This window comes from Chiloscyllium plagiosum, unplaced genomic scaffold (genome assembly GCF_037043375.1).
Source record: "Chiloscyllium plagiosum isolate Xiang-an unplaced genomic scaffold, Cpla_swu_hap1 HiC_scaffold_20, whole genome shotgun sequence".
NCBI lineage: Eukaryota > Metazoa > Chordata > Chondrichthyes > Orectolobiformes > Hemiscylliidae > Chiloscyllium > Chiloscyllium plagiosum.
In genome coordinates, this window is record NW_028270158.1 from 34,832,785 (window position 1) to 34,976,963 (window position 144,179).

The 144,179-nt window shown below is 40.9% G+C and overlaps 2 protein-coding genes across 4 annotated transcripts; both read right to left on the reverse strand.

Annotated features, from left to right (window-relative positions):
* Positions 1-1,927: 1,927 nt before the first annotated feature.
* drg2 (developmentally regulated GTP binding protein 2) lies at positions 1,928-43,288 on the reverse strand. Of its 2 annotated transcripts, XM_043711621.2 has the most exons (13): positions 43,117-43,287; positions 39,283-39,443; positions 37,483-37,572; positions 32,348-32,408; positions 31,848-31,938; positions 30,815-30,887; positions 24,588-24,678; positions 20,358-20,455; positions 19,095-19,171; positions 17,045-17,133; positions 16,900-16,958; positions 4,571-4,624; positions 1,928-4,460 (listed from the first exon to the last, which is right to left on the reverse strand). In XM_043711621.2, the coding sequence occupies exons 1-13, from the start codon at positions 43,178-43,180 to the stop codon at positions 4,374-4,376; spliced, it is 1,095 nt and encodes a 364-aa protein (XP_043567556.1). In that variant the 5' UTR covers positions 43,181-43,287; the 3' UTR covers positions 1,928-4,373. The 2 variants fall into 2 exon arrangements, with proteins under 2 accessions (XP_043567556.1, XP_043567557.1); XM_043711622.2 differs by lacking the exons at positions 1,928-4,460; positions 4,571-4,624 and adding an exon at positions 8,741-14,280 and having other exon boundaries at positions 43,117-43,288.
* A 14,493-nt stretch (positions 43,289-57,781) lies between these two features.
* gid4 (GID complex subunit 4 homolog) lies at positions 57,782-112,227 on the reverse strand. Of its 2 annotated transcripts, XR_015760572.1 has the most exons (7): positions 111,906-112,227; positions 103,257-103,316; positions 95,083-95,190; positions 86,164-86,265; positions 68,214-68,349; positions 65,385-65,515; positions 57,782-60,096 (listed from the first exon to the last, which is right to left on the reverse strand). XR_015760572.1 is itself a non-coding variant. In XM_043711619.2 (6 exons), the coding sequence occupies exons 1-6, from the start codon at positions 112,059-112,061 to the stop codon at positions 60,033-60,035; spliced, it is 621 nt and encodes a 206-aa protein (XP_043567554.1). In that variant the 5' UTR covers positions 112,062-112,225; the 3' UTR covers positions 57,782-60,032. The 2 variants fall into 2 exon arrangements, 1 of the variants encoding a protein (XP_043567554.1); XM_043711619.2 differs by lacking the exon at positions 68,214-68,349 and having other exon boundaries at positions 111,906-112,225.
* Positions 112,228-144,179: the final 31,952 nt, after the last annotated feature.

Sequence of the window (144,179 nt, forward strand, 5' to 3'; positions counted from 1 at the left end):
TTGAATCCAGCTCTTATAAGTAGCTTAATGAATAACACTTTCCAGAATAACTGCAGGTTTGATTCTCAGTACACTCCTTACTGAAGACATATTCTTGCTTTTTGAGAGTTTTTTTTTGCAATGGACATGTATTACATCTTACATTTTAAAACTAATTATAGTACAAACCTCATTGAATTCAAAAACATCTTGTGTCGCACGTTTTTAATGCAAAAGATTCTTTACAGCTGGAGATCAGAAGTCATCAAAATCACAGCTGCACACATTTACAAGTTTCAGTTTCTTTTGTCTTGATACCTTCTGCAACCACTGTTGCCATGTTTTCTCAAAAGGATAAACAATTTCTGTATCAGATTTGGGGCCATTCTCTTCTCAAAGCTGTCTCTTTCCTCTTTAGAGATTTGCCTGTTTTCCTCAAAAGTTACAATGATAGTGGCTTCAAAATATTCCATGCTTCATTCTGCACAAGAAACTTTCTCATTAAATCTATTTTAAAATTGAGGAGTCTCCTATCACTCTCTCCCAACAACGGCAAATATAAACCATACCAAAATCCCTTATATTATAAAAGATTCTATTAACTTTTCTAAGATTTCTGTGCTACTGTGGAAATAGTTTCAATATCTGGAGTTCTTTTGATCACTACATCTTATCATCCCTGATATCATCTTGCTGACTCTACAGTATGTTTTCTATGGTTTTAATGTATGATGTCATTGTATGTTCAAAACTGCACATATAAACTAAGCTTCGACTGCTGCTTCCTATAAATACGTCACGTTTTGCTTTCATACTCTATTTGTTTATAAAACCCAAAATACCTATTTTTTAAATTGCTTTTATTTACAATCACTTTCAAGGAATTACATATTTGACATGAGCAAAACACCACAGGATCCTGAAAATTTAGAAATAAAAACAAGAAATTATGCAAAAATTCAGCAAATTTGGCAATATTTGTGGAGAGAGGAACAGCAAAAGATAAAGGCTGATGATGGTATGTTAGTGTACTCAAGGGTTTCAGTTAATGTACTTTCTTTTTAAGCATTTTTTGCACTTATTGTATATTTCTATCCTTTATTTACACAAGTCCAGAACCAAAGAATGGGAAATATGTTTAATGTGAGAGTCAAGGGATGGTGGTTGGAAAGCTATATGATAATATACAGATAAGCAACATCATGAAAGGATTTAAATATTACAACTAAAACTTAAGATACATTGAGAGATAGAATAAGTGAAAGTCAGAAACGACTGAGCAGAACTGAATACAGATGGCAGAGTTTCAGATAATCTGAAATGGAAAATATGAGGTTAACAAGGCACACTGGAATATACAAAGACAAATTCTAGATTAGAGTGGTGCTGGAAAAGCACAGCAGTTCAGGCAGCATCCGAGGAGCAGGAAAATCGACGTTTCGGGCAAAAGCCCTTCATTAGGAATAGAGGCAGAGCTCTATTCCTGATGAAGGGCTTTTGCCCGAAACGTCAATTTTCCTGCTCTTCGGATGCTGTCTGAACTGCTGTGCTTTTCCAGCACCACTCTAATCTAGAATCTGGTTTCCAGCATCTGCAGTCCTTGTTTTTTACCTATACACAAAGACAGATGACAAAAGCAAGAATGGGAATTTAATAGAAAATAGGCTGAGGTACAGAAGAGGTGTGCAATTTTACAGAGGAGGAAGTAATTGATCTATGTAATGGAGGGGATATGGATTGAAAGGACAGCTTCAGATAAACTGTTTCGTCATCACCCTGATTTTATCATCATACTGTTTCAAACTGCGACAGTTGCTAGAAATGAGTGGGACTGCTGGCAAAATTGAGTTGTGGAAGGTCCAAAAGAGGAGGTTTCAGTTGTCTCAATATTTAACTGGAAAAAACACAATGAGTAACCACATTCAAATGAATACAGATGACACAAATATTCAAGATAAATATATTATAGGTATAAACTGATGATCTTTAAGCTTGATGCGCCTTCAAAAATAATCAGTATTAGTCAGCTTCAATTGTCTCAGACATAGCTATATCTCTCTTTTTTAAACTGCAGCTCTAGATTCTAAGCATGCAAGCATAATTAACATTCAGCTAACAGGTAATACAATGACCACATTCATCCATTTACCCCAAATGTTGCACCAGTTTGCAACTAATGGTACCTTGAAGAATTATTATCAAATTGTCTCCTTTTCTGACTTCTTTTAATCTCTAGGGTACATGACATACGCATCACATAACTGAAGATTTATAGAGTTGAACCCAGTTTCCAATTTCCAAAGCTAAATGTTAAACAGACCAACGTGCAACTGAGACTATATCTAGCAATGAATGACATTGATTGTCAATTTCAATTTCATGTGGGTAATATAATAATAAACTGTCCACTTACTCACCTTTGGACCAAAACCTAGTCTAAATAAAACCATAACTAAACAATTTAATTTGGATAAGAGAAAGACTGACAGATGGTGACATTTTTCAGTTACCTAGATTAAAACAAGATTACCTAACAAGATTAAAAATATAGGTTAGCTGCTCGTTTTCCTATTGATGTGCACAATTAAAACTTTAATGTGCACATTTTCCTGAACCACAAGTGTCTAAACATTTAAATGATTTCACTATGGAGCAAACTGACATGTATCATAAAAGGCACTGTAAATATGTAAAAAAATTTCTCAATAATATTTGCAAACTTGAAGATTCCAGAGAGATGACCCCTTAATATTCTTCACTTTAGCAGAAGACTTCAAGCTGCCCTTCAGTTTGGAGTGCCCCACAATATTCCGTAGCCTATTGCGCAACCAGTCTACCGATAAACACAATTGTCATAATTTCACAAACAAAACAATAAAGCAAACCACTTTGGCGTGATCAAAATGACAGTCAATTTTTTAAATCACAGAAACAAGCAATTCGAACTTTGTAACGTTCTGGTTTACTTATATCTCCAAAACTTTAACATTCAATCTCATTCCGAACAACATTTGTCCATTTCTTTTTGCAAGATGATCGATTTAACTGCTTAAATCATTGTTGAGGTACACTGATTCAGAACAGAAGTCTTCTGGTTATATGTTCAAGGCGAATATTAAATATCCAACTCATCAATTATCTATGCTTCAAATTTGTATAAAATCTCTTCTCAACCCTCTCTCTGGTGAATATATGTTTATTTCTGAGGTTTAGTGCACCTCAATCTCCTAGATTATCAATTTTCTGAACACTTGTCAGTGCAACAACAACCTTCTGACAATAGAATTCTCAAAGCTCCACAGCAAGTCCAATATATTGCTCGTCCAGTGATCCGTACAGAATTAGAATGTTTCCAAACTTATCAAGTATTTATGAAAATCATAGTTTAATCAATCTATTTAGTGTCAGATGTTGTTGTGCATTTATAATAATGCCATTCAAAAGAAAAGCACTGATAGAGAAAACCACAAACTCTGAGCACAGCTCATATTTTTCTCTTTTGACCAGCTGTCAAGCTTATACAGTTTTAAAATTGGGTACCAACTGAGTGCACGCAAACCATGTTGCTTATTATCCAGAGATTTCCTGGAAAGTGCAGTTATGTCTCTTGCAAGGACATGGTATAGACTTGGCAATGAAATCCTCCATTGGTTGAATATCGTGCTGATATTCACTGCTTCATCTTACAACGAATGTCTTAACTACCAAAGTGCTAATGTCAACAAATTGGAGTTAAAGAAGAAAATCAAGGATTACACTTTGTTTTATGTGAAACTTTCAGGGAAGAAGTACAAATAGAAAGAAAAAGGGACCAACTGGACAAATGCTTTTTGTTTTGTGTATTGGTATAGGAAGATGTAAGATCTGATCTACAATATATATATATAGAAACCAAAGGGAACACCAAGTTAATTAAAGCACTTGATTAAATCTGTTACCCAGACAACTGGATCGCATCTTCATTCGAACATAAAAATTTGAATTATTGTAGATCACACATTAGTTTTTGCAGTTATATAAGGAAACAAGATTGTTTAGAAAGTCAGTAAAGATTAATGATGGGAAATATTGTCCTCTGCAACACAGAAATATTGCAGTAATAAACTTAAGATTTGCAAATAAAGGGGCGCTACTGTTTCAGCACGAGCCATGAAGTATAGTATTAGCCTTTATAGCCGGCACATGCTTTTGTTTTTAACAGTCTCCTTACTAGAATAGCAGAATCACAGTATATTTGATATGAAAAGGCTGCAAGAGCAAACCATTTCTATTGGCAGTTTAACACAATGTTTTCATTACAATTTTTAAATAGTCCATTTTCACATTGCCTGTCATGCAAGTGAAAGGGAAGGCTGGTGATATACTGCAGCTCATTGTGCAACATGGATCACTATTTATTTCTTGACGATTTGGATTACGTCCTCATGTTCCATTATGTGAGTCAGCCCCACTCGTTGAGGACTATACTTTGTGCTTGTTCCCTAGAATTAAGAGAAAGGATATTTTTCATGAGTGAAAATTTTTTTCAGAGGTGAGCAAATCTCAAAGTACTGTAAATTTTCATTTCAATACAGAATATCAATATACTCACCCATACAAGAGCATATTTAAACTGGCTTGCCAAAGTGCGATGAATTCGATGACACTATAACAGGAAGGTAAGTACATTTAAAGTCTTGCACGCTGTTAGGTATTTAACACAGGTTAAGTCTACTGCTGATTCATTTTGGATCTTGCCAATTCAAAATCAAGTCAAATCAAAATCAAGGACAATGTGATGAAGTCTGCTTTGTGTTCTCTGAGCCAGCCACTTATAAAAATGGAAACAAAGAAGATTATTTACTTACAAACTAAGGATACCAAACCCGAAACCGAACAGCCGCCAAGACTGAATCTGGTTCAGACTATGTGAAAGGTGCATAAAGATACCCAAGCTCAGTCGAACAACTTGATGAGTCCAGTGTTGCAATGCCAGCATGTAGATAAGGACACAGGCCAGATCCAGAAGCAGAGCATGAGCAGATACACAACCAGTGCAGCATTTTCTGATATTTAAAAATAGCCTTGGTCAATCTACGTCATCCAGACTTAATTGAGGAGATTCTGCAGATGTGCGCAAGTTTTGGTGAAGACTATGCCTGTATAACCCGGGTTGGGTTGTGTGCTGTTGCCAGTTAGGAATGTGACTATCTTCTAGAACACGAGGGGTAGCATGGTGGCTCAATGGTTAGCACTGCTCCCTCATAGCACCAGGGACCAGAGTTTGATTCCAATCTTGGGTGACTGTCTGTGTGAAGCTTGCATATTTTCCGTGTCTGCATGGGTTTCCTCCAGGTGCTCTGGTTTCCTCCCACAGTCTGAGGATGTGCAGATTAAGTGGATCTGCCGTGGTACATTGCCCTGTAGTTTCCAGGGACGTGTGGGCTATGTGGATCGGCTATGGAGAATGCAGTGTTACAGGGGGTAGGCTGCTCTTTGGACAGTTGGTGTGGACAAGGTGGGCCGAAAGATCTGCTTTCACACTGTAGGGATTCTATATATGAAAAAAAAGAGGATTCTTCATAAGGAAGATGGAGTGTTAAAGAATCCTGTGACTGAGTTTCATAACCTATGTGGATTACTGAGCTAATTCATAAAATTTATCTTGGTTATATCTGTTGAATCTATAATTTCTAATTATTGCAATTTTTGGTTGTACAATCATGAAATGTTAGCTAAGATAGTATTTATTGTTTGATTTGTTTGACTCTGGTATAGTAAAGAATTCTTATTTTTTTAAAATGTGAAATCTCTTGGTTTCATTCTTTTAGTAAATACCAAAGGTTTCAGATTTTGTTTTGAAACAGTTATTCATCTCTACCAAGTTGGACAGAAAATTTCAATATCCATAATCACTTTCTAAGAACAACGAAGACTGTCATTAACAAAGCTTAGCCACTGAAGCCTCCTTACTGGCTTCATAAGGGACTTAATTCTCACCAAAAGGTCACCAAATCACAAGAATACAGCAGCAAGTGTGTGGCATAATAGTGTATTAAACTCCCTCCTCCTCCACTGAATGGCTATAATGCTTCTAAACTGTCAAATAAATTTGTTATGAAGGAGCACTTTTTAAGGGCATGGAAGGCATTCATTTTTCAATTTTTAAAACAAATGTAGGCAACTATATTTAAATTTCCCATTAAAGGCAAATCAAACAATCTAGTAAACTGCAGAGATCACAGCTTTTGATATCGTTGGTCTTATTCGTCTGCTGTGCTTGTGATCATTGATTTAAATACCAGTTTAAAGCAGAATAACTGTTGCAGATTAAGATAATAAAGTTAGTAGTATGTAGGGGTGGTAGCGGGAAAGTGACTTGAAATTTAATAATAGCGTACCATGTATCCCAAATTCACACCAACCATAAAATGACATGAATGGTACTTATAAAACAGACAAATAACTGGAGGTTGTTCAGATTGGAAATATGAAACATGTCAATAACAGAGGAATGTCCAGTAGCAAAGACTGACAGGGAATGGGGACTAGATGCGTGACAGAAGCATTAAACTAAATTATCAGAGCTTAATAGAGATCACTAACATTGTGTACAAGTGCTCTGTTTATAATCTGATTACATTTTATAACATAGTTGTTGCAGTAACTAACTAAATTGGCCTGTCCCTTTAAGGTTTCCATTCAAATAGTATATATAGGAACATTCGCTTACAATTACATACTTCTGGCTATTCATAGCTGCTTTTAAAGTGATGTCTTTTGGGGGACAACTCCCAGTATTTTCCAAGTTACAGATCCCACTGGCTTTCTTCTTTGTGAAAATATTGCTTTGTAATTGCAACAAAATCTAATTTTGGGAATGCAAAATCATCACTGATTTCAAAATTATAGAGGCCACATTAGCTTACCAGAAAAAGAATGCTGATGCATTGAGGAAGTTACAGAGAAGAGTGATGATGATAATTTCTGCAACTCACTCCAAGTTATGAAGAGATATCTCCATTTGAACTCAAAACTAATCACTTTACTAGTGTCTCATTTAACTTACCATTTTTCATTAGTAAGTTTGAAAACTGAATGTTGGTTGATGATTCAAACATGGCATCTAACCAATTTTAATTCTCAACTGCCACAGCATCACCATGCATACACTGATTAGTGACCAAATGCAAAAATCCTGACTACTAAATATATTTCTTTTCAATTGCTGATTTGATCACTGGAAAGAACCTAACACTGACAAATTAACAACCACTTAGTACTTTAACAAATGAATACTCAGACGAAAACAAACATCAAACACGAGAAATAGAGCAATAGAATCCAATAGCGTGTGAGTGAAATGCAGGAATTAAGACCTTTCAGGTACTTATAACTACATTAGAAGTGAATGATTAACTTTGCCTCTTGAACCTAACATTGATGACAAAACTTCTCACTCTGCAATTAATGGATTAATGGTCCAGTGATCATTCACATTCGTTCGGCAGATTGCCAAATGAGAACAGTTTAGACAGACTAGCCCAGGAAGAGTTGGGACAAAAAAGCTGTAGAAAATTTCCAGCTTTGTTAAGCTAGCTATAGTTACATGATTTTGGAAAGCTGACAGGAAGATTACGATAGCAATTCTTGGCGGTTTTAAAAGTTGTGGCAATGATGAAAGACTCAAGGAAATGAGATAAAAGCTGCAAAACAAAAGACAAAACGTAATGTATTATAGCAAAAGGACTGCATAATCAGAGACAATGATAACAATTTGTAGATCCAGCCATTAGATCCACATAGTGTAACACAATGAGGAGGAATATTATGCAGAGATTCAATAAATCTCTGATTTAAAAAAGAAAGGAACAAATGATACAAGAAGTTAGAAGTTTTTAGGCACGCATTAGACTTCAAAACACTAACTAAATCTATAGGCCACCAATTAGTGGAAAAATATGATGGTGCATTTTTGCAGGAAATTACAGAGAAACCAAGACTTGCATTCATTTAAACTTTGTATCCACTGGATAACTTAAAGCTCTTTACAACCAATGAAAAACATTTGAAGTGATGTAGGAAATATGGAGACAATTTGCATATAGCAGTCTTTTAAAAACAGCAATGTGATAATAGCATAAATTTGTATTTTTGTAAAATTGAGGACAAACATTGGCCAAGACATAGGGATTCCTCCACTATTCTTTAATAATGCCAAGGAATGTTTACATTCTTTTGAGGACATGTGGACTTTGGTTTAAAGTCTTACTGAAATGACAGCATCTCTGACTGTGCAATATGTCCTCAGTATTGGAGTGGAGGAGTCAGTTTTGATATCTGCATTAAGACCTGGAATGGGCTTTGAATTTGGAACGTGTTGAAGCAGAAGCAAACATGCTTTCAATTTAGCCAATGCTGACATACAGTGGTGTGCAAACTGTAGACTGGTGATAATGAGGGACGTTAATTATCCTAATACTGTATAGACCGAAACACTAATAAGGGAAAGGAAAGAAAGGGTGAAGAAAGAAAGGGTGAAAGATTTTCTGAAGTGTGTTCAAGAATACTTTCCTAATCAGTATTTTGTCAATCCAATTATTACAGAGATATTTCTAGATTGAAGTACAAGGAATGAAGTGGTGAAAATGTGTTGCTGGAAAAGCGCAGCAGGTCAGGCAGCATCCAGGGAACAGTAGAATCGACGTTTCGGGCATAAGCATTATGCCCGAAACATCGATTCTCCTGTTCCCTGGATGCTGCCTGACCTGCTGCGCTTTTCCAGCAACACATTTTCAGCTCTGATCTCCAGCATCTGCAGACCTCACTTTCTCCTCAAAGGAATGAAGTGGGTCAAGTGGATCAACTGTCAGTAGGGAACACTTAGGGAAACTGATCATAGCATCATAAGTTTTAGTTAATTGCAGAAAAAGGACCAATATGGTAAAACAATACTTCATTGGAGGACACAATTTCAGACAGGTGGAAATGGATCAGGAAAATTGGAATTAGTAGCTTGGCAGCCAAAACTAAAACAAATAATGGATTGTCTTTACTTGAAAGAAAGTTTGGTGCAGTTAAGGAACATGCCCATGAGGATGGATAGCACAACAAATGCCAGAGAAGTCTGCTTGACAAAATGGGGAAGAAGCTGAAGCAGAAAAAGGAGGCAGTTGAAAAATGTCAAATTGATAATATGTATTAACCATTAGAAAGTTCATTAGTGAAGTGAAAAGGGAAATAAAAGCTAAGACTGGCATCTAACCTAAAATGAAATCTAAATGTCTTCACTACGTATAGAAATAGTAAAATGGTAGTAAGAGGAGGATGGGCCAATCAGAGCAACCATGTATGGACGAAGACAGCACAACTGATGTAATAATCAAGTACTTTGCTTCCATCTTTAATGGGGAAGAAATTGCTGCCAAAGACAAAAAGTGAAACAACAGCAAGTTGAAATACTGGATGGACTAAAACTAATAAAGTGGAAATATGAGGAAGACTTGCTTATTTGCCAGAACTGGATGAGAAGCATTTGAGGATTCTGATGGAAATAAGGTTGGAGACATTTAAGTTCCTGCTCATTAACTTCCATCCTCCTCAGATACAGACATGGTGACAAACCACTGGAGAAGTGCAAATCTTATACCACTGTTTGACAATGCATCTAAGCTCCAAAAGCACTCAAGAAGCTTGACACCATTTAGAGCAAAGCAGCCTACTTGACTGGCACCATATCCACACTCATCTATTCTCTCTACCACCAACATTCAGGAGCATCACTGCACACTATCAAGAAATGCAGAAATTCAACAGGGAAGTCCTGTTGCAACTTCATAGGCATTGGTTGGGCTACATATGGAAATATTGTGAGTGGTTCTCGTTGTCACTCTATTGGAAGAATGAGAGTGCACTGGAGTGGGCGCAGAGGAGATTCACCAGGATATTGCCTGGATAGAAAATCTCAATTACGAGGAGAGACTGGATAGAATGTGGATGTAGGTTTGCTCGCCGAGCTGGAAGGTTCATATTCAGACGTTTCATCACCATTCTAGGTATTATCTTCAGTGAGCCTCTGGATGAAGCATTGCTGATGATTCCTGCTTTCTATTTATATGTTTGGGTTTCTTTGGGTTAGGTTGGATTGGTTTTCCCTGCAGCAGAGGAGGGTGAGTGGGGACCTGATTGAGGTATACAAATTTGTGAGATGCAGAAATAGGGTAGATCTTGAGAAAGTTTTTCTCAGATGTATCCAAGACCAGAGGGCTTAAGTTTAAGGTGAGGAGTAAGTGGTTTAGAGGGGATCGGAGGAAAATAATTTCCCTCAGAGGACGATAGAAATATGGAACACGGTGAGAAGATGGTGGAGGCAGGTACTCTCGCAACATTCAATTAGTATCTGGACAAGCACTTACAAAGCCAGGACAAGCACTCAATAGGCTATGGACTAAGTGCAGATAAGTGGGAATAGTATAGTTTGGTGTTTGTTGGCTGGTATAGATATAGTATGAGGTGCTATCTAAGGATAGTCATAGAGCTTGTTTCTATGCTCTTTGATAGCACCTTCCAAACTCACAACTGCTTCCATCTAGAAAGACAAGGACAGCAAATAAATGGGAACACAACCACCTGCAAGTTTCCCCTCTAAGCCAATCACCATCCTGACTTAGATATATATTGCTGTTCCTTCAGTGTCGCTGAGTCAAAATCTTGGAATCCCCTCCCTACCATCACTGTGCATGTACTTATAGCAAAGGGACAGGCAATATATTCTGGCCCAGCCAGAGATACTCACATCCCATGAGTAAATTAAACTGAAGGAAAAAGATGGAACCCAGCCACAGAGTTTACAACAGTCTAGTCAGTTAATGTCAGTGGTGGGAAATATTTGGAAATGACACAGAGGTAAAATTAATAACTTCACAGCTATCAAGGTGACTGTATTATCAAAAGCTAATACAAAGCTGTTAATGGTAACTTGTGCTTAACTGACTTGATTAAGTTTATGATGCAGTAACAGAGCGGGTTGATGAGGCTTCTGTGATGTAAATAGGCTTCCAAATTGCATTTGACATAAGTACCACATAACAGACTTATTAGGTCAATTGAGGTCTATGGAATAAAGAGGAAGTGGCAACTTGCCTACGACATTGACTGAATGACAGGGGACAGAACATGAAGCTGAATAGGTATTTTTTGGACTGGATAAATTTACATACAGTTATGATCTCAGTTCAAGTTATTACTGGACAAATCAGATTCCAGGCATACCTGGCCTGATGAATCATATTTTTATTTGTTTTGGTTTTAACAAAGTGCTGGAACATAAGCATGAATGCTGCAGATTTCACTTTCACAATAAAATGGAAATTTATTAACAAGAAATGAAGACAGTTTGGATTATTTCATTTTATCTACTTACAATACAAATTCAAAGATTGTTGAACAGTAAAAGTATAATACCATTAATCCCAAAACCTTCCTTTATAAACTGGAAAAAATCAAAACAGCCAAAACACCATCTGTATTACACTCACAACAGAGTCCCTGCATCTAATACCTGGGTAAATTTAAGTCACTTGTTACTTCAACATTTAGAAACTGTTCCTCACGCTATCTTACATTTGCTTCAAAGTACTCAGCTTTATGCAATCTCTTCACAGGTTTATCCCAACACTTTTGATCTAGGATGAACACTAATTCATCACTCTAAGGTAATTTAGTTCAATACAGATCATTCTGTATTGTTCTGTATCACAATCATCTGATCTTGACTTGGGTGTGCAGCACATAATTTCATAAGTTCGAGGTGGCACAAAATTTCAACAAAGTTAAAAAAATCACACAACACCATGTTATAATCCAACAGATTTGTTTGGGAGTACAAGTTTTCGGAGAGCTGCTCCATCAGCGAGCTACCTGGTGTTGTGAGATTTTTAACTTTGTCCATCCCAAACCAACACCAGCACCTCCATATCATAACAAAATTTGGAAATATTGCAAACTATGATGAGGACATAGAGAGACTTCAAGAGGACATAGAGAGACACAGGTGGAATGGGTGGAGATGTGGCAGATGAAATTGAATGCACAGAAGTGTAAAGTGATAATTTTGGTAGGGAAACTGAGGAGAGTCAAAATACAACAGAATATCTTGGACAATACATGCACAAATTGTTGAATGATTTGGAGATGCTGGTGTTGGCCTGGGGTGTACAAAGTTAAAAAATCACAACACCAGGTTCTAGTCCAACAGGTTTAATTGGAAGCATGAGCTTTCGGAGTGCTGCTCCTTCATCGGGTGGTTGTGGAGGACACAATTATAAGACACAGAATTTATAGCAAAAGTTTACAATGTGATGTAACTAAAATTATACATTGAAAAATACCTTGATTGTTTGCTGAGTCTTTTATCTGTTAGAAAACCATGATAGTTTCACATCTTTCATATGTAAATCACAAAACCTTTTAAAATAAGTTACACTCTCAGGTTAACTGTAACAATTGGTGTCAGTCAGATAATATGTTGAAGGTGTTAGCCCCCTGTCTGTGCCATGATGTTTAGGCTGATTCTAATCTAAAATGTGAATTAACAGAGTCTGACATGGATTCATGCAGTTTTTGAACAAAGTACAATATAACTCTGCAAGTACAAATTTACCCCACAAACGTATATGTGTGCATGTGGGTTTTTGAGTGTGTGTCTGGGGTGGGGGGTTGTGAGTGTAAGAGAGAGCGTATGTGTGTGTGTGTATGTGAGTGTAGAGTGTCTAAGTCTGTGAGAGGGTGCATGTGAGAGTGTGGGAGTGTGCGTGTGTCTGGGGTGGGGGGGTTGAGTGTCTGTGAGAGAGAGTGTATATATGTGTGTGAGAGTGTGTAAAGTGGTCAAAATCTGTGAGAAGATGCACGTGAGAGTGTGGGATTGTGTGTCTCTGCAGGAGTGTGTGTATCTGTGCATACGTGTGCCAGTATTTGTATAGGAGTGTGCGTACGTATAGGAGTGTCTGTGCGCGTGTATAGTGCAATGGTGGTTACCTGTAGTGTGAAATGAATGCAAGGTCCCGGTTGAGGCCCTCCCTGTGGGTACGGAACTTAGCTATCAGCCTCTGCTCAGCCACTTTTCGCTGCTACCTGTCCCGAAGTCCACCTTGGAGGATTGATTACCCGAATGTCCGAGGTCGAATGTCCTGGACCGCTGAAGATTTCCCCAACTGGGAGGGAACACTCCTGTCTGTTAATTGATGTGCGGTGCCCATTCATCCATTGCCATAGCCTTTGCTCAGTTTCCCCAATCTACAATGCTTCAGGGCATCCTTGCCTGCAGCGTATGAGATAAACAACGTTGGCTGAGTCACATGAGTACCTGCCACGTACATGGTGGGAGGTGTCCCCATGTCTAATGGTGGTATCCATGTCCACACTCTGACTCGTCTTGCAGCGCCTACTGTGACAGGGTTGTATGGAGTTGTCCTGACAGCCAGGCAGCTTGCTACAAACAATGATCTGTTTGAGGTTTGGCGGTTGTTTAAAGGCAAGCAGTGGAGGTGTGGGGAAGGTCTTGGCGAGGTGCTCATCCTCATTGATAATGTGTTGCAGGTCACGAAGAACATGGCGTAGTTCTTCAGCTCCTGGGAAGTACTGGACAACAAATGGTACCCTGTCGGTTGCAGCACGTATCTGTCTCCTGAGAAGGTCATTGCTGTGGCACGTCGGGAAATGGTGGTCGATGACTTGAGCCTCGTACCCAGTTCTTATGAAGAAAGATCCCAAAAGGATTACGGATCATGAACCCACTCAAGTCGACCTTCAACACAGACTGCACAGAGAAACTTAGCCACCACACCTCTCGCAAACTCCTCAATTATCTCATTTACCAACTCTACAGCCAGCGCCACAACCTTGAAATTCAGTTAAAGTCCACACTCTCAGCCTACGCTCAGGATACAGCAGTACAATTACGCGACATTGCCAAACAGACAAGGCGACGAAACTACACCACTTACATGCACACCAAGAATAAAAAACTGGAGAAACTTGGCATTCTCACCAGTAGTAGCAAAACCCACCCTGGAACCACAGTGGATAACATTATCACTGCGGGGAAGTCTATTATCAACTTATCGGACCACACCCTTCAACCGGAAGAGATTGAAGTCCTGAGCAGGGGTCTCAACTTCTGCCCCACCACCAAAATGGACCCCTTGGTTCTTGCAGCAGACACGGAGGAGTTCATCAGATGAATGAGACTCCGGGAATTCTTTCAAGGTGCCAGCAGTGATCCCAACGAGCTCACTGACGAACTGGAACAGTCATCATAGGGATCTGTAGAGGAGCAACGAAAGGGGGTGTCAACTTGGATCCCACCGGAGGGCCACTACCTTGGGCTTGACATGTATGCTCAAACCGTCAGGAAATATATCAATGCCAGATTCAGCAGCTGTACCCACAAGGTAGAGCAAAACATCACCCGTTCACAACTGAACGCCATCCAGGCTCTCAAAACCAATCACAACATTATCATCAAACCAGCAGATAAAGGAGGAGCCATTGTCATTCAGAATAGAACACATTACTGCAAGAAAGCGTACCGACAACTGAACAACCAGGAACACTACAGGCAACTACCAGCTGATCCGACCAAAGAACACACCTGTGAATTAAGCACAATGATCAGGACTTTGGATCCAGTCCTTCAGAATTCCCTAGGTACCCTCATCCCACGTACATCTCGTATAGGCGACTTCTACTGCCTTCCAAAGAAACACAAAGCCTATACACCAGGATGCCCCATCGTTTCAGGCAATGGGACCCTGTGTGAGAATCTCTCTGGCTATGTTGAAGGCATCTTGAACCTATTGTACAGGGGATCCCCAGCTTTTGTCGTGACACTATGGCTTTCTTACAAAGACTCAGCACCCACAGACCAGTTGAATTGGGAACATTCCTCGCCACAATGGACGTTTCAGCACTCTACACCAGCATCCCCCACAATGATGGCATCGCTGCAACAGACTCAGTACTCAACACTAACAACTGCCAATCTCCAAACACCGTCCTACAACTCATTCGCTTTATCCTCGATTACAACGTCTTCATCTTTGACAACCAGTTCTTCAAACACACACATGGAACAGCCATGGGGATCAAATTTGCACCCCAATATGCCAACATCTTCATGCACACGTTTGAACAAGACCTCCAACCAACATTATACACCAGGTAAACTGACGACATTTTCTTCCGCTGGACCCATGGCGAGGAGTCACTGATAAAACTACACAGTGATATCAACAAGTTTCATACCACCATCAAGCTCACCATGGACTACTCTCGCCTATCTGCCTCATTCTTGGACACATGCATCTCCATGAAGGATGGACACCTCAGCACCACACTCTACCGCAAACCCACAGACAACCTCACAATGCTACACTTCTCCAGCTTCCACCTGAAACATATTAAAACAGCTATCCTCTATGGAGAACCCTACGCATACACTGGATCTGTTCAGATGAGGAGGAATGTGAAAGGCACCTGAAGTACTCAGGGATGCCCTCATAAGAACAGGGTACGAGGCTCAACTCATCGACCGCCAGTTCCGACGTGCCACAGCAAGGAACTCAGGAGACAGACACGTGCTGCAGCCAACAGGGTACCCCTTGTTGTCCAGTACTTCTCAGGAGCTGAAAAACTATGCCGTGTTCTTCGCGACCTGCAACACATTATCAATGAGGATGAGCACCTCGCCAAGACCTTCCCCACACCTCCACTGCTCGCCTTTAAACAGCCACCAAACCTCAAACAGATCATTATTCGTAGCAAGCTGCCCAGCTTTCAGGACAACTCCATACAACCCTGTCATGGTAGGCGCTGCCAGTTGAGGAACACTTCAGCAGTCCAGGACATTCGACCTCGGACATTTGGGTGACCATCCTCCAAGGCGGACTTCGGGACAAGCAGCAGTGAAAAGTGGCCAAGCAGAGGCTGATAGCTAAGTTCCGTACCCACAGGGAGGGCCTCAACCGGGACCTTGGATTAATTTCACATGACAGGTGACCACTATTGCACTGTATATATACATACACACACACACACACACACACACACACACAGGCATTCCTATACACATGCATACGCACAGACACATGGATACACAGACACCCCTGCAGAGAGACACTCACATGCACCTTCTCACAGACTTCGACACTCTCCATTCACATATACATTCTCTCTCTTTCTCACACACATATACATATACATTTGTGGGGTGAATTTGTACTTGCAGAGTTACATTGTACTTTGTTCAAAAACTGCATGAATCCATGTAAGACTCTGTTAACTCACTTTTTAGATTAGAATCAGTCTAAACATTATGGCACAGACAGGGAACACGGGGAGCTAATACCTTCAACATATTATCTGGCTGACACCAATTGTTACAGTTAACCTGAGAATGTAACTTTAAAAACAAAGTTTTGTGATTTACACATGAAAGAAGTGAAACTATCTTGGTATTCTAACAGATGAAAGACTCAACCAACAATCACGGTATTTTTCAATGTATAATTTCAGTTATATCACACTGTAAACTTTTGCTATAAATTCTGTGTCTTACAATTGTGTCCTCCACAACCACTTAATGAAGGAGCGGCGCTCCGAAAGCTAGTGCTTCCAATTAAACCTGTTGGACTATAACATGGTGTTGTGTGATTTTTAACTCAAATTGTTGAAGATAGATATTGTAGGATAGATTGAGAAAGTGGTTATAAAGTCAAGGTGCCCAAGTGGGTAAAGACAGTGACAGGCTCCTTTACTGAGACCACAATGATCACAAACTCAATCTGTGATTTGTGCTGAGATAGTTGACTTTAAGTAAGATGATGGAAGATTGCTATATCCTGAATTAAAGAGAAGATTTATCAGAAAGGTGCTTCATCTTACCACATGTTCAACTGAAGCTGATCGTCTCATAATTATAGCACCCGAAAAATCTGGTCTTTCTGTTCAAAACAAAATTTCACAACATTGTCTGAAGTGTACACATACTGTTACAAAGCAAGTAATTCAGTGTCAAGTTTTCTCGTACCTCCTCTCTTTTTTGTGTAGATGCAGATTAGAGCAAGGTAGTCCCACAGATTGTCAAGCAGATAATCCAAATTCAGTTTCATTTCACAGCTGGAGAGACAGACACATTATAAATAAACAACAAACACCCTGACAAGCTCATGAATAGAAAAGCAAAAAAGCTTTCATTTGGATCACTGTGTGGACTTTTCATTTCTCATCTTCAAACTGACTGAGAAACTGAAACAACTGAAGGCAAAACCTCTGAGCATCATTCAGAACTGCAAGTCTTGGACCAAGAGAATCCAGTAGAAGACATTTTACGTGTTCCACCCACTGGGAAGCCACCTATGTAGAAATGTGAAATTCCATAAGTATTTCACAGCTGCCAATTATATTGAACACGGACCATGAACAGGCCATTTTTGAGCAGTTTTGAAGCTGTAATCAGATCAACTGTAAGCTGATCTACATCTCTATCTTCATCTACCCAGGTTGTTTCCTTAGCCCTTAATACTGCTGCTTAATAGATGTCAGAGTTTAAAATTTTCAATGGACCTCAGCCTCGACTGATATTTTTGGGAGAGATCTCCAGATTTCCACTACTCTTTGACTGAATAAGTGCTTCCTTGACATTACCCATTAACAGATTAGCTTTAATTTTATTACGCCCCTTTTCTATTCCTCACCAGAAGAAATTTATTCTCACTTTTCATCCGATTAATCAATTTAATCATCTTAAATATCTCAGTCATGACACCCCTTAAGCTTTTATACTCAAGCCATGATAATGTAACCTGTTTTTAAACATTAGCCTTTGAGCACTAACATAATTTTGACAAATCTGCACAACTACCCCATCAAGGCCAAAATATCATTCCTGAAATGCAGTAACCAAAACTGAATAAAATATTCCAGATAGCACTGCACTCGCTGTCTGTACACCTGTAGCACAATCATTATTCTTTTGCATCACAGTCCCCATGTTATTAAAACCAATATTCCATTACCCATTTTAATTTTCTACCGGTTCATAAGGGTTTAGCAATTTCTGTAACTGGACCCCTAAACCCCTTTGTAATGTACAAAACAACGCAACTGAATTAGCTGGGGAAGACAGAAAGGAACTTTGGATTAACTGTTGGCCCACTGTTTTTAGAGTCAACCGTGGCAAAATAGTTTAATATAGTATTAACATTCAATGGCTAACTACTCAATTGATCTTCTACTAGTATTACTACTACTTTGCCACCTTGATGTCATAAACCTACCAGAAAACATATGTATCCTCTCCTTGCATTCTGAAAGGACCATTCTCTGCATGGCTCTGGTTCATATGTCCAGCACTCTTAATGCCACTTTTTATCCATCAGCACTTGCCTATGAAACATAGGAAAGATGCATCACCTCTTTTCCACCCCTTCCAGAGCCTGAACTAATCCTTCCAGGTATGATGTCACTCAGTTCGTCTGATTTCATGTCCTTGCCTACAATGTAGTTTTTTTTGTTTGTCAGATAGACGTAGTGAACATTCCTATTCTGCTTCCACTTGTGATGCTGAGCTTCCAATCATTTGCCACTTGAATACCCCATCCCACTCTCAGGGATGAGAGATTACAATGCTCCCAGCATTCCTTTATCATTTCAGTTTTCTAGTATCCAGTTTTCTTCTTTTCAAGAAATTCAATATCAAGATCTTTTGCTCTTAACTGTAATTCTCTGATTTCTGCTGGTGCTCATCTATGGATACTTTACAAGAATAGGATTGGAGATAGCTCTGATGATCCTCCACAATCAAACAGCTGCTAATATCACTACCTAACCTCAACAAAACAATGAACACTTATTACAACATCAATATATGACCAGGAACTATAAAAGTAAACAGTTAGGGATTTCTGTTCAGGATAAAGCATCATTTTATGATTCCTTGCAGCAGTCCAATGAGTCCTACCGATAATGTTTTTCATCATTCTGCTAGCCAGTAAAACAGAAGACTTTAATTTCTGTATAGCACAGTGTATACATTTTAACTGAGCAACGGTAAACGTAGATTCGTTTAAAAAGCTTACCTAATCACTACACTGTGCAACTGCCTTGCCAAACGGTCCACCTCCTCCAAGGAGATCTGGTCAATTTTATTATAAACCTTTTTATAGGCGAAGAAGAAGAAAAACACTATGATTGAAAACATGAAAAGACATTAAGCATTCACAACAAATCACAGCGCTTACTATACATAGGTTTGAAGTCTTTTTTTTTTAGCTGGCATTTTATAAAATGCTCAGAAATTGCATTTACTCAGTGCAACAAGTTATCATCTCTGTAATTCCTGAGATTCTGTTACTCAGACGGATTGGGAATAAGCATTTATGAAATTTGAATAAAATCTGCCTTCACAATATTTTGATTATTAATAGAGAAATGGATAAACAAAGCATCTAACAAAATCTCCTCTCATCAACATAATATTCCCAGAGTAATTTTGCTGTTCCTTGCTGCCTCTAGTAAACAACTGTTGGCACGTAGATCTCCACAGCTGAGTTCAAACTTGTCTTCACCCAATATTTATAGATATTATTTTTTTAAATCAGAAATCCCTGGATAGCAAGTAGGAGATTGAGGTCATATTAAGGTTGTCACAATGAACATGATAGAACATGTACTACACAAATTCAATAGATGAATAAAGCTCAGCAGAGGAGCTACAAGTTATGAAAATTTTGTGGGATGCCTCTAATGTACAGTTATGAAGTTTACCATAGTTGATTTTTCACAAATATGTGCTCATACAATCTGATGCTTCTCAATTGGCTCATAATTTACAACTGCATTTTACTTTTTAAAATATGTTTCTGAACAATTTTAAAGAACCTTGGTGACAAAGGATCTTAACGCAGAAAATTCAAGATGTAGATTTTAATACTTAAATAAATTGAGCAGATTATACTTTTTCTTCATACATTCTCCAAAATAGTTTTTAAAATACATTGGGATACTTAATAGAGACAAGGGTCTCCTTATTTTGTTTTTCCTATGTTATTTATTTGTTCATAGGTATTTCAGGGGAGATGTCCAAAATGGCCCAAGGTCCTGTAACTACAGTGTGAAAGGTTTGGCCTCATTATTTGTACAGAAAAATACTGAGCTTCTGCTGTTTACCTCTTTACAGTAAAATTAATCATTTGTAGAGATAGTGGAGAACTTTTGTTCTTAAAAGAATTTTGTTTTCACATTACCTTTTCAGTACAGATTAGTTGCTAAAGTGTACAAACAAAAAATTGCTTAAGCACTGTTAAAATTGAACATCTAAAGATTGTTTAAGTCTAACTTACATAAAGACAAGGCATGTGGACACGGTTTCCAACTACTACGTCTATAAATTGGTCAGGAGATGCATCTTCCCTGAAGAGAACTTCAGCATTAAAGATTTCTCGATTGGAAATATTAAGGATCAAAAAATAACATTAATTTTTCTAATTAATGCTACAATTAAAACAATATTTAATTGCTGCTCAGTGCATTGCTGTTGGAAAATAGGATAAGCAATAGTTTAAAAAAACATAAAAATTGTCCATCCTGGTCACCATGAGGCAATCTCCTGGCGAACCTGGAAGCTAATGATTCCAATTAAGCAGAGAGGAACCTTTTTAACATTCCAAATTGGAATTCCATGCCAGTTGGGACCAGTGGAGCAACCCACTACAAATTTGCCCATATGCTTGTGGGGCAGGGGGAATGGTGTGACCTATTACCAATCTATCTTCCAGAGGTCTACTGTCCACAGACTGAAATTAGCTCAGTAAATAAGGAGGTAACCACAAAATTTAAATGTATTGGATTTTCAAAAATCATTCAACTAGATGCCACACAACAGGTTATTTCAAAAAAATTAGATCTCATTCGATTAGGCATTCATATTAACAGGAATTGAGAACTGGTGAATGGAAGAAAAAAATCAGAACAAGAATAAATATTTTAGGTTACCAGGTGGTCACAAGGTTGGGGAAAAGGAGGTGGTACTGCAAGGATGAGGGTTTGGGATTGAGCTCTGTACTACCTATATCAATTACCTAGCTGAAGGTACCAACGTATCCAGGTTTGCTGGCAGTAGAAATTTAGATAGAAAAATAGGTCATTAAGAAAGCAAATGGACTGCAAAGTTATATAAATAGATTATATAACTCGGCAGAAACATGTCAGAAGGAATATAACATAGGGAAGCGTGACGTTATCCACTTTGAAAGAAAAACAATTTTTCTGAAATATCAAGAAACCAGAAAACATTGGTACAGGGACCTGGAGGTCTTTATACAATAATCACAGAAGCTTAACATGCAGACACAGCAAGGAATTAGTAAAATACACTAAACGGTATATTATAGCCTTCACGAGAAAGGGAGTACAAGGGAACTCGGAACATAGTTCAGGTAGACTAGACCCATAATTTAGAAGAATGGTGTGATATCAATGAATTATATACAATTTTTGTACGATTTGACAAGGTAGTTGCTGGAAGTCTGGTCATTTAGGTCACAGATAAGAAGAAATTACAGAAATTCATGCAATGTCGATCGTTCAAATTTTCTTTACTTCAGGCTGCAGGGGATCAGGCATCAAATATACTGAAGACAAGGCTCGATACATTTTTGGATGCTAAGTAAATTAAAGGCTATGGGAATGGTGCAACTGAAGCAGATGAGCAACATACTTGCACTGAATGGTGGAACAGGTTTTAAGGACACAATGCTACTATTTGTTAGGTTCTCCAGACATCACTTCTGGTTTGGCTGTTAAGAAACTGCTAGATATTATGTCTCTTGGACTTTCATTCTGTGCATGCGATTTTTTGTTAATCAAATATTCAGGCAATGGGTATGAGACAAGTAATACAATTGCACTGACCGTATGTAGTAGAAAAACATTAAGAAGCACCCAGTAAGTCAACAGTGTTACAAAATTCTGTATGAAAACCATTTCACAAACTACTAACATATTTAGGAACATATAATTCAAATCTAACTTGTAAAATAAAACTCCCAACATCCAGAATTGGGAAGTCATGATTTGGAGGTGCTGGTGTTGGACTGGGGTGTAAAAAGTTAAAAATCACACAACACCAGGTTATAGTCCAACAGGTTTATTTGGAAGCACTAGCTTTTTGAGCATTGCTCCTTCATCAGGTGGTTGTGGTGTATAAGATTGTAAATCACAGAATTTACAGCAAAAGTTGACAGCGTGATGCAACTGAAAGCGTATATTGAAGAAAACCTGGATTGTTTGTTAAGTCTCTCATCTGTCAGAATGACCATGTTGGTTTCAGTTTTTTCATATGTAAATCCCAGAACTTTTATTTTTTTAAAAAAGTTACGTTCTCAAGTGAACTTTAGCAATAGGTGCCATGGTGGCCCAGATAATGCATTGAAGGTATGAGGTGCCCTCTGTGAGGCCCTATGTGCCCCAATGTTCAGACTGATTCTATTTATAAAAGAGGAATTGATATGGATTCATGCAGTTTTTCAGTAAAATAAAATGTAATTCTGCAAGCACAAATTCACCCCACAAATTTATATGTGCGTGTGTGCGCAGGGGGGGGGTATGAGTGTCTGTGAGAAAGTGTGTATGCGTGAGAGTGAGCGTGTAAAGGGTTATACGTCTGTGAGAAGGTGCGTATGTGTGAGCGCATGAGAGAGCTTGTGTATGAGAGAGGGCTGTGTGAGCGTATGAGTCTGTGTATGCGAGAGTGTGAGTGTGTAGTGCAGTGGGGTCACCTGGAATGTGACATGAACCCAAGGTCCTAGTTGAGGCCATCCTCATTAGTACCAAACTTGACTATCAGCCTCTGCTCGGCCACTTTGCGTTGTTGCCTCTAAATCCCATTTTTAGAAATAGAATCAGTCTGAATATTGGGGCAGCCTCATACAGGGCACCTCACACCTTCAATGCCTTATCTGGCTGACCTATTGTTAAAGTTCACTTGAGAATGTAACTTTTAAAAAAAAAAGTTCTAGGATTTATATATGAAAGAATTGAAATCAACACGGTCATTTTAAAAGGTAAGAGATTTAACAAACAATCCAGGTCTTTTTCAATATATAGTTTCAGTTGCATCACCATGTAAACTTTTGCTGTAAATTCTGTGTCTTATACTCCACAACCACCTGATGAAGGAGCAGCGCTCTGAAAGCTAGTGCTTCCAAATAAATCTGTTGGACTATAACCTGGTGTTGTGTGATTTTTAACAATTGGGAAGATTATCAAAACTAAAGGATGGAAGCAAAGTAACTGTTATACATGAGATTTTACTACAAGGTATTTTATATAGATTTTTTCAAAAAATCAGATTCTTAGCGTCACTGGTGAGGCTAACTTTAATTTTCCATTCAAAAATGCCTGAGGAGATAGTGCTAAACTACCATCCTAAAACACAACTCAGCTCTTTTTTTTTGTTTTCACATGTGGATGTTGCTGACTACATTATTGCTCTTTAGACTCCCTTCAGGAGGTGGCTCTCTGCTTTCTTAAACTGTAGACCTTGAGGGTACGTATACCAACAGTGCTGTTAGGGAGAGTACCAGGATTTTGAACTAGCTATAACGAAGAAATGGCAATACGGTTCATAATCAGGATGGTGAGTAGCTTGGAGAAAACTTGCAGTTTGCTTGCCCTTCCAGATTATAGAGATCACATTTTTGGAATATGCAGTGAAGAAGTCTTGGTGAATTGCTACAGTGGAATTGACGTTGCTCCTGGTTCTGTTTGAATTTTAACCCACTAATAATGAAAGAATAGTGATATATTTCAAAATCCAAGATGGATTAATTTGTAGGTGTGGTATTACAATAAATCTGCTGCTCATGGTCTTCAGGTGAGAGAGGTTGCAGGATTGGGTGGTGTTCTTGAAAAAGCTAATATTTATCTTTCCATCAACAAATCATCAGTTAGTTCAACACATCCCACAGGATCTTGCTGTGTGTACGCTGGTAGCCATATTTTATACTGAAAAGACTATACCCTCATACAGTACTTTATTGGTAGCAAAGGACTTTGAAAAGTCTGGATAAAGTGTCACTATACAAACGCAAGTCTTTCCAAACAAGAACACTGGCAGCAGCAGTGGCAGAAAATTATCACGTCCAAATCTATACCCGGACTCATCACACTCACTTCTAATCTTTGTCAACGCTACAAACATATCTGTTCCTATCTTCTGTCTTGAGCATCCCCTTTTAATGGCATTCAAAACCTGCAGCTGTTCCTTCAACTCATTGAAATCCCATCCTCAAAAAAATGCCTCCACCTTTTTCAAGATCCACCAGACAAACACAGTTCTTTGAATAAACTTCATCCCACACTTGCATTATTTTCTTCTTCTGACTTGGTGCCCATTGTTTTCCTTTGGATCTGTAAAGTGCTTCACTACTATCTTTTACATTAAATGCTCAGAGTGACATGGCTTCTTAAACAAGAAGGTATTTCTTCACAATCACAGATAAAAAACATCAAGGAAAATCTTTCTTATAAAATACAGATTTCTGCATTTCTCTCTGCAGGCCAAAGGATACTGTATTCATGCAAGATGAGTTGTACTAATTTTTCAGAACACTGTGTCAATGTAACTGTTGAGTTGAAAGAAATCCCGCCGCCTTTCTTTGGCTGAAAAAAGTAAAGTCAAATATAAGTTCACAAACATAACCTGAAAATACATGACAATTAAAAAAATATTATGAACAACATATTTTAATCAACGTTAGGAATGCATAACATTAGAATGAGTGTTTCTAACACAAACAACATCCTTGTTGCAATTTAGAGCAAGTTGCTACTTTCTCCGAGTTGATGCTGGATTTGTATACTAGTGGGGAATTGTGGCTGGGTCAGACATCAATGTGGACTTCAACAGCTTCCTCATTTCCCCTTCCCCCACCTCATCCTAGTTTCAAACTTCCAGCTCCGCACTGTCCCCTTGACCTGTCCAGACTTGTCCGACCTGCCTAGCTCCTTTTCCACCTATCCACTCCACCCTCTCCTCCATGACCTATCACCTTCATCTCCTCCCCCACTACCTATTGTACTCTATGCTACTTTCTCCCCACCCCCACCCTCCTCTAGCTTATCTCTCCACGCTTCAGGCTCTCTGCCTTTATTCCTGATGAAGGGCTTTTGCCCGAAACGTCGATTTTGCTGCTCGTCGGATGCTGCCTGAATTGCTGTGCTCTTCCAGCACCACTAATCCACAACAATTTTAAAACTCCTGAGCCTGGATAACGTAACGAGGTTGCTTCCTCATTGGTGGCTAGAGACTAATCGGGAAGCAGTTCTGCTAACTAATCTTCATGCTGAAGCTTCACAATATAACATTTCAGGAAAAGAGGACAGATGAGGAAACAAAAGCCAATGGAATTGGGGGTGGGTGGGAAGACTTGAATTGTGTATGTATGGACTTATTGTTTTACGTGCACATGGGGATGTCTGACCTGTGTATATTTGAGGGTAACCTTCAGCTTCAAAACACTGGAACCCCTACAACAGTGACAAAACAAAAATCACAATTCTTGCAACCAAATGCAAAATGGCATTATAGTGGCGCTGATTATTGATCCACTTACATGAGCACTGTCCTACACTCAGAATGGTCCTTCTTGAAACGAAGGGATAAACTAGACTCCATACTTGAAACAGTGTTGCCAAATGTTGTTGCCGGAGGCGGGGGGTTGAATTAGGAGGTGCCCAAAGTGTTTGATTCGTTTTTGGAACACAGAAAGGAATAGAGAGGTCGACTGGTTAAGAGTTAGTCAGATAGGTGGCATGAAAAGACTAAAACTTTTACAAGCAATATTAGAAGAATAGAAGGGTAGCTAGCACACACACAAAGCTGAAATCAGAATGCAGATGGCATGGAAAGCAATGAAAGCAACAGAAAGTTGGGTGAGGAAATGCAGTGTTTTTAATTCAAAACAATGGGAACAGGAAACCAATGTGGAATGGACATGAAATCAGCACTGAAGCTTTGGCATTTGAGGGTGAAAGAAGTCAGTTGGAGCCATCACATCCAGAATTGACAACAGCATGGATAAGGTTTTTGTGATGGAAGGTAAAGTAGCTTTAGTCTTTTTTCAATAATGTGAGCAGCCACAAATAAAGACACTATATATGTTCTAAACATTGTCCAGAACACACAGCTAATATCAAGCTTCTCAACCACTTGTTTACATGGTCTAATTTCCATTTATTCCTCATTCATTCCTCACTGACTATATTTTGTCAATGGAAACTTATTATGTTTGGATAGGTTCTCCTCTGTCAGTAGTAATACAACTTAGTTGGTGGGGCGGGGGAATTTCAGAGACTTCACAAAGTACTGGGTGATTGAGTAAGAGCCAAACACAATCTGTAATCTATAAAACAAAGTATAATTGTGGGTCATGCAGACTATACTTGAATTTTACTGCTGGAATCACCACAATGGACCAGTTCTAATTTCAACCAGGTGTGTAGGAGGGAGTCTGCCAGAGCTTATCCTCTTTGCTCCAAAGGAGTGAGCTCACCTCCAGATCAGACCTGTGGATCCCTTAATCTCACTCCTCCTGCACACCTATCATTCTAGCATTTTATTTGTAACTTTTAACAGATATTCGTGAGAGACATGATGATACACTTGCTACAAAAAGTCCCATTCTTTAGTTTTAGATTCTATAAAGAACATGTATTAAAATTGCAACAACCAAAAACATTACAAAAAGCAGAAATGGACTGTCTACAGAAATAACCTAGTTTCTAAAGCCATAAATGAGAACAACATTAGCAACCTTAAAATTAAACAAGCAAAAGATAGGAATCATGTACAGGATATAAAATTAAACACCCAGACTGACTACAATATTAAAGTACTAGAAATCAGAAAAAAGTACTGGAGAAATTCAGCGGAACCATTTATAAAGCAAGAAACAGAATTAATGTTTTGAGTATAATATATGATTCTTCATCAAAATTGAAGTGAGACATGGAAAAGTGTTAGGAAAGAGCAAGAGGAACTGAAGGGAAAGTCAGGGAAAGGTTTGACAGTGTGCGAGATTTGAGATAATACATAAGAATCATAGAGATGTACAGCATGGAAACAGACCCTTCGGTCCAACCTGCCCATGCCGACCAGATATCCCAACCCAATCTAGTCCCACCTGCCAGCACCCGACCCATATCCCTCCAAACCCTTCCTATTGATATACCCATCAAGGTGCCTTTTAAATGTTGCAACTGTACCCACCTCCACCACTTCCTCTGGCAGTTCATTCCATACACGTACCACCCTCTGCATGAAAAAGTCACCCCTTAAGGTCTCTTTTATATTTTTCCCCCTCTCACCCTAAATCTATGCCCTCTAGCTCTGAACTCCTCCACCCCAGGAAAGAAATTTTGTCTATTTAACCTATCCATGCCCCTCATGATTTTAAAATCCTCTATAAGGTCACCCCTCAGCCTCTGCGCTCCAGGGAAAACAGCCCAAGCCTATTCAACCTCTCCCTAAAGCTCAAAACCTCCAACCCTGGCAACCTCCATGTAAATCTTTTCTGAACCCTTTCAAATTTCACAACAACCTTCCAATAGGAAAGAAACCAGATTTGCACGCAATATTCCAAAAGTTGTAAATATTGTAGAACAAAAGACAGAGATAGTACTACAAACATATGAAATAGGAACAGAAGATAATTGGTCTCTTCAGTTGCTCTGCCACTAAATAAAAGCAAGGCTGTTCTGTTTGAGTTTCAAATTCCACACACCAGTCAACTCTCAATAACCCTGCCTAAAAGAGTCTATCCACGTCTGTCCTAAAAATATTCAATGAGCCCACATTTGCTGCTTTCTGAAACAGCAAGCTTCAAAGTTGCAGAAAATTCAAAACAAAAAAAACTTCAAAGTGTAATTCCCAATTTTAATTCAGTATCCTTTAGTTCTGGACTGATCCACACAGAGTAAACATCCTTTCCACGTCAACCTTATCAAGAGAATTTAGGATCTTGTACACTTCAAATCACCTTTCAACTCCAGTAGAAAAAAGGCCCGGTCCATCTAACCTAACCTTATAAAACAACTGATGCATTCTAGTTTATTAATGTAGGAAACCAACACCCCCCACCCCCCCAACAAACTCCAAAGCATTATCCTTCCTTATGCAAGAGGATCATAACCGAACAGGTTACAGATTTGGTCTCATTAATGTTTGCACATGTGAAGTGTAATAACCTAATATTGGCTGTAGAGCGCGACACCCAGATTAGGTGTTCAAGTGAGTATTAATAGCAGAATACAAGTTAGCCCTGTTCAGATCAAAACAAAAGTTTTAAAAAGAGAGACTTGGAAGTGTGCAGGACAAAACAGAGGAAACGGCTCATGACCTAATGTTGTTGAACACGATGCTGAGTCCAGAAGGCTCTAAAGTGCTGAAACAGAAATAAGCTAGGTTGTTCCAGGCTGCATTGGATTTCAATGAAACATTTTCACCTTTCTGTCCTATGTAACAATGACAGCAAGTTGGCACATTAAATTGGCAAGCAATCAGATATCAAGGTCATGCTTGCAGATTGAGCAAAAGGGTTCTACAAAGTCATCGTCCAGTCTGCATTTTGTCTTCCCAATACACAGGAGACCAGAGTGTGAGCAGTAAATACAGAAGACTAGATGGAAGGAAGTGAATTAATCTGCTGTTTTACCCAGAAGGAATGTTGAGAGTCTTGGACAGGTGAGGAGTTAAAAGGGGAAGTGTTACACCTCCTGCAATTCTAAGGGAAGGTGCTGAGATGTTGACAGTGATAAAGGATTGGACTAGGGTGTTATAGAGGAAACACTCCATTTGAAATGCGGACAAGGGAAGGTGCGCTTAGAGGTGGCATCATGCTGGAAGTGAAACAAATGGTAAAAAATATCCTATGAATATGAAAGCTGGTTAAAAGAAAAGTGAGAATAAGGGGTGCAGCATGTTTTCCTTTTTTGGAGCAGGGGTGGCGGAACAGATGGTAGAAAAGGTAATGGGGGAGAAAAGGGAGAGTGAGAGAGAGAAAGGCTGGTATGTCTGAAGCACTGTTGTGGTTCGTAGCATAATCAGAACTTATGTAACAAAAATGGAGAAACTTGTGAAAATGAAATAGAATCCTTACAGGGCGTAATGTCTGAGAAAATGCATTTGAGGTAGCTGTGGAACTTAGTGGATTTGTAATGAATATCAGTACATGGCCTATTTCCAGAAACTGAGAAACAGAAGTCAAGGAAACATCAGAGAAGGACCAGGTGTGGACAGAGAAGGGTGGAAATTGAAAGCAAAATGGATTTTCTTTTCTGGTTCCAGGGGAAGGAAGGAGGTGGAATCCATGAAGGCATTAATGTACTGGCAAAACAGTTGGAAAGGGGCTTAAGTAGGACTGAAGCAAGGCATGTTCCACATACCCAACAAAACGTCAGGCATAAACAACTAGCACTATGATCACACCTTTCTTTTTGAGCAATAGAGACAATGTGATGGAGAAATTATTCAATTTGAGAACAAGCTCAGAAAGGCTGAGGAGGGTAATGTTGAATGGAGACTATTGGGCCCTGAAGCAAAGAGCCCTCAAATAAAAGCAAAATACTGCAGATGCTGGAAATCTGAAACAAATAAAAAATGTTTGAGAAATTCATCAGGTCTGACAGCATCTGTGGAGAGAGAAACAAAGTTAATGTTTTGAGACCCTTATGACTCTTCTGTCTGCCAGCTCTGAATGTATGTGGAGAAAGCCTGCAAGTGGGGAGAAAAAAAAAAGTCAAGTTTGGAAGAAGAATTCACCACAGCAGGTGCAAACTTAAACACTGGATCTGCTATATTCATGGATTTTGGGAAGATGTGCAGCATGAGGTTGGGGAATTATAATGGTGTGAATTTGCAGAGAAAAAAATCTCTGGAGGCAACTTGATGTTCAATGGTGGGGTTCTGATCCTGGGGAAACAGGAAGAACAGTGCAAGAGTTGGCGCTCAGCCTTCTACAAGTTAGAGTTTTGGTTTGATAGAAAAAAAATCAGGATTAGTCTTGACAGAACAGAGTGCGCAAGATCAGAGGAACACAGGTTAGAGTGAGAACAGAGACACTGAGGTGACCACTGTTAGTCAACATTTCTAGATGAAAAGGTGAAAAGACTGGTGAAAGGGTCTGTGAAGTGTGGACAAGATCCCACCCAAAAGAGATGGGCATGGAAATAAAGGTGATAAAATAGGAGTTCCAAATTGTAATGTGGCTGAATGTCCTTGTGGGAGTGTAAGGGGATAAAGCTGAGTCCTTTTCTGTGTTGAATATGTCAGTGAATTCAACTTTAAAACAAAAGCAAAATACTGCAGATGGTGAAAATTAATAAAAATGCTGAAGAAACTTAGCAGGTCTGCTGAAGCTATGAAGAGAGAAACAAAGTTAAAGTTTCAAGTCTATTAAGATTCATCCTTGGAACTGAAGAGATAAAAAGTTGGAAAACAACGTGTTTACTATAGAAAAAGATGGAGAGCAACACATGAAACAGAAAAGGAGGTTAGGCTAAAGTTAAAGGACAAGCGAGATTAGATATCATAGGTATCACAGAGAATAGGCAAAGTGGATTGCTAATAGTTATCAAGGGACAAGTCCAAATTAAGATTCTGTTAATAACAGAATAATGGTCAGCTGTGCTGAAAGCAAAATAAAACCAGACACTGGGTGTGGACAGGAGAGTCCTCCATGCTAATACCGAATTCACAAACTGTTCAATTGCAGAAACAAAAAAAACCTCCAATACTTACCTTGAAGTAAATATTGGGTTTTGGCTTGTTTAGTCGGATTCCTACAGACTCCAATTCCTTTTCCAGTAAATTTCTAAATGAAAGAAAGAAAGTCCAGTTTTAGTTTATTCTTTAATCTACTGAAACAGTTTAAAGGAAGTATAACTCATACATCAATACAGAAATTAACCAATCCACTTCCGAATAACTAATAGTAGTAAACACAAGATCCTTCCTCTCTCTTACCAGTTGAGAAAGAAAGAGAAATGCTTTTGCATAGCACCATCTAAAGCTTGAGGACACCCTAAATTATTTTTGAAATGTAGTCACTGTTGTAATGCAGGTAGATGATAGGTTAACAGTTTCCAGCTGCTGATTCTGTTCAGATATCTTTAAACAATCTATTCACACATGTTATGACACACCTTTGACTCTACAAAGCAGGTGGGATTTGAACTCAGCTATGCTGGATCAGAGAGAAGGACATTACCACTGTGCCACAAGAGACCGCTGATTCATTTTAATCAATTATAGATTAGCATGAACTCAAACTTAGCTAAATTACCAAGCTGTTATTAGCAACTGAGTTGCAGTAACTTCACAATAAAATATTACTGTATTGAAAAGGGTCTTGTATTGCTATCTTTGGGCCAGATGATCTCAGTTCAAGTCCCACTTACCACAGTAGTGTGTCATAAAATGTTCAAACAGATTGTAAAAAAGTATACTTTTAATCATGTTGTTCAAAAAGTGTAATAATAGAGCAGATATAATTTATGGTAAAGAACATTAGGTACTGAGCAAAGGAACCATTTGATGTTGTACAGATGATTGTTCCCATAGTTGAATTTCTGATTGTACTGAATTATTTAAAAATCATCAGAACAGCTGTCAAGATCCTTCAACTGCACTCAATATCTGAACCTTTATGTTTTCACTTTCCACATTCTATCAATATGCTATATTTCCAGGTTATTTGCCTTCTTTTCAAAACAACATTTGCTGACATACTTGTTGCCTGTATATTTACACATGCACATTTCTGGTTACACACCTCTGAACATCACCCTTTGTTGCATCCAGCATCATTATAACAACATCTGCTGTTCGAGCAACAGCAATCACCTGGCGACCACGACCCTTACCTGGAATTAGGAAATAATATTTTGTCAATCAGCCATTCCAAATCAGGTTTCAAAACCAAGTTTAATAGTCATTATATTCTGTGAAATTTGGAAGGGTTGATATACTGTAAGTTTGTCAAGAAGTATTTATAAAAAGACCCCAAAGAGATTTATAGAAAACAAAGTTATTTTAAAAAGTAGGGTCATGATTCTCATGTATGAAATGTATAGCCTCACGCACCCACGTTATCAATATTTCCAGAGATTAGAACGAGAAAGTTTGACCAGACATTCCTATGGATACCTCATTCAAACCAAAGAAAGACCAAGGGAAAAACTGAGTTTGGGACTACGAGTACATTCCCTCCCTCCCTCCCCCCCAACCCTTAAACCAGTCCAAGCAATTCCAGCTCAACAAAGATATACAGACCTTGTGCTGCTCCTTCAATGATACCAGGCAGATCCAAAAGCTGAATATTAGCTCCTTTATGCTGTATTATAAAACAAAATAGTTAAATCACCGCATTTTTTTCAACATTTAAAAACTTGCCCACAACTGTTTCAGAGTTATATTTGCTGGCTAATAGTAGAGAAAATTTAGTTTTTTTTCCTTTAAGTTATTTAATGTATGGAATTTTTTTTGATTCACAACTGACAGTTGGAAACCAAATGCAGCACAAGGTCTTGCCATAGTTTTCGTCATCTGCTTGTGCAGAATCAACAATTTGGGTTGTTTCTTTCCAATCACCTCTCTCACTGATAAGAAAGTCCTTATTTCCATCTGTCTTTCAATATGGGTGAAATCAAGAAATTGCCTGTAAACTTTTGCCCTATTTTCTATGGTATAGAGTCATACAGGATGGAAACAGGCCCTTCGATCCAATCAGTCCATGCTGAACATAATCCCAAACTAAACTAGACCCACTCGCCTGCTCCTGGCTCATATTCCTCCAAACCTTGCTTATTAGCTTATCTATCCAAATACTGGAACTCTACAGTCTGTATCTCCATATATCCTCCTCCTTGATCCAATTCAACCAAAACAATAAGATCATTCTCTTAAATTTTCTCAACTGCTTATATTGTACGAACATTTAAATTGACACAATGGGTAAAGGACAGCAGCCCATGCTGTCACCAATGTTATAAGCACAGAAGCAGGAGCGAGCAATTTATCTCATTGAGCCCATTTAACAAAACCAAGATGCAAGACAAAAATATAATACTACCACATGCCCCATATCCTGTAATATCTTAGATTTATATTTTTATATGTTATCCTAAGATTTAACATTGAATGACTGAGTATCAATCATCATTTGTGAAAGAGTTCCAAACGTCTACAAATTTGCGTATAAGGTGTTTCTTAATTTGACTCCTTAAAAAGTTCTGGCTCCAGTTTTTAAGACTATGCCTCCTTTTCTTAAGACTCCACAAGCACAGAGCAGAGAGAGAAAAACTACCTGTTCTCCTGAACATCTTGAAAACATTAATAAAAAAATTTGACCTTTTAAAATGCCAGAGTTAAATGATGCCGGAGAGAACTCAACTTTTTCAGTCTCCAGGATTGGATTCTTATTCAGCTACAGGAGAAACAGTTGGATCATTGGTGTCTGGTAAATATTTAAGTTTTAATCTACCCCTATGGTTCAGAATTGTATAATAGCTGGTAGTAAGGTTGATGAAATGTATAAAACAGCATAGGAGCCTGAACATTAACAAATGCCCAACAGTTTTCAGGTATTTCCAACTTTTCTTGATGAGAGTGAGGGCTGCAAGGCAGATGAGCTGACTTACCATGGCACAGAAGCCAAAGAAGGGGAAAAAGGAGTGTTGTGGTATTAGGGGATAGGGTTGTGGGATAGTAAGGGGGATAAGGTTAGGTTCTTCACAGCCAAGACTGACAATCCAGATGGATGCATTGTCTGCCTAGTATCAGAGATCAGGACATCTGCACAGGGCTGGACAGGAATTTTGAATGGTGATGAGAGGATCCAGTTGCCATGGTCTATGTAGTTAACAATGCCAAAGGCAGGACAAAATAAGAAAGTTCTGCACAGAGGAGCTAGGTACCAAATTTAGAGGCAGAATCTCAAATGACAAATTGGCACAAGGAAAATCAGATTAGTGGGTTGAATGCTTGGCTCCAGCTGGTGGGGCAACTGCACCAGTACTAGGGAAAGTGGGATTTTTACTAATGAGATGGTCTTAAGGCAAACTGTGCTCGGGCAGGTATTCTTGCCAAGTCCAAACTATGGAAGTAGAGAGAATTTTAAACTGAATAGTGGGACAAGGGATCAAATTGGGAAGATACTGTAAATCAAAGAGTAGAATTGGATCTAAAGGGAATGCTATCAATACTGGAAATGATAAGCAGATCATGACAGGAAGGGATAGAAAGTATAAGAGTCAACCAACAGATAAGACAAGAATTTACAATCAGCCAAAAGGATAAAAGTGAAGGCTCAGTATCTGAATGTGTGTAACATTCATAATGAAACAGACGAACTGAAAGCAGAAGCAGAAATGAATAAGTATCATCTGGTAGGTAGTACAATTGTTGTCTTAACCAATGGGATGGAATTAAATTGAACCATGCTGGGACCAGCGCTCCCTCTCATTTTTTACCCTCCAACTGTGAACACCTGCTGTCTGTGAGCAAGCAGTGACTTCTTCAAGTGGAAGTCAATGTTGTGATCTGCATCAATAAACCAATCGCTGTAAGCAGCATGTTAGAGTGGCCCATGCAACTTACAGGAAACCCTTGCTGAGACCTGTGATCTGACAAATTACATAACCATTGTATCGTCCCTTTAGATTGAAAAATCACAAAATTAACTCCTGTATTCAAGATGTGAGGAAACAGAGAGCAGGAAATTATAGGTCAGTTAGCTTGCCACTTGTCATAGGAAAAATGTTAGAAATTATTAAATAAGTCACAGCAGAGCACTTGGACAAGTTCAAGGTAATTAGACAGTTTCATCATTGTTTTCTGAAAGATATTGCATATTTAATCAGGAGGTAAGACATGATGTGTGAATAAAGGGGAACTGGTGGATGTATGGTACTGAGGTTTTGAAAAGGTGCTTAATAGGGTGTCAGCTGTGGCCTGTAGTCTTGTATGATATGGCACTTTATGCAATCACCTAAATACTTAAATAGTGCAATGATCCCCTCCTCTACCATCCTTCAGGCAGTGGGTTCCAGTTACCTATAACGCTCTAGGGAATTCTAAATCTCAAACTCCTACCTTTACCTTATCTACGGCCCTGGTTACTGATCCCTCAAGTTTGGGAAAGGTTTCTTTCTATCTACCTTATCTATGTTCTCATAAATTTGCACACCACAATTGGGTCCTCCTTCAACTTTTTCTGCTCCAAGGACAACAATCCCAAACAATGTAATCTCTCTATACTGCTGAACCTCTCTAGCCCAGACAACATCTTGATGAATCTTTTCTACATCCTCTCTAGTACAATTACAATCTTCCTAAAGTGTGGGGACCAAGAACTCCACACTTCATTCCAAATGCGGAGTAACCAACATCTTATATAGCTCCATCATAACACCCCTTGATGCATTCAATGCCTCAAATAATAAAGGCAAGTATCTCATATGCATTCTTACCCATCTTATTCACCTATCCTTTTGCCTTTAATGATACATGGATATGCAGATCAAGATCCTGCTGATCATCTGTACTTGGTCCATTCATCTTGTCTTGTTAATCCTCCCAAAATGCAACACTGCACACTTTTCATTAAATTCTTACATTGTTGTACTATTCTGACCAGCCTGTCTATATTATTCTATAGTCTAAGGCTTTCCTCTTTGCTATTTACAACGTTACCAATTTTCATCTCATCTGCAAACTTACTGATCATACCTGCTACATTCATGGCTAGATCATTAACATATACTGCAAACAGCAAGGTACCCAGCACTGATTCCTGCCATATGCTACTGGACAAAACTGAAACATGAAAATGTTGAGGGGACTTGACAGAGTTGATATGGGGAGGCTGTTCCTTTTATGGAGAGAATCTAGAACTGGAGGCTACTGTTCAAAATCAAGGGTCACCCATTTAAGACATAAATTAGGCAACATTCTTTCCCTTAAGTGTACCAGGAGTCTTTGGAACTCTCTTCCTGAAAAGATGGTAGAAGCAGAGTCTTTGAATATTTTAAATGCAGACATAAATAAGATTCTTTTTACACAAGGGATGAAAGGTTAGTGGGGATAGGTGGGAATGTGGATTTCAGATTACAATCAAATTAACCATGATTTTACGGAATGGTGAAATGGCCTAATCCTGTTCTTGCGTTGTATGCATATATCTTAATTTCAAACCAAACTGTAGATTTTCCATCAGTTTATGGCTGTCGAAGTTACCATACTCTACCCTTTATTTTTAAATGTGTGTGTGTTTGGGATTAAGGGAGTATGGTTTTAATTCCAGATCATAGCTTTGCTGTTAACCAATGTTTGCCACTTCTGTTACAGTAAATAGGATTATTTTACATTTTTAATGACCCTTGGTGAACATACAAACAGCAAGAGCAGGCCTCTCCGCACTTCTCGATTCAACAAGATCATAGTTTCATCTCAACTTTACGTTCTGCATTTTGCTGATAATCAAGAATCTATCTAGTTCTGCCTTAAAATATTTAAAGATTCTGCTTCTGCTGCCTTTTGAGGAAAGGAATTCCAAAGATTGACAATCCTCGAAGAAAAAGATGTTTCCTTATCTCGGTTTTAAATGAATGATCCCTTATTTTTAAACTATGACCCCTAGTCCTAGATTCTCCCACAAAAGGAAACATTCTTTCAACAGCCATCTGGTTAAGTCCCCTCAGGACTCATATGTCACCTCTGACTCTTCCAAAAGCCTGTTTAGTTTTTCTTCATAAGGGAATCTACTCATTCCTGGTGAAAATCTCTTTTATTCTGGACAGGAGTACAAAAATGAAATCATGTGATTACGTCAACACATTTATACTAACATTGCAAATGGTGAGGCTTGACTAAAAGCGCATTCCTCCCATCACAATTGGTGGCAGAGCATGGCATGGTCCATTAGGCTACTGTCACTGAATTTTTACCCTTAAAGACAAAATTAGTGGGAGCTGCAACCATGATCCAGTGTCGACATCATTCAAAACTGGAAGAAACCTCTTGCTATCCTGCAGATAAGTAATTTGGAGCAAATTACTTCAACGTCATTGCATTGTAACATAGGGTTGCTTCAAAAAGGGATGTACCAAAAACAGCATAAAAATAGAACATAACTGTACCACACCATCTGAGGGAATAAATTAGCGCTTCAAAATATGTAGGTGGCACTTACAGTTGTCCAACTGCTTTAGAAATAAACATAGATAGTTGAGCTCCACAAATAACTATGGCTTGAAGCTTCAAAAAAACAACCTTACCAAGTTAGAATTCAACTCAAGCCAAGGAGAGATCGAGCAAAGCACTGCAGCAATTACCATCTTGTCTCACAACATACACTACGACCTAGTATTATTTAAGCAGATTAAGTGCCAGATAAGAGAATTTCTCACCTCTATGACACCTGGGATACAGGTAAGGGTTGTGAATTCATATGAAGCTGCTTCACTTGCAGTGGAAGTCATCAAACTCAAGAATGTAGACTGAAAGACAAATAATTGTTAAACCTTAAGAAAATTCAAAATGCAAGCTCATCGCAATAAAATGCTACAATGCTTCAATTTAAGATTAGCTGACTGCCAATATTTTTGTCATTCCTGATGAAGGGCTTTTGCCTGAAAAGTCGATTTTCCTGCTCCTCGGATGCTGCCTGACCTGCTGTGCTTTTCCAGCACCACACTCTCAATGGCAATATTTTTGCCTATATTTCCAGGTTATTTGCTAAATGTTTTAATCATTTTCCAATTTACTTGATAAATGTTTTGATCATTCTCCATGCAATCTCATTTTCCATGGATTTAAGAGCTGGGTGCTGCTTGGAAATAGAAGTGATTGGTGATCTTTCCACATATCAAGCAACCTGTATTTATATAAACATCGTATAAACTTCTCAGTTTGTAACTTCTTTAATATCACCTCTGGTCTTGATAATCTACTTGAACCATTAAAAATTGTGGGATTTCAATATTGAGGAACATCTAACATGGAGGTCGCAACACAATCCTGACGCAGAATGAACAGTGTTACCAAATATGCCAAGTTACCAGACATATAAATATTTGTGTACAATATTTAACTGAACTTGCTTATTCCTGGCTACAATTAAGTTTGCATTGTCGAAAGCTGAAGCATATTTTCATAGAAACTTAAACATATTGGCCATTTATTTATGATTTGTAGCCTTCTTTTACTGTTGTGATTTTCAATTTCATAATCAATGACAGCATGCATTATACATAATCTCTCTTGACTAAGATGACACCTATTAAAAAATCTACTCAAAATCACCACTTCCTCTCAGACTCCAGCAAGTACGGCTAAAAGTCCAAAAATGATCATGATAATAAGAAAAATCAGAACTTTAGCTTCATGCAGGACTTTTTCTTTCGTCATGGACGGTCAGATCAAAGCAGTTTTGGTGACCAACATTTTCAATGAGGCTATCTCAACTCATTTACAGTGGAAGTAATGGAAAGCACGCAGAAAATGGGAGCAATATTATCAAAATTGACTGAAGCCATGAACAAAGACAGGGAAACATGCAGCAAAGCAGATTTAAAAAGAAACGTAGGGTGCAGGGATGATTTCCCCATGATGATTTTCTTACGTGCAGCGCAATTTTCAGGCTTTGACACTCCATAAGCATTAGTAATTGGAGCCAGAAAGGAGACACAACTCTAAGCTTAGAGAACACTTTAAAGTACAACTAAAGTCTAACTGTAGCTGCAGCTATCGCATGGGGTGGGGAAGGGGCAAGGAGAAAACCTGGAACAACTCTTAAGTTTGAATATTATACATACATATTGCCCAGGTTCACTATTGTGGCAGATGCCATAAATAATGGATTTAATAACCAAGGCCAAGACACATTATACAAACTATCTACGTCATTTGCAGCATCCATTGTGTACTGCATATAAGAGCTAGAGGTAACACTTAACCTGATACATACTTGGGAAAAAAACTGAAAACCAAAATAGGAAACACACTACCAAAAATTAGGAACTTATGGAGTATGGGCAGGTTAATGTTTTGAATACGTTTGAAAAGAATATGACATGTTAACAATAGTGCATTTTCATTATTTACTCAAGCTTGTTTCACTAATCCTACACACTTCATAATTGTCAAGAAGCTAGCATGATTATGAAGAAAATGAAAACTACTCACATGCTAAGTTAACGTGTTCTTACCTTACCCACAGAAGGGAATCCAATTAATGCTACCCTGGCATCTCCTGATTTCATTACATCAAAGCCTTCCCCTTTTGATCCTGCAGACTTTGGGGGCTCCAAGAGCTGTGCTCTGTACTTCGCAAGTTTGGCCTTCAACAGGCCGAGATGGTATTCAGTGGCTGTAAAACATTAATCACATTGTAATGAGACACTCAGTTGTGTTGGCTTATTTGGCAGATTGATACCACTATAGGGAATTAAAAAAACAAGTCAACAATAGTTTAAAAAATAACTCTTTCCTTCGAATGGATCCACTATCAGTGAGAAACCCATAAAACCCTTTCTTCACGATCATTCTACTGCTCAAAAGGTTAATTCAAAATCAAACTAATTCTAGAATGAAGAAACTCAAACTAAACCATCAAATCCAAGTCACATTTCATCATGACTTGGATATATGATTCCATTCAGCACACACGATATCCATGGCACAATAAAAACAGACATAGCACATATGCGTCCTTATTTTGACATTGAGTCTAATACAAGGAAAGCATTATATATTATATTATGCAAACTATCTACGTCATGTACAGCATCTATTGTATACTGCATATAATCATGTACAAGTGTATGTCTAAATAGTACATCCGATGGACTGTACATTAAAAAATTAAAAAGAGACAGTCCCTAAAAAGGGGGAAACTGTCATTTGGTCTTTTTGTTAATTTGATGTTATTGTTATTCAAGACCATAAACAGTTACCTAACAGTCATAGGTTGAGGTAGGATGAGTATGCTTGTAACGCTTAATTCTATCCATATGAGCGAATAGCGATTGGCTCAAACGTCATCAACCCTTCTTCAGGAAGGGTTCCTGAAGAAGGGCTTATGCCCGAAACGTCGATTCTCCTGTTCCCTGGATGCTGCCTGACCTGCTGCGCTTTTCCAGCAACACATTTTCAGCTCTGATCTCCAGCATCTGCAGACCTCACTTTCTCTCCAACGTCATCAAACAGAACAATCCAACATACTGTCACTGCTATTTCTTAGCCAATTGTGGACTTAAGCTCCTAACATTCCTTTAATATGTGTTTTCATTTTGTAAGTGTATATTACCAAATTGCTTTTTGAAAGTCCATGTGCACACATTTTTCACATTTCTATTAACTGTAAACTGATAGAAGTGTATAAAATAACGAGAGGTATGCAGAGAGTTGTTGGTAGGTGGCCTTTCACAAAGGTGGGGAATTTCAAGACTGGGGGCACAATTTTAAGGTGAGACGAGAGAGATTTAAAAAAAGACATGAGACAATTTTTTAAAATAGAGAATGGTTCAAATGTGGAATAAACTTCCTGAGGAAGTGGTGGATGCTGGTAGAATTGCAACATTTGAATGGATACATGAATAGGAAAGGTTTGGAGGGAAATGGGCATGGAGCAGGCAGGTGGGACGAGTTTAGTTTAGGATTATGCTCAGCATGGACTGGTTGGACCAAAGCGTCCGTTTCCGTGCTGTATGACTCTTTGACTTCATTAAGTACACAATCAGGTTAAACACCATGTGATTTTAACAAATTCACCTCATGCCACGGAAGAAGTAATTTAACCTGTTGTGCTCAACTATTCCTTTTGAACTTTGCTGCTTTTATGCTTGATGATGATCTCATTGTTTTTCTCATCAATGATATAGCAGCAATGGGTCTTTATTTATAGGTTAGTCCTTCTGCTGTGCTATTGGATATGCTTAATGTTTTTCATTTTAAGTTTAAGAATATTCTCTGTTCAGTCAACTCAACAAGATAGGTGAAATTAATAAAACAGATTTCCAAAGAATGAAACCTTATTGATCCCCAGCCTCAGACCCATAGTCTCACTTCCCAGCACACCAACATACAGACCAGCAAAGGAACTTCAAGACAAACTGAAATACCTAGAAGACGACTCACGCCACTCCATCCGCTCCACCCAGGAATTCCTGAATATCTAAGACACCAAGGTAGAAGATGACGAGGTCATAGTTTTCTTCGACGTGACTGGCCTATTCATATCAATAAACATCAGCCTGGCCAAAGAAACACTGGACGCACTACTAGACAAACCAACTGACAGCACCCTCAAACTAGTCAACCCGTACCTCACAATCCAGTTAATTTTCAATGACAAGACCTACAAACAAATCAATGGGACACCTACAGGATCACCATTATCAGGATTCTTGGCAGAAACAATTATGCACAGGTTGGAACGAGCAGCCCTCCCCACGATCCAGCTCAAGCTTGAGGTCCACTATGTGGATGATACTTTTGTCATCGTGAAATGGAACTTAGAAGAAACCCACAAACACATTTACAACATCCTTACTGATATAGAGTTCACCAAAGAAGAAAAGAACAATAGACTCTCCTTTCTAGATGTCACAGTAGAACAAAAAGCCAATGGAGAACTGCAGGCCAGTCTCTACAGGAAATACACATACCAGATACTCAACTACAGGAGCAATCATCCCAACACTCTCAAATAGAGGCTCATCAAGACATTATTTAAATAAGCCACAATACATTGCAGCACCTAGGAACTATGAGATGCCAAAGAAAAACACCTGTTCAATGTATTCAAGAACAATGGGTACCCAATAAGCATAGTCTACCAATTCTTAAACAGCAAATCTAAACAAGACGACACAGCATGCCTAGAGGCTCCAGCCACACGACCATACATCGAAACATCTTGGAATTGATGACCAGACGACTCAGGTCCCTTGGCATCACGGTAGCCCACAAACCTACCACTACACTGAAACAGCTGTTGATGAATCTAAAGGAATCCTGTACCAACAACCAGCAGAACAAAATACGCTGCAAGGACTGCAACAAATGTTACATTGGACAGAATGGCAGGAAATTAGCCACCAGGATACATGAACACCAATTAGCCACCAAAAGACATGACCCACTATCACTAGTACCCTTACATACAGATGAAGAAGGACATCACTTTGACTGGGGCAACACATCCATTCTCAGACAGACCAAACAGAGACACATACAGGCATTCAAACCGGAACTCCATCAATAAGCACAGTGATTTAAACCCTGTTTACCAACCTCTGAGAAAAAGAACCAGAAATGATAACATCAACTTTAAGAGACCAAGACATGTAAATAAAAAGCGGGAGAAAACACCAGTGCTTCACCAGAGGCTCACTGATGACGTTACCGAACATGGTGACAAAACGTCTGAAAACAAACCTGCCAGCTCAGCGAGCAAACTTACAACATGGAGTGTAATTGTTGGTGTATGGATGGTATCCCTTCCTCTGAACCAAGAGGAGCTAAGTTGAAGCACCACCTTCTTCAGAGATGTTTAACTACATCAGAATACTCAGCCACCTGATGAAGGAGCAGCACTCCAAAAGCTAGTGCTTCCAAATAAACTTGTTGGACTATAACCTGGTGTTGCAGGGTTTTTAACTTTGTACATCAAAATAGGTTAATGAGGAAAATATCTACAGAGGGCTGAGATGTGCACACGTCAGGATGGGAGTTATCCATGGCATACAGGAGGCACACATGGAGTCCAGGCATCTGGGTGTGAGAGGGGGGGGGGGGGGGTCAACGTGGGTGGGTGCTTGGGTACAGGAGGGGTATGTGGAATAGTTTAGACTTCTGGAGCAGGGGCGGCTTGAACTCAGGTCTCCTGGTGTAGAGGCAGGGACGCTACCACAAGCACACACTGTATTGGGGCTGGGTCAGGAGGGCTCACGGTGTGTTTTGAGACGTATGGAGCAGGAATACACACAGTATGGGGGGGGGGGGGGTGCGGAGAATGTATTTTTATTCCGAGCCCCTACCTTTGTTTTTCTGGGTCCGCGAAATTTCTTTCTCGATTTCCGAGATTTTCTCTAAAATCCCCATGCCTGCGGGTTCTTGTCTGATTTTTTTCCCCCTCCGTCTCTTTGGGAAATTCGGCGAATATTCCACAAGATTCTGGAAACTTCCCGCGTGGACAACCCAGGAAACGGAAGTTGACGTTGGTGCAACCTGCAACTCCGTCCCCCGTCCGTCGGGGAGTGGTCTGATCCTTCAGGTACATCAATTATCTCTTTCCGGACAAACTTCGTCCAGTTCTATTTGAAATGGGTTCAATTTTAACACGTCCCGCGACGTATTGCCATTGGTGATCTTTTGGTCTTCGCCTTTTCCATTTCCAACGATAATCCTAAAACTTTGTCAATTCGCCAACAAAAAAAAAACTTTTGATCATCGTTTAAAATTGTTTGACTTTTGCAAACCATCGTTTACTTTCTGTTGAATTGAGTCCGTAAGCGAGGAATTTAAGAGCTGTACCTTCTCATCGACTCGTGAAGACCAGTTTCCATTCAAAACATTTAAATAGAGACATACAAGATAATCAGAGGGTTAGATAGGGTGGACAGGGAGAGCCTTTTTCCCAAGTATGGGGACGGCAAACACGAGGGGACACAACTTTAAAGTGAGGGGAGATAGGTATAAGACAGATGTCAGAGGTAGTTTCTTCACTTAGAGAGCAGCAAGGGTATGGAATGCTTTGCCTGCAATGGTAGGAGTTTCGCCAAGTTTAAGTGCATTTAAGTCATCATTGTGTGAGAAACAAAAGCTCACTCACTTCAATAATTTCAGTCCGAGACCAAAAATCTGAAACAGTAGTGCCGTTTATTTGTACACTTGCAAGTGGGTGCAATGTCTAATGCCAGGTAAGGCAATGACAAATACACATCAAATTCAACAAACTCTCGAAATTTATACAGTTTGAATCCCCATATTTTTTCTTATTTCATTGTTTGCCCCCTCCTTCGCTTACGTCACTCATTTCCTTAAGACTGATCCCACAACTTCTGTTTATCCGGCCTTGTCCGTGACAAATGCCTATCTCTGGCCCCCATAAGGTTGTTTGACGTCATCCCACTGCAGATCACCACTAGGCATATCCTTTCTTTATCAGCATTTATTCCTCTCCGGAGGCCACTCTGACCTTTATGACCTCTTTAATTAGGGTTTGTTCCTGTGTCCCCATACAAGTGGGAAACCTACTGTTTGTATAGGCCTCTCTTCACAGCATTTTATCTAGTGCTTGTATTTCTACCATTGTTTTGTAATCACATTTCATGCTAACATACCATTTTGTAATGGATTATATATTTCCTCATTCTTGCTAAGTCAGCTCTCGGCCGAAACAATCCCAAACTAATGTGAATTCATTTACTCTGTATCAGAACTTATAATTGCAGAAATAACATTAATTCGCCTATATCCCACAATTTCCCCTTTTTCTTTTGATTACCATTTGTTATCTTCTGCATTCTTGTCTCTTTTTTTTAAACATCGTTCCCAAAATTCGCAAGCATCATTTCAGAGATTTCATCCATCTTGGTTTCACTCATCTCCTCATTATTTAGCCGATAAAGTTCCTCTGTCTGATTCCCTCTTAGGGGCATCTGTTTCATCAAGGCTGTTTCAATCAGTCTTTGGGTGAGCCCTCGTATACAGGGTATGACACAACAGCCAATGGCCACCAATACCCCAACTACTACTATCAGGGAAGTAAGGATAGAAACCACCACCCCCTTCCATTTTCCAAACCAGGATTCAAGCCATCCCGTGAGAGATGTGTCTACTCCTGAATTCTCAGCCAGTTTCTCTGCTAAAGTAGTCAATCCCCGTAAGGCCCGAGTAATTGAACCATCAGGCGCAGTATTATTAGGAATAAAGGTACAACAGCTTCCTCCTAACATCACACACACACACCCTTTTTCTGCTAAAATCATATCAAGGGCTATTCTGTTTTCCCATGCCATCCTACTTGTCGCATCAAGCTGTTCTGATATTCCTTTAACCGCATCTCTTGTATAATTTATAAATCGCTGTTGATTATAGAAAATGTAATTTATCCAATCTACATTTTTATTAATTGTTACCCACCAAAAGAGAGCTGACTCAAAGCCTGCTGCAATCTGGTTACGAGCCTTGAATTCATCAGGCACTCCCCTAGGGACAAAGGGCTTATGCCCGAAATGTCGATTCTCCTGTTCCCTGGATGCTGCCTGACCTGCTGCGCTTTTCCAGCAACACATTTCCAACACCCCTAGGGACTCCTACCGAGTCGAGATAAATCCTGTCATCAAACAAAGTATCTAACAGTAATCTCTTACCCCTTCCCTTTTTCCCCACGATCTTTTCCTTCTCAAATGCCAAGGTAAATGGAATTGCCAATTGTACAATTGCACATATCCCTCTCCAATCCGGAGGTAGCGTGGGTCTCAATATTTTGCCTCCACAGTACCACCACAGATCCGCTCGGGGAACCTTTAGTGCTGAGTAGTTCCCTCCCTTCTCCGTTTCGGTAACATTCTTAATCTCTGTACATAATTTCAGCTCCCCCAAATCTCTCGACCGACTTGTACCTTGCCTGCGCACACACGACGTGTGATTTCCAACTGCGGCGGAAAATGTGGGGGGTACTTTTGCATCTTTCTTCTCCAAGGGAGGGAACATCAGAGATAGGGAAGTACAATTCCTATCATTCCATGCAGTCTCAACCTGATACAGGGCTATCATACATTTCATGCCCTTCCTGTCTCGCTTCCACCCAAGCGGAAAGGGAAACACCTGGGCCACTGGCCTACTGGAGGCACATGCATAGCAATTGCTTTTGTTCAGACTATTTACAGTCTCCTTTACCCATTCAACCCAGGCATTTGCATCCCCGTACCCAGTTTCTATTTCGATGGTCTGTTTCAAGTCTTTTACCTCTATAATGTTTACTACTTTAGGATCATCGGGAGGGGTGAATTCGAAAACAACAGCCCACGAACTCCTTCCCATTTGTTTTCATTTCAATCCCAAATGTTTCATTTAATTGTATCTCATAAGTTCCCCCCGCCAGAATTGCTTCGTTCCATGTGGTTTTCCTTATCGTTAAGTATATTGGGTTACACTTTTTATCGAGACAATCGCGAGCTGGTCGGAAGGGGGCCCGGTGTACTGTGACGAGACCATTATACCAAGTACCATCCCCGAGGCCATCTCCATAGGACTTAAGATGTACCTCAGAGCTGTGGTACTGTCTTTGATTAGCTACATCCCCACAATTTACTAAACTGCATGCATCAGTGTCTATTACTTGTGGATTATCAGACTCAGGAACCGTTAATAATACATATGAAAAAGATATTTGACAAAATCCCAAAACTAAGAGGGCTAGCATCATAACTCTAAACATTCCCAGTATTCTAATCATCATGCTGAAGCACAAAAAGACTTAATATACAATCTTACAGAAATAATCCCGCGCTCGCGTTGCCACTGTATAGTCAGTTACTCAAAGTCTCTTTAGTCTGAGTTTTAGCGGGTCTTGCATTGATTCGGCTATCCAGACTTCTTCCTCAACTGGAGGGTCCACAGGCCCTTTGATCCGAGTGTAATGAGTCCAGCCTTTTTCCGCCTTCCTTATTGCCGTTTCGGTAGTCAAAAGAGCCTGGTACGGCCTTTCCCAGTCCGGCTGCAATTTAGTCTCTGTCCATGAATTTACTAAGATCCAATCACCCGGCCGGATGGGGTGAACAGTGAATTCAAGGGGCGAAGTCTGTGCCAGTAGATCCTGTTTTCTGAGGAAAGACAAAGAGGAGGACAAGCCCAGTATATACTTCTTTAAAAACAAATCTTTAGTTTCGGGAATTGGCAATTCTCCATTCGTTCCCAGATAAGGTAATCTAAATAAGATTTCATAGGGGGATAGTCCCAAATCTTTCCTTGAGGCTGTTCGTACTCGCAAGAGAGCTATAGGTAAACATTTGGTCCAAGGGAGTCTGGTTTCTATTATCAATTTAGAGAGCTGTCGTTTGAGTGTTTGGTTCATTCTCTCAACTCTTCCTGATGATGGCGGGTGCCATGGAGTATGGAACTCCCAGTATGGAACTCCCAGGAAATCCCCAACCCCTTCATTACCCCCTGTAACACTTTAGAGGTAAAATGAGTTCCTTGGTCGGAATCTGTACGGTTCACTAGCCCATATCGGGGAATTATGTGCTCTAATATTGTTTTAGACACCCCATTCACAGTGGTGGTAGCTAGGGGGTATGCCTCAACCCAACCAGATAGATGATCTACTATGACCACCATATATTTTAGCCTTCCTACTCTAGGCAGTTCAGTATAATCTACTTGTATACTCTGGAAGGGTCTCAGTCCTGGGTCTCTTCCTCCCGGGGCCTGTTTTTTCAAGACTTTTTTATTTACCTTTCTGCATATTATGCATCCCATATTTGCTTAGCAATGGTATATATTCCTTTACATCCATATTCCCTAAGAACTAAATCACACATTGCTTGGACTCCCCAGTGACTGCCTTGGTGTAGGACGGCCATAATCTCCCGCTTCGTCATTTTGTTTAACATTTCTCTTCCATCAGGTAACCTCCAATGCCGTCTGCTGTTTTTGTAGCCCCTAAATCTCTCAATTCTTTTTCTTCTCTTTCAGTAAATATAGGAGTTTCCCTAGGACCTGGGACAGTAGGTATTAGGGAATGAATCACCACTTCTTGTGGGTTCAGGGCGGCTTCCCTAGCCACTTCATCAGCTAATCTATTTCCCCTAACCTCTGGTTCATTTCCTTTCTGATGACCATTTACGTGCACTATGGCTATCTCTCGGGGGAGTAATAGAGATTCCAAGACCCGTTTAATCAATTCTTCATGAACTAATTCCTTCCCCTGGCTATTGATCAGTCCTCTTTCCTGCCATATCTTTCCGAAAGTGTGCACAACACCAAATGCATATTTAGAGTCAGTGTATACTGTTCCCTCTTTATTTTCTAATGCCCTAAGGGCTCTCTCCAATGCATAGAGTTCGCAGGTCTGAGCTGACCACCCATTTGGCAACCTTCCTGCCTCCACCACACTACCTTTTGTCCCATCAACAACTGCATACCCATTATGTCTTTTCCCTTCAGTCACCCGGGATGATCCGTCTATAAAAAGTCTAGCCCCTGCATGAAGTGGAACATCTCTCAGTTCCATACGGACCTTAGTTTGGTATTCTATAATGTCAAGGCAGTCGTGCCCTGGATTCTGAGGAGAGTCTCCTTCCCCTTTCCAAAGAAATGCAGCTGGATTTAAACAATTGTCAGTGACTAACACTAGCTCATCCTTTTCTATCAGTATCGCCTCATATTTCAAAATCCGCGAGTCTGTCAACCATCGCCCAGCTTTTTGGTTTAAGATCGTTCTCACTTGGTGTGGGGTGCTTACTATTAGGGCTCCCCCAAACGTAAGCTTTTTGCTTTCCTCCACCAACAGTGCAGTGGCAGCCACGGCCTGCACACACTCAGGCCACCCTCGGGATACTGGATCCAATAGACTGTGCTCCCCTGGGGGAGCACAGTCCACCGGTATTGTCGTTCACAGACAACGTCCCCTTTCCGTTTTAAGCTTTGGAAGATATGCTACTGGCTGTTTCATTCCTCCCCACCTCTGGGTTAATACCCCCAAAGCCGCTCCCTTATCTACGGTGGCAAAGAGGTGGAAAGGTTTATCTAGGGAAGGTAAGGCTAACACGGGGGCATGAATCAAATCTCTTTTGAGTTTCTCAACTAGTTCTTTTTCCTCATCATCCCAATTTAGACATTTTGGCTCCCCCTCTAATAGTTTAAGATATAATTTCCTAGTCTTCTGAGCAAAGGAATCTATCCACAATCTGCAATATCCCGTTAGACCCAAAAATTTGCGTAACTCCCGTTTATTGCTGGGCAGTGGCATCCCCACTATTCCCTCTATCCGTTCCGGGCTTATCTTTCGCTTACCCTCACTCACTAAATGTCCCAAGTATTTTACTTCCTGTTCCACATATTGTAATTTGTTTTTAGATACTCGCAGTCCTTGCTGGCCCAGGAAATTCAATAATTTGTTAGTGGCTTCTACTACTCTTTCTCTTCTTATTCCTGATACTAAGAGGTCATCTACATACTGCAACAGGGCAGTCCCCTTGGGGCTGCTAAATTTCTCCAATATTTGTTCGAACATCTGTCCAAATAAATTCGGGGATTCCGTAAACCCCTGGGGGAGCACAGTCCACCGGTATTGCTGTTTCCGTCCTGTCTTGGGATCTTCCCATTCAAAGGCAAACAAATTCCTACTTTCCTCCGCCAAGGGACAAGCCCAAAAGGCATCTTTTAAATCTATCACACTAAACCATTTGTGGTCATGAGGGATCTTACTTAATAACGTGTAGGGGTTTGGCACCACTGGGTGCCTGATCTGTACTATTCGATTCAATGTTCTCAAATCCTGCACCAATCGATAAGTTCCATCAGATTTCCGCACTGGTAGAATTGGGGTATTATAAGGAGACATACATGGCTCCAACAGTCCATCTCTAATCAGTCCCTCAATTACTGGCTGCAGTCCTCATTTACCTTCCATGGAAATAGGGTATTGCCGTTCACAGACAACGTCCCCTTTCCGTTTTAAATTTATTAAAAGGGGAGGGATCTGTACTTTTCCACGATTCCCTTCTCTAGCCCATACAATAGGGTTTATCTCTCTCTCTGCATCCTCTGTCAACATCGCCAGTTGTACAACTAATTCTTTTTCCTGAATTCCAATCTCCAGTCTTAAGAGGATAATTAAGTCTCTCCCTAGTAAGTTCTTTCCTATATCAGGGATATACAGCAGTTCCCCTGTGACCCTATCCTTAGGACCTTCTATCATCATAGGTTCAAATACCGGAACAGTAAATCCTTCCCCTTTTACCCCCGAAACAGTAACTGATCGTGTTGACATTTCTGCTTTCTTTGGTTTAAAATTCAGCGATGACCGTGCCGTCCCCGTATCTACTAGGAAGACTACCTCTTCCCTACAGGGTCCCACCTTCAAGTTTATCAAGGGTTCCTGGTGGGCCCCCGAGGGCAGGAACCCCTGACATCCCTATTCTTCATCAAAATTCATAAGTGGAATTGCCCTTTCTTCCCTTTGTAGATCAGGACACTCCCGCTTAAAATGCCCTATCTTTCCGGAATAATAGCATCCTGCCTGTGGAGACTTCCATCTCTGCCCCTGTTGCCCAAACCCTCTATCAAATGCTCCCCCTTGTCCTCTCCCTCTCCCTCTTCCTCTCTGTCCTACATGCTGCCACCCGCCACTCCAGTTGCTCACTATTGGTTCCATTCTCCTCTTAACTACCTCATCAACCGTAGCTACCATCATTTTCGCCTTCTGTTTTTGTCTCTCATCCTCCCTCTTTACAAACACTTTCTGTGCCTCTCTTAACAATTCATCTAATGGTTTTTCACTCCATCCTTCTATCTCCTGTATCTTTCTCTGTATGTCTGGCCATGCTTTTGTCACAAAATGTACTTTCAAAAGACCCTGTGCCACTGGGTCCTCAGGGTTCATTCCAAAATATTTCCGCATTGAGTCCCTTAATCTTTGCAAGAAAGCTGAGGGAGTCTCATCTTGCTCCTGTCTAACTTCAAAGGCTTTAGTCAAATTCTGTGACTTCGGAACTGCCTCTCTTATTCCTTTTAGAATCAGGTCTTTCAATTCCCTCATTTCTTCTCTATGCTCCGGGTTTTGGTTTTCCCACTGGGGGTCTTTGAGGGGAAACTTCACTTCTCCCTGTCCAGCATCCCCATCTCCAATCGGGTGTTCCCTGTCCCATATTTTAATGGCAGCTCCTCGTATAAGTCCCCTTTCCTCCCCAGTAAATAGTATATTCAAAATAGACATTAACTCAGCCGAGGTATACAGACTGGGCCCCAGAAATTGATCAATTTGTTCAGACAACCCCACCGGATCCTCAACCAGGACCTTCATTTCCTTTTTAAATGTTCTGACCTCCCCACTGGTGAGGGGGGCACTTACAAACCCAATCTCTTTGTCCCCTATGGGTACCTCCCGAAGGGGATAAGTCGTTACGTTCTTCCCCTTTTTCTTTTGTTTTCCCCCCTTAGACTTTGATTTAGATTCTCCGGAAACCTCCTCTACATCTACTGTAGCTTCCCTTTCTTTTGCTGAGGATTGAGGGTCAGGAACAACATCATCTCCATCCACTGCCCCTTCGTCCTCCTCTGGTGAATCATCTGTTCCCTGTCCCTGTCTGTCTGTCCTCCTTCCCCATGTTCACCTAACCTGATTTTATGGTAAGGGGGGGGGCAAACAGTTAAGAGGATCCTAGGGACTAGGTGGGGCAGAGGGGGGAATCCTTTGTCTTTACTAACATCATTCCCATACTGCCCTTCCAACAGGACGCATAGTCCGCCTCCTCTTGACTAAAAGGTTGTTTTCCATTCACATACAAACCTAAATACTGACAGACCCAATCCTCGTCCGAACCAGAAGACAGCCGGACGAAGGATTGGTTCTTTGGTCCATACTAAACAACAATATTTAATCATTGTCTTTTTATCTTTTGCCCTTGTACAAGTATTACTTGTCCAATCCCGCAACATCCTCCCCAACGGACTTTCAGGAGGAATGTTACCAGGGACTCTTTCTTCCTTCACTCCGTGACAGCTACTCTGCCTACCCCCCATTTCCCGGGACCCTCGCTAGTCCCTCAGCGAGTAAATATCTCTTTTCCCGGCCACCAAGGCAATACTTAAAAGTCAGGTTTCTTACCTTGGTCTGTGCACAGAGTTGCCTAGCCCCTTTGTCTTCTATCGAGCTCCCATCACTGTCTGATTCAGATGTCTCTCTTGTAGGATTCACACCAGTCACCCAAGGGAGCAGACCAAACCGGGACACGAGACCGCTCCTCAATGGGGAACGGGACGCGTTTTCCCAGTGTCCAAGGCCAGCCACTCCCCCTGGCGATGGAAGAAAATCCCAGACGAGCCCCCAATTGTGAGAAACAAAAGCTCACTCACTTCAATAATTTCAGTCCGAGACCAAAAATCTGAAACAGTAGTGCCGTTTATTTGAACACTTGCAAGTGGGTGCAATGTCTAATGCCAGGTAAGGCAATGACAAATACACATCAAATCCAACAAACTCTCGAAATTTATACAGTTTGAATCCCCATATTTTTTTCTTATTTCATTGTTTGCCCCCTCCTCCGCTTACGTCACTCATTTCCTTAAGACTGATCCCACAACTTCTGTTTATCCAGACTTGTCCGTGACAAATGCCTATCTCTGGTCCCAAAAGGTTATTTCACGTCATCCCACTGCAGATCACCGCTAGGCATATCCTTTCTTTATCAGCATTTATTCCTCTCCGGAGGCCACTCTGACCTTTATGACCTCTTTAATTAGGGTTTGTTCCTGTGTCCCCATACAAGTGGGAAACCTACTGTTTGTACAGGCCTCTCTTCACAGCATTTTATCTAGTGCCTGTATTTCTACCATTGTTTTGTAATCACATCTCATGCTAACATACCATTTTGTAATGGATTATATATTTCCTCATTCTTGCTAAGTCAGCTCTCGGCCAAAATAATCCCAAACTAATGTGAATTCATTTACTCTGTGTCAGAACTTATAATTGCAGAAATAACATTAATTCGCCTATATCCCACAATTGGACAGGCATATGGACGTACATGGAATAGTAAGGTGGGATGGGCTTCAGATTAGTATAACAGGGCGGCGCAACATCGAGGGCCAAAGGGCCTGTACTGCGCTGTAATGTTCTATGATGTTGGTTTTGTTCGAATAGAGAAAAAAAATTCAAAATTTATGTTCATTTACAAATCATCACATGCTCCAAACTGCTTACAAGTTTGCCAAACATTTTTCCATTTTGACAAACAACATTTTTGCCACTTTTCCATTGCCTAGTTTCATCACATGGTCTTTGCAGTTTTCTAAGTAGCGTTAAACTAATATGGTTTTGAATTCTAGAAATTAGCTCCTCTGCATTATTGTGTAAACTCCATTGCTTCTTTACAATTAGTGTACCTACATCTCCAGATACTTCTGCTGCTTAAGCTTATCAAAGCAAAATATCCTTACTTACAAAAAAAACACTTCACACTTTATCATTTAATATGCCAATGATGCTTTTTGCTCACTGAGTGAAGTTACCTCTTCCTGTTTATCGTGTGTTGTGCTATTGCTCGGAAGTCCTTTCCCACCACTGTGGATATTTTCTAATCAACATATGTTGGGACGTGAATCCAAGTTTCTTGGTCCAGAGGTAGAGACACTGCAACTGCACGACAAGAACCTATTGCCCCACCATTATATACCTGGGGTCAGTTAGCGCAATTGGCTGGGGGCAGAGTGATTCCAATGGTATGGATTCAATTATCACACCAGTTGAAGTCACCATGGCCACGCCTTCTCTGCCGCTCCCCACGTCTGATGTAGTGATCCTCAGGTTAAACTACCATAAGTCATCTCTCTCATTAAAGAACAGCACTATGATCCTTTGTCTATGGTGACTTTACCTGGTATTGAAAGGTGACATATTACAATCAAACAGACTTGACTCCTCAAGCAAGGAGAGACGATTGTCTCGTGGTATTATTACTGCATTTTTAACCCAGAGATTCAGATAATGTCTTGGGGACCTGGGTTTGAATCCTGCCACAATGAGTGGTGAAATTCAAATTCAATAAACATCTGGAAATAAAATGCCTAATGATGACTATGGATCTATGGTCAGAAAAATCCACTGGTGCACCAATACCCTTTTGGGAAGATAAATATCAACCTTTCCTGGTCTGGCCTAAATAGGACTCCAGACCTACAGCAATTTAGTTAATTCTTAACTTCCCTCTGGGCAATAAGTGCTAGCACCTGGCCAGTGACACCCTCAACCCATGAATAAATAAACTATTATCGTATCATAGAGATGTACAGCATAGAAACAGACCCTTCGGTCCAACTCGTCCATGTAAACCAGATATCTCAAACCAATCTAGTCTGATCTGCCAGTACTCAGTCCATATCCCTCCAAACCCTTCCTATTCATATACCCATCCAAATGCCTTTTAAACGTTGCAATTGTACCAGCCTCCACCACTTCCTCTGGCAGCTCATTCCATACACATATCACCTTCTGTGTGATAAAGTTGCCCCTTTGGTCTCTTTTATATCTTTCCCCTCTCACCCTAAGCCTATGCCCTCTAGTTCTGGACTCCACCCCCCCCCAGGAAAGAGACTTTGTCTATTTATCCTATCCGTGCCCGTCATGATTTTATAGACCTCTGTAAAGGTCACTCCTCAGCCTCAGGGACTCCAGAGAAAACAGCCCCAGCCTAATCAACCTCTCTCTGTAGATCAAATCCTCCAACCTTGGCAATGTCCTTGTAAATCTTTTCTGAACCCTTTCAAATTTCACAATATACTTCCGATAGGAAGACGACCAGAATTGCACGCAATATTCCAAAAGTAGCCTAAACAATGTCCTGTACAGCCACAACATGATCTCCCAACCCCTGTACTCTATAATGTGACCAATAAAGGAGAGCATACCAAACGCCTTCTTCACTATCCTATCTACCTGCGACTCCACTTTCAAGGAGCTATGAACCTGCACTCCAAGATCTCTTTGTTCAGCAACACTCCATAGGACCTTACCATTAAGTGTATAAGTCCTGCTAAAATTTGCTTTCCGAAAATGCAGCACCTCGCATTTATTTAAATTAATCTCCACCTGTCATTTCTCAGCCCATTGGCCCATCTGATCAAGATCCCGTTGTAACTGTAGGTAATCTTCTTCGCTGTCCACTACACCTCCAATTTTGGTGTCATCTGCAAACTTACTAACTATACCTCTTATGCTCATATCCAAATCATTTATATAAATAACAAAAAGTAGTGGACCCAGCACTGATCCTTGAGGCACTACTGATTTGTCTAAAGTTCAAACAGTGGAATGTGCTTTCCAAAAATAAAATTAGCTGTGTTATATCACAGACTTCATTTTAAATGACAAACTGAGCACTTCTTCCTCCTTCTTTTAATCTCAATGTTCCTGTAGATAAATTAGTGAGTCTTGAGAAGATTTGTACCTCAGATTGAGGTTCTGGATTAAGGCTTGCTCCCTGAGCTAGAAGGTTCACTTTTAGACGTTTCGTCACCGTACGAGGTAATATCTTCAGATGAAGAATTGCTGATGATTTCTGCTTTCTATTTATACATTTGGGTTGGTGATGTCATTTCTGTTTTCCTTCTCAGGGGGTGGTAAATCAGGTCCAAGTCAATGTGTTTATTGACTGACTTCCAGTTGGAATGCCACGCTTCTAGGAATTCTTGTGCGTCTCTCTCTGTTTGGCTTGTCCTACAATGAATGTGTTGTCCCAGTTGAACTGGTATCCTTCCTCATCTATATGTAAGGACTTAATTGAGAGGGGCTAGCTTTCTGCCCGTTTGTTCATTGTGACAAACACTACATTGGACAGTGTGCCGGTTTCTCAGTAACAAACCTAAGCCAGCAGACCAAACATGTCCAGAAACTCTAACCACTCTCCCCTACATCAAAGACATCTCTGAAATGACTGCCACACTACTCAGACACCTTGGCATCATGGTAGCACTCAAACCTACCAATACACTAAAACAGCAGCTAATGAACTTGAAAGACCTTATACAGACAACAAGCAAAACTAATATCGTTTACAAAATACCATGCAAGAACTGTGACAAACACGACATTGGACAAGCAGGCAGAAACTAGCCATCAGGATACATGAACACCAATTAGACCCCATCTATCAACCCCTGAGAAAACTAATTGGAAATGACATCACCAGCCCAAAGAAACCCAAACATATAAATAGAAAACAGGAAACGAAATGTCTGGAAATGAACCTTTCAGCTCAGCGAGCAAACACACCCAGATGGATGTGTTATCCCAGTTGAAGTGGTGTCCTTCCTCATCTGTATGTGAGGGTTCTTAGCAGAGACAGTAATGCACAGACTCTAACAAATAGCTCTGCCAACCATCCAGCCCAAACTTTGGGTCTGCTACATGGATGACACCTTTGTCATTGCTAAACGAAACAAATGAGAGGAAACATTCACGACCATCAATAATACCCTTGCTGGCATAAAATTCACTAAAGAGGAGGAAAGCAAAAGCAAACTGCCATTTCTTTTGCTTTCACAGTAGAGCAAACAGCCAATGGTGAACTTCAAACCAGCATCTGCAGGCAAACAACACATACGGACCAAATAGTGAACTACAGAAGCAATCACCCCAACATTCACAAACTAAGCTGCTTCAAAACATTATTCCAATGAGCCACTACACAGAGGAACTATGCAGAGCAGAGGAAAATCACCTATACAGTGTATTCAATAAGAACGGGTAGCCAATGAACACAGTCTGCCAATTTCTCAGCAACAAACCCAAACAAGCAGACAAACTATGTCCAGAAACTGTAGCCACTTACCCCTACTTCAAAGACATCTTGAAAATGACTGCCACACTACTCAGACACCTTGCATCATGGTAGCCCACAAACCCACCAACACACTAAAACAGCAGCTAATTAACTTGAAAGACCCTATACAGAAACAAGCAAAAATAATGTCATTTACAAAATACCATGCAAGGACTGTAACAAACACTATATTGGACAAACAGGCAGAAAACTAGCCACCAGGATACATGAACATCAACTAGCCACAAAACGACATGACCCTCTCTCACTCGTGTCCTTACATACAGATAAAGGAGGACACCATTTTGACTGGGATAACACATCCATCTTAGGACAAGCCAAACAGAGACATGCACGAGAATTCCTAGAAGCATAGAGTTCCGGTTGGAATGCTATCAATAAATACATCTAGTTAGACCCCATCTACCACTCCCTGAGTAAAAGGAACAGAAAATGACATCACCACAAGAAATAACATCACCAGCCCAAAGAAACCCAAACATATAAATAAAAAGCACAGGAATTATGTACAGTGCTTCGCCTGAGGCCCACTGAAGATGTTACCTAATAGGATGACAAAATGTCTGGAAATGAACCTTCCAGCTCAGCGAGCAAACCTACATCCAGAACCTCAACCTGAGCTACAAATCTTCAAAACTTGATTTAACATCCAACCTAGGACGGGCCAAACGGAGACATGCGCAAAATTTAGGAGACGCAGGCATGCCAACAGGGACTCTATCAACAAACATTACATTGGACCCAATTTACCAACCCCTGAGAAAAAGAACAGAAAATGACATCACCGCAGGAAATGACATCAGCAACCCAAACATATAATAGAAAGCAGGAATCATCAGCAATGCTTCATTCAGAGGCTCACTGAAGATACCATCTAGTATGGTGACTAAACATCTAAAAATGAACCTTCCAGTTCAGTGAGCAAACCTACATCCAGAACTTTTAGATAAACCTATAAGATTGTCCGGCTGGATAGAAGACAGTTAACCGTATCATTAATTAAAATTAATGGTTTCGTATTTTGCCAAAGTTAATGTGCTAATACTGTAAACATTCCAATTTCATTCCCTGGAATGCATTCAAGTAATATTCAATTCCTATTACAAGAGCGGAAAAGAATTCAAACTCCATAAAGTCTTTCACAAGGAACTTTATTGCATGTGGTACCCTCACTTATTTCACCACAGACCTGAAACTTAAAGCTCCTGATGTCTCATGAACAATGCAATGTAATAAAACATTCATTTCCATGTTCTGATTTATACAATAAAATCAACTCATTTTCAAAACTAGTTCATTGCTCTCTTTCAAGTGTCATTAGGTCAAACTCAGTTGTTTCACCCTAGTCATCCATCCATCCTGCCTCCCATTTACACAACTCTTCATATATGTTTTAAATTAAAAAATGGACTTTCAGCTTACTTAGTGGAATTCCAAATAAATGTACAATTCAGAAGAAAAGGAATTCTTGACCTGTGTGAAATTAGAAGTTCCTATTTTCCAAAAACGGTTGCAATAGGATAAAGCAAACACCACCCTCACTTTTCGATGTAGGTTCCAGTATTAGAGTCTGTTCAGATGTTTTCTTTTTAAAGGAGAGATTTCAATTAAAAGAATGCAAACCTAATCAATGCAAAATCTTGATCCCAGGGTGAAATTCCATCTCATTCACTCTCAATTCATTCAGGACACACACATACACTGCCATATAGGCACACACACTAAAGTAGACATACTCCTGATTCAGGTATAGCATCCTTCTTGGCAAATCAGTAAAGCATTTATCAGGATTTAGTTATTTTTATAGAAGTCACAATGGACAAAAAAGCCGGTGCAATAAATTTGTACAAGTGGTGATATTACATTCCTTTGTACATCATTGGTTTACAATGGTTGTAAAATAATTTTTCTTTGATTTTACATGAAGAGGAAATGACATCCCCTCCCTTGGATGTTGAAATGTCCTGAAGTTGCATGATAATTTCACTTTTATTGAAATCCTTCCCATTTCATTCAATGTTAGATTTAATTTGAATACTCAGTGCCATAACTAGAATTTCACTAAGTGTTATGGTTAGTCCAGGAAATTTTCATTTTTCACTCTGTAGGCATTAACATCCTGCATATCTAGTCATAACTAGAAGAAAAATTGTTTTTGCACCAATTTAATTTAAACATCTATATTTTAAAAATTATATTAAATAGGTTGTCCAATTTGGAAACCTCTTTTCCTCTCCCCCACCCAATATTTAAGTGCAACATCCATCATCAACTGGATAGTCAGACCCAAAGCTAGATCTAAGGTGAATTTTTTTCTGTTCATCTTTTGTGCATACGTAACCTGAAAACCCAATGCTTTGCACATGCTCTGCACAAAGGCTTTCCTGGGATGGGGCAAGATGGGCTTCAACCTTAAAATGAGAAATATTCTGTGCATGAAATTTCCCACTATTGTAAGGTTAAGTTCAATGTTTCTATAAATCTGACGGAATTACATCAGGAAAGGCACACAGTTTCCTTCTGTGAAAAGTTGGGTTAGCACCAACAATGGAACACCCTCTCCTGCCACATGCACAAAAAAGTACAACTTAAACTCCATGTGAAGTACGCATTAGCAGGAATTTACAAACCTGCAGCCTGGCAACTACTTTCCAAGGGTTTGGTTTAAACCTCAGTTTCCCAATTAGGTCACAGGCCTAAATAACATATTGCCAGGTATCCAATATCTATCACTTCAGAAATTCCCTATACAACTTCAGTCTTACAGAATTCAGTTATTTGTTTAGAGTATTTAACTTCTCTCCTCCAATACTGTTTTGTGGTATCTAAAACATCTGCTGCTGTTAGGATAAGGCCACTTCTGTTCTCCCATAAAAACCTCGCACAGAACATGTGCAACAGCACCAGTAGAGTAGATTAAAAAGACCATCTAAAGAATCCAAGCTTGATTAGCAATGTATAAAAATAGCAACAGCAAAAAGGGGAAACAAAACAAAAACAAAACAATAGCACACAGCTCTTGTGCTATTGGTACATTAGTTCTTGTACAACAAAGTTAGAACTACGAAAAGAATTTAAATCTGACACCAAAATTAAAAATCAGTAAGTGCAGTTTAAATTAGCATTAAAAATGAGATTAAAATGAGTTCTTTTTTCCCCCCCTCGGTGAAAACAAGCTCCAACAGTCATGCACTTGGATTAGATTATTGATGCTCGAGCTCCTCATTGTGTTGTGGTCAGTCTGTCAGCAGCAGAGAAAACAGTAATTGTTCTCATTGTTACAGAACACTTTTGTTTCTCTTACGTTCTTCCCCCTAAACAGTTTCACCATCTGCTTATGCCCCCTCTCCCCAACTGTCTGAGGAGGGTTGTATTGATGAATATCACCGGAACTCATAGATGGGGGTGCTGTGTTCAGGGACATGTGTCAGGTTTAAAGACTGGTACCTGTTGGATAGAACAAAATACTTAAATTAAGACTTCAAGGTTCAATCTTATACTTGTATAATAAAACAAACAAGCCAACCAATAACTGGTATGCATGACTAAGAGCTTTCTATTCTGTGACTTAAACACCATGTATGTAACTGCATTAAGAGAACATTAAGCTCATGAGTGGGGTCCTTCGCCCTCTGTGCAGTTTAATTGTGCAGTCTCAGTGCTTACATTTGAGCAAAGTCCCTGAGATTGTCAATGCGCAGTCAAATCTCAATCTTCACATGGAACAGGTTAAGGAAAAATCGAACTCTTGACCAATGTAACTTTTCTTTAAAAACTCAATTTTAAAGTCAGTGTCCCAAACCTTTTAACACTATTATTAAATGTTTCAAATAATAATGTCTTAGTATACTAGAGATTGTCAAAATAAAATTTTAAACCGAGGAGTAGTAAGTTAGAGAATGTAGTATTCTAAATATAGCAACAATATATAAAGAATGTATTAGATATGCAGGGATTAATTTTTTTTAAGACTACATGGTACAACTGCACTGTATTCTGGAGTGCTGTGCGATTCAGCTCTGACAAATTATCATTAACCTTTTTGCAAACAAAACCAAAGTCATTTCAATAAGAAACAGTTGGGGATGAAGTAGGAAATTACAGGCATACCACACTAACTTCATTTATGGAGAAGTTACCAGAACCAGTTTTGAACAAGTGAGTAAGCATTTGAACAAATGAGTTGAACAGAAAATCAACACATCCGTGACAAGTAACCTATATCTAACAAACTTTAGAAGTATTGTAGATGCTGGAAATCTGAAATTCAAATGGAAAATGTGGGACAACTCAGCAAGTATGGCAGCATCATTGGAATTAAATAAGTTGCTTAGTGGACTCCGTTCAGTCTGTAAGTCTGACCCCTAGAGTTTCTGGTCTCCTATCATTTTAATTCTTTGTTTTCATGATCCCACTTCTGGCTTTTCCACCTTTGTCTCAACAACTACTCCATCAAAACTGAACTCGAACTTGAAGAACTGCACCACATCTTTCAACCAAGCAATTTGCAGCCTTCTAGATGAAAGACTGTGTTCAACAACTTCACATCATAACAACTGTCTTTTGGATGAAAATCAAGATACACAATACTGAACTCAGGGCACCCACTGAAAACAGCCTTTCAGACAAAATACACACAATAACTATAATCCTTTGCTCCCAATTGGATCCAGTCACATTTCCTTGAACCTTTTGGACTTTTGTTATGAGTCTAAGTGGGACCTTGTCAAAAGTTTTGCTAAAATCGATGTAGACCACATCAAAATGTGTTATGCACATTTATTATCCTCATTGCCTCCTTACAATTAAAAATGGGTCAGACAAACTTCTATTAAGAAATTAACACTGATTATTTGATTGATCAGGTTTTTTCCCAAATGATTAATACTGCCCTTCAGAACATTTTATTTTCCCCACTACCAAGATTAGGTTGACTGGGCTGTAATTACTTGTTCTCTTCCTCACTCTTTAAACAAAGTTGATATTCTTCCAGTACCATGCCTATGGCCAGAAAGGATTGTAAAATAATGGTTAACATCATCGCTTTTTCTTCTTTAAATGGCCCAGGATATGCATCAGCCTAATCTGGCAATTTGTCTACTTTCAAAAATGATAAAAACCTTTAAATGATACCTCTTTCTTACTATTTTTTATTCCATTCAATATTTCATACAACTAAAACATCTTTTTTGAAGAGGCGTAAAATACGAATTAAGAAACATCTACTGCTCCTCTTTGTAGTCGTGAGAGTTTCTCTCTTTAGCTATTCTCTCGCTTTTTAGATGCTTAAAAAGATTTTGTTTTCTTTGATCATATTTGCCAGTATTTTCATGCCCTCCCTTTGCTTTTCAAATTTCCTTTTCAATTTTACTCCTCTACTTTCTATATTCCAAAATTTTAAACTCTCAACATTAGATATAGTTTCCCCAGTACACTCTTTGACAAAGAGGCTGTTGACTTCAAAGTTACCTTTTTCTTTTAAGGGAACATATTTCCTTTGAATCCTCCCACTTCTCCTCATTGAATCCCCTCATTACTGAGGATGATTCACCTTCAAGTACCAGTTTCCAGTCTACTTTTGCAAAATCACTTCAGTTTAGTAAAATATACCTTCCCCAACCTATTCCTGATCTTTGTCTTTTTAAATGTGTCGACAGCTAAGATCACTGCTAATAAAATGCTGCACCAACAATACCCCTTCCATTTACTTTCTAGCTTTTTTCTTTATGTCTTAGTAAATAACTTCTCTTGTTGGACTTGATACAACAGACTAAATGAATTCTAATTCATTAAAAATTCTGAGCTCCATTATGCTACTTCTATCTCATTAATATTAGGGTAATTGAAATCCTGCATCAATGCCACATTGTTTTGCATTTCAGAAATCTTCCACTGTCTTTGGAATTAAATCTCTATGATTGCTTGGAAGGTCTAAAGTGCCACTATAGATTGAAGAATATGAAAAGAGAGAATGTCAATCTGTATAGCTTCATTTACTGATCCTTCTCATAGATCCAGAAGTCACATAACACCAGGTTACAGTCTAACAGATTTATTTGAAACCACAAGCTTCCTTAGGTGAAGTGATGAAGGAACAGTGTTCCAAAAGCTTGTAATTTTAAAAAAATCTGTTGGACTATATCCCGGTATCACAGGACTTCAGACTTTGTCCGCCCTGGTCTAACACTAGCATGTCCACATTATTGTTCCTTTTCTCACATATTATCTGTCTTCATAGCTGTAATTCTTTCCTTAGCCAGTACTTCACTCCTCCACTTAATGCCTACTTCTAACTTATTTGCAAACTGCAGAATCAATGGTTTCCCATTCGTGCCATTTTTAAATGATGTTTCAGTAATAACCATTAAATATTTTCAAGTTTCTACCCATGCCCTTCATTTATCTGCCTCATTCACTTTCTTTGTGGTTACTTCTCCAGCCCTCACTTCCTCTACCTTCATGTTTACTAGTTTTGTGTTCAATTTCTAGATTTGCTTCTCTTCTTTCCAAATCTACAATCAGGTTTCCATCTCTATGCCAAGTTAGGTTAAACCCTGCCCAATAGCATTACCAAATTATCCAACTGACTAATATGCTGGTATGCCTTGATTTATCTAGCTTTTATAGGTCCCACCTCAATAAGACCAAAACAAAATCCCACAAATCTTTTCTTCCCCACTTTCTCTGCATATATTCCTCTTCCGGACTCTCCTGCACCTGCCACCAGGAGTTGTCCAGGGGTTACAAACTGCTAACGAATAGATTTTAGAGCAATTGAAATATACCCGCAGTACCTCATCCTACTCATGTTATCTGTATGACACTGACTGCAACATCTGACCGATTTATCAAACGTTTGCCAAATACAAAGATATCCATGATACTGTACCAGGATGGAATATAAATGGCTTGGAAATTGATTAGGATGTAGAAAGTGTTCTGATTGGAGGAATATGTCAAATTGTGTAATTTAGGGAACAAATGTAAAATACTGTGGATGCTAGAAATCAGAAACAAACAGAAAACGCTTGAGAAACTAAGCATGTCTAGCAGCACTTTGGAGAAACAGAATTAACTTGAGTCCAATACGTCCTTTCTTCAGAATAGGTGTTGAGAAATGATTTTTTATATACTTCTGACAAATACAGAGGCCACTGCCAAAATAAAGGGGACGTTAGCGGTGGTAAAAAAATTGAAATGGGTGTAAATTAAGACATGAAGGATGAAGAATTGGTCCTATTAAGTATAAACAAGACACAAACAAAGCTATGGAGGATATGAAGATTCTAAGAAAGACTGAACAGACATAATGTAGTTATTTCTGAAGTGATTGAAATCAATGCTGAGACTTTGAGGCTGTAAAATGCCTTAATGGAAAATGAGGTGGTGTTGTTCCTCAAGCTTGCATTGTGCTTCGTTGGAACTTCACAACAGACCCAAGACAGGAATTTTAGCAAGAGAAAATGTTTTATTGAAACAGCAAGCAATTAGGTGGTCAGGGTCATTCCTATGGACAGAGTGGAAGTGTCCTGCAAAGTAGTCATGTACAGGTAGTCTGTGTTTAGTCTTGACAATGTAAAAGAGATTACATTGTGAGCAAATGCAGAAGATGAGATTCAGGAAAGCACAAGTGAAACACTGATTCAGCCAAAAGGCATGTTTGGGGCCTTGGACAGGTGGTGGTGAATAGAAGAGTGTGACATCATCTTTGATTGCATGGGAAGGTGTCACAGAGGAGTGATGCATTAGGAGTGATAGAGGAGTAGACAAAGGTAGAGGGAATATTCCTCACAGAATGCTGACAGTGGAGGGATGATGTGTGGGTGGCAGCATCTTGCAGGAGGTGGTGGAAATGGTGAAGGATGATCCTTTGAATACTTGTCTCCAAGTGCACGAATTATGCAAAGTTTAAGAGAATGCTAGCTGGCAGTTACAGGAAAATACAGAAAGGTGAAAAGAATAAGCTGGATGGAAGAAATTGGATAGCTCTTCCAAACTGCTGACACAGACACAATGGGCCGATTGACCTCCTTCTGAAATGTATCATTCTATAATTGCTGGATTTCAAATGTGGAGAAGAACAAGGACATCCATTTTGGATCCAAGACAAATGTAAGTATTTCTTTAAATGGCGATAAGTGCTGCTGAAGATCAAATCAATTTTGGGGATCCATGCACACAATTGTCTAAAATTGAAAAATGAAAAAATGAAAAACATCAAAGAAAGTTTAATGATATGTTGACCACTGTTCTTGGGAAGGTTGGAATAAAAGGTTTTAGAAATTTGAGAGTGATCTAATTGTAACCTAATCTGAAAACTAAAAAAGGGTTTGACAGCAGATGCAGAGAAATTTTTTCTTCTGGTGTTAATCCAAAATAAGGAATAATAAATAATTAATAATTAACGAGACATAATTGAATTCTGGAATTCACTTCCCAAAAATGGTACAGTCGAGGGGTTATTTAGAATTCTCTAAACAGAGATCATGGACTTCCATCAGGTAACGCCAGAGGACAGAAGAAAAAAAAACTGGCTAAATTACAATTTGAGATACAAATCAGCCATGTAAAATTTAATGCTGGAATAGACTCAAGTGGCTCATGGCCTCCTCCTTCCTGACATTCACACACTCAATGGGATATATTAGAATAACAATTTAATATATTGATTATTTTCATAATCCTGGGTGAAAGTGCCAATATTCATTCAAATTGAAATGTCTAGTTGCTCTCACCATTCTGAACTTCTGTGGTAATAGTAGCCTTCTATCGAAGCTGTGGATTTTTGGAAGCAAATATAATAGAAGCCTGCGAAGGAAGCACCACTGATGTCTTTGATTGTGTGATCAGGGACTAGAAACTGTTCCTGTTGATGGAGAAAGAAAAAGAAACTCTGTACAATTGAATCAATTTACAGAATAATCTGGCAAAATGCATTATAAACTAGACACTGTTTGATTTCCAAATGTATCAAACCCATTGAGAATTTCTCAAATATTGTACAAATACCAGGAATGAATGAATCAAAGCCAACTGCACTGGCCAATAAAAGGTTCATGTCTGTAAAAGAGGCAACGTACACTTTGTACATTTCATGCCAAACAAATGAGGAGACACTTGCATAGATTAGTGTAATTAAAATATTCTGAAAAGCAATATGCTTCTTACATAGGTATACTGTGAGGGAAAGCAACTTGCATATAGTACCTAAATACAAATCGACAAGTTTTAACTGTGGGGAAGTATTACAGTGAGTTTTCCTTATGAGAAGCTAAGTTACCAAAAAGAGAAATCAGAAATCCACAAAAGATCAAACAGTTTAGCTATGTACAAGTACAAGAGGACAATATGGTTGTTTACGGATGCAAAAACATTCTACAAGTTCCACTCAACGTAACAGGGAAATGAACCTGCCCAAAAATTGGAATCCTAGCTGTGCCACTTATATTAATCCACTCTGCTTAAGAATTTAATTTCCACCGAAATTACAGCATTTTAAAATTGAAATGAGAAAAAGGATACTTTTTGCTTAAAGCATCCTCCTGAGATGTCACTGAAAAACATTGTAAAATTTGGCTATCATTTATAAAATTGGAGGTAAAAGGAAAAACCAATGCTCTGGATATAAAAATTGAAGATAATAAAAAGGAGGAACAACCAACATATCTATAATATAGATATAGCACCTCAGCAAATCCTCAGGATACCACACACCACTTTACAACCAATGGAATACTTTTTAAATGCAGTCTCACTTTTTCACGCTTAGACTAACATTTCACGTGTGGATCTATTGTGAAACATGAACATATTAGATATCATATTAGAGTCAAAACATTCTTGCTGCCTAGTTAAAATGCTCTTCGCTCATCTCTGAAATCAAAAACCTAAACATTTGAACTGTTATGTTACTTCTGTACTCGAGGAATGCTCCAAACTTAACATAATCAATCTCTTTCCTGTTTTGGGAACTGTGCTGTGCACAAATTAACCTGTAGGTGTTCCTACATTACGACAGAAATTACATTTTGAAAGTACTGGTCTGGCTCTGAAGCACTTTGGAATGTCCTGAATTATAAAAATGCAACTCTATTTCACGATTTTCAATTGCTGTTATACCAGTTTGCAGCATTCTGTTATTGAAAATTTTTAAAAAATATTTGATTCATATCTTCGCTCTCTGAATTCTGTGCTGTAATGCTGGTAGTGGAGCCCCATTTTCTTCCTTCAACACCCCACCTCAAGCTTGTTACCTTATGACAAGTCATCTTCAAAATTTACTGCAAACTGAGCTTTTTGACCATGCTTTCAATTGATTTGTTTCATGCTTCGGCTCAAGTCTGACTCCAGTTGTGAAGCACTTGGCACTTTTCTCCAGTCTGCTCCTCTTAACTCAAAATTGATCGAATTAAAATTGGATAACGCAAAATTATTTTAGCATTAAAAACTGACTTATATGTTAGTTATGTTACTGAATTCAAATTATTGGATTTTTTTGAAAACACAAATTATCATATATTATAGAAATCAGGCATATCAAAGTTATTCCAATTTGGCATTTCAAGCCTCTTTTTCCTGAGAGCTTAACGATATCAATAGGTGTTGAGATTGAGACATTAGTACTTTTCAATGACAAAACCAGTCTTGAATCTATTAATCTAGTACTCATCTGTAAATAATTGCACAACCAGATTTTTTTTTAAAGTTTAAAGGGAGTTAGTATTGCAATTTGTGAAAAGTTTTACTAAAAAGATATGTTGATGGATATGTAACAAACATAGACTTCACTTAATTATTCTGCTCAACTATTTTACAAGATCAGTATGTTTGTAGTAGTTGTTAATGAAATGAAATTTTGGGCAAGAATCATCTATATTGCAAAATAATTCATTTCCAAATTAATCTGGAAAATATGTGAACCGGTTAAATCATTGCAGCAGCTTTGAGCATTAAATGAGCCCACCCAGACAGCATTACTTGAGCAGCTGGACAGGGGAAGATATCTTAAATGAATGATGTCCAAAGAGTCAACAAGAACGTGATAAACAAGAATAAAATCTGGGCCAAGCACAGGTATTCAGTTTATCAAGCCCATTTTGTTATGGACTTGCTCCTACTATCCTAGAATTTCCAACAGCACTGTGGGTATGCCTACCTACCACAGACTGCAGCAATTCAATGTGGTAGCTCACTCTCACCTTCAATGGCATATTGGGATGGGCAATAAATGCTAGTCCAGCCAGTGACACCCACATCTTGAGTGCGAATTGAAAAAGCTACTTTCTGTTAATCACCTATTTTGAAAGGGATGCAAGATTCTCTTTACAGCTCTTAAAACGAAAATAATCATGTTACAATCTATGACCAGAATCCTTTCCTCATGTGTTGATCTACATTTAAAAAGTTGTTAATTATCCTGATTCACATGTCCACTGTCTTGTGATTTTACAATATTTTTGGACAAATCAGGTAAATGAATAAAAGATACTTGTCTAGAATCCTGTCTGTCTGCATGACTTGCATTGATAAGGCAATAAGTACAGACTTGTAATTTATAGACTTACTGTGCTGGCAGCCTTTGTGCACGAAGGATACTTTGAGGTCCTGTGTTTCAGGGTCGCAATCATGGAGGGAAGCTGCTGTGCATCGGCAGGTAGAGGCAGGCATGGCATCCACGTCGTGGAGCGGTTGTAGACGGGACTAAAAAGAGGTGTTGAAATTTATTTGAGTTGGAGGATTTTCAAGGAGCAGTTGCAGAAGGATGAAGTCAAAACATTAATGAGTTCAACATCCTGGAAATCCTTTGCAATTTGAGGCAGTTTTTGTAGAAAATTTAGTCTGTTTATGTTGCGATGAAAAAAAGAAAACCACGGTTCCTGTGCACCAGTATTCCTTTACTTCTCAGTGCACGAGTGGTAATCATGGGATAAAAGTGCCCCAAAAGAGTGCGATTCTGGATGACTGTCCCTCCCCCCTAATGGAGAAGTGCCTTGCCTCTGGATGCCAGCTTGTTCCTTGCTTTCTTTCCACTTCCCTCCTTTTACCTCTCCCCACAAAACCAATATTAATTGTGGGACAAATGGAAATTTAGTTCCATAGGAATTTAGAGCAAATGTGATTTGTTGATGATTTATTTGTTTGGCCTCATCATAATGCAGTATCACATCCTGAAAACAAATCAGGACAGTGGCTGACATCAAATGTTGGAAGTTCTGACAAAAATTGATTGCCTGTTAGAATGTTACTTCTTTCATGAAGAAGTTGCTGTGCTGTTAAAGTAAAACACTCTCAAAGTCATACATGCCCTTGTCATTTACAACAAAAAATTAAGAGGAGCAAAGCTAGGACATTAATCCCTTAAGTTTGCTCCACAATTCACTAAAATCATGGCCCTTTTTTTTAAACCTCAGTTACATTGTCCACATTATCCTATATGCCTCAATTCTTTTAACATTAAAAAAGGAGTTGATTTCAGACTTGAATACATAATGATTGAGTATTTGCAGCTCTCTGATGCAGAAAGTTCCAAGGGGCTAGAATACTGAATGAAGACATTTCTCATCTCATTCTTAAATGATTGATCCCATATTCCAATACTTCGTATTCCAAAATCCCCAGCTGGGACAAACATACTTTCAACAATTACGCTGTCAAATCTCTATTTTTTCCAGGTTTCAATGATGCGGTCTTTCACTCTGCTTAATTCAGAGGAATACAATCTAACCCAAACTTTCCTCGTACAATAGTCTCTCAATTCCAAGAATCAATCTTATGACATTATTATAGACCTTCCGAGGCTATTGTACTCTTTCTTAGGAGAAGGAAATCAAAACTGCAAAATGTAATTAGGTCTGGATCAATAAAGGCCCCATATAATTGTACAAGGACTTCTTTACTTTTATATTAAAAAGTTTCTTTGTATGAAAGAAACATACCATTTGCTTTCCTACATGTGTAGCTGCACGTTAACTTTGACTCACGACAAAGACGTCCACATCCTTTGAACACAAATTTCCTAGTCTCGTATCAATAAAAAATTCAGCTCATTTATTTCACCTTCCAAATTGTGAATTTCATAATTCTTCACTTTATAATCCACCTATCACAGTCATTCCAATTAATTTAAATTATCTAAGTGGTTTTGCAGCCACTTTGCATTTTCCATACAGCCAATTTTTCCACAGGGAATCTGGTCAATTCATATGAACACAGCTAAGCTTGAGATTGAATACCACTTTCCCATCTTCTTCTTGGATTCTTGGATTCCCAGATACACCAAATACCTGTGTGATAACCTAGCTTTAAAAAACTAGCGAGTAACGGGGCATCAACCACCTTTTGGGACACTGAATTCCGAAGATGCGCAAACCTTTCAGTGAAGAAATTTCTCATCCTCTCAATTCTAAAATGATTGATCCCGTGTCTTTCTCATCCAGCACTTGAGAAGACAGGCCAGATTTTCTCAGTCTGTCATCATTGGGTAGTTCTTTCAGGACAAGGACAATCTTTGCCATACTGCCTCCAGTATAAGCACAATTTAAATTAAGATGATCAAAACAAAGCCTTCATTCTTGTACTTCAACCTCCTTCCATTAAAGGAGGCCTTTAATTGCTGATTTTACATGCTAAATTTGTGTTCCTTGCATATGTGCACCCAAGTGTCCCTGATGCCTCGTGCTTGAAAACAAATTTCTCTATTCCATTTTTATAATCAAAGCGAATATATTCATACCTCCCCACTCCACCTGCCATCTTGCTGCCCACTTAATCATTGCAGCGTCTGTGCCCTCTTGATAACTTCCTGAACTTTGCTGATGGTACAAAATTAGATACATTACAATCTACGTTAATGATTTCAACACACAAATACAAAGTAAATAGCTGAGACGCAGGAGTGATCCTTGCAACACTCCACTAGTCAGCCTGCCATCTTGATTCCTCAAGAACTATCCAAGTAGTTATATCCCAAAAAAACTCAAACTTGTCCCTTTCATAAAACCATGCTGACTTTGTCTGATCATATTATGATTTTCTAAGCAGACTGTTATTAATTCCTTGATAAGTGGCTCTCTCAATCCCAATGACTGATATCAGAATTAATGGCCTGCAGTTTGCCATTTTCAATTTAAATCCAGTTTTTATATCTCACCACTGATCCTCCGTGGCAGTGTTCACCATTTACAACACTAGAAAGTGACAAAGGCCTCCTTCCAAACCCACACCATCATTTTGAAGGACAAGAGCAGCAGATACACAAGAACATCACCACTTACAAGTTCCTCTCCAAGGCACTTCCCATTCTGACTTGTAAATATATTACCCTTCCTTCACTCTCACTGGGTCAAAATCCTGAAACTCTCTCCTTAATATCATTATGGTTTTACCTACACCAAATGGACTGCATCGGCTCAAGGCAGCAGCTCACCACCTTTTCAACGGCAACAAGAAATGTGCAATAAATGCTGGATCACCAGCAATGTCAAACTCCCATGAGGAAATAAAACAAAACATTTTCAGCATGACTATATTGTTGCTGGACCTATATATGCAGTAATTAATTACAGTATTTAAATGCAAAACAAAGGTGACAATGTGTAAAATGTAACAATTGGCTCTGTAAAGCTTCAAAATGTGCTGTGGATGTAAACAAAGTCACATTTTCAGTTTTAAAATATTATTTCTTTGCTCCTTCAGCAATGATACCAACTTAAAAACATGTCTTTTCAAACACACCCTGGACAAAGTGCACCCCAAACATAGAAAAAGACTGTAGAAAACAAAATAACACACAACTAAAGTCCTAGGATAAAGTGAGGACTGCAGATGCTGGAGATCAGAACTGAAAATGTGTTGCTGGAAAAGCGTAGGTCAGGCAGCATCCAAGGAGCATCGACGTTTCGGGCATGAGCCCTTCCTCATTCCTGAAGAAGGGCTCATGCCCGAAAGGTCGATTCTCCTGCTCCTTGGACGCTGCCTGACCTGCTGCGCTTTTCCAGCAACACATTTTCAGATCCAAAGTTCTGACTAGAAGGCACAGTTTGCCTTCAAAATCACCTGGAATTTGATTCAAATACTTACAAACCTCAGCTCTGATACTCCAAAACCATCACCATTTTCTAACTGTATATTTTCATAGCTACAGAATGTCATATACATATAAAGGAGTTTACTTTCACTAAGATTCCTCAAAGATTCTATTTTCTTTGAAATGTAACCAAAACAATGTTTAAATATTATCCAAGGTTGACAGTTAAAATTTTTCAAAAATAATGTTCACAGGATATGGATGTCACAGTGTCCCTGAGAACAGAGTGATAAGCTTCCTTCTTTAACTGCTGCATGCCTGTGAAGAAGGGAGTTCCATGATTTCGGCCATGTAATTGTGAGGGGACAACAATACATTTTCACATCACGATGGATAGTAAGTGTGGCTTGGAGAAGAACTTGGAGGTGGTGGTGTTCCCAGACATCTTGTCCTTGAGCTTCCAGCTGGTAGAGGTGATGTGCTTAGAAAATGCTGCAAGATGAGCCTTGGTGTCACTACAGTGCATCTTGTACATGGCACATTCTTTTGATTCTGTGTTGGCGGCAAAAGGAGTAAATTTTGAAGGTGGTAGATGGGGTGTCAAACAGGCTGCTTTGTCCTGGGTGGTGTCGGAGTTCATCCAGGTAAGTGGACAGTATTCTATCATATACCTGACTTCTGCCTTCTTTATGGTGAACAGGCATGAGGAGACAGATGGTCAAGTTACCACCTCAAAATTCCTAGCCAGTGTCCCACACTAATAGCATTTATATCGCTGGTTCAGTTCAGTTTCTGGTTAATGGTAATCCCCAGGGTGTTGATAATATGGGGATTCAGTGACGGTAGCATCATTGAATATAAAAGGGATGACAGTTTGATCCTCTCTTGTTTGACATAATCACCTGGTGCGAGTGACAAGCATTAGCAGCCATTTGTCACTCCAAGCCTGGATGCTGTCCAGATATTGCTGCATTTGGACACAAACTGCTTTCGTATTTGAGAAGTGACAATGGTGTTGAATGTTGTGATTTTAATCAGTGAATACCCCCCACTTCTTCCCTCAGAAATGAAGGGTCATTAATGAAGCAGTTGAGTTTGATTGTGCCGAGGACACTACACTGAGGAACTCCTGTAACAATGTCCACAGAAGAGATAATTGACTTCCAACAACTGCAACCATCTTTTGTGTGAAGTATAATTCTCTTCCTACATTAGTTCTCACCGAATTCAGCTTTGCTAAGGCGCCTTGGTAACATTCAAATGCTGCTTTGTGTCAAGAGGAATCAGTCTCACCTCAACTCTGGTTCTCTTGCCATTTAACTTTATGCAAATTTAATCAAATAAACATTAAAAATAAAAATAATGATGCTGAGTTACTTTGCAATCTGACACCCAAAAGGAGAAGATCAGCAAGAGCCATTGTAGCCTTGGGTGAAAGGCTGGGAGCAGCCATTCTTTCACAGTAGAATTGAAAAATGACATCCCTGAAATCTAACAAGAAAACACTGTCATTGAATCATAGATGTACAGCACGGAAACAGACCCTTCGGTCCAACCCGTCCATGCTGACCAGATATCCCAACCCAACCTCGACCCACCTGCCAGCATCCAGCCCATATCTCTCCAAACCCTTCCTATTCATATACCCATCCAATGCCTTTTAAAGTTGCAATTGTACCAACCTCCACCACCTCCTCTGGCAGCTCATTCCATACACACAATATCCTCTGCGTGAAAAAGTTGCCCCTTAGGTCTCTTTTATATCTTTCCCCTCTCACCAGAATCCTATGCCCTCTAGTTCTGGACTCTCCAACCCCAGGGAAGACTTTGTCTATTTATCCTATCCATGCCCCTTATGATTTTGTAAACTTCTATAAGGTAACCCCTCAGCCTCCGACACTCCAGGGAAACAGCCCCAGCCTGTTCAGACTCTCCCCATAGCTCAAATCCTCCAACCTTGGCAATATTCTTGTAAGTCTTTTCTGAAACCTTTCAAGTTTCACAACATCTTTCAGATAGGAAGGAGACCAGAATTGCACGCAGTATTCCAACAGTGGCCTAACCAATGTCCTGTACAGCTGCAACATGACCTCCCAACTCCTGTACTCAATACTCTGACTAATAAAAGAAAGCATACCAAACACCGCCTTCACTATCCTATCTACCTGCAACTCCACTTTCAAGGAGCTAAGAACCTGCACTCCAAGGTCTCTTTGTTCAACAACACTCGTTAAGACCTTACCATTAAGTGTATAAGTCCTAAGATTTGCTTTTCCAAAATGCAGCACCTCGCATTTATCTGAATTAAACTCCATCTGGGACTTCTCCACCCACTGGCCCATCTGATCAAGATCCTGTTGCAATCAGAGGTAACCTTCTTCGTTGTCCAGTACACCCCTAATTTTGGTGTCATCTGCAAACTTACTAACTGTACCTCTTACATAAATGATTTGGATGCGAGCATAAAAGACAAAAGTAGAGGATCCAGCACTGATCCTTGTGGCACTCCACTGGTCACAGGCCTCCAGTCTGACAAACAACCCTCCAACACCACCCTCTGTCTTCTACCTTTGAGCCAGTTCTGTATCCAAATGGCTAGTTCTCCCTGTATTCCGTGAGATCTAACCTTGCTAACCAGTCTCTCATGGAGAACCTTGTTGAACACCTTACTGAAGTCCATATAGATCACATCTACCACTCTGTCCTCAATCCTCTTTGTTACTTCTTCAAAAAATTCAATCAAGTTTGAGAGACATGATTTCCCACGCATAAAGCCATGTTGACTATCCCTAATCAGTCCTTGCCTTTCCAAATACATGTACATCGTATCCCTCAGGATTCCCTCCAACAACTTGCCCACCACCGAGGGAAGGCTCATTAGTCTATAGTTCCCTGGCTTGTCCTTACCACCCTTCTTAGACACTGGCACCACATCAGCCAACCTCCAGTCTTCCGGCACCTCACCCGTGACTATCGATGATACAAATATCTCAGCAAGTGGCCCAGCAATCACTTCTCTAGCTTCCCACAGAGTTCTAGGCAACACCTGATCAGGTGCTGGGAACTTATCCACCTTTATGTGTTTCAAGACATCCAGCACTTCCTCCTCTGTAATATGGACATTTTGCAAGATGTCACCATCTATTTTGCTACTTTCTATATCTTCCATATCCTTTTACATAATAAATACTGATTCAAAATAGTGTGTCCCCCATTTTAGTATTAGTAAAATTAGTCCCCCATCTTTAGTATATCCCCCATTTTCTGCTGCTCCACACAAAGTCCGCCTTGCTGATCTTTGAAGGGCCCCATTCTCTCCCTAGTTACCCTTTTGTCCTTAATATATTTGTATAAACCCTTTCGATTCTCCTTAATTCTATTTGCCAAAGCTATTTCATGTCCCCTTTTTGCCCTCCTGATTTCCCTCTTAAGTATACTCCTACTGCCTTTATACTCGAAGGATTCACTCAATCTATCCTGTCTATACCTGACCTATACTTCCTTCTTTTTCTTAACCAAACCCTCAATTTCTTTAGTCATCCACCATTCCCGATATCTACCAGCCTTTCCTTTAATACTAATAGGAATATTCTTACTCTGGATTCTCGTTATCTCATTTTACAGCCGTCCCTTTACCTGCAAACATCTGCCCCCAATCAACTTTTGAAAGTTCTTGCCTAATACCGTCAAAATTGGCCTTCCTCCAATTTAGAACTTCAACTTTTAGATCTGGTCGATCCTTTTCCATCACTATTGCCTTATTTCCCTCCCCCCACCCCCATCCCACACCTTACTAGTTTAAATCCTCCCGAGCAGCTCTCGCAAATCTCCCTGCCAGTGTATCAGTCCCCTTTCAATTTAGGTGCAATCCGTCCTTCTTGTACAGGTCACTTCTACCCCAAAAGAGATTCCAATGGTCCAAAAATGTGAATCCTTCTCCCATACACCAGCTCCTCAGCCATGCATTCATCTGCTCTATCCTCCCACCGGGAATATTCCAGATATTGCTACTGTCGTGGATCTCCTTTTTAAATTCCTGCCTAACTCTCTAATCTCCCTTCAGAATCTCAACCTTTTCCCTTCCTATGTCATTGGTTCCAATGTGGACAATGGCCTCTTGCTGGCCCCTCTCCCCCTTGAGAACATTCCGCACCCTCCGAGACATTCTGGATCCTGGCATCAGGAAAGCAACACCATTCCGATTTTTTGCTGTTGGCCACAGAAACATCTGTCTGTACCTCGGACTAGAGAATATCCGAACACAATTGATCTCTTGGAACCCGACATACCCCTTGTTGCATTCAAGCAAGTCTCAATACCAGAAAGTTGGCAGTTCGTGTTACGTTCCCCTGAGGATCCATCACCCCCTACATTTTCCAAAACAGCATGTTTGTTTGAAATGGGTATAGCCACAGAAGGCTCCCACATTAGCTGCCTACCTCTCTTCCCTTTCCTGGAGTTACCCCATCTATGTGACTGTATCTGAGACTTTATCCCCTTCCTATAACTGCCATTCATCACATACTGCTGCAAATTCCTCATTGCTTCTAATTGTCTCTCCAACTGATCCATTCAGTCTAATAAGATTCGCAACTAACAGCATTTACAGATATAATCCGCAGTAACCCTTAAACTCTTTAAACTCCCACATCTGACAAGAAGCGCATATCACTCTGCTAAAGGCCACTTTTGCTTCACAATCTACAGATCCAGAAAATAACACCGTCTTATCCCTCTACAAAACACTGCCCAGGTTAAGTTAATAGTTATGGCTTATATTTTAAGTATAGTCAAGAGACATACCTCAAAACACATAATCAAGAACCCACTCTATTCACTACTGCAGACTTTCTGGAGGTCAGTAAGGGTGATCAAGATATATACCTACAAAATAAATGTTTAATGATGAAGGGACCTTCAGGCTGAGATTTATATATTAGAAAATAACAAATCATAGAAAATAGGTGGAGTAGGCCATTCAGCCCTTCAGACCTGCACATCATTCAATGGGAGCATGGCCGATCATGAAATTTCAGTATCCCATACCCACTTTCTCTCCATGGCCCTTGATCCCTTTAACCACAAGGGCAGTGTCCAGCTCCCTCTTGAATATATCTAACAAACTAGCACCAACAGCTTCCGAGGGAGAGAATTCCATAGGTCCACAATTCTGAAGAAGGTCTTCCTCATCTCAGTCCTAAATAGCTTACTCCTTATTCTTAGACTTGTGACCCTTAGTTCTGGACTTCCCCAACATCAGGAACATTCATCCTGCATCTAATCTGTTCAGTCCCATCAGGGATTTTATATGTTTCCAGGTGAATCCCCCCTCATTCTTTTAAATTCCAGTGAATACAAGTCCAGTCAATCCAGTCTTTCTATATACGTCAGTCCTGCCATCCCAGGAATCAGTCTGCTGAACCTTCTTGCTATGGAAGGAGTCCAAATGTCCCTCCTCAGACAAGGAGATTAAATAGCACACAATTTGTAATGAGGCCTCATCAAGGCCCTGTAATCGTAATGTGGATCTTGAAAATTTTCCTGCAAGCACCAAGACGAGAGTACCCTGAAAAAGTGATTGTGGAGATGATAATGTACTTACTGAGGATGAAAAGCATTTGATGACTAGATCTTGTTCATGAACAGAAATATAAAGACCACAGCATAAAGTTAATGTTTCTCTGAATATAAGCAGAAAGTGTAATACAAATGGAAACAGCTACAGAAATTATTTATTCTGGTTCCTTAGCATCCTTAAACAAATTTACAATTAAAAACGAAAGGCAGCATGTAAGTTCAAGGTAAATTATTTAAAATCTTAACTTGGTGACTCAATTTAGGCAGGCACATCTTGTATGATCTTTGCTTCTCTGCAGAAACCTTCCATTTTTGGTTTCCACAATCAACAGGAAATCAGATGTTAATAAGCAATCCATAAGCAAAACATGAATCACCAAGTCAGGAGGCTCCACTAAGAACTCAACATTGCAAAGTGTTCAGTGGAGGCTAAAACTGCCCACTAAAGGACTAGAAAAGGTACCACCTGTGATGAAAGCTCTGATTTTTATATCATTTAAAAAAGAAAAAAAAAGTTTCAATTGTAAACTAGTGCTTGGCATTAACGTTGGTCTACTTGTGTGGAAGGGTTTATAAATTAACGAGGTAATTCCTTCCAGAACAATGATTTTAAATCAGTATATGTGTCTCTCAGCAGTTGATTGAAGGCCTCATGGAATGATAATGTAAGTTTGTTCACATTGTGGGACGTGCATGACCAGAGTGAGAGAACACACAGATAATTGCTTGCTTTTGAGGTTAGATTAATCAAGGATCGATTCTAGCTTAGAAACACCCAGAGACCAAAAAGCTTTTAGGCAGTTTGAAGAAGAATTGACAGCAGTAAAAGTTTCTCCCAGTAAAAGGAGACTGTTCAAAGCAGTTAATGAAATAAAATTAATTCAATTAAATTGTAGAACTTCCAGACCAGAGTCTAGACTACAATAATAGGATGTATAGTCAAACACTGAGAAAAGCAGAGCTGGTCAGGCAGCAACCGAGGAGCAGGAGAGTTGACGTTTCGCGTATAAGCACTTCATCAGGAATGTGGGTGGGGGAGCCAAGGGGGCTGCGAGATAAACGGGAATGGGGTGGGGAATGGTAGCTGGGAATGCAATAGGTAGATAAAGGTGGGGGGTGATGGTAACAGGTCAGAGTGGAGTGTGGAGCGGAATGGATAGGTGCGAAGGGAGATGGACAGGTAGGACAGTTCAAGAGGGTGGTGCCGAGTTGGAGGGTTGGATCTGGGATAAGGTAGGGGGGGAAATCAGAAAGTGGTGAAATCGACATTGATCCCGTGTGGTTGGCAGGTCACGAGGCAGAAGATGAGGCGTTTTTCCTCCAGGTGTCGGGTGGCTAGAATTTGGCAGTGGAGGCGGCCCAGAACTTGCATATCCTTGGCAGAGGAGGAGGGGATGTTGAAGTGTTTAGACACAGGGTGGTGGGATGGATTGGTGAGTGTCCTGCAGATATTCTCTAAAATGTTCCGCAAATTGGCATCCTGTCTCCCAAATGTACAGGAGGCCACATAAAGAGCAACAGACACAGTAGACAAGGTGTTTGGAGTGACAGGATGCAGGCTGTGTCTGTGATCCATTGCAAACTGAGCTCTGTAATTCAGTCACATCACTGAAGGTAGTTGTCAAATAGAGGTTGAAGTTTGAGTTCTGAAGGACCAGAAAAGTTAACTATTTTCTGTCCACAGATTCTGCCAGACCTGCTGAGTTTTTGTTTCAGAGCAAACATTTCTGAAAGGAAATCAAACCAAAAGGAGTTTTTAAAGAAGTAACAAAGAGAATTGATGAGGACAGAGTGGTGGATGTGATCTATATGGACTTCAGTAAGGCGTTCGACAAGACCCCTTATGGTAGACTGGTTAGCAAGGTTAGATCTCATGGAATACAGTGAGAATTAGCCACTTGGATACAGAATTAGCTTGAAGGTAGAAGACAGATAGTGGTGACGGAGGGTTGCTTTTCAGATTGAAGGCCTGTGACCAGCGGGTATGCCACAAATATTGGGTCCACTGCTTTTCATCATTTATAGAAATGATTTGGATGTGAACATAGGAGGTATAGTTGTTAAGTTTGCAAACGACACCAAAATTCAGAGGTGTACTGGACAGGGAAGGAGGTTACCTCAATACATCAGGATCTTGATCAGATGGGCTAATGGATTGCGAAGTGGCAGATGAAGTTTAATTTAAATAAATATGAGGTGCTGCATTTTGGAAAGGCAAATCAGAGCATGACCAATGCACTTAATGGTAAGGTCCTGCGGAGTGTTGCTGAACAAAGAGACCTTGGAGTGAAGGTTCATAGTTCCTCGAAAGTGAAGTCGCAGGTAGATAGAATAGTGAAGGAGGAGTTTGGTATGCTTTCCCTTATTGGTCAGTGCATTGAATGGAGGAGTTGTGAGGTCATGTTACGGCTGAACAGGATATTGGTTAGGGATTAGTGGTGCTGGAAGAGCAGAGTTCAGGCAGCATCCGAGGAGCAGCAAAATCGACGTTTCAGGCAAAAGCCCTTCATCAGGAATAAAGGCAGAGAGGCTGAAGCGTGGAGAGATAAGCTAGAGGAGGGCAGGTGGGGAGAAAGTAGCATAGAGTACCATAGGTGAGTGGGGAGGGGATGAAGGTGAGAGGTCGGGGGCAGGGGGGGGGGGGAAAAGAGGGCGGAGTGGATAGGTGGAAAAGAAGATAGGCAGGTAGGACAAGTCATGGGGACAGTGCTGAGCTGGAAGTTTGGAACTAGGGTGAGGTGGGGGGGGGGGGGGAAAAAGGGGAAATGAGGAAACTGTTGAAGTTCACATTGATACCCTGGGGTTGAAGTGTTCCGAGGCGGAAGATGAGGCGTTCTTCCTCCAAGCGTCTGGTGGTGAGGGTGCGGCGGTGAAGGAGGCCTAGGACCTACATGTCCTCGGCAGAGTGGGAGGGAGTTGAAATGTTGGACCACAGGGCGGTGTGGTTGATTGGTGCAGGTGTCCCAGAGATGTTCCCTAAAGCGCTCTGCTAGGAGGCGTCCAGCCTCCTCAATGTAGAGGAGACCGCCTTCGGGAGAAATGGATACAATAAATGATATTAGTGGATGTGCAGGTAAAACTTTGATGGATGTGGAAGCCTCCTTTAGGGCCTTGGATGGAGGTGAGGGCGCAGGTTTTGCAGTTCCTGCGGTGGCATGGGAAGGTGCCAGGATGGGAGGGGGAGTTGTAAGGGGGCGTGGACCTGACCAGGTAGTCACGGAGGGAACGGTCTTTGCGGAAGGCGGAAAGGGGTGGGGAGGGAAATATATCTCTGGTGGTGGGGTCTTTTTGGAAGTGGCGGAAATGTCGGCAGATGATTTGGTTTCTGCGAAGGTTGGTAGGGTGGAAGGTGAGCACCAGGGGCGTTCTGTCCTTGTTACGGTTGGAGGGGTGGGGTCTGAGGGCGGAGGTGCGGGATGTGGAAGAGATGCGTTGGAAGGCATCTTTAACCACGTGGGAAGGGAAATTGCGGTCTCTAAAGAAGGAGGCCATCTGGTGTGTTCTGTGGTGGAACTGGTCCTCTTGGGAGCAGATACGGCGGAGGCGGAGGAATTGGGAATACGGGATGGCATTTTTGCAAGAGGTAGGGTGGGAAGAGATGTAATCCAGGTAGCTGTGGGAGTCGGTGGGTTTGTAAAAAATGTCGGTGTCGAGTCGGTTGTCACTAATGGAGATGGAGAGGTCGAGGTCCAGGAAAGGGAGGGAAGTGTCAGAGATGGTCCAGGTAAATTTAAGGTCAGGGTGGAATATGTTGGTGAAGTTGATGAATTGCTCAACCTCCTCATGGAAGCACAAGGTGGTGCCAATGCAGTCATCAATGTAGCAGAGGAAGAGGTGGGGAGTGGTGCTGGTTTAATTACGGAAGATCGACTGTTCTACGTAGCCAACAAAGAGACAGGCATAGCTGGAGCCCATACGTGTGCCCATGGCTACCCCTTTGGTCTGGTGGAAGTGGGAGGATTCGAAGGTGAAATTGTTAAGGGTGAGGACCAGTTCGGCCAAATGAATGAGTGTGTCGGTGGAAGGGTACTGTTGGGGACATTGGGAGAGGAAAAAACGGAGGGCTTGGAGGATGGAGGTGTAGGGAGATTGGATATCCATGGTGAAGATGAGGCGTTAGGGGCTGGGGAAACGGAAGTCTTGGAGGAGGAGGAGGGCGTGGGTGGTGTCGCGAACGTATGTGGGGAGTTCCTAGACTAGGGGGGGGAATAGGACAGTGTCGAGTGGGGCAGGAGCATGCTGAGACAATGGGTCAGCCAGGGTGGTCAGGCTTGTGGATCTTGGGAAGGAGGTAGAACCGGGCAGTGCGGGGTTCCCGGACTATGAGGTTGGAAGCTGTGGGTGGGAGATCTCCTGAGGTGATGAGGTTCTGTATGGTCTGGGAGATGATGGTTTGGTGATGGAGGGTGGGGGTCGTGGTCGAGGGGGGGCGGTAGGAAGAGGTGTCCTCGAGTTGGCGTTTGGCTTCAGCGGTGTAGAGGTCAGTGTGCCAGACTACCACTACGCCCCTTTTATCTGCTGGCTTGATGGTGAGGTCAGGATTGGAGCAGAGGGATTGGAGGGCTGCACGTTGAGGGTGAGAGGTTGGAGTGGGGGAGACAGGTTGAGGCGGTTAATGTCCCGGCAGCAGTTGGAAATGAAGAGGTCGAGGGCAGGTAATAGGCCAGCGCGGGGTGTACAGGTGGATGCAGTGTGTTGGAGGTGGGCGAAGGGGTCCTCGGAAGGTGGGAGGGAATCCTGATTGTGAAACTAAGCTCGGAAATGGAGGAAGAAGTGTTCGATGTCACGGAGTGTATTAAATTCATTGATGCGTGGACAGAGGAGGATGAAGGCGAGTCCTTTGCTGAGGACTGATCGTTCGTCCTCAGTGAGGGGAAGGTCTGGAGGGATGGTGAAAACTCGGCAGGGCTGGGAGCTGGGATCTGGTGTAGGTGTGGAGCTGGGAGTGGGGGCGGAGCCAGTAACCAGAGTGGGTGTGATGGTGGGGGGAATGTGGGTGGAGTCATAAGCAGGGGTGGTGTTCCCCTCAGGGTTCTGGGGGCCGGGAATGGTGACAGTGGGATATGTGGGGGGCGTGTCAGCAGAATGCAGGTGAGTGGTGTTGGTGGGGGCGGAAGTGGTGGTAGACATGGCAGTAGGGGTGGCGGAAGTTACTGAGCGTGTGGCATCAGCAATGATGTGAGGGGCGGAAGTGATGTCATGTGTGATGCATGAGGAATTCTGAAGGGCGGAAGTGGTTGTGGGAGTGGCCATGATGGGGGCGGAAGTGACATCAATCACCATGGGGGTGGCAGCTGCACCAGCCGCATGGCTAATGGTGTCTAAACAGTTCCAGAGGCTGGGGGAATCTTCTGGAATGTTTGAGGAGTGCTGGTTATGGAGGTGGGTAAATAAAAAGTTTGTTGTATTTACAGTTTTTGATGTTTGAGATGGAGTCGAAATACTGTTTGTTGAGAGTATGAATTCTCCCGAGGATGTAGTACAGAGTGGGTCCTTTGCAATTCTGAGAGAGTGTGGCCCTCCCTTTGCAATTCTGAGAGTGGATATTGGTCAGGCCACTTTTGGAATATTGCATACAATTCTGGTTGCCCTCCTATTGGAAGAATGTTGTGAAAGTTGAAAGGATTCTGAAATGATTTACAAGGATCTTGCCAAGATTGGAGAGTTTGAGCTCGAGGGAGAGGCTGAATAGGCTGGGGTTGTTTTCCTTGGAGCGTCAGAGGCTGAGGGTAGATCTTATAGGAGGTTTATAAAATCATGAGGGGCATTGATAGGGTAAACGGACATGTCTTTTCCTTGGGGTGGGGAAGGACATAGGTTTAGGTTGAGGGGAAAATTTTAAACAGGGACCTAAGGAGCAACGTCTTCACACAAAGGGTAGTCTGTGTATGGAATGAGCTGCCAGAGGAAGTGGTGAAGGCTGAAGGCATCTGGATGGGTACATGAATAGGAAGGGTTTAGAGGGATATGGACCAAGTGCTGACAAATGGAACTGGATTAGGTTAGGATATCTGGTCGGCATGGACGAGCAAGACCAAATGGTCTGTTTCCATGCTGCTACACACCTCTGGAGTCTATGACTCTATAACAGGTAGCTGTAGTGAACAGTTGCATCTTTCACGGTTCCTTTCATTTAGAGTCTCAGATGTACAGTACAGAAACAGTCCCTTCAATCCAAATCGTCCATGCTGACTGGATATTCCAACCCAATCTAGTCCCATCTACCAGCACCTGGCCCATATCCCTCCAAACCCTTCCTATTCATATACCCATCCAAATGCCTTTTAAATGTTGCAATTGTACCAGCCTCCACCACATCCTCCGGCAGCTTATTCCATACATGTACCACCCTCTGTGTGAAAAAGTTGCCCCTTAGGTCTCTTTTATATTTTTCCCCTCACTCTAAACCTATGCCCTCTAGTTCTGGACTTCTCTGCCCCCAGGGAAAAGACTATTTATCCTATCCATGCCCCTCATGATTTTATAAATCTATGAGGTCACCTCTCATTTGTATTCCTTTGCATTTGCTGGAGTCCAAGTGAAAGAGAATCCTACATTGATTGGTGAGCCTATGAAGCCAGAGCACAAGTATCTCAAGAGGCAATGACCAAGAGTGCTATTCAGACTTTATGGGAAAAGATTTAACCGGTGCACTTATATATTCAAGCTTCCCCAATCTCTGCATGAAAGGCAAATGATCACAACCAGTAAAACCAGTTACAACATGCATATGCACTTTATACAGATGTCAGTTGAAATGGCAACTTGTTTCTTTTTGCATTAGGAAGACCTCAGTAAAAAAAAAAACAAAACTATTGCACTTCAGACTTTTAGCTAAAATGACAAAGCACGGTATCTTGAGATTCAAGAATTGACTTTTTGGATTATTCAATCAATGATTTGTAAAAGAAGCATGAAGATAAGATAGCTTGGTCGACTAATACTCAGCAACAGGTGCGTGGTACTAAGACTATTTACAAATATAAAAGCCAATTCTAAATAGCATCCAGGACTCAAATTTTCAAGAATCCTAAAATCGTTGGACATCCAAATATGGAAAGCTCAAACACACTTAGTGAGTGTGTTATTGGCCTATTTGAAAAGGAAAAATAGTGTCTTAGATTGAAGTCTTATTCACCAGATGTGCAATGGAAACCAAAACCAAGGAGTCAATCAATATAGTCTGGATCAAACTTAATTCCAGAGGAAACCTGAATTAACATAAAAAGGTCAACATGAAAATTAAAGACAGGCACATTTGCATGTGATTAATGATATCTGACAAGATAACTGTATTACACGAGTAAAACAGCAAAGTGTAAATGGATAATTGAAGTAAAGGGTTGCTAACTTGCTTTGCAAACGAACCTAAAGTTATTAACTTTCGTCTTTGAAAAATATTTATTCTTCTTAGCATAAATACATACACTAGAGCATAACCTGACTTTTCTTCATACTGGTGCCAGTCTCAGCTCAGCTTTATATTTTGGTTGGATCAGAAGGCACATGGAAAGAAAAATATGAGACAAGGTTGAAGCAAATCAATGAAGAACAAAGTAAAGTTCAGGTTCAACGGAGATAGGTCACTACTAGGATCCATTTTAAAGAACAGCAGATACCTGTCACAGATCATATTACCTTCTTAATCACAAGCAGGGGCTATGTCCTGCAAAAGAACCTAGGCAATTAATCTCACTTCCAGCTTCTTTTAAATTAAGTTTCCTCTTCTACTTCATATGCAAAATTTACATAAAACTGCACCTCCAAATTTTGTACATCAGAGAACTGGATGAAACATAATTCTGCTGAATACATCTCCTCACTATACACATCTATGCAAGTGCTCTTCAGATTAAGATACCCTTCTGGGGTTATCTCCTCCAATCTTTGGGAGACAGATCTCTGAATTTCTTTTGAGATATTTAGTAGTGAAAATTTTCCCATTCTAGGAGTTCACTACCATAACTTCATTAGAAGTCCCACCTCTGCAGGAATGGAGGATTTTCATTGAAGTCACAGTGGTGAAATAGAAGAGCTGTGGTAAGTCACCCCAATACTATTAACAGCTGGTATTTTTTATATAGTACAAATCGTAGTCATCCTGTTCAGCAGACTAAAAAAAACACAACTGTTGTTCTTTAAATTAAAAATATTAACAGTTGGGATTCACAATCATACTCCATACTAATGCTCGACCTCAACAGCGTTGCAGGTGAGATTGAACTATAAATTTTTCCTACATTTCTTCAGTTCGAAAATAACAATACCAACCTTAAAAATCTCAACATTACGGCAGGAATGAAGTTTAAATAACACTTGTCCTATTTGAGAAAAGTTGCCCCACAAATACAATAATTCCACTAATCTTTGACAGTTGTATTACCAAACATACCACGATTCAGAGAGTATGAAGGTCCTAGCCACAACTTTTCACTCATGCAAGTGGGGAAATTAATCAAAGTTCTGCTTCTGACTGCTGTTCATTGAATACAGTCGCTAGGTGCAATTTAGCAAACAAGATTTAGTGCATGCCAATAATCAAATAGCCTGTCTTGGAGGTACCATTAAACCAATGTTACTTTGGAATACATAATACATTAGCAACTTTATTACAAGAGGGAGAAAATATAAATATCAATAACTAAATATCTATTAAGTCAGGTTGTTGCACCATGGAAAAGCTTCAAATTTGCTCCTTGAAAGATCAGCACAAGATCACTAGACCTTTTCCCTACTCACAGCAGTAACCATGTTTTCAAAATCTTTATTAAAATTTATTCTGAAATCTTTATCCTGGTTTCACTCAATTATTGCCTAAATTAAAATTACAGTTCTAGGTTGCAGGCCTTGCATATTTTCCTGCTAGGATAACAGATAGATTTCAACACACATACTGAAATAACTTATGTTACCTTCCACCTCATGAAGACAAAATCACTGCTCTTTAACTCTTCATAATCAAACTCATCGGAGTTGAATGTTTTTGCATATTGATAAAATGCCAAGAATTTCCCCTGGAAAAACAACAAATTGAGAGATCAGCAGGAAATCAATGCTTAAAAGCTAAAGATGACAAAGATGTGCAAGAACATGATCATATTTACTGGAGAAAGTGAGGTCTGCAGATGCTGGAGATCAGAGCTGGAAATGTGTTGCTGGAAAAGCGCAGGTGGTCAGGCAGCATCCAGGGAACAGGAGAATCGACGTTTCGGGCATAAGAAGGGCTTATGCCCGAAACGTCGATTCTCCTGTTCCCTGGATGCTGCCTGACCTGCTGCGCTTTTCCAGCAACACATTTCCAGCTCATATTTACTGGATCCAATTACGGCACTTGAAAGTTTGAATTCAAAAGAGGGCCTAAAAATGTTAGAAATCACACAACACCAAGTTATAGTCCAAAGTTAGAAGTCTAAATGTAGCTTTTGTGGTCAGGATTGGGATTCCCGGAAGGTATGTTGCCTCCCTGGTGCCAGGGTCCGGGATGTCTCCGATCGGGTGTATAAGGTTCTAAAAGGGGAGGGCGAACAGCCAGAAATCTTGTTACATATTGGCACTAATGATATAGCCAGGAAAAGGATCGAGGATATAAAAAGTGATTTCAGGGAGTTAGGATGGAAGCTGCAAAGCAGGACGAACAGAGTAGTGTTCTCTAGTTTACTACCGGTGCCACGAGATAGCGAGGCGAGGAATATGGAGAGGGCACAGCTTAATACGTGGCTGCGCAGCTGGTGTAGGAGGGAGGGCTTCAGATATGTAGATAATTGGGATGCCTTCTGGGGAAGGTGGGACCTGTACAAGAAGGACGGGTTGCATCTGAACTGGAAGGGGACCAATATCCTGGGTGGAAGTTTTGCACGAGTAGTTCGAGAGGGTTTAAACTAGTATGGCAGGGGGGTGGGAACCTGAGCTGTATACCGGAGATGAGAGTTGATGCAGATGAGGCAGTAGCAAGAGGTAGACCAGCTAGTGGGAAGGACTTTCCCAGCAAGGAACCAAAGTATCAGTTAAAGTGTGTTTGCTTTAATGCAAGGAGTATCAGGAATAAAAGTGACGAAGTTAGAGCATGGATCAGTACCTGGTGCTATGATGTTGTGGCCATAACAGAGACATGGGTTTCTCAGGGGCAGGAATGGTTGCTGGATGTTCCAGGGTTTAGAGCATTTAAAAAGAATAGGGAGGGGGGAAAGGGAGGAGGGGACGTAGCACTACTAATCAGAGAGGGTATCACAGCTACAGAAGCTTCCATTGTCGAGGAAGATCTGCTTACCAAGTCAGTATGGGTGGAAATTAGGAACAGCAAGGGAGCAGTCACCTCTTTAGGGGTTTACTACAGGTCCCTCAATAGCAGCAGGGAGATGGAAGAAAGCATAGCTCGGCAGATTTTGGAAAAGTGTGGACGTAGTAGGGTTGTTGTAATGGGTGACTTTAACTTTCCCAATATTGATTGGAACCTCCTTCGAGCAGAAGATTTGAATGGAGCTGTTTTTGTAAGGTGTGTTCAGGAGGGTTTCCTAACTCAGTACGTTGACAGGCCGACGAGTGGAGAGGCCATTCTAGACTTGGTGCTCGGCAATGAGCTGGGGCAGGTATCAGATCTTGTGGTGGGAGAGCATTTTGGTGATAGTGACCACAACTGCCTCACATTCTACATAGCTATGGAGCAGGAGAGGATTAGGCAAAATGGGAGGATATTTAATTGGGGAAGAGGAAACTATGATGCGATTAGACATGAGTTAGGAAGCATGGATTGGGAGCAATTGTTCCATGGTAAAGGCACTATAGACATGTGGAGACTGTTTAAGGAACAGTTGTTGCAAGTGATGAATAAATATGTCCCTCTGAGACAGGCAAGTAGTGGTAAGATAAAGGAACCTTGGACGATGAGAGCGGTGGAGCTTCTCGTCAAAAGGAAAAAAAGGTAGCTTACGTAAGGTGGAGGAAGCTAGGGTCAAGCTCAGCTCTACAGGATTACAGGCAGGCAAGGAAGGAGCTTAAAAGTGGTCTGAGGAGAGCCAGGAGGGGGCACGAGAAAGGCTTGGCAGAACGGATTAGGGAGACACAAAGGCATTTTACACTTTTGAGGAATAAGAGAATGGTCAAAGAAAGAGTAGGCCTGATCAAGAATAGCATAGGGAATTTGTGTGTGGAGTCTGAGGAGGTAGGGGAAGCCTTCAATGAGTTTTTTGCTTCTGTCTTTACGAAAGAAAGAAACTTTGTAGTGAATGAAACCTTTGAAGAGCAGGTGTGCATGCTGAAATGGATCGAGATAGAGGAAGCTGATGTGCTGAAAATTTTGTCAAACATTAAGATTGACAAGTCGCCAGGCCTGGACCAGATTTGTCCTCAGCTGCTTTGGGAAACGAGAAATGCAATTGCTTCGCCACTTGCGAAGATCTTTTCATCCTCGCTCTCCACTGGAGTCGTACCTAAGGACTGGAGAGAAGCAAATGTAATTCCTCTCTTGAAGAAAGGAAATAGGGAAATCCCCGGCAATTACAGACCAGTAAGTCTCATGTCTGTCGTCTGCAAGGTGTTAGAAAGGATTCTGAGGCATAGGATTTATGACCATCTGGAAGAGCATGGCTTGATTAAATGCAGTCAACACGGCTTTGTGAGGGGCAGGTCATGCCTCACAAACCTTATAGAGTTCTCGGAGGATGTGACTAGAAAAGTTGATGAGGGTCGAGCTGTGGATGTGGTGTATATGGACTTTAGCAAGGTATTTGATAAGGTTCCCCACGGTAGGCTCATTCAGAAGGTCAGGAGGAATGGGATTCAGGGGAACATAGCTGTCTGGATACAGAATTGGCTGGCCAACAGAAGACAGCGAGTGGTAGTATAAGGAAAATATTCTGCCTGGAAGTCTGTGGTGAGTGGTGTTCCACAGGGCTCTGTCCTTGGGCCTCTACTGTTTGTAATTTTTATTAATGACTTGGATGAGGGGATTGAAGGATGGGTCAGCAAGTTTGCAGATGACACAAAGGTTGGAGGTGTCGTTGACAGTATAGAGGGCTGTTGTAGGCTGCAGCGGGACATTGACAGGATGCAGAGATGGGCTGAGAGGTGGCAGATGGAGTTCAACTTGGATAAATGCGAGGTGATGTATTTTAGAAGGTCGAATTTGAAAGCTGAGTACAGGATTAAGGATAGGGTTCTTGGTAGTGTGGAGGAACAGAGGGATCTTGGGGTGCAGGTACATAGATCTCTTAAAATGGCCACCCAAGTGGACAGGGTTGTTAAGAAAGCATATGGTGTTTTGGCTTTCATTAACAGGGGTATTGAGTTTAAGAGTCGTGAGATCTTGTTACAACTCTATAAAACTTTGGTTAGACCGCACTTGGAATACTGCGTCCAGTTCTGGTCACCCTATTATAAGATGTGGATGCTTTGGAGCGGGTTCAGAGGAGGTTTACCAGGATGCTGCCTGGACTGGAGGGCTTATTTTATGAAGAGAGGTTGACTGAGCTTGGACTTTTTTCATTGGAGAAAAGGAGGATAGGGGACCTAATTGAGGTATACAAGGTAATGAGAGGCAGAGATAGAGTCGATAGCCAGGGACTATTTTCCAGGGCAGAAATGACTAACACGAGGGGTCATAGTTTTAAGCTGGTTGGAGGAAAGTATAGAGGGGATATCAGAGGCAGGTTATTTACACAGTTGAGAGAGCATGGAATGCATTGCCAGCAGTAGTTGTGGAGGCAGGGTCATTTAAGAGACTCCTCGACATACATATGGTCACAGAAATTTGAGGGTGCATACATGAGGATCAGTGATCGGCAGAACATAGTGGGCTGAAGGGCCTGTTCTGTGCTGTACTGTTCTATGTTTATTTGGAAGCACTTGCTTTCAGAGTGCTGCTCCTTCATCAGGTGGTTGTGGAGTATAAGATCATAACACAATGTATAGCAAAAAAAATGATAATGATATACAGTGGAGAGTGAGAGTGAAGGCATGTGTAGCCATCCTCATGGATACCGAACTTGGTTGTCAGCACCTGCTCGACCACTTTGCGTTGTTGGCTATCCCGAAATCTGCCTTGAAGGATGGTCACCCGAAGATCCAAGGCCAAATGTCCCTGATCACTGAAGTGCTCCCCAACTGTGAGGGAGCATCCAGTCGATTGATTGTTGTGCGGTGTCCATTCGTCCGATGTCGTAGCATCTGCCTGGTCTCGCCAATATACCATGCCTCATGGCATCCCTGCCTGCACACACCTGGACATTCCATCATATCAGGCAATGGGATCCTATTTGAGAACCTCTCTGGCTATGTCGAAGGCATCTTGAAACCCATTGTACAGAGGACCCCCAGCTTCTGTCGCAACACTACAGATTTCTTACAGAAATTAAGTACCCACGGATTAATCGAACCAGGAACATTCCTTGTCATAATGGACGTTTCAGCACTCTACACTGCCATCCCACAGTGATAGCATCACTCTATCAGTACTCAATACCAACAAATACCAATCTCAGAGCACCATCCTACAACTCATCTGCTTCTTCTGCGACCACATTTTCACCTTTAACAACCAGTTCTTCATCCAGACACAGAACAACCGTGGAGACCAAATTTGCACCCCAATATGTCAACATTTTCATGCACAAGTTACAACAAGACTTCTTTGTTGCACAGGACCTCCAACCAACAGTATACACCAGATACATTGATGACATTTTCTTCCTCTGGACCCATGGTGAGGAGTGACTGCAACAACCACACAGTGATATCAACAAGTTTCATCCCAGCATCAGATTGACCACGGACTATGGACTTTAGTATCTGTCTGATTCTTGGACGCGTGCATCTCCATCAAGGATGGGCACCTCAGTACCTCACTCTAGTGCAAACCCACAAATAACTTCACAATGCTACACTTCTCTAGCTTCCACCCTCAATATAATTAAAACAGCCATCCCCTACAGACAAACCCTATGCAGACACAGGATCTGTTCAGAGGACGAGGAATGTGACAGATACCTGAAGGTGCTCAATGATGCCCTCATAAGAACATAGTATGATGCTCAACTCATCGATCGCCAGTTCCAATGCGCTACAGCAAGAAACTGTAGTGACCTCAAGAGACAGACATGGGTTGCAACCGATAGGGTACCCTTTGTTGTCCAGTACTTCCCAGGAGCTGAGAAACTACATCATGTTCTTCGCAGCCTGCAACACATTAGAGACAAGGGCGAGTATCTCGTCAACAGCTTCCCTACGCCTCCACTTCTTGCCTTTAAAACAACCACCAAACCTTAAACAGGCGATTGTTCGCAGCAAACTACCAGCCTTCAGGGCAACAGCAACCATTACATATAACCCTGTCACTGCAACCACTGCAAGATGTGTCAGAGTGTTGACACTAATACGACCATTACCTGTGGGGACACCACTGTGTGCAGCAGGTACTCATGTGACTCGACCAACATAGTCTACCTCATATGCTGCAGGAAAGGATGCCTTGGTGAGACCAAGCAGATGCTATGACATGGATGAATGAACACTGCACAACAGTCAACAGACAGAAGTGTTCCCTCCCAGTCAGGGAGCACTTCAGCGATCAGTAACATTCGGCCTCGGATCTTCAGGTAACCATCCTGCAAGACGGACATACCGAGAGGGGCTAGAGGGGAGATTGATGGGCTCTTGACCAAGATGTTTGTATCCTTTCTAGCCACTGAAGAGGCCCCAGAGGACTGGCTAGTAGCTAATGTTTTTCCTCTGTTCAAGAGGGGAAAGAGATATAATCCAACAAACTGTAGACCGATGAGTCTCACCTTGGTGGTTGGGAAGCTATTGGAGAGGATACTTAGAGATAGGATCTATTTACATTTGGAAAAGCAATGCCTAATTAGGGCAAGTTAGTAAAACATGACAAAGCCACGCTAACTTGATTTTTTTGAGGTGACGAGGGTGATCGATGAGGATGTTGTTTGCATAGATTTTAGTAAGGCTTTTGATAAGTTCCCTCATGATTGGCTCATCAAGATTAAGATGCATGGGATTCACAGTGACTTGGCTGCTTGGATTCAGAATTAGTTTGCCCATAAAAGATAGAAGGAAGTTTGCAGATGACAAATAAATGGGGAGTTGTGGATAATGTAGAAGATTGTCAAAAGGATATAGTCGGATAAAAATCAGATGCAGTTATGAGTGGAGAAATGGCAGATGAAGTTTAATCTCGGCAAGTGTGAGATTTTGCACTTTGGGAGATTAAATGTTAAGGGAAAGTAGAAAGGTCCTAATCAACAGCTCCTTGAAAGTGGCCACACAAGTAGATAGGGCGGTAAAGAGGGTCTTTGATATGCTTGCCTGTATTAGTCAGGGCACTGCTTACAAGAGTCAGCAAGTCATATTGCGACTTTATAAAACTTTAGTTAGGCTGCGCTTGGAGTACTACATTCAATTCTGGTCACCAAATTACAAGAAGAATGTGGAGGTTTTGGAGATGGTGCAGAAGAGGTTACCAGGACGCTGCCAGGATTAGAAGTATGAGCTATACAGAGAGATTAGATTAGATTAGATTCCCTACAGTGTGGAAACAGGCCCTTCGGCCCAACAAGTCCACACTGACTCTCCGAAGAGTAACCCTCCCAGACCCATTTCCCTCTGACTAATGCACCTAACACTATGGGCAATTTAGCATGGCCAATTCACCTAACTTGCACATCTTTGGACTGTGGGAGGAAACCGGAGCGCTCGGAGGAAACCCACGCAGACACAGAGAGAATGTGCAAACTTCACACAGACAGCCACCAGAGGCTGGAATCGAACCTGGGACCCTGGTGCTGTGAGGCAGCAGTGCTAACCACTGAGCCAGAGGCTGGACAAACTTGGGTTATTTTCTCTGCAGGAAATGTGTTGCTGGAAAAGCGCAGCAGGTCAGGCAGCATCCAGGGAACAGGAGAATCGACGTTTCGGGCATAAGCCCTTCTTCAGGAATGGGGAATGCACAGGCAGAGGGGAGACCTGAAAGAAGTTTATAAAATTCTGAGAGGCATAAATAGGGTTGACAGTCAGGATCTTTCTCCCCCCCCAGAACTGAAATGTCTAATAGAGGACATGCATTTAAGAGAAGAGGGGGAAAGTTCAGGGAGATGAGAAGTGCAGCTAGGGATAGTGGTGGAGATTGTTAAGGGGCTTTTAGATAAGCATATTAGATTAGATTCCCTACAGTGTGGAAACAGGCCCTTCGCCCAACTAGTCCACACCGACCCATTTCCCTCTGACTAATGCACCTAGTACTATGGGCAATTTAGCATAGCCAATTCATCTAACCTGCACATCTTTAGATTGTGGGAGGAAACCGGAGCACCCGGAGAAAACCCACGCAGACACGGGGAGAATGTGCAAAACCCATACAGACAGTTGCCCGAGGCTGGAAGCGAACCTGGGACCCTGATGCTGTGAGGCAGCAGTACATGGATAAGCAAAGAATAGAGGGATATTGATGATGGCATGCAGAAGGGATTTATTTAATTTGGTATTATGTTTGGCACAACATTGAGCTGAAGGGCCTGTTCCAGTGCATCAGGATATTTGACTCCGATAACCATAACATTCATCCAAAGCTATCTGAAAACAATGGGCGAGTGTAAACACTAAAGGAACACCAATCTGAATTTAATAGAGGTTGGATAAGCATCAAGCAGCCAACCCTCCTCTCGGGGCATTTAATAAAAACTTTTAATGTTTTCATGAGGAAGAGTTAGCTTGCTTTGCCTATTTAAGGTGTGAGATGGCTTTCTCAACCGAGGAAACCTGAAAGCTAACAGTAGCAGGGAGAATGCAAGTGTATTTATGTACTGCATGTGTTCCAGGAAAATTCCACTCTGGCTCCTCAATTGCCTGAGTTACATGGAGACTCCCACAAGCAGATTCACCCCTCCCCTGGTTACTAAGCAGTTCTCCTATTCCAGTCCCCTTTCTGGAATCTTCTCTGCCTGATGATAGCTAAGCTAGTCAGACTGACATCTAAGAAAGTAAGCTTGTAAAAAGATGCACACTGGAGTTCAAACTCCATCACATGTGGAAAGACCTGGAATTCAAAGTTCCTTATCAGTAGGACTAGGGAATAATGGATAATATCCCAACTCTAATTTAAAATGGCCAGTCAGTAAAGTTTCTGAAAGATGTTGCCAAGTGAAGGAAACCTAAACTACTGAACCAAGTCTGAATTGGTTACATTGTAAGCATTTTACAATAAAAGAACTCTCTTAAAAAGATCAGCCGTTCCATACAGTTGAGAGGTTCTAAGACAACGGATGTATGAAACAGTTTATTCTGTTTGCACAGAACTGAGATTGCGAAAACAGCATTAAATTGTTCAAAGGAAAACAGATCGGTAACAAAGAATAAAGCCCAACAGATTACCTCAAATATAGAAATGGCATATTTGAACATTTTGGATATCAAAGGAAAAACAACATAGAAGTAGAGATTCGCAGCCTCTTTTCAGAAAGAACCAGCACACAAGCAACACAGACTTTGAGACAAGGTGTCAGAAGCTTATCACTTCTCAGATATTATGCTTGGCCAACTATTTCCAGTTATGGGTAATATTTGAGCTATTAGCTTGAAGTAGTTAAGTGGCTAATCAGGCACTTGTATCAGCCATGCCAAGAGGTCAGCATTTAAAATACTCAAGTTGAAGTGTTTTTAATGTGGACTGAAAGTGAAGCTTCATATGCATACTGAATCAATTTAACTGCCCGATGAGAGCATCCAAATTGAATAACACAAAACTGCTTTAAATTCTGGTGTGATCAGTGTATAACCAAGTCAACAAGGCCAATCTCTTAAAAAAGTAGTGTGAAAATTTTCTCACGAACCCAATGTTTTCGATCCACATCTTCATCTGCGTCCCATTTTCTCGTTAAAAATGGATGCTTTCTACTGATGATTTCTCCTTCAAAGAAGGTAGTAAGGGTTGGATATTCCTGTACCGTACAAAATTGAACAAAGCATGTAAAGCATGAGACATGAGCATCATTTATCCTGAGTAAGCATGAATAGCATAATAATGACTGACTGTTCAACAGCAGAAACATGAAAATCAAGTTTATGACTGGTACATAATAAAAAAAAAATCAAAACAGGGCACAAAGTTCATAGTTTTAAGTGCCTGAAATCAAAATTCAGTCCAAGTGGCTGGAAAAAAAAAAATCAGAAGATGCAGTATTATTCTGTAATCTTCAGTGGACACCACAACTAACTGGGACACCCAATCTAACAGCACTTTGGGTGTACCTAAACCACATGGACTTCAATCATTTCAGGAGGCAAAACACCAACATCTTCTCAAGGACAATTAGTGATGGCCTGGTTAGTAACATCTAAATCTTATGAATGAATCAAAAGAAAAGAAGCAAACATGACAGCAAACTGGTGAATCAAAATGCAAAACATCTGGAAGAATGTCAACTGAGCGGAATTGTGGTCAAAGTTTTGCCTCTTGCCCCTCCCCATGACAGGTCCTCATGGTTTCCTCAAGATTGACAAGGATATTGCCAGGTTTGGAGGATTTCAGCTCAAGGGAGAGGCTAAATAGGCTGGGGATGTTTTCCTGGAGGCTGAGGGGTGACCATATAGAAGTTTATAAAATCATGAAGGGCATGGACAGGATAAATAGACAAGATCTTTTCTCTGGGGTGGGGGAGTCCAGAACTAGAGGGCATAGGTTCAGGGTGAGAGGAGAAAGATATAAAAAGGACCGAAGGGCAACTTTTTCACACAGAGGGTAGTGTGAGTATGGAATGAGCTGCGAGGGGAAATGGTGGAGGCTGATACAATTGCAACCTTTAAAAAACATCTGGATGGATATATGGATAGGAAGGGCTTAGAGGGATATGGGCCAAGTGCTGGCTAATGGGACAAGATTAGGTTAGAATATCTGGTCGGCATGAGTTGGACGAAGGGTCTGTTTCCATGCTGTATATCTATATAACTCTATAACTACTTTTTGGTTTTCAGGAGCTCATTTTCATTCTTTTTCATTAGTAATGCAATCATGTAGGAACAAAACCCACTGTTTTTGTCTTGTGGTAAACGGGGGGGGGGGGGTGGAGAAGATGATTGAGACTTTTATGAAAACAAAACTTCAATATTAAAATTGTTCAATGTTCATTGCAATAGTATCCTCAATATTTCCAACCACCTCATTTTGTAGCTGGTGAACTCCTGCAGCCTCAAGCTAGAGATTTTACATTACTCTGCAAATAATTAGTTTCCTCAGTTTTCCTGGTTCCCAGTTTTCTGAGCATTCCTTTGTTAAAAGTTTTAAAATTTCTGCCCCCATAGTATCAGCAGCCCAATCCCTTCCACTCTCTGTAGCTGCAATTAAAAGGAGGACATTCTCAGATTCTGGCAGGTATACTGAGTTTTGTCTGACTGGTTACCCCTGATAGAATTTTATCCAGGCATCTTGAGAACTTTGGGTGAAGAATTCCTTCACCATCCCAGTCGATAAACTGTTGAAGGGTGGCTTTTTATTGCTTCAATATACAGGAGATTGTATTGTAAGCAACATATACGAAATTGAAAGAATTATGAGGAAACAGCTTCATCTGGGAAGAGCACTTCGGGTCTTGGATGGAGAGAAGGACAGATGTTGCACATTGTGCAACATGGGAAGGTGCTGTTGGAAGGGTCAATGTGAGGGTTGAAGGAGGAATTGACTGGGTGTGCTGGAGGGAATGTTTCCTTCAGAACGGAGCAGAAGGAAAGATATGTTTGGCTCTGGCATCATGTTGGATGTGGCAGTCAGCGCAGCTGAAAGCAGGGCTCTAAACCAAATCAGGGAAGGAGGCAAGTGCTGAGAACAAAGGTGCAGAAAATGGGCTGGACACAGTTGGCAGCCCTGCGCAGGTCTTTTTTTGGTGGGGGAGGGTCACTGAGAAGAGAAAGGGTGGATCTCCAGTTGAGGAAAAGATTATAATCAAAAGCACTGTTGTCGAAGGAAGCACTGTTGCATCATGAAAACAGTGATCGAGATGAAAAAACTGAGAAAATGGACTGGAGTCTTAACAGGAGACAGGATGAAAACTATCCTTTTGCTCAATGACAGCTTGTTCATTTACTCTCCCGTCCTCTACCCTACCTTTTTATTGTTCCTTTTTGTTTCTCCCTCTCACCTTGAGCAGCATAAAAATGATCATATTTCTACCTTTTTTCAGTGAAATTATAGTTGACTTGAATCGTTAACTCTGTTCCTGTCTCCATAGACACTTTCAGATCTGCTGAGCATTTCCAGCACAGAATTCAAAGTTTCATACCATTATCAACCCAGGAGAGACCCTGCAGCAATGGTCAGCTCAATCACTTCAGCAAAAGTAGTTTTTAAAAAATGCCATTCAATACTGATGCATATATTTAGTAAGAGGAAGGACAAGTCTATAAAAGAAAATCATCATGGTACATGTTCATTCTTTTAAATTGGGGGTCCTGTAGTTTGCTTCTATTCAAGAGTGAGGCAGAAAGAAAACAGGAAACTACAGGCCAGTTAGTTGATATCTGTCATGGGGAAGGTGCTGGAATAAGTTATTAAGGAGGTTATAGATACATAGGTAGAAAAACACAAGGTAATCACAAAGAGACAGCATGGTTTAGTGAAAAGGAAGCTGGAAATGTGTTGCTGGAAAAGCGCAGCAGGTCAGGCAGCATCCAGGGAACAGGAGAATCGACGTTTCGGGCACAAGCCCTTCTTCAGGAAGAAGGGCTTGTGCCCGAAACGTCGATTCTCCTGTTCCCTGGATGCTGCCTGACCTGCTGCGCTTTTCCAGCAACACATTTCCAGCTCTGATCTCCAGCATCTGCAGACCTCACTTTCTCCTTAGTGAAAAGGAAATCATGTTTAAGCAATTTGAGCTTTTAGCAGGTGCAACATGACTGTGGATAAAGTAAAGCCTGGCATGATATCTTGAACTTCTAGAAGGTTTGTGCAAAGAAGGAACTCATGGCTTAAAGGTATTACAGATTATTGGCTGGCTCACAGAAAATATAGAATATGAATAAATGGGTCTTAGTCCCATTGGCAGTATGAAATGAGTACAGTCCCACAGAGATCTGTGCTGGGGACTCGACATCTTACAATTTACAGCAATGACTAAACTAAGGACAATGAAGACTAGGTTTGCAGATGACAAAAGATAGGTAGGAAAACATGTGAAGAGATCATGAGGAGGATAGATGGATACAGGCTAATAGAATGTTATTCCTCAGGGGATATGAACAGAAGAGAAGGAATATTATGCCTCACTTATTCACAGCACTGGTGAGACCAGAACTTGCGCATTAGGTGTGGTTCTGGTCTCTTTCTTAAGGAGGTGAATATCAATATATTGGAATTGTTTAGAAGGTTGGCAGAATTGATACCTGGAATGAGTGTTTTTTTCTTATGTGGCAAGTTTGAACAGTTTGGGCTAGTTTCCACTGCCATCGAGAGACAGAGGGGCAATTTGAAGTGTAGATGATTCTTAATGGAAATGATAAGGTCGACTGGAATGGATATTTACTCTTGTGGGTCTGTCCAGAATTGTTTTTGCCAATTTTACATTAATTTCAGTTTGACTGGACTGGCATGACTCAGTGAGTACCATTATTACCAGAGGAGTCAAAACACTGTGGATTCAAGTCCTGAGGAGAAGTCTCACTTCAAAGATTTAAGTAGGACAAGCCAGGGAACTACAGATCAGCAAGCCTGATGTCGGTGGTGGGCAAGTTGTTGGAGGGAATCTGGAGGGACAGGATACACATGTATTTGGAAAGGCAAGGACTGATTAGGGATAGTCAACATGGCTTTGTGTGTGGGAAATCATATCTCACAAACTTGATTGAGTTTTTTGAAGTAGTAACAAAGAAGGTTGATGAGGCAGAGCGGAAGATGTGATCGATATGGACTTCAGTAAGGCGTTCGACAAGGTTCCCAATGGGAGAATGGTTAGCAAGGTTAGATCTCACAGAATAAAGGGAGAACTGGTCATGTGGATACAGAACTGGCTCAAAGGTGGAAGACAGAGGGTGGTGGTGGAGGGTTGTTTTTCAGACTGGAGGCCTGTGACCAGTGGAGTGCCACAAGGATTGGTGCTGGGTCTTCTACTTTCTGTCATTTACATAAATGATTTGGATGCGAGCATAAGAGGTATAGTTAGTAAGTTTGCAGATGACACCAAAATTGGAGGTGTAGTGGACAGCGAAGAGGATTACCTCAGATTACAACAGGATCTTGATCAGATGGGCCAATGGGTGGAGAAGTCCCAGATGGAGATTAATTCAGATAAATGCAAGGTGCTGCATTTTGGGAAAGCAAATCTTAGCAGGACTTATACACTTAATGGTAAGGTCCTAGAGACCTGAACAAAGAGACCTTGGAGTGCAGGTTCATAGCTCCTTGAAAGTGAAGGTGCAGGTAGATAGGATAGTGAAGGCGGCGTTTGGTATGCTTTCTTTTATTGGTCAGAGTATTGAGTACAGGAGTTGGGAGGTCATGTTGCAGCTGTACAGGACATTGGTTAGGCCACTGTTGGAATACTGCGTGCAATTCTGGTCTCCTTCCTATCGGAAAGATGTTGTGAAACTTGAAAGGGTTCATAAAATATTTACAAGGATGTTGCCAGGATTGGAGAATTTGAGCTATAGGGAAGAGTCTGAACAGGCTGGGGCTGTTTTCCCTGGAGCGTAGGAGGCGGAGGGGTGACCTTATAGAAGTTTACACAATTATGAGGGACATAGATAGGATAAACAGACAAAGTCTTTTCCCTGGGGTTGGAGAGTCTAGAACTAGAGGGCATAGGTTTAGGGTGAGAGGGGAGAGATATAAAAGGAACCTAAGGGGCAACTTTTTCACGGTGGGTGGTATGTGTATGGAATGAGCTACCAGGAGGCTGGTCAATTGCAACATTTAAAAGGCATCTGAATGGGTATATGAATAGGAAGGGTTTGGGGGGATATGGGCCAGGTGCTGGCAGGTGGGACTAGATTGGGTTGGGATATCTGGTCAGCATGGATGGGTTGGACCGAAAGGTTTGTTTCCATGCTGTACATCTCTATGACTCTATACATAGTTGCTTCTCTCCAATTTAGTGTGAATTAGACCAAAGCATCAACTGGTCATATTGATGGCTAACTTCCACAATGGTGAAAAAACAAACAAACAGTTAGCGAGCAGATAAAAGATTGGCTGGTTAACAGGTAGCAGACAAGATTTTTCAATTTGACAAAAGCAGTAAATTATTTTCTGTCCCTTAATCTAAGTGAAGTTGCTAAATTCATTGATGACAGATATAGGTGGGTTTGGAGGAGGACAAAGGGAAGTAATAAAGAGAAACTGACAGACAAATGGATCATAATGTAGCAAGTGTGATGTTATCCAGTTTGGCAGAAAGGGTAAAAAAAACTATTTGGTGAGAGTTTGCAGACCTCACTTGTTGTGGGTGAAACCTGGGTGCCCTCCTACATGAATTGCAAAAGGTTAATCTACAGGTACGATAAGTCATTAGGACAACTAATAGAATGTTTTCACTTATCATGAGGGGAATGAAATGCAAGAGTGGGCAAGTTTTGCTTAATTTATATAGAGCATGCGTGACTCCACCGTAGTATTGTGCATGGCATTGTCACCTTATTAAAGCAAGGATATAAAATGTGTTGAAGGCAGTTAGAAGAAGAAAAATTTACACCGTCTAATACCTGGAAGCGTTTAGGAGTGTTTGTCTTCTAAGGAAAGATTGAACAAGTTGGGATTATTTCTGCTGGAATTCAGAAGTGCAAGAGGCCACTCAATTCAAATCGATATAACCTTAAAAAGGGTCTTGGCAGGGTGTGGAGAAGACAGATCGAACAGTTACTGTTTAAAATCAGAGGTTGCCCATTTAAAATGGAGATTAGGCAGTAATTTTCTGGAGCAGAGTCCATGTACATTTTTAATGCAGGAGTAGATAGATTCTTGTTAATCAAGGAGGCGAATGGTTATCAGGTTAGGCAGAATTGTGGATTTCATCTAAAAATCAGTTCAGCTATTATGACACAGCAGGTTCAAGGGGTTAATGGCCCATTTCCTGCTCTTGATTCATATTTGTATGTTTGTACTGTACATTAATTATAATAAATACAAGAATAAAAAGGATTCAATCCATAGAGCCTGCTCTCCATTCAATATGCTCACTGATGATCTTCTACCTGCTTCCCATTCCTGGATTCTCTTAGAGACAAAGAACCAGTCTATTCAACTTAAATATATTCAATAATGGAACATTCACAGCTCTCTGGGGAAGCAAGTTGCAAAGATTCACAACATTAAATTTTCAGCTTGTTTTGGCTGAAGATAGATTTCAAGGTGATAAATTTGAATTTTCTGAAATTATGTCAGGGTTTGACCAAGTTCATTTTGCTAGCCTATTCCCAATGTTAATAGAACAACTACATTTAAGAGTCAGAAAATTAAGATAGAGAAAAATCAGGTGGATTCTTGTTCAGTACAAAAGGACAGCATAGTTGTATTGCAAATTACTATGGAAGACTACAGAATGAAAACATAAAAAGTAGTGGAAGGCAACTGAGTAAGAGGAGAGGTTTGGGAAAAGTCAATGTTATTGCATTGAATAGTCTTTGCTGTTTATGAAAGATCCCTATTTCTAGGTTAGAAAGTTTGCAGATGACACTAAAATTGGAAGTGTAGTGGACAGTGAAGGAGGTTACCTCAGAATACAACAGGATCTTGATCAGATGAGCCAATGGACTGAGGAGTGGCAGATAGAGTTTAATTTAGATTAAATGAGAGATGTTGCATTTTGGAAAGGCAAATCAGGGCAGGACTCGTACACTTAAATGGTAAGGTTTGGGGAGCGTTGCTGAACAAAGAGACTTTGGAGTGCAGCTTTAAAGTTTGTCAAAAGTTGACTCACAGGTTGATAGGATAGCGAAGGTGTTTGGTATGCTTGCCTTTATTGGTCAGTACATCAAGTATAGGAATTGGGAGGTCATGTTGCAGCTATAAAAGGACACTGGTTCGGCCACTTTTGGAATACTGTGTGCAATTCTGCTCTCTATTATAGTAAGTGTTGTGAAACTTGAAAGGGTTCAGAAAAGATTTACAAGTTTGTTACCAGGGTTGGAGGGCTTGAGTTATAAGGAGAGGCTGAATAGGCTGGGGCTATTTTTCCTGGAGCGTCAGAGGCTGAGGGGTGACCATACATAAGTTTATAAAATCATGAGGGTATGGATAGGGTGAATAGCCAAGGTCTTTTCTTGAGATAGGGGAATCCAACACTAGACGGCATAAGTTTAAGGTGAGATGGGAAAGATTTAAAAGGGAGTTCAGGGACAGCTTTTTCACACAGAGCGTGTTATGTGTGGAATGAGCTGTCAGAAGTGGAGGAGGCTGATAAAATTACAACATTTAAAAGGCATCTGGATGGGTATATGAATAGGAAGGGTTTTGAGGGGTAGGGTCCAAATGCTGGCAAATGGGACTAGATTAATTTAAGATATCTGGTCAGCATGGATGAGTTGGACCGAAAGGTCTGTTTCTATGTGTGCAGCTCTATCTCTCTAGGCTAAGGAAGTGAAAATGATCAAAACATCAATCTTAATCACTACATAGAAATCAGTGGTGGAAACTACACAGACTCTTTGGGCAAGAAGCAGATTGGATTTTGCTATAATGCTTTCCATTAAATGGTCACTGTTATTCACAATCTAGGCTAATGGCAACCTGACAGTATCCAGCACTTCACTGTAATCTAATAAGTAGGTCTCATAAGGAAAAAGATATGAGTGAAACTTTTTACCCTAGTTAAGACACACCTAACTCAAAAGCAAGTTTCATTTTGCAAGGGTAGAACACACTAGAGGGACTTCTCTTGTCTGACAATATATTACACAAGTCAGAAAGATACTGAGCGTTAACTGAAAGATGCTAACTGCTCATTGATAGAGTTTGCTCACTGGTTTTAAAAAGTATTTTAGTAAGTGATTGTATTTAGCTCAGACTCTATTTTGAACAACTTACCTCAGTGAGCCCCTTGATCTTTAGATATCCACAGAGAAAGGAATTTTCCATGTCAACGTGCTACAGAAAAGAATAAAATAGGTTATTCAAAATTTGCTTTATTTGCCCTTATCAAAACAATTAGAGCCATGTAGAGTTTAGATGGACATGGAAATTAGCACAAGTTTATTTATGCAGAAATATTGAAAACATGAAACACTCATGAAAAGTTGCTGAAGAGACAGTTGCAGAGGACAAATTTGAAATCAAGCAAAATGCAAGACTCTGGGAAGTAATTTAGAGAATGGTCAGAATAACATCCTACATGAAGCACCCTTCAATGGTCAAGATGTGCAATTTTGTTTCTCCTGTCTCGCAGATGCTGAATTATACTAAGGGACACTTCCACATTTATGTCCTTGGTTTGTTTGTACCAGAGAAATAAGAAGTTACAAGATAAAAAATGCCACTTGGCCAATCCAGTCTTCAAAAAGGCTTGCACAGCTAATGACCAAATAATAGTGATACTAGTTACTGTTATATACTGTTTCACTATATCTTCATCTCTCCCTGGAAGGAAATTTCAAAGTCTCATCTGTGTGTAAAAATGCTTCCCCTGTTCTGTTCTAAATCTCAGAATTAATCTTGTAATTAGTCTAACCTGACCCAACCTCAAATTTTAAAAACCATGATATATGTCCAGTAATGAGCCTTCAATTCAAAATGACTCAAGTTTTAATATTTCTTAGCATACTTCTTACATTTGGCAACAACCTGACATATCGGCGTTGCAATCTCTCAGAGGCCTCACTATTCAAGATTCTCTGTTCATGAGACATCCATCACTGTAACTAGCTTCTACTGAAATCTTAGCAGTTCATGTGCAGCCACTTCAAGTTTCCTCATCATCCTTCACCTTTGCGATAAACTTCAATACTCAAACAACTTTCACAATTAAATTGAACAAAACTGCCAATTGTATTTTTGCATATTATTTCCCAGCTTAAATAAATGTAGTACAAACATTTCACAGTGCTATCCTTTTGATTAAGTAAAGAGTTCATTTCACAACGTTACCAAGAGTCATATTCCAAAATGTCATGGTCAGAAACAGAATATAGTACCACCCAAACAATAACTGAACAGAATGAGTTTCAACAAAGGATTGACTCCAGTTCCATCACTATGGAACTGCTTTATCAGAAAGTCATATCTCTGCCGGAATTACTTTTTCTTGAACTCAATTTTAACCAAAATCATCCTATGTTACAGTTGATCAAGTTGAATTACAGAATAATATGCCTTCCTGTAAACATGTTAATGTGGGCTATTTTCACTGTTAAAATGAAGGATTAAAAACTGTCAAAAGTTGAAAAGCAGTTGGCTAGAACCAAAGTATAAAGCCGTCAATCAGCTGAGCAAATTGCAGTCAGCACAAAACTGGAAAATTACAAAGTAAAGGGTACAATTTTTGGCAAACATAAGCTTATTTGCACATTTATTTAATCAAGTGCATTTCTAAAATGGACATTTTAGCTCCATCACATTGATTGATACATGCTGAACTGTTATGCTTGCTGGTGTAGTAGCACATACCAGAAACTCACTAGAATTCAAATGAGTATATTTATTAAAATTGGCTTTGATCTTTTTTTAACAAAAAGGCAGTCCAACTTGATGTTTGCCAATGAACACATTTGGAATGAAGTAGTTAAGAACAGTAGACATTGCAAAATCAAATCTTTATCTGCATTTTATGAAATTGAATTTTTAGGTACAGAATCATATCAGGTTGCTACATATATCCAACAAGCAAATGAGCCTGGCACTCTTACACAGACTGGTTAACAAACACTACATGGTTGGTTCTATTGCCATTAGAAGTGGTCTGCAGTCCTCACTTTCTCCTGGTCAGCTAAATCACCAAGTTCTACAAATTATTGCTTTGAAAGGAGCACTTATTTATGGAGGACAATTAGAACTGGAAAATAATTGCAGCCTTATGATCTCCATTTCATAGAAAAGAAGGGGCTCAGGATCTGAAAGTACACAACAGCAGGACTGGTGGTTAGGATTTCCAAACCCTTAAAAGCAATTTCAATAGCCTATGAAAATTATTCACCACAACAGAACTTTTGGCAAGTAGGTATACAATGCAGTAAATGAATCTGCAGTAGATCTGCAAACTACTACAGCAAATCTTCTGCAAATAGCATTTAATTTCATGGGTTCAAATAATTTCCTTGAAAAGAAAGTTGAATGAGAGAGTTGCTGCAAATGGCAGAAGAGATGAAAAGGTAATAAAAAGGAAGAGTGACATATACAAATGTTTATAAAATGATACAGGTTCCTTTTAAATTGAGAAACCCAAGAAAAAGGTTAATGCCTCAAAACCAAAAGTTAAAATAGAAGACAAATAATATGGGTTAGGGGACAAGAATTATTATCTTAATAGGGTGTAACTTGCAAGAGATGATTTTGACATTACTAGTGTTATCTTCTATACTGTCAAAACACAAGAGAAATGTATCCAAAAGTGTGCTCCCCTGCATGCATATAACTCCAAATCCCAGCTGTTGGCTTTGTTAAGCAAAATTACTTGAGGAGAATAAAATAAAATAAAAATTACGGTCACCTCCTTCACACATCAACGATTTGTCATGTGCCAAACATAGTTCACCAACAGGTCAGTATGGAGACACTACAAATTCTCAACTATTTAATGTTGCTTGAAAAAGTAGGTGACACAGAACAACTGGTCAAAATACCCAAAACCTCAGCTCCAATATTTATAGAAACAAGAGTTTTCTGGGTAGTGGACTGATTTTTAAAAATACATTGTCGAAGACAAATCACTCAGCTCTATTTGGATCATACTTATTCACAGATAAGACCATTTGAATTAAGAGCTTTAGAAAGAGTTGTTTTAACAATGTTGCCTCATTGATCCCTCATTAAGGAGATAGTAAAATAATGGTAATGTCACTGGTCTAAGCCCAGTCTGAAGTTGTGGGGATATTGGTTCAAATTCAACCATGATAACAGGTGAAATTTAAAGCCAATTAATAAAATCTGGAATTGAAAGCTAGTCTCAAGAATGGTTACTCTGAAACTACGATGTGGTAAAAGAAATTCATTGCGAAGACTTTTTTGTGCTTTCGTAAACTACGGTCTCAAATGAGAAAGAACGGTTCAGTATTTAAAAAAATTACTGTATGTTATGAAAAGCAAGCAGTGACATTCATGGCAAGTATTGTTTAAACAGTAGTTAAAACAAGCAGTAATTAAAGGGCAGGTTGCAACAGAACTGGAGCAGTGGGGGGGGGGGGGGGGGGTACAGATGGAGTTCTGGTTGACAAGTAGTTGACTGGTCTACAGACTAGTGTCCAGTTATTGATGACAAAGCCCTTTTGCTTGCTAAAAAAATGTGATTATTTTGCAAGTAACTGAACACCTTGGGGACAACATACAGAGATATGAACAGTTCTCCACCAGCTCAGCAGCTGTCTCTCGCTTTGCTGCAGTAAGAAACAACTTTAAACCTGAAGAAATCCAGTTTACTTTTCCTTCAGCAGTTGCAGGACTTGTAACTTCTTCAATTGAAGTCAGAATCCTTTCATAAGTGAAACCAGCTTCACTGTGCCTTTTGCAAACCAGGAGAAGGAAAACAAGCAATAAACCTTCAGATCAGCGAGAACCAGCTTGATAAATCTTCTCGATAAAGAGAACTGAACTGCTTTATTTGTTCTTCCCCATCCATAAGTTATTTTTCTGTCTATATCTAAGAGAGAGAAGGGGAGTTTATAAAGGGATTAACTTTAACTTGTAGTATTATATACCTGTGGTTTACAACTATTTAATTGTAGCTAATGGCTAATTACTATTAAATAAACAGAGACCTGCACGGGAATTCCTGAAAGCCTGGTACTCAACCCAGAAATCTTAAACATGCAGACACTGACCCCTTATACCAACCACTAAAACAGAACCAGCAATTAAACTGCAAATGATACCATCAGCCACAGCAGACCCCGACACTCAAATAGCAAGCAGGACAGGACACCAACACTTCACTGGATGTGCATCATGTTACCTAGAATGGCGACAAAACATCTGTGAACAAACTTACCAGCTCAGCAAGTCAACCACCTCACATCACCTTGCTATACATTTTGTTCCTGTGTTCCTTAAAATGAGCCTTCACAGCCCTTCTTTCTCAGTGAAAAACCTGCACCCCACCTCTGTCCAAGGCCCCAAAGGATCCTTCCACATCAACAGACTTTTACCTGTACTTCCACACATCATCGACTGTATCTGTTGCACTCAATGTGGTCTCCTCTACACTGGGGAGACAGGACACCAACTTGTGGATCGTTTCAGAGAACATTTCTGGGACACCCGCACGGGCCAAACCCATCACCCTGTGGCCGAACACTTCAACTCCCCCTCCCATTCCACCTGGCCCTCCTCCATTGCCAAACCCTTACCATCCGATGCCTGGAGGACAAACGCCTCATCTTCAGTCTTGGGACCAATGTGGATTTCACTAGTTTCCTCATTTCTCCCTCCCCTCACCTATTCCCAGTCCCAACCTTCCAACTTGGCAGCACTCTCTTGAACTGTCCTACCTGTCCATCTTCCGTCCCCCCATCTGCTCCACTCTCCTCTCCCACCTACCTCCCTCTGCTTCATCTACCTGTCGCATTCCTCAGCTACCTTAACCCCAGTCCCAACCCCCTCCCATTCATCTCTCAGCGCCCTTGGACCACAAGCCTCATTCTTGACAAAGGACTTATGCCTGAAACATCCATTCTCCTACTCCTCGCATGCTGTCTGTCTGCAGTGTTTTTACAGCACCACACTCCGACTCTGATCTCCAGCATCTGCAATCCTCACTTTCTCCTAGCCCTTCTTTCTGAGCAACTTAAACACCACCCATGCTCACACATTATCTTGGTGATATTCAGTATAATTCTAAATACTGCTGCAAGCGATCCACTTTCTCCACTAAGTGCCAATGCATTCAGGTCTCAAACTCACTTCATCAGGACAGACGTACTGGCCCTCAAATAATTACTGTGGGTTTGGATGGAGTCAAAGAAGCAAACATTAACTCTTCTGATATCTTCTCTTCACAGGTGCTGCCTAATCTGATGGTTCCAGTATCAGCAGTATTTTACTTAAATAGTCAAATCTTTGCTGCTTTGTTCAGCACCAGTTATTTTGATCAAACATCCAAAAATGATTAAAGAAAAAGTTACATGTGTCCTCTGCTTACTATTTTAGATTAAATTAGATTCCATACAGTGTGGAAACAGGCCCTTTGGCCCAACAAGTCCACATCGACCCTCCGAAGAGTAACCCACCCAGACCCATTTCCCTCTGACTTATGTAGCTAACACTATGGGCAATTTAGAATGACCAATTCACCTGACCTGCACATCTTTGGACTGTGGGAGGAAACCAGAACACCGGAGGAAACCCACGCAGACACGGAGAGAATGTGCAAACTCCGCACAGACATTTGCCAGAGGCTGGAATTGAACCTGGGTTCCTGCTGCTGTGATGCAGCAGTGCTAATCACTGAGCCACCGTACTGCCCTCTCCTGCCAGTAAAACTTTTTTTCCCCTATTTAACTGTCAAAACCATTCATGATTTTGCACCCTTCTAGCAAATCCCCTCGAGACTTACACTGCTTCTCAGCTTATTACCACCTTCCCCACAAATCTGAAGGGCCTAGCACTGGCACTAGGCCAGTACAGGTCATTCTGCTGTAATGCGCGTTTCGTTAATGTGAATTCACTGTAAGGCAACTGACAAATTGAGGACACTAATTCTAAAGCACGAAATTTTAAAACGTGTTGGCTGTCACACGATTATATCGCTAACACTAAACATTGCTTCCAAAGCTTCATTTTTCAATAATGTGGGGTTGCATAAGAACACAACCACCATGTTATAGAAGAACTACCTGTAAATCTCTTCTGGTCCCACTTCAAAACCATGACAACCTTCCCACATTGTAGCCTGTAGAAATGAATGTAAATTTCAGCTGAGTCCTAACTAGGGGCTTATAAGCCAAAGGTCCCGTACTTATTTTTAGCATTCTCCATGGATCCCACCACCTTCAGTGATTTATGCACACAGAAATCAGGTCTCAGTTGCATCTCCATTTCAGCTTTTGCTTATTGGCTCAGCGCATGGAAAGAGCCAACAAGCAAAGAGAATAAGCAGTGCAAGAAGTACGATGAAAATAAATGGGCAAGCAACATGAAAACTAAGCAAAGATTTTGTAATGTATTGCAACAGACTGCAAAGGAGAATGTTAAGCTGTTGTATACAGCTACAATTGTGTGATTGCCAATAAGGAAATAAAAGTCTTTCCCAATTAATTGGTGTTCCAGATTATTGACTCAAGTTTCTTCACCACAGACATCTGATTGCGTGGCTTTTAGGTTTTTCATTTATACCTAAGTTGGAGTGTAACATTTCTAGTTGGGGTTTTAAAGTGACGGGCATGCAGATGTTGAAATGATTTTGCAATATCCATCCTTTCAAAGGACCACTGGTCAGTAGATATTTGAAAGCCAAGGCAAGATGCATACTCCTTGCAAGGTAGTAGTGACACAGTGAGATCAGAGGAAATATGGATTGCATAACCTTGCAATCGTAATACATAGCAGTAGGATAGAGCAAGATAAATAAATGCTTGGTCAAGATAGATGTTCAAATTTCTACTCTTATTACCAACCACAAGCCTTGCAAGAATACAAGGAAAAGGAAATCCAGCAGATTGTTTGAAAGGACTATAAAAAACAAAGAAAATACGGAGGTACAAAAAGGAAGTATACAAAAACTTATTTGCAACATTGAAGTTAACAAAAAAAAAATTGAGGTCTGTGACACGGTGGATAAAGTAGTGCTCGTGGATGTTTTCTAAACGTACTTCCTGGAGCCATTGGACAAGGTTCAGTGCAAGGAATTCTCAGCAAAAATGAAAGCATTCAGAAGTATAAGTAACCTTAAGACATGGGTTGGAGGGGAAGAAATGAAGAGCAGGGGACAATAAAGACAATCAACTGACTGCAGATATTCCCCAGCTTTAAATGCATGGACTGAACTATTGCAGATAGAATTCAATGTGGAGAAATTCAAAATATATGAGTGACAGACTAAGGTCTGTGGAAGAACAGATAAATTTAGGTATCTTCAAGTACAGCACAGATTCAACAAAAAGTTGAATTATGAGTACTGTTTGAATAAACTTGGTTTGTACACTCAAAGTTAGCAAGTTGCAGGGGATTTACTTAAGGTAGTCAATAAGGTACAAGCAGAGAAACACTCCTAGAGTCCAAAGGAGGGGGCCCCATCTTCAAATTGGAATGAGATAATTCAAAAGTGAAATCAGGAAGGAGTTTTTCCCCCACAGAAAAATAAATTCAACTGAAAGATTGACTAGATTAATTGAAATACAGAGGAAAAATGTTGATACTTTAGATAAAAGGTACCAAATATATGCATCATCAGCAAGTAATTACAACTGAAGTGTAGATTGGTCATTATCAGACTTAATGATGGAACAGATTCAAGAGACTGAATTACCTACTCACATTCCAAATCAGCAGCAAACACAGAGCTACAAGCTACAGAATAAAAATACAAGTAATAGATCAATTCCAAACAAATTCAAAAGGTTTACAACAAAGTACAGCAGTACGGTGGCTCAGCACCAGCCTCACAGCACCAAGGACCCAGGCTTGATTCCACCTTTGCGCAAATGTCTGCATAAGTTCTCTTTGGGTGCTGCAGTTTCCTCCCACAGTCCAGATGTTAGGTTGGTCTGGCAATGCTAAATTGTCCATTGTGTCCTGGGATGTGTAGGTTACATGAGTTAGCCATGGGAAATACAGGGTTACAAGATTAGGGGGGGGGGGGGGGGGGGGGAAAAGAGGGGAGGATGGTTGGGTCTGAGTGGATGCTTTTCAGAAAAGGTTGGTGTGGACTCTGTCAAACAGCCTGCTTCCACACTAACTCAATGACAGCTAATAAGGGCTTTTGCCCGAAACGTCGATTTTGCCTGTCCTCGGATGCTGCCTGAATTGCTGTGCTCTTCCAGCACCACTGATCCAGACAGCTAATTAGGCCTGACTGACAAAGACACAAACCTACAAAGCAAAATACCTACAGAGTGTGATTCAGAATAAACCTGAAGAAAAAAAATAAAAATGAGAGAAACAAATTGCTAAGCTCCTATATTATAGAGTTGAAATGAGGGTTAGTACTGGAAATATGAATCAGTCTGTTGCTCTACAGATGCTGTCTAATCATCGGAGTGCCTCCAACATTTGCCACTTTTTGTTTCTGACAACATCGAAGACAGACGTGCATAATGCGGTAACTTTCCAAAATGAATCGTTGTCTAGGACCTCAACCGATGGGCTCGGAGCAAGAGTGGGCTTGACGATCGAAATTGTCCTCCCTCGTTCTGATCTTTCTTCCATATGCTGAGACGGTTATCAGCCGGGTGCTGGCACTCGTAGTATTTACAGGAAACAAAAGTGAAAGATTGGAAGCCGAATGTCAACAGCGAGGCTCGACATGACACTGATCCACCCCCCCTTGAGGAGTGAGCAGAGGTTTTACAGTCTGATGCACATTCAGAACGTTACCTGCAGCACCACCTCCACGTCATACGAGTTGCCTTTACTCTTCTGGTGGCCCCTGAACTTGGAGCCGCTGTACAGGAGCGTGGTGGCGACCCCAGGCTGCTGAGTGTTGATGGGGGGCGGCGGGATCAGCGAGGCCGACTCAGTGCGGACCGGCATCGCGCGATGTCAGGCCGGCCCAGCGCCCGAGAAGGGAGAGGGAAGGGGGTGAGGGGTGGGGAAGTCAGCCTAAATAAATATCGCAGACTACCTCGGCCACCACAACCGCCGCTTCTCCTTCTCAAACCCTGACAACACGAGATGGCCGCAAACCTCTGACTGACGGCGGCGCAGGAGCCAGCAACGCCTCTTCTCATTGGCTCCTTTCTGCCGTCATTGCCGACCTTGTACAATGGCGCTTTCTCATTGGTGGAGACCAGGCATAAGGTCAAAGTCGGATGACGGTAAACGTTCAGCTGTTGCGCATGTGTGTCCCCTGCGGCATTCTGGGAGCTGTAGTCCTTTCACTGTCAATCTTGCTCCCCATAATATCAACTCCCACTGAACAATGAGACAACTGGCAGTATCTCTGCCCCGCTGCAGGAAACACCTGCAGAGTTTATTTGGTTTGGCAAAGTTTGTCTTTGAGAATAACCTCTCTCCCACAGAGGGCGACTTCACACTAAACACCTTCTTAGCATCTATATTTTGCGTGTGAGTTCTGAAGAAGGGTCGCTGGTCCTCAAACGTGAACTTTGCTTTCTCTCCACTGTTGAGTTTTTCCAGCAATTTCTGATTTTGTTCCTCATTTCCAGTATCCACAGTTCTTTGCTATTTTAATATACCACATCCATATTGCTTTCAGATCAACTTTTATTTATCTATGGTCTGTGTAACATAAGATGTCAAGTGTTTCATAGCTCCAGCATGATAGAAAAAAATGTTGAACTTGGAGAATGTGATAATTGAAAGGTGACCAAAAACATGGTCAATGGTAGGATGTGGACTGTTAGAAACGAAAATCGCTTCTCAATAATCGCTCTAGACAAATTCAGGAAAACAAAGTTTTATTAGCAAGTCTGCAGAGTTGGGCACTCTTCTGAGAAAAGCGCGCCAGGCTAACAAAGTTTTCGATTAAATACAGTTCAAGCTCCTCCCTTCTATAGCTCTAAAGAGTCACAAGGTTCACATTCTGAACATTCATTATTTTTCCATTCTGGACCCTTATCACAAAGTCTGCAGTATATGTCTCCCTGGTTGTTTTTCTAGCCTGCAGTCTTATCAGTCAAGGACTTATTCTTCTCTGTCAGAGTTAGTGGTCTTATCAATCAAGGACTTGTTTTTCTACTCTGTCTCGTCCTTTATTATAGAGAAGCATGTTTTACCCTACCCCCACGGCTCTATTCCCCTTAGACTCTGAGGTCATGCACATCTTAACTATTTGTACCGAAATCGTCTCTCACAATTCCACCCTTTCTGTTTTTAAGATGTGCATGACAAAGACAAGCGTCCTCCCATCAGGGGCCCGGGAAATCCTTGGTCTTTCGCAGCAACAGCACCTTAAGTTCCTGCGTTCCATATTGGGGTACCGCCACTGCCTGGAGTTGGGAAATATTTTTCTGGATTAAAGATTGAACACAGGGGATCAGGCAGGGTAAGATGAGTAGAAGCATTACGCCTCCCCCAGCCACCAGTAACGCCGTGCGCCACCAACTACCACCTAGGAGACCATCCCACCATCCGATGCCACCAAGAGGGCACCAGGATTGAACCGGCACATGGGCCAGTTTCCGAATTTTATCGGAAATCTTCAAAACCGCTTTACCATTATCGTCAATTTTCAGACAGCAGTTAGTCAGGTTAAACTTCCCGCACACGCCCCCTTCCGAGGCCAACAGATAATCCAAGGCAAGCCGGTTTTGGTATATAGCAGCCCTCATCTGATCCTGCTGCATAGCCAGCAACTCCAGGGCCAGGGCGGTCTGATTAGTAATGACCTCTACGACTGCTTGGAGCCTGATAATTCGGTTTAACATATAGATAGGAGTACGGTATCCCCATGATCCGTCCTGTGCCCACGTAGCAGGCCCGTAGTATTCAATAATACGGGCCGGTGGCCACTCATTCCCCCAATCACCGACTTGGATATCCCTTGGCGACCTACGCAGGGAGTCAAAGAGTTTAACTCCCAAATCATCGCCTTCCTCCCGGGGTAATAGGAAGAATTCAGGTCTTATTAGACCCAGGAAGCATACTCCAGCCCATCCCATGGGCAGTTTGGAATAAGCCTGATTACCGCATATCCAAAATAGGCCATCTGGAGCAGGCCCTCCCTGCCTCACAACGTCATCCCACAACTCCTTTACCCCAGGGACGCCCTCATAAGGACCAGGACCACTGCAATTCCAGTATTCGGATTGTTGGCCCCGTGGCAGAGTCTGGACAGGATTATTCCAGCATTGATTCCCCTGACAACCACCGCTCCACACTCTTTTCATGCCATCGGAAGGGTCAGCACTTAGCTCGTAAGAGGACGAATCAGAACGTAACCGAATGCAATTTTGATGATCTCAGTTTGCAATGTACCAAGCAATATTCTCAGGCCACCATACTTGTGTGGTGGCATTCAATACACTCTGACAGGGACTAATTCCTACCTCCACGGTCCCCTTGCCTTCAACACATAACTGGCCCTCAGGGCTATTTGTCAGTCTCCACCCCTGGCTTTTCCTTTCGTTGACATGTGTCCAATTGTATTGAAGCAATTCCCATATGTCTAAGCTTTGCCCAGTCCACGGCCATTGTTCTGACATATGTGGCCCCCCACAAACCCAGCAATTGCTAACATTTAAAACAGTGGCAATCCTAGAGGTGAGATCAATAAACAGGTTTTGTGTTACATCAGGGAGCTCAATCTCCTCTTCTACCTCTTTGTATATAGATGGCACTTTAGAGACAACGACCGTTCTCTGACGGTCGTGCTCTTTCTCTAACTCCCGTTCAGTGTTCTGAACTCTGGTCTCCTTGACTCTGTCAACCTGCTCTCTGAGCAACACGGAGGGTAGGCCCCACTGCCCATCTTTGTTAACACACACCCAGCGGTCATTTTTAGGGCACCCACGGACTTTGCCACCGTACCCTTTATTATACACTTGATAATAGGGTTTTCCATCCTCCCAACATTCTTGCCGTGCATTCACATCGTAACACCGATCGTTCACATGGGAGTGAGACACAAATGATCCCGAGTAGATCTGACTCCCAAGTCTCACCGTAGTCCGACATTTGTCACATCTCCCCTCGCCCTCCCCCACATACAGGAGTAAACCGATCAATATCCCCACCAATACAGTCCAGGTAGAGTTCATTGTCGCTGTCTTTTCAGCTTTACCACCAATGGCTTGTCCCCTGGCCCGCATGTCCAAGTGCTCTCTCCTTCTGGCGGAACGGGCCCCTTTATCCTCGATGCGTGGGCCCACCCTTTTTCTTTCGTCCGAACAGCGGCTTCAGTTGTTAACAGGACCAGGAACGGTCCTTCCCACTGCGGCTGGAGCTTTTCAGCCCTCCAGGTCTTTACAAGTACTCAATCTCCGGGCTCCACCTTATGTAAGAGGAAGTTAAGCGGCAGAGTTTGAGCCAGGAGACCCTTCCTCCGGAGTTCTGCAAAAGAACGGGATAAGGCCAGTAAATAGTCTCTGACAAATACATCTCCCCCTTGTAGAGTGGGACACCCATCAACCTTACTCCAATATGGTAATCCGAACATCATCTCATAGGGGGAGACCCCGATATCCCGGCGAGGTGCTTTACGTATCCTCAATAGGGCAATGGGAAGGCACTTTGGCCATGGTAATTTAGTTTCTAACATCAGCTTAGTCAATTGGGTCTTGAGTGTGCCATTCATTCTCTCCACTCGACCCGAGCTCTGGGGATGCCAGGGTGCATGGAATTTCCATTGGATACCCAGGGCAGTACAGATCAAATGGTGTAGCCTAGAAACAAAATGTGTCCCGCAGTCTGAATCTATAGATTCCATCATGCCATATCTCGGGATTATGTTCTCTAACAATAGACGGGCCACGGTTGGTGCATCGGCTTTGGCGGTTGGGAAAGCCTCTACCCAGTGAATGAAATGGTCTACTATTACTAGCAGATACTTCCATCTCTGTACTGGGGGTAAGTCTGTAAAGTCAATTTGGATCCTCTGGAATGGCCTAATTGCGAGGGGCTGACCACCAGCTGGCATAGAACGCATGGCTTTCTTGTTAATTCGCTGGCAAGTGGGGCATCCGACTATTTCTTGTTGGGCTAACGTGTATATCCCCCTACATACATAGTCTCTCAGGATCGTGTCACACATGGCTTGCACCCCCCAGTGGGTCTGATGGTGTAATCGGTGCAGAATACTCCAGGTGATCTGTTTGTTCAGTACTTGTCTCCCATCAGGAACCGTCCACTTCCCGTTAGTTTCTAGCCGGGCACCCAATTGATCCATTTTATCAATCTCCCCCTGGGTGAAGACGGGTTGTTTAGCGAGCCCTTCCCTCAACGGTAATAATGTTAATAATTGGACGGATTTTTCGACCGCTGCCCGCTTGGCTTCCTCATCTGCCAGCCGGTTTCCCACCGCTTCCGGTGTCGACCCCTTCTGGTGACCGGGTACATGGACTACTGCGAGTTCTATAGGCAACGCCAGGGCTTCCAACGTTAGGCTGATCATTTGTTCGTGAGCTAATTCTTTTCCCCGGGAAGTTATCAATCCTCGCTCTTTCCAGATTTTCCCGAAAGTATGAACGATTCCGTATACATACTTTGAGTCAGTATATATGGTCCCCACTTTCCCCTGCTCTTGCCACGACTCTCCCCTTTCCTATTCCTGCCACGGCTCCCCCTTTTCCCTCCTTCCAGCTGTCACTTGTTGCACCGTCTGCATCATTATCTTTGTCGCCTTCTTTTGCTTCTCATCGTCCCTTCTCACAAACACCTTTTGCGCCTCCCGTAGTAGTTCACTCAGAGGTTTACTATCCCAATCATCCATTTTCTCTAACTTCTTTCGTATGTCTGGCCAGGCTTTTGATACAAACTCTACCCGTATGAGTTGCTGTCCCACTTCCGTCTCAGGGTCCACCCCAGCGAACTGCTGCAAGTTCTTCCTAATCCTGTCTAGGAAGTCTGTAGGGGTTTCTTCCTAGGTTGATTCCCAAAGGCCTTGGTAAAATTGTGCCCCTTCGGGGCTGCCTGCCTTATTCCTTTTATCCAATATTCCCGCATATCCCTCATGTTGCGTCTTCCTTCTTCCGTTTGCTTATCCCACTCGGGGTCGGTGAGGGGAAATTTCTGCTCCCCTCCTGCTCCTCCCTCTCTCCCCCAGACCAACAGCGCAGCTTGTCGTATCATCTGTCGCTCCTGGCTAGAGAACAATGTTCCCATGATGGAATACATCTCATCCCACGTATAAGTATTTGGCCCCAGGAACTGATCTAATTGTTCAGCCAGGCCCATGGGGTCCTCCAGTAGGCCCTTCATCTCCCTCTTGTAATTCCGTACTTCAGTACTCGTTAAGGGGACGTTCACATATCCGCGCCTTCCGCGCCTCCCATGGGCACTTCCCGGAGTGGATTCATTCTTGCAATCGGGACAGAGTTCCGTCTGTGACTCTTTTCAGCTTGAGATCTAGTCTGTACTCCTGAGGCACCTGGTGGTTCCTCCCCGCTTTCTTCCCCTTCCCCTGAATCGTCGCCACCCGAAGGACCATTTTGCGGGGCCGACGGGGTCACGTGGGGCGGCGGTAAGTGATCTAAAGGTTCCCATTCTTTCTGCCCTTTCGAGTCTTCATTGGTTACCTTCATTTTGCAAGATAGTGTGACTGGCAGCCAACAAAGGGCGTAATCACTTTCCCCCCGAGTAACATTAGGTTTCGAATTGACATATAAAATTAGAGCTTGCCGGACCCAGTCTTCATCAGTGCCGAATTTAGGCCACCACACTGAGTCTCCCTGAATAGGTGTTTGGGACCACGTTTGACAGTATCTCACCATCTTCTTTCTAGATTTTCCTTTTCTCCTACCCTGATCCCAATTATTTAACATTATTCCTAACGGACTATCGTCAGGTACCCCGGGGTATTTTTCATTGTCTACGCTCAAGCCTACCTTTCCCTTATTCGCCTTGGATCCCTTATTTCCCATTGCCGAGGACTTTGTAAAATCGGAGATTCCTGTATTATCCCATGATAATCTATCACTATTTAGCCAATTCCCGGACCTTCAGTCCCGTGATCGCCCAGGTCCCTTTGCAGGCACCCCCGGTCTTTGGATTCCTGTGTCCTACGTCTCTGTGAAACAGATCACAGGCACCCCGTAGGTCCACGTTCCTCCGCAAACACGGTCTCTGCAAAATCCCGCACAGACGAGCCCCGGTCTCTAGATTCCTGAGTCCCACGTCTCTGTAGAAAAATCTACAGGCACTCCGCAGGTCCCCAGTCCTCCGGAAAGACGGTTCCCGCAAGTCTGTTCTTACCTGGGTTCGGTGCACCGAAATTACTCGATCGTTAACCGTCCCCACTGCCTCGGCCACACCCCTCCTTTGTTTTCCTGAGCCTTCCAGATATCACTCGCTCAAGCCGCGCGGGGCGACAAGCAAGGAATCAGGGACTGCCGAACTCGGCAGGGTGCACCTTCTCCGATGTCCTTTCTCAGCCCCCCCTCGCGGCCGGAGTGTTGATCGGACGAGCCCCCAAGTTTGTTAGAAACGAAAATCGCTTCTCAATAATCGCTCTAGACAAATTCAGGAAAACAAAGTTTTATTAGCAAGTCTGCAGAGTTGGGCACTCTTCTGAGAAAAGCGCGCCAGGCTAACAAAGTTTTCGATTAAATACAGTTCAAGCTCCTCCCTTCTATAGCTCTAAAGAGTCACGAGGTTCACATTCTGAACATTCATTATTTTTCCATTCTGGACCCTTATCACAAAGTCTGCAGTATATGTCTCCCTAGTTGTTTTTCTAGCCTGCAGTCTTATCAGTCAAGGACTTATTCTTCTCTGTCAGAGTTAGTGGTCTTATCAATCAAGGACTTGTTTTTCTACTCTGTCTCGTCCTTTATTATAGAGAAGCATGTTTTACCCTACCCCACGGCTCTATTCCCCTTAGACTCTGAGGTCATGCACATCTTAACTATTTGTACCGAAATCGTCTCTCACATGGACAAACATCTTACATGAAGGAAGAGATCGAGCATTGAGTTTTTATGATATTGGCAGTTATGAGGATTGAAATCATTGACGGTATAATTAAAATCAGGAATGCTCAAGGGGTCAGAAATCGAGGGGTGTAACATTTCAGAGGGTTATGGATATAGAGGTAATTATAGAAACAGTGCAGACCAAGGTGGCATTTGAAAAAAAATGTTGAGAACTTTAAATTGAAGAATCTCTTGATAGAGATCTAAGTGGGGATTCAATAAGAAGTGTCAGGAGTTTCACCAGGCATACCTAAAAATGAGTGCTAATTTGCTGCAGCTACAATATAACACGACATACATGCAACAGACTGATTTAAATATCAACAGATCAGTTTAACACTGTTCAGTTCTGTCATGTGCATTCATGAATGGTGGTGAAGAGGAACATGCAGGGGTGGATACAGTTGTCATTCTCCATGTAGGTACCAATGACATAAACACAAAATTAAGAAAAAAATCTCAAGGGTCATAATCTTGGGAAATTACCTGAGCTATGTGCAAATTTGCACAGACTAAATCAAATTAGAGAGAAGAATTTGTGTTCAAAGTCTGGTGCTAGAGAAGTCAGTTCCAATTCATGGACCTTTGACCCCTGTACTGGGGCAAGTGGGGTCATTGGGATGATCTGTACCTGGACTTCACCTAGCCGTTGTTCTTGTGAGCTATATAAATAGAGGTGCAGAGGGAATTTAAAACTAAATAGTGGGGACATTGAATCATATTTGGGAAGGCATGTTAAGTCAAAAGAGACAAGGCAAAAGGGAAAGGTATGAGAATGAGAAATCATAAACAGACTGTGACATGAAGGGAAAGAGGTACAAATCTAAGAATAAATCAACAGATAAGATTAGAGGATACTAAAGTAATAGAAGGATAAAACCATAAGAACTAGGATCAAGAGTAGGCTGTTTGGCCCTTTGAGCCTGCTCAATAGGATCATGGCTGATCTGATGACAATCCTCAAATCTACTTTCCTGCCCATTCCTTGTAACTCTTGATTCCCCTACAGATCAAGAATCTATCCATATCTGCCTTAAATATACACAAGGACTCTGTCCCCACAGCTCTCTGTGGCAAGGAGTTCGAAAGATTCACAACGGTCAGAAAAGAAATTCCTCAAAATTTGCATATTGGCACCCCTTAATTCTGAGACTATGACCTTTTGTGCTAGATTCTACAATGAAGGGAGACAACCCCTCAGCATTTACCCTGTCAAGCCCCTTATGAATCTTATATGTTACAATAAGATCACCTCTCATTCTTTTAAATTCCAGTGAGTAGAGTTCAACGTTTGCTCATAAGGCAATCCCCCCATTATGGGGACCACCCAAGTGAACCTTCTATCAACTGCTACCAATGAAATAACACCCTCTCTTCAATAAGGAAATCAAAACTGCTCACAGTACTCCAGTTGGTCTCATAAACAGCTTCTACAGTTGGAGTTAGACTTCCCTCCTCTTATACTCCAACTCCCTTGAAATAAGGGCTAGCATTCCATTAGCCTTCCTGATTTAGGATAAAACTAAAGAATTTGTAACTGATCACATATAGCATTTAAAACAAAACTGATGAACTAACAATGCAAATATAATAATTAAGTATGATCTGGTAACCATTGCGGAGTTGTGGCTGCAGGATGATGTGGATTAGTACATGGTTATTGAGAGGAATAAGACATTTGGGATGGACAGAAAGCTGGGAAAAGGTGGAGGGATACCAGTGAGTTAAGGATGGTATTAGTACAATCAAGAGTGATGAGCTAAGTTCAGGAAACTAAAATGTGGAAACAGTTGGAGTACAGATGAGAAATAAAATAGGCACTTGTGCATATGTTGTACAAGTCCTCCCTGACAATGAACACTAAGGAGCAACCACAGACTATTTCTCAATCCTATTTTCAAATGTTTTAGTGGCTTGGTCCCTCAGTACTTCTGTAATTCTTTTATCCTCATAGCCGACTGGAAATTTAATGCTCCTCTGACCTTTTGAGTATCCTGATTTTAATCACATGACCAATGGTTGCCATGCCTTGAGTAACATCTTAAATGCTGTAGTTTCCAGTAAACATAAGTCTTGACCAGTTCCTTCATTTAAGGTGCTTCTTGACATCCTGCCTTTGATCAATATTTTGGTCATCTGTCCAACTATCACCTTCTCCAGTGTCAATATTTTGTTTTATATTTTTGTCTAGATCCGATACTGTGCAACAGGATCAGATGAAGCCATCCTTTCACATTGAAGGCACCCCCAGGCAGCAGCAATCACAATGTAATTGAATTTTACAACCTGTGTGAAGGAATGAGGAATGTGTCTGAGATTTGTTTTTTGAAACTTAAATAAGAATGATTTTAAAAACAGAACTGACTAAAGTGATAGGTAAACTTTGTTATGGGATATGTCAATTGTGATGCGGTTATGGACACTTATGGGAATGTTTCGGAATACGCAGAAGAGACACATTCCTATGAGCAAGAAAGATTTCAAGGACAGGCCATTCCATTCATGGTTCATTAGAAATGTTAAAAAATAGTATGAAACTGAAAGGAAAAACACATAATTGTGCAAAGACAGATGGTACAGCAGAATATTGGATAGAATATTTTAAAACAAAACTAATGTCTGAAAAATTAATAAGGAGGTAAAAAATATAGGACATGAGTAGGCTACTCAGACATATAATATCAAATAGAAAGATTTGGAGATACCGGTGTTGGACTGGGGTGTACAAAGTTAAAAATCACACAACACCAGGTTATACTCCAACAGGTTTAATTGGAAGCACTAGCTTTCGGAGCGCTGCTGCTTCATCACAATTAAACCTGTTGAACTATAACCTGGTGTTGTGTGATTTTTAACCAAATAGAAACAGTTTCTATAATATTTTTTAAAAAGTAAAAAGATTAACAAAGTGAGCTTTGGTCCAAAGTGAGCCTGGAGAATTGATGATGGAAAATAAAGAGATGATAAGAGATGAATTGAAAAGGTATTTTGTGTCAGTGTTCACTGCAGTGGATACAAGTAACACCCCAAGAGTAGCTACACATCAGGAAATGGAAGGGAGAGGGGAAAGCAGGAAAATTACATGAGAGAACTGATAAACTATTGAACAGTGGGCTGACAAGTGCCAGGCTCCTGATGAACTTCACCCTGGGGTGCGAAATGAAATGGGAAGTGAAATAAATGATGCATTGGATTCAATTATCCAAAACTCTCTAGGTTCAATGATGGTCATCCTTGATTGGTACTTAACATTGCCACAGAGAACATGCTGAAAGCTCCTATGAAAGAAATTATTGTAGATCACTTAGATAAGTTAAAGTTCACCAGGCAGAGTCAATATAGTTTTGTTAAAAGAAAATCTTCTTCAGCCAGTCTGTTGGAGTTTTTTGAGGATGTAACATGTGCTGTGGCAAAAGGTGATCTGTTAGTGTACTGTACTTAGATTTCCAGAAGCATTTGATAAACATCATCTCAATGGCTATCATAGAAAGCAAAAGTTCAGGGTAACATACTGAATTGCACAATCCCTATGATGTGGAAACAGGCCATTTGACCCATTGAATTCACATCAACCATCTGAATGACAACCCACTTGCAACTTTACATTTGCCATGGCGAATCCACCTCACCTACACCGGGAAAATGAGCAAACTCCACACAGGCAATTGCCCAAGGGGTAATTCTACCGGAATCTCTGGCAATATGAGGCTGTAGTGCTAACCACTAAGATACCATGCCACTCCCAGTGGTATGGAAAGAAAATTAGCTGGCAGGATGTAACAATTGGTACATTAAAAAGGTCAGCGGTGTGAAATCAGGGTTTAAAATTTATATCAATAAAATGCACAAAGTGATTGAAGTTTTGGTTGCCAAATTTGGTGATGAAACAAGAATTGGTAGGAAAGTAAGTTATGAAAGCTAGTGAGGGTAGGAATAGGAGGATACAGCAGATGAATGTGTGACTGAAGAGCTGGTGCCGGGAAGGAGGATTCATATTTTTAGATTATTGGAACCTCTTCTGGAGTAGAAGTTACCTGTACAAGAAGGAATAATTACACCTGAATTGGAAGCGGTCTAATATACTGGCGGGGAGATTTGCTACACCTGCTCAGGAGGATTTAAACTAGTAAAGGGAGAAGGGTGGGTGGTGGGACCTTGGGAGAAAATGAGGAAATACAGCATTCTGAGACAGATACAGTTTGGAAAAGGAGTCAGTCAAACATTGAGAGCAGACAGAAACAAAGCCAAGAACAAGGTAGAAGTGATAAACTGCAAAAAGCCGAATAGGAAAGGAAGATGACCCGAGGGCATGGTTGGGAACATGGGACTGTGATATCATAGCAATTGCAGAGACATGGCTCAAGGATGGACAGGACCGGCAGCGTAACGTTCCGGGGTATAGATGCTATAGGAAGGACAGAAAGGGGAGCAAGAGAGGAGGGGGAATGTTGTTTTTGATTAAGGAGAACATTATTGCTATAATTAGGGAAGATATTCCTGGGAATATGTCCAGGGAAGTTATTTGGGTGGAACTGAGAAATAAGAGAGGGATGATTACCTTATTGAATTGTACTATACTCCCTCCAGTAGTCAGCAGGAAATTGAGTACCAAATTCGTAAGGAGATTCAGTTATCTGTGAGAATAATATGTTTTTTGTGGTATGAGATTTTAATTTTCCAAACATAGACTGGGACTGCCATAGTAGTAAGGGGTTGGATGGAGAGGAAGTGGTGAAGTGTGCACAAGAAAATTTTCTGATTCAGTATGTGGATGTACCTACTAGAGAAGGTACAGACCTTGACCTACTCTTGGAAATAAGGCAGGGCAGGTGACTGACATGTCAGTGGGGGAGCACTTTGGGGCCAGTGGCTATAATTGTATTAGTTTTAAAATAATGATGGAAAAGGATAGATTGGATCTAAAAGTTGAAGTTCTAAATTGGAGGAAGGCCAATTTTGAAGATATTAGGCAAGAACGTTCAAAAATTGATTGAGGGCAGATGTTCTCAGGTAAAGGGACAGCTGGAAAATAGGAAGTCTTCAAAAATGAGATAACGAGAGTCCAGAGACAGTGTATTCCTGTTAGGGTGAAGGGCAAGGCTGGTAGGTGTAGAGAATGAGAGAAATTGAGGTTTTGGTCAAGAAAAAGAAGGAAGCATATGTCAGGTATAGACAGGATAGATCAATTGAATCCCTAGAAGAGTATAAAGGCAGTAGAAGTATATTTAAGAGGGATATCAGGAGGGAAAAAAGGGACATGAAGAAGCTTTGATAAATACGGTTAAAGAGAATCCAAAGGGATTCTACAGGTACTGGAGTTCTGTGACCAGTAGCATTGGTGCTGGGTCCACTCCTTTTTGTCATTTATATAAATGATTTACATGTGAACATAGGAGGTGTGGTTAATAAGTTTGCAAATGACATTAAAATTGGAGTGGGAGTGCATAGGGAAGAAAGTTACCTCAGAATACAATGAGACTTTGATCAAATGGGCCAATGGGCAGAAGAGTGTCAGATAGAGTTTAATTTAGATAAATATGAGGTGCTACATTTAGGAAAGGCAAATCAGAATAGGAGTTATACACTTAATGATAAGGTCCTGGGGAGTGTTGCTGAACAGTGACCTTGGAGTGCAGGCTCAAAGTTCCTTGAAAGTGGAGTCACAGGTAGATAGGATAGTGAAGAATGTATTCCTTTATTGGTCAGTGCATTGAATGTAGGAGTTGGGAGGTCATGTTGCCTCTGTACAGGATATTGGCTAGACCACTTTTGGAATATTGCGTACAATTCTGGTCTCCCTCCTATAAGAATGATGTTGTGAAACTTGTAAGGGTTCAGAAAAGATTTACAAGGATGTTGCCAGAGTTGGAGGGTTTGAGCTACAGGGAGAGGCTGAATAGGACGGGGCTATTTTCCCTGGAGAGTTGGAGGCTGAGAGGTGACCTGATAGAGGTTTATAAAATCATGAGGGGCACGGATAGAGTAAATAGACAAGGTCTTTTCCCAGTGGGAGAGTCCAAAACTAGAGGGCATAGGTTTAGGGAAAAGATAGAAAAGGGATCTAAGGGGCAACTTTCTCACACGGAGGGTGGCGCATATCTGAAATGAATTGCCAGAGGAAGTCTTGGAGGCTGATATGATTACAACATTTAAAAGGCACATGGATAGGTAAATGAATAGTTCAGGTTGACAGAGGTATGGGCCAAATGATGGCAAATAGGACTAGATTTATGTAAGTTATCTGGTTGGTATGGACGAGTTGGACTGAAGGGTCTGTTTCTGTGATGTGTTTCTCTATGACTTTAAGAGGACATAACAAGCTACAAAAGTAAATAACTAGGTTAAATGTTTGGACAAAGATCTGGCTAGTGGAGTATAATTTGGGAAAATGCGAAATTGTCCACTTTGGCAGGAAGAATTAAAAACAATCTAAGCATATTCTCTCAACAGCAAAAGATTGCAGAGCTTTGAGATGCAGAGGGATCTGGGTGTCCTCATTCATGAATCAGATCAGACTGTTATATAGTTAAAGCAGGTAATTAGAGAAGTAATCAAATGTATGATTTTATGCAAAGGAAGAAGTCTACGCTTTTGTCATACAGGGCCGTGGTGAGACCACATCTGAAATATTGTGGACAGTTATCTTATTTAAGAAATATATAATTTGCATTGGAAGCAGTTCAAAGGAAACATTATCTTATGATGAGAGGTTGTTCAGGCTAGGCCTGTCTCAACTGTTTGCAAGAGTAGGAAATAACTTGATTGAAACATAAAAGATCTTGAGGAGTTTTAACAGGGTAGATATGGAAAGAATGTACTCTCTTCTGATAACAAGAATTAAGTGGGACATATAACTGAATTCCTTATAGATTAAAGTGGCATCAGAGTGAGGAAAGCAGTTGAATAATGAGGAGCTCTTGCATTTGTATATTTAGGCGGCTGAGTATTAGGAAACAGAAGATAATGGTCAATGGATATTTTTGGACTAGAAGAAGGTTTGACGTGGATTTCCCCAGGAGTTGGTAATGAAGCCATTGTTTTTCCTCACATATCATAATTTTCTAGCTCTTGGTGGGTAGGGAACAATTTCAAAATTTGCAGATGATATGATACTTGGAAGCGTTTTAAACTGAGAGGAAGACAATGTAGAACTCCAATAAGATGGTGGAGTGAGCAGCGAGGTAATACATTTTGATATGAAGAACATGGACAGATAATATAAAATATGGTGTGTAATACCTAGGTGGGTGCAGGAGCAGAGGGATCTGGATGTACATGTGCATAGATATGTGAATGCAGTGGGACTGGTGGAGGGACCATGCAATATCATGGGCTTTATTTATAAGTGTACAAGAGCAAGGTGGTTACACTGAACATTTATAAAACACTTGTTAGACTTCAGCTGAGTGCTGTGTACAGTTCTGGATGCCACAGTATGTGAATGCATTGTAGAGAGTGCAGAAGAGATTTATAAAAATAGTTCAATGGATGAGAAATTTCAGTTATGAGGATAGATTGGAAGAGTTAGGACTATTCTCCTGGGCCAGAAGAAAGCTAAAAGGAAATCTGAGTGTTTCAAAGCATGAGAAGTCTGGATATAATAAAGGGGGAGAAACATGTTCCTACTTATCAAAAGATTGAAAATGAAAGGGCACAGATCTAAAGTAATTTATGAACAAGCTCTGGGAACTTGGAAATGAAGAAGAACAGAGATTAAGAGAATCGAAACAAGCTGTTCATGCAACTGCCTAAAAACTGGAAAACATTTCGTGTGGAATCTTCCCAGCATCTGAACAATGGGAGCAATCGTATGATTAACAGTGAGGAAATAGACAACACTAAGTGCAAAAATTTCCATTTTCCAACCAATTGCTAAATGGTGAGATGAAATTTTCATGAGTGAGTAGACTGAACCTATTTGTCTGCATTAACGTCCTTATTATTATGTCACCTCCCATTATTATGCAGTTTCCCACACCCCCTCCTCAGGTAAAAACTAGTTGGTGACAATTTTCACCATGAAAGTTAGAGCAGTAACCTGCAGACACTGACATCTTGTAGCAGTGACCAAATGCGTACCCCTTCCTCTACGGCTCTGCCAGAAAAGGGGAGGGGGAGGTGTGAATTTCCCTCTGCCTAACCTTGGTTGTGGCATTAACAGGAGCTGTGCATGGCAGCTGCAGACTACTAGCGTCTGACAATGTATACGGTTGGGTTCAAAAGATAGCATCAGTGCCAGGAATCCCTGACAGCAGGGAGAATATTATGGGTAGGGAGCCATAAGAGTTGTGCATAGGTAATGAGGGAGATTTTGGTATATAGCATGAGTAAACTCCTGGGGCCCACAGACAGAGAGAGAGAGAGAGAGAGAGTGGAGACCCTTTGTAACACTTAACTTTTGTGATCCTAAGCTGCCATCTAATGGTTCTATCAGGAATCTCCAGGTTTGCAAGGAAGTCTGGAAGTGAGATGCGTGAGGAATGCTTTAAATTAATTTATGTGCCTCTCTCATACTATTGAACAACTTAATTTTGACAGTAACATATTCATTAAAATACCAGGAGAAAATGAGGACTGCAGATGCTGGAGATCAGAGTCAAGAGTGTGTTGCTGGGAAAGCACCGCAGGTCAGGCAGTATCCGAGGAGCAGGAGAATTGACATTTTGGACATAAGCCATTCATCATTCCTAATCAAGGGATTATGCCCGAAATGCCAATTCTCCTGCTCCTCAGATGCTGCCTGACCTGCTGTGCTTTTTCCAGAAACACACTCTTGACTCATTAAAATACCATTTTACTTTCCATTTTCATGTCGGAATTCTGTTGGAATTGAATATGTTTGTGTATGATGAATTTATTGGGCTAAAATGGGATCTAAGTACTCAACTGCATTCCAAGGAGCCAGCAAAGGCACAGCAGGCTGAATGGCCTACCTGTGAGCTATAAGCTTGTGTGATTATATTACTCCTGTTTGAAGATATTAAGATTCCCTGCTTATCTTACGATGTAGCCGTCTCGATTTTCATGCTCTTTCATTCATTTTATTTTCTTATTCTTCATCCTCATTGAAATTTTCATTTCAGCTTGCCATTTCTTGGAATCTGGCAATAAAGGGCATTTCACTTTTATAGGGTGGGTCAGTCTCTGAAAGTTGAGGAGGAATTGCTTTTTTTTTGTATTATTTCCTTAGTTTATTTGTTTCACTGCCATTTTTTATTTGGTTCATGTCTCCACTACCTTTTCGTCTAGTTTTTTTCAATTTTATCAATCTCCGTGCTGGTTATTGAATGTCTCTTATTAGAGATGGCCTTTGCCTGGCATTGTTTGGCATGAATGTTATTTGCAGCTTCTCAGCCCAGCCTTGATATTTTCCAGGTCTTGTTGCATTTAAACATGGACTGCTTCAGTGTACGAAGAGTTGTGAATGGTGCTGAACATTGATCAATCATCATCGAACGTCTCCACTTCTGACCTTTTGATGGAGAGAAGGTCATTGCTGAAGCAGCTGAAGAAGGTTGGGCCCAGGACACTCTCCTGGGGCATTCCTGCAGAGATGGTCTGGAGCTGAGATGACTGACCTCCAACAACCATGAACATCTTCCTATGTGTCAGGTATGACTCCAACCAGAAGTTATCCATGAAGAAATGGATCACTTTAAAGTTAAGTAAAAACCCAGTTCTGAGGAAGGGTCATGTTAACTTTGATTTCTCTTTATAGATGCTATCAAACCTGCTGAGCTTTGCCAGCAACTTCTGTTTTGGTTTCTCTTTTACATTAACTTTGTTGCAGCCAATCAAGAGAGTGGTTGAATGAAGCAGGGAAACTAGTTTATCCCTTATCTTTCGGGACCATAATTATTTGACGTTATTTCACTGGAATTGTCACAGATTTTAATTCTTGAACACCTGTGGAGGCCACGTCACTGAAATTATGTAAGAACGAGATAGATACATTTCTTGGTTTTAAAGGCATAAAGGGCTATTGGGAGAAAAATGGAATATGGCATTGAGATAGAGGGTCAGCCATGATTATATTGAAATGTGGCCCCTCCTTCTCCTGCTTTATGTTTCTATGTAAATTTGGGATCTTTGTCCTGATGCAGATCCTAACCCAATGATGTTCCAACCTTTAATTATAAATCTGTCACTGTTTGGTTGAATTGTTTCTCTCACTTGCAATTGTTCTGTCTTCAATAGCTTTGCTGCTGATCAAAGTTTCATTGAAGGAATATTAATAATCATATTTTGAACATATTAGATTGATTAGTTCAACATTACATGAGATTACTAGAGGATTTTGCTTCTCATAAATAGGATAGAATAGTCTTTTTTTCTTTTGATGTAGAGAAGCCGGTGTTGGATTGGGGTGGACAAAGTTAAAAATCACACAATACCACGTTATAGTCCAACAGGTTTATTTGGAAGTACTAGCTTTGGGAGCACTGCTCCTTCATCAGGTAGCTGTGACTATAACCTGGCGTTGTGTGATTTTTAAACATTTTCTCTTTTGTGATACTATAATGCCATCTAATGGTTCTGTCAATTCACAACAAGTATACGTGGAAATCTTGTTCTGGGGATGGGGTAGAATACACGTTTAACAGTCTCTCTCACAATATCTAATAACTGTCACTTTATTAATACGTTTACATTGAAATTTCAATGTATTTTCTTCTTTCTGTTTCATTTTCATTTATATTGCAGGTTATAACAGTGCTTCCCATTTTACCATTGAAACCCTATTACAGTCATTTTAAAACTGCAGGACGACAGAGTCAGAGGAGGAACAGGGAGTTGTGAGACGTGACGGGGTGACGGTAGGTGTGGGGACTTTGAGGGTTAGAATACTGTTGTGAAGGCTCTGAATTAGGTCTGGATTGTAGGCCAGCAATTTAGAGAGAATTTCTGCCTCTCGTCTGTGACGTTAGTGCTCACCATTTCCCTTTTGCTTGCAGCTTCTTCCAGTTACTATACCCCTGCTGCTACCTGATCCTGCTGTCTTCCTCACTCTCCTCACCTCCCACTCCCTCACTCTCACCCTCCACTCTCTCACCTTGACACTCACCTTTGCCCCCACACACCCTGGACCCTGACACTCACCTTCCATCCCCTGACCCTGACACTCACCCTCTACCTCTGACCCTGACACTCACCCTTTACTCCCTGACCCTGACACTCACCCTCTACCCCTGACCCTGACACTCACCCTTCATTCCCTGACCATAAACTCATCCTCCATTCCCTGACACTCACCTTCTATCCCCTGCCTGACACTCATCCTCCTCACCCTTACACTCCCTGATCCTGACACTCAACCTCCATCCCCAACACTCACCTTCCATCCCCTGACCCTGACACTCATCCTCCATCCCCTGACCTTGACACTCACCTTCTACACCCTCCATACTCTGACCCTGTCACCCACCCTCACCATCTCTTACTCTCCAAACCTGTCCCTTGCCCCTCTCCCCCTCTCCACCTCTTGGCAGTCTGTGTTACTAATGCTGTGGGGAAGTATGGTGACATGATATTTTAGGTAGACATTAGGCTTAGTCTTGATAAAAGTAAGCAAGTTAATTACATATTACTTATGAATTGGTTCCATTACATTTGAGATACACAATGGTTTCTTGTGAGACACCAGACTCCATGTATGGAATTTTGCATTACTGCTACTGAAACTGTAACTAAGACAGAGAACTTGGCTAAAATAATAACCTGAAACAAAAACAGGAAGTGCTAGAGAAACTAATCAGGTCTGGTAGCATCTGTGGAGAGAGAAAAACAGAGTTAACATTACAAATCTAATATGACTTATAGTCTTACTGTCATAGAGTCATACTGCATGGAAACAGACGTTTTGGTCCAACCAGTCCATACCAACCATAATCCCAAACTCAATTAATTCCATCTGCCTGAGTATGGTTCATATCCCTCCAAACATTTCTTGTTCATGAACCTATCTAAATGTCTTTTAAACATTGTAGCTATACCTGCATTCACCACTTCCCCTGGAAGTTCATACCACACACGAACCAACCTCTGTGTAAAAAAGTTGCCCCTCAGGTGGCTTTTAAATATTTCTCCTCTCACCTTAAAAATATGCCCACTCCCATCTCGAAAGTCCCTATCCTCGGATAAAGACACCTGTCATTCACCTTATGTATGCCCCTCATGATTTGATAAAAGTCTGGAAGCTTACCCCTTAACCCCCTCCGCTCCTGTGATAACCGTCCCAATCTATTCAGCCTCTTCTTTGAAACTGTTTTAGAACTGATCTCCAAAGGTTTTAAATCATTGTTTAACAAACAATCCAGGTCTTTTTGAATATATAATTTCAGTTACATCGTACTGTAAACTTTTGCTATGAATTCTGTGTCTTATGATCTTATTAAACTCCACATCCACCTGATGAGGAGCATCGCTCTGAAAGCTAGTGCATCCAAATAAGCCTGTTGGACTATAACCCGGCGTTGTGTGAATTTTAACATTATTATTTAAGTAATTTATGTTGTAAATAAAGTATAGTACTGACGTAGGCAAAGGTGAGGACTGCAGATGCTAGCAACCAGAGTTTAGATCAGAGTGGTGCTGAAAAAGCACAGCAGATCACCTGACCTGCTGTGATTTTCCAGCACCACTCTGATCTAAACTATAGTACTGACGTGTGTACCCTCTACATTATGTTTCTATTACTTAGCATGTATTTGCATTGATTATGTGGACCTCTTGATCAACTGGAATAATAAATCAACTTGTACACTCCCAGTCCCTTAGATGCTGGTTAATTAAAAGTTTGCTATATACATAATTATTCATTTTGTCTTCTACTCTGCAAGTCTCAGTGTGGCACCTGTGACTGCACATTATCTACCAGTGCCTTCGAGTTTGTGTTTGAGACAGCGAGTCATATGCTGTCCATCAAGTGGGTATCCATAAGGAGAGTGTGATATTTGAACTTGATTAGCTGCACTTGTGAGAATGTGGTCTCTCAGAGGTATGTGAAGTCAAAGTAAACTTTCACCTTAAATACACAGGAAGATAAGAGTAGATATTTTTCTCTGTTGATACATCCCTAAAACTCACTGTCCCTGATCTGACTTTCAGCTCAAAATCATTTTGCACAGTAATTATTTCCACATCAACTCCACTGTATTGTGGAATTTTATAGCCGACCTACTAACATCTACTTGAAGGAATAGACTTGAGACAAACATGATGATCACATCTAATTCCTGAAATTGCATGTTGAATTCCTCTTCTAACTTCCTCAGGTCTGCACAGAGGTTTTCTGGATGGAACCATTTTTCTTTGCCTTTCATTTTGTTTGTAGTATTTTCTCTAGAGCCGGGAAGTGTTGCAGTGTTTTATATTTTAATTGGGAGGACAACAGACCCAGTTACAATTTAAATGCACTCACAGTATTGATCATATGTGTTAAGTTACTATGTTTTCCCTGCAGTTCTCAGTTCAGCTCATTCGGTTTAGACATGATGTTTATAAGGAACACAAAGTTGAACAATGGTGCTTTGTGTGACAGCTCACTACACATTTCATTCCTTGAGTTTGGAAGGTGACAATTTCAGGCTAAAAATCATTGCAGGACTTTTGCTCAAATTAACCACCTTACATCAGCATGGAGGATTAGTTAATCATAAGAAGATTAAGGGGAGATCTAATAGAAACTTACAAGATAATACATGGCTTGGAAAGGGTGGACGCTAGGAAATTGTTTCCGTTAGGCGAGGAGACTAGGACCTGTGGACACAGCCTTAGAATTAGAGGGGGTAAATTCAGAACAGAAATGCGGAGACATTTCTTCAGCCAGAGAGTGGTGGGCCTGTGGAATTCATTGCTGCGGAGTGCAGTGGAGGCCGGGACGCTAAATGTCTTCAAGGCAGAGATTGATAAATTCTTGATGTCACAAGGAATTAAGGGCTATGGGGAGAATGCGGGTAAGTGGAGTTGAAATGCCCATCAGCCATGATTGAATGGCAGAGTGGACTCGATGGGCCGAATGGCCTTACTTCCACTCCTATGTCTTATGGTCTTATGGTCTATAAGTAACATTGTGTTCATCGAGTAAACATTTAAACTAGCAGTGAGGAAGGGTTCTTGCTCAAATTGAGTTTACAATCTTAACAACAACTGCTATTACATGGGAAAAGTCCATAACTTCTTAATGTTTGCTGGTGGATTATCTTGTGGTAATTGACAAAAGAGAGAAATCTGGATCACTTTTGCAAAGCCCACATTTGTGTTAAGTGTGGCTAGTGCACCATTGGTTGTGATGGAAACTAGTTTCTTGACTGGAATGTTTTTCTTAAGCATATACTTTTGAATTCTCACCCCTTGTTCTAACTTTAATGGACAAAAGAATGATAAGATCCTTTTTGGTTGTTGTGTTCTTAAAAACAATGCACACAAAAACAACAGCTGGGCTGTGTCAGTAATGTAAATTAACTCATCGAACTGTAGTCACAAACTTTCAAGGTCTTTCAGGTCCTGCTGTAGTTGCTGAAAGACAATTGTGGACAAAGATTCCACTTGTTTTGCAATTGTGGAAGCATCACATGACATGCTGTCATTTGTCATTATTATTTATTCTTTGTTTTTATTGTCTTTGAATAAAGAGTTATTGGCCACCGTCATTGCTTCATTAATTAATTAATTTCTTGTCTTTTGCGAAATGTGAAATGATGCTTCAGTGCAGGCCTTATCTGTTGCTGCTGGTTTAGAAAATAGTGACTGCTGAGCCTTCAAAAAGGCCTTCAGTTTATAGCCTTTCTTTGTCTGAATTGTGCTGTTCAAAGGAAAATCATCCTTCCGTTTACTGCGCATCGTTGGGTGGTGTTGTTCCAAAGTTTCCCTTTTAATTATCAATATATTTGGTGACAAGTTGTGATCAGAAATTCATTTCCCATTCCACCTGGAAGTTGTACATTTTTGTTTTCTTTTTAATGGTCCAAGGTCATCACTCCATCATTATTACATTGTGATGTCACTCTGCCACTGGTCACACTGCAGCCTGGCCACTGGATCCCAGCCTCTGGAACATCCAGAATGTTACTGGCTGCTTTCAAATGTGGAGGCATGGAAAGTCACGTCTGTGGTTGCAATTTGTTTCAGGGCCACCTACTTGACTGGTATTGGATATTGGATGTGGGATGTAGTAGCACTCCTTGAACTTCTTCTTCATCCTGCATGGACATCATACATAAGTAGCTGAAAAGGAAACTGCAGTTCTGTAAGAGCAGTCAGAGGACTAACTAAAATGCTGTGCAGACTGTGTGTATGGACATGATGGGCTGAATGGCCTCCTACATTTGTAGAACTCTCATATACATGTCAGTACCTAGCTTAGCTCTTCTTCATTTATTTGCATTGCTACCACAGAATTTATTTTATCCTGCTATGATAGTCCACCTGGACCAAAATGAAACATGATGCACCAACCTGCACAACCTGTTAAGAGTATGCACTTTTTTCTAGCTGCACATCTTCCCAAAGCAGAGGTCATGCAGTACTACAATGATTGACCTGTGCATGGTGAGGGATTGCATGCAGGCAGTGAGATTGATTGTCAGAGACTCTGGGATTGAGCAGGCTACTGTGATCCGTGGATTGGAGACCATGATTTTGAAAGGATATATCAGAAATTCTGACAATAATTTATCAGAAATTTTGACAACAATTTGTTTTATATTAGTTTAGGTAGTAAATTGCCACAGTCAGAATATTGCTACAATTTGCAAAGATCATTAATAAAGGAGTCAACAGATTTTTCTGGAAGCTGGAAACTAATGTAATATGGATTTGATGGGCCAAAGGGTTTTTTCTGTACTGTATGATTCTATGACTATATTTTTCTGTTAAATCTCTTTCCATCCACTATATAATTGATACTTGATGTAATTTAATTGTCAATTGCTTTTTTTAAAATTATTTTTTGTTAATTAATTGTCAATTGCTTATCAAGGAAGGTTGGTTCCTTGCCCCTAGCAATGTACTATCTTGGATATGTATCTACAGCCACAGAAACATCTGAGTGGTCCTGTCACCAGAGAATTCCCTATCACTGTTGCTTTCTTCTTGCTCCTCTGTAGAGCTGAGATACTCAGGATGTTATGGACTTAGTTTTTGGTGGCTCCTCAGAGAAACCATGACTCTCTCCATTCTTCAGAACTGAATACTGGCTGAAGAGCCAGAATGCATCCAGGGAACTCCTGCACTTGCTATATGCTTCTCCCATTCCATCTATGCCTGCACTCTCTCAATCTGTGGGTTGACCCTATTGAGAAACATCCTATCCCTGTTGAGCTCCTAGCCTCATAGATATGCCACTATGATATCAGATGCTGCTCAAGATCACATTCCTCCAACTGAGCCCTTCATGCTGATTCAGACATCCAGGAAACAAGAAGGCCACAAGTCCAGGTCACAAATTTGCATGTAAATCTGCCTTTGCACCAATGCTACTTAAAGGGCCAGACACCCGAAGGGGAGATAAACTTGAAAACATCTGATATTTCAAAGTGCCTGGAAGCACTCTGCTGTGTTTCTGTAGGCTTGGATGATGAGTTTCCAAAATTGTCAAAGAATTTTACTGCATTCTAACAGGGAAGACCGAGGAACAGATAACGCATCCTCACAAAGAAAACAAAAGGTATGGACACAGCAAGGACAGTGTCTCGATGTTTGCAACACAATTGGGAGGTGGAGCAGATGTTGCAGAAAGGGCAAGCTCTGTTGGATTCCTTTCAGCTCCTTGACAATGATGGGTGGCTGTCTGACAGGCCAAGCATTGTACCAATGAACCTTGCAGTGTTCACGTACCTCAGCAGCCTCCTGTTCTGTATCCTGCCTCATCAAGGTGTTCATCTAGGTCCACTACAGCAGAACAATTGAAAACTATTTTATTCAGTGAATTGACACAGAAACCATCCTTAAACCCCTGGCCTGGTAGTAGGCTGTTCATGCCTGGATGACTTAAATTGTACTGAGTACAACTCGATGTTAGTATTTGAGCTGGCAGCGAGGAGGGCTCTTTATTAATGCTGTCATATTCTCTCTCTTCTTACATATGCTGTTGTGGCTGAGCAAGCAATTGTTCTTTTATTTCTGAAAGCAGAAGATCAAATTGGAAGAGTAGTGTGAGGGAAGCAGGATAGGGTGGGAAACAGGAGATATATGACCACATCAGCAGCAGCTTGCTCAGTGTGCCAGAGCTCAGGAGTTTGGACTGGAGAAGGGAATAAGTGAGGAACATACTGTCATCATCTTTGTTTTTAATGGTGGCCCCACTGTATTTTGCACCATGAGACCGAGAGCCATTTTCTCGACAGCATGTACTTGTTAGTTCTTCTTTACTTTTTTGTGTTATCTTTAGAGAGGTCAGAAGCTATTGTGATACCTTCAGACAGTGACTTTGTGGTATGTTGTCTTTAGGTGGCGTTCTTCCTTGCTATAATTAGATGAAGAGCACTTCTTTTCCCATCCCTTGTTGACTGCAACAAGGTTTTTGGAAATGGATTTACTTGCCAGTTTGGTGTGTATGTAGCAGTTTAAGCACCGTAATCATGAGAATTAGACATGGCATCTTAAATTCAATTTTATTGTATCAAATCTAATCAAAGTAAAGTAATAAAAATACTCTCCAAGTTTTGGACACACACAGACACAAAGAAATGAATTAAATGGGAACAAACGAATTTGGAGGAGGATTAGGCCATTTGGCCCCTTGAACCCACTTCTCTATTTACTAAGATTTGGCTGATGTGATCATTGGCTCAATTCTAACTTGTTACCTGCCCATAACATCGCTGGTCTTCCTTTTAATCAAGATTTAAGCAACCTCTGCCTTAAATATATTCAATATCTCGGTCATCCACTATTCTGGGGTAGAGAATTCCAAGGACTCATGACCCTCTGAGAGAAAAAGTTCTCCTCAAATCAACAAGACCAGGGGCGTCGGAGGCTGAGGGGTGACCTTATAGATGTTTCCAAAATTATGAGGGGCACGGATACAATAAATAGACAAAGTATTTTCCCTGGGGTCAGGGAGTACAGAACTAGAGGGCATAGGTTTAGGGTGAGAGGGGAAAGATATAAAAGAGACCTAAGGGGCAACTTTTTCACGCAGAGGGTGGTACATGTGTGGAATGAGCTGCCAGAGGAAGTGGTGGAGGCTGGTACAATTGCAACATTTAAAAGGCATTTGGGTGGGTATGTGAATAGGAAGGGTTTGGAGGGATATGGGCTGATTGCTGGCAGGTGGGACTATATTGGGTTGGGATATCTGGTGGCATGGACAGGTTGTACCAAAGAGTCTGTTTCCATGCTGTACATCTCTATGACTCCATGACTCTCTCAGTCTTAAATTGGTGAAACATTATTTTTAAACTGTCTCCCCTAGTTCTAATCTCTTCCACAATTAGATACAATGTTACAGCATCTACCCTTTTACAATTTCCCGAAGAATTATGCATGTTTCAATAAGATCATCTCTTGTTCTTCTATATTTTAATGAGTATACATCCAAGTTACTCAAACTCTTCTCATAAGATTACCCGGTATCACCCTGGTGAACATTCTCTGAACTGCCTCCAATACCCTTTATCTTCCCATTAATAAAAAACACAAATCTGTTCACAGTAAGCCAAATATGGTCTTACTAGTGCCTCATAGTTTTAGAAAAATCTCACCCTTTTATGTTGCGTTCGCTTTGAAACAAAGATCAGTTTTCACTTGCTTTCCTTCTTACCTGCTGAACTTTAATGCTAACTTTTTGTAATTCATGAATGAGGAATCACAAATCCCTTTGTTCAGCAGCTTTCTACAATCTTTCTCCATTTAAATACTATTCTGCTCCTCTATTCTTCCTACCAAAGTATATAATTTCACATTTTTTCACTTTATATTCCATCTGCTAAGCTTTTGCCCAGCCCATTAACCTGACTCAGAGCTTAGAGTGGTAAGGGATAGATTAAGTAAGTTCAAGTTCATTAATAATAAAAATGGTGTACAGTTTGTGAAGATTGGCTGATTGCTGGTGGAATTTAGCATTCTCACTGCTTTTATTTGATGGCCCTGATGCTTCTGGCCTGGCAACAGTTTAAAGATACAAGTGAGTGTTTTATTTGTTCTTCAGGAGGGAGTTGTGCTGGGTCAAAGTCTTCAAACAGCTCTGCTTCTGCTGCTTGAATCAGTTACAAACAGCAGTCAAGGGTCAAAAACTTGCCAGTTTGCACAGAGAGAAAGAAACTCAAATAATCTTATTAGCTCACCACATGGCCATCCTTCTCCAACTACCCAGGGATTCGCATACTGTCCTGATAGTGTAGCTTGATTATATCATATCTGGGAATCCCTCGCTTACTGTCCCATTGTCCGTCTGATGGTTTGTCTCCACCTGGCTGAGTACCCTGATGATAACTGGGTGCTGTGTGAATGCATATGGTATGTAATTAATTCTTGCTCCCATAAGATCATTGTTTCTGGTGTTGTTTCCAGTGCAGGTGGACTCCATCTCAGTAGTGTTGGTATGTGAAGGTACTGTGATACAAATTGTATAGCCTTCTTTGGTTGTGACATTGTCTTTGCTAAGTTTCAGATTCCATCTCAATGGTGTTGGAAAATGGAAACTACAGTAATTGTGACCATATTTTGGCTATAAACTCATGTCACTGGAATGCAGCTTTAGGTTCTCCAGCCTATTGATTCAAAACCATTTCTTGATGTAAAGTTGTTTTTCATGGCATTGCCTTGGATGAATAGCTGGAGGTACGTATAAAGAGAGAGGCAGGTGTGAGGCATCAGTGGTAAGCATGAGATGGTGAGGTAAAGTTTCTGAATGTTATACACATGCTCAGAATGCCAGGGACTGCTAATGGGTGAGTGATCGGGATAAAGTGCATTGAGCAGGATGAAAGGTTGGTCGTGTTATAAGTAGGAGATGTAATGTGAAGTTGCATTCACTGACCTTGACCATCTTTGTGAGGACAATAGACGTTTTGGGCATTCTTACTCGGTCCTTTTTCCCAAAGTATAGAAATGCCTCCATGGACATCCATTCCTATGCCCTTCTGAGGATTGTCCTTGAGGCCATGATTGTCCTTCAGAACAGTGGTATTTTTCTATCTACCCTCTTGCACCATTAACACTTCCAGGGCCAGACTATCTCTATGAAATATTCTTGGTGTTCAATTTTCCCTGTGTTAACTTTGGATGATATTAGTCAGTATATTTTGCCTTTAGGATGGTCAGTTTGCCGTTTATCAAACTGGCTGGTTACACCATATGGTTTCAGCACAACTCCAATTGGCACTATGTTGAGTGCAGAGGCAGCCAATGGAGTGAGGACTCCCAGCTCTACATTGTAGATATATTGATTAAGCAGGAGCACCATATTTACATATTCCCCTCTCCAATGGGTTAGGTGCAAACAGCTTTCAAATTTTGAGCCATGCACCAAAACAAATTGGAGTAGGCCAAATTTTAGCCCAAATTCATTGACTCTATATGTTAATTGCTATGTTAATTGCATTATTATAATTAAAAATAAACGAGTGCAGAATATTGATTAAGTATCTTAGCATGCATGAGTCTCTTATAGCACAATTGTAATATCCCTACCTTTGAGCCAAATGGCCTGGGTTCAAGTCCCAGTTGCTACAGAATGTGTCAACACACATCAGGACAGATTAATTATAAATGTTTTAGCATGTATGGACCCTATCTCTGGACCAGAATCCCAGGTTCAAGTCCGACATGCTCTGAAGGTGTACAATAACATCTCAAAATGGGTTTATTGGAAAATCTATTAGCATGTATGGAGGAGGGGTGTGGTCTTTTGGTGTAGTGGTAATATCCCTACCCCTGACCCAGGAGGCCTGGCTACAGGTCCCAATTTCTCCTGCATCTATGGGCTGGGTGGGGTGAGTGGATGTCTTGTGGCACAATGGGTCGTGTCCCTACCTGTGAGCCAGGACAGAATCCTCTAATGCGGAAAGAGACATTCAACTCCACATTTCCCATGGCCAATCCAGCTAATCTGTACATCTTTGGACAGTGGGAGGAAACCGGAGCACCCGACAGAAACCCAAGGGAAGAATGTGCAAACTCCACAAAGTCACTCAAGGCTGGAATAAAACCCAGGTCCTGGGCCTTCTAAGGCAGTTGTGCTAACCACTGAGCCACTATGCTGCTCTGGAGGCTTGGGTTCAAGTCCCACTATTCCAGAGGTAGAGTCATAGAGTCATAAAGATGTACAGATGGAAAACACACCCTTCTGTCCAACTTGTCCATGCCAATCAGACATCTCAATTTAATTTAGTCCCACCTGCCAGCACCCAGTCCAAATCCCACCAAACTCTTCCTATTCATATACCCATCCAGTTGCGTTTTAAATGTTGCAATTGTACCAGCCTCCCTGACCTCCTCTGGCAGCTCATTCCATAGACATACCACCCTCTGCGTGAAAAAGTTGCACTTTAGGTCTCTTGTATATCTTTCCCCTCTCACCCTAAACCTATTCCCTTTAGTTCTGGACCACATTTCTTAGCCCACATAAAGAAAGGCTTCTGGTTTAGAAGATAGATTTATATAATGCTATTTTATGTAACTAAAGCAACAATCAAGAAAATGTTTTTTTATCTAGTTTTATACTTGACCATCTGTCTTGGGATCCACTAGTCAGTATTCTCCTGGATTTGATGTGTTAATCCTTTGATAATGAACTCCAAAGAATCATTGGTTGACAGTCAGATTCTGAGGAATTGGACGGTAACTAAATCTGAAGATGAGGTAGAACTTTGCACTGAATTAATAACACCACAAAACCTACTCATAAACGTACCACTAATAACAAATTCATCAGTGGCGATTAAACTCTCCCACTTTATTGGAAAAATTCATTTCTACGCACTCATAAATCCAGATATATATCCTCCCACTTCACATTGTGGGTAGTGAATCTTGAAGAAAATACATGTAAACTATGTGGACAATATTTGGACTGAAGGTGAACTCAGAGCAGGATGAAAGGGAAAATTCCAAAGGGAGAGAGAGAGAGACACCCTGAAACAGGTTGGCACAAAATGAAACAGGGAAGCACAAAGAAAATTGCCAAGAAGATAAATGAGGTAATAGATGAAGGATCATAATATGCAACAACCAATTTCACTTCTAGGCATTCCTTCTCAAAGAAGTTACCTTGACTTGTTTTGATAGTGGATACTTATTAGAAGGTGCCATGGGGCTGTGGGGAGGGTGCCATGCGGCTGCGGGGTTGGGGAGGCTGTTGGGTGTAAAGAAATAGTGGACCTGGATGTCCTGTTAGGAACAGACCCTGCGGAAAGTGGACAAGGGAGGGGAAGGAATATGTGCCTGGTGATAGCATCTCACTGCAGCTGGGGGAATTGGCAGCTGATGATCTTCTGGATGTGATGGCTGGTAGGATGGTTGGTGGGGGCATAAGAAACCCAACAAAAAAAGGGTGACACGGTGGCTCAGTGGTTAGCACTGCTGTCTCAAAGTGCCAGGGACCTGGGTTCAATTCCTTGGCCTCGTGCGACTGTCTGTGTGGAGTTTGCACATTCTCCCCATGTCTGTGTGGGTTTCCTCCGGGTGCTCTGGTTTCCTTCCTTAGCCCAAAGATGTGCAGGTTAGGTGAATTGGCTGAGTTAAATTGTCCATAGTGTTAGGTGCATTAGCTAGGGGGAAATGAGTCTGGGTAGGGTTACTCTTCGGAGGGTCGGTGTTGACTTGTTGGGCTGAAGGGCCTGTTTCCACACTGTAGGGAATCTAATCTAAAAAAAACCTATAAGTTTGTTCAGAGGAGCAAACTTCACAGGGATGTTGAAGCTTTCTTCCTACACACCCATACATGCATTCTGTTCCAACAATAAGTGTAAAAGATATATGGCACTATTGTAAGCTACAAGCTTCCCCTTCCCACATCAGGGATGCTAAGTCCAGTTGCTATCCTGAGATCAACAAAGTCACTGCAGGCTGACAAGGACATTTGGATATTCTTAGCTTGTATGGACCTATCAGATTCATATTCACATATGTGCTAACTATTTGATAAATCAAGGCTGATAAGTGTTCCAGTTGAGAATAAATCAGTATTCTGAGAATAAATCAGTCAGTGACCGAGATTTGGCTGTCAAAATATTCATGAGGGGAATGGCACTCACTTATTTAAGTACAAATGGTATAGTAACTTAGACATATGCAGTACCTGAAAGTCACTGTCTCATTTGTACCACTCTGCTGATTTGCAGAAACAGCATCTCACTGTCTATTGCATTGTTGAAAATACATTGAATGGAATGAAGTTGCTGACTTTCATAAATGTAAACTAAACACACCAAAAGCATGACTTACAAACACAAGTACCCTTTTATTGATTTCATAACTGTTAATTATTGCCATTCAATCTCTGACACGGAAAATGAACAATATTGCAAGGTTATTGACATGGTTCTGCATGATAGACTAATTAGTAAAGTTCAATCGCATGGGATTCAGGAAGAGCTTGCCAATTCAATACAAAATTGGCTTTCTAGTAGGAGATAGAGAGTGGTCGTGGAGGGTTGTTTTTCAGATTGGAGGCCTGTTACCAGCCTTCCACAGAGATCGGTGCTGGGTCCATTTTTGTTTGTCATTTATGTAAATGATTTAGATGAGAATACAGAAGACATGATTAGTAAGTTTGTGGGTGACACCAACATTGGTGATATAGTGGACAGTGAAGAAGGTTATCTGAAATTGCAACGAAAGCTTGATCACTTGGGCCAGTAGGCTGAAGAGTGGCAAATGGAGTTTAATTTGGATAAATGTGAGGTATTGTATTTTGGTACAATATTTTGAATTTTTGTACAAGGGTGGGACTTATACAATTATAAGTAGGGCTCTGGGCAGTGTTGTAAAACAGAGGGACCTGGGGTTCAGGTACATAATTCTTTGAAGTTTGTGTCACATATTGACACGGTGGTGAAGAAGGTATTTGGCACACTTGCCTTCTTCGCACAGACACTTCAGTAAAAGATTTGGGACATTATATTGAAGTTGTACAGGATGTTGGTGAGGCCTCTTCTGGAGTACTGCGTCCAGTTCTGATTGCCCTGTCATAGGAAAGATGTTATCAAGTTGCAGAGAATTCAGAAGAGATTTAGCAGGATGTTGCCGGGAGTGGATGATTTGAGTTATAAGGAGAAGCTAGGACTTTTTTCACTGGAGCATAGGAGGTTGAATGGTGACCTTCATTGAGGTTTACAAAATCATGACGGGCATAGATAAGGTGAATGGTAAGTGCCTTTTTCCTAGGGTGGGGGATTTCAAGACGAGTAAGCATATTTTAAAAATGGGAGGAAAAAGATTTTAAAAAGACCTGAAGGGCAATTTTTTTATGCAGAGGTTAATTCATGTGTGGAATGAACTTCCAGAAGAAGTGGGTGGATGTGGGTACAGTTACAATGTTTAAACAATATTTGGATGATTACATGAATAGGAACTGTTCAGAGGGATATGGGTCAAGTGCAGGCAGGGTTGGACTAGTTTTAGTTTGAGATTACGATTGGCATGGACTAGTTGGACTGAAGGGTCTATTTCCGTGCTGTATGACTCTATGACTCTATCTTATTAGTTAGGTCATTTTTACTGTTGGAGATTCTTCAATTGTTTCCTATGATGTAAACCTTTTTGGTTTATCCTTTTTGTCCCTTTATCTCAAACCTCCTAATCCAATATTTCTTTCCTTTTCTATTTCTTCTCCTGTCCCTGCTTTGACATTGAAATTATCCACTCTAATTTATACATTCTTCTCAGTCCTTTTCAGACAGATATTTTTTCACAGACCTTCAAACAGATTACTCATAGAGATATACAGTTGCTTTCCCTGTTATATCAGGTGCCAGATGCCCTGTTTTCTTGCTGTGCTAATAGCAACCTGCATTTTCAGCAACTTGCCACACAAAAAGATACAAACCTAAACATATAGCAGGAAATTCAACTCATTGTGGATAGGTGAGATGCCCTGTTGCAGCAAAACTAGAGT

Bases quoted from the DNA above. Each gene is read 5' to 3' on its own strand.
- drg2 (XM_043711621.2), bottom strand. From the start codon at position 43,180: ATGGGGATTTTAGAGAAAATCTCGGAAATCGAGAAAGAAATTTCGCGG. The intron at 39,444-43,116 runs GTAGGGGCTCGG...AATGTTTTACAG, and splicing joins GCGGACCCAGAAAAACAAAG to CCACTGAATACCATCTCGGC. The intron at 32,409-37,482 runs GTGAGAAATTCT...TTTATAATACAG, and splicing joins GTATCCCAGGTGTCATAGAG to CATAAAGGAGCTAATATTCA.
- gid4 (XM_043711619.2), bottom strand. From the start codon at position 112,061: ATGCCGGTCCGCACTGAGTCGGCCTCGCTGATCCCGCCGCCCCCCATC. The intron at 103,317-111,905 runs GTAACGTTCTGA...TCTTTTCTGTAG, and splicing joins ACGTGGAGGTGGTGCTGCAG to CACGTTGACATGGAAAATTC. The intron at 86,266-95,082 runs GTTCGTGAGAAA...TTGTTTTTCCAG, and splicing joins ATGTGGATCGAAAACATTGG to GGGAAATTCTTGGCATTTTA.